Here is a 144,179-nt window from a genome sequence, read left to right on the forward strand (position 1 = left end):
TCTATATAGTCAGTTTGATAAATTTTATTGATTCAGTCCGCTTTTAAGATATTAAAGAGTGGTTAATTCATTTCATCATCATCAATTTTGTTCTGTTTCGTGTATTGATTTGTTTTTACTAGTTTTCTTTGTCTATTGTTTTGGCGAATGTAAGTCAGAAAGTAGTTGGATAAAATTGAAAAAAGTTTCATTTTAAGACAGCTTTATTGTATCTGGAAATAGAGTGGTTGTTTTCAACACTTCACTCCTCAGATAATTGATATAATTGTTGATTGTTGACAGAGTTTGAATGTAGGTTTTGGATTTTGACGTCTCGCAGTTTTCATGCCAGATTTTTTCATATTAAAAGCAGAAAAGTATTTTTTATGGTACACGGCTTGTCCCCATCCCATTAAATTGAATTTTCCCGTTTTTATGTTGAAATGAAGTCAAGTCAAGGAGCTTTTCTTAGGGATTTGGCGTAAGAAACTGGACTGGAAGGGTTGTATATTCAAATGATTTTGTTGCGTTTTGTCAACTGAGTTGCATTTTTGTCTTACTTCAAATGCCATCTATGCTAGCGTAGCGTCAAATTAATTTTATTTTAGAGAACTTTCCTTTTCTCCGGATAGATACTAACTATTTTAAAGCCCAATATAAAAGATGAAATACTGAGATAAAATTTGCTTATTTGGTGCACTTTTCTACCTCCAAATTAGTTCGGATGGTTGGAATAATTATTAATAATGGAGTTGAGAAGCTGTAAAAGCTGATTTAATCAATAGTGGGGTTTGAAGAGTGCAGATTGTTCTTCAAGTTTCGTTGGATTATTTTTCGAGTGCCTTAGGCCAAATCTGATATCAGCTCATTTCTTTAAAAAGCCAATTCAGACCTGGGGACGCTCTGTAAAGATATTTGTTTAATTGCTCTCAAACAAAGTTTGTAGCAATTATATTAGTCCTGTCGGTCTTTTTTATGCGGACCCAGGGATGAGAAAACCTCCCTAAGGATTTACCAATAAGTCTTTGAAAAAATTTTATTGGCCATGGAATAGTTTTAAACTTTTATCACAAATTTTAGCGATTTTTCGATAAAACTTCCAATTTTTTTCACAAGTTTTTTTGAAAATTTATGTCGGTATTAAGGTTTCTCCCACCTCAAGAGCCGAGGAACCTCCTCTAGGGTTTGACAATAGGTTACTGTATAATTTCTAAATGTAATGGAATGTTTCTCAAGATTTCAACACCACGAATTTTAGCATTTTTTTTTTTACAAAACTTTAGCAATTTTTTTTCAATTTTTTTTTACATTTATGGTCATTATTCCGACTTTTCAGCCTAACATAAAATCTCCGTTAGGGTTTGAAAATAAGTTACTGGAAAATGTTTTTTGACCATGGATTAGTTTTCATCTTTTATTATCACAAATTTTAGAAGTTTTTTAGGCAACTTGCAATTTTTTTTAAGTTTTTTTGAAATTTTGGTCATGTTTTAGTACTCTCCAGTCTCAAGAGTTACTTAACGTCCTCTAGGGTTTGATTATAGATTACTGCATAGCTTCTAGTTGTAATGGAATGTTTTTAAGATTTTAATATCAGCAAATTTTTTTAAAGTATTTGTAATTTTCCAAGTTCTTGAATCTTTTTGAATCACTTTTTCCGGCACCGGGGTCTGAGGGACCTCCTCCAATGTTTTATGACAAGCTGTCGCATAGTTTTTAGAGTTGGTGTAATGGTTATCAATAATTTAATGACTCCATCTTAAGCAATTTTTTGATAAATTTTCAAATTTTCGGAAAGTTATCATGTTCCAATTTTATAAATCTTTGAGTCATTGAAACTATTTAAAGCTTGAAATAGTTATACTGGATATTTTCTTGAGCCAATGAAATGGTTTTTGAAGATTTTAATATCTTGAATTTAGCATTGTTTTCAAAGTTTTTTAATATCTAGAATTTGCGATTGTTTTCAAAGTTTTTGAATATTTTTGTTTCCGAGTTTAACGATCAGTACTGACCAACGAAGCTTTTCAAGTCTTGCAGATGGGTTACTTGACATAACTCTAGAGACAAAAAATAGTTTTGAACTTTTTCACGGCGAAATCTGGAAGCTTTTCTAAATTTTTGCAATGTTTTGCAAATTTTTAAAATCAATCAGTCTTATTTGATTTATTTACTAACAAGGCTAGAAAACTAAAAGTTGAAGAGTCGAATCAAGCTAAAGCTAGCCTCACTAAACCGTGGCTAGCTACTAATGCAGCCAACCGCTCGCCGGTCGTTTGAGAGCAGTTCGCCGACGTTAGTTGGTTATTTTTTTAGTTAGCTCTTACTTTAATTAACTGTCATTTTCAGGTTATGTTTTGAAACACGAAAAGTTCATTTGAAAGTTTGAGGGTTGTTTACTTTTTTAAAGATTTCCCGTCCTCTTAACTTTTTTTGAGTTAAACCGGTCCTCTTCTGTGCGAACACTGAGTTGCGAGAATTGTTTGGGAAATTAAAGCCGGGAAACAATTTAAATCCAAAGTGGTCATTTTTTTGTATTCTGGCTCTTTTCTATTTTTATAAATAAATACCAATGGATGAAGTTTATAGGATTTTCTCATTTTTGTTTGCATTTTACTGTTTTTTTTTTGCATTAGCGGTATCAGGTTGTCTGATGCAGGGTCCCCTTGAGACAATTTTTCTTAAGTTGTTGGATTAGTAGGCTCTTCAACACGTCATCTGCAGAAGCGCTGTGAGAAAAGCATTTTAAATGCGCGCCTTCAGCACTAAATGTTTTGTCCAAACTTTCAAAACCGCATAATTTGCCCTGTCATTTTTTATTGCAGATAACTTAATTACTTTGATTACTTTATTGCTAACAAGGCGGCTCGTTAATGTGCGTTCGCACATGATGTTCCGACTCGAGCTCATCTACATTTTTGACTAAATTGTCAACCAAATGAAGAGATAACAAAAATAGAGTTTCAAACAATCGTTACACAACCTATCCACTAACTGAGTTACATAATGCCATGACTCATTACAGCGCCAACGTGATCTGACATCAAAGAGACTAAGAGACAGAAAAAACAAACAACAAAATTAGCACCAACAAAAATTTCACGGCAAAAATTCAATATCTAAATTTAAAAGCACCTAGTACCAACGTCAAAAAGCAATCAGATAAAACCTTAACTACACAAGTTTACTTTTTCCTAAATATACAGCAGATGGAGAGTTTTATTAATGAGACTAGGTAACAAGCCGACAAAAAGAAGTGAGGCGAAACCTATAATTAATCAACATTTTTTACACCAAGAAATGAAAAAAATTTAACTAAATAATCCTTGACAAATTACTAAAAAGTTATTACAAAACCAAAAGGACCTGTCTTTGGTTAAAATAAGCCATAGAAACTAAGACAATAGAAACTCAAAAAAATACAAACGTTTTGCGAAAACACAAACTATTGCTACCATTAAAATCATTAGTTATCATCTGAATATTGTTTTTTTTATTCCAGTTGTTATTTCTACTAACTCAGCTGAAGGATTTACACTGAGAGATTAAATAAGTTTACTTGGGCCACATTTGAAAACCCTTGGGATCTGTTATTATGCGATTGTTCTGAAAGACGAGAAAAAGAAACACAAAAATTGGCCACTCAATAAACGTTCAGAAAAACGCATATTGCCTAACAAACAAAATATTGGTGAAAAATAATATCAACAGATATGTTATTTCTTGAAATACAAGAAGTAGGATTGGACCTCTCATATATGAAAATAAGTTAAAATTTGACGAAAAGAACAACAAAAACTGAAAAGTTGGAAATATATTTCAAAATGTTTATCAAAACCTTACGATTATTCGCTATAAACTGACTGCTTCGGGTAACATCAATCATTCAATCCTCAATTACAAGCCTATGAGACCTGTCATCAATTTTCGGCTACCTAAAAAACAAAAACAGCAAATTCAAAGAGAAAAAGATGAGCGAGAAAAAAGTCGAAGGCATTAAAAAAATGAACTTTTCACTAAAAACTCTTCTATTTTCTATTATTTTTTAAGAGCAATGGCATTTCCCTTTTTTTGTCAATATAATTTCAAAAAATCAACAATTATGATCAAATACATTAGAACCACGAAATTTTCGAGGAAACACGTATTATCAACGCCATTAAATTCATTAGCTTTCAACGGAAGCCAGTAAATACGCTAAGTTATGCCTCGATGGGACAACATGCTTGTTTGTTTGCCAATCATATTTCAGCAATAAAACCTTACAACAAGTTATTGACAATGAAAACAACAACAGAGACAGGCAAAAACCAAAAATTCATTAGAAAAAGGCCAGAAGAAAATGTCGAAGCAATTCAAATCGTAAGCTCTTCTCTGAAAACTTTATGATCCGTTGAACTTCTTCCCTGTACCAATGGGGACTATCAGCAGTAGGATGATGTGATAAGATATCAAAGCGAGCTAAAAATAGAATAAAGTAAAATTTAAAAAAAAATTAAGAAATCTCGTGGCATTAAATTTTTAAAACTAATTAGTAGAAGATGAAGCCGCTAACCAGATTAATTTTGGCTGCAGTAGAACGAAAAGGGATGGTTTTCTGTTTAAGGTTGGTTAATGTTCAAAAAAAATTTTAGAAAAATTATAAATTCTTAACAGCCATAAATTTCAATAGCTTTCAACGGAAGTCAATAAATACTCTCAAAGGTGCCTCCATGGGGGTACATTTATGTTGGTCATGCATAGGTAATCAATAAGATATCACAATAAGTCTTATGACTATTAAAACAACAACAAAAATAGGCAAAAACCAAAAATTCAAAAGAAAAGTGCGTGAACGTGTCGAAGCCATTTAAACCACAAATTTTTCTGGAAAATTTTTATCTGTGATCCACTGAACATCTTCTTTAAGCCAATAGGAGGTATCAATATTTGGATAATGTGATAAGATTTCGAAAGTAACCGATAATACGAAAATATCAAAAAAATGTTTTTAAATTTTTTGAAAACTTGTGTCATTGAAGTGTATAACCAATAGTTAGAAGATAAAAGCGCCAATCAGATTAAAATTGGTTGCAGTAGGAAGGAGGAGGGTGATGTCAACCCTGTACAGACTTACAGTTCACAATAATATTTTTATGATTCTTTAATGTTCAAAAAAATTCGAAGTCTTAACAGCCATTAGCTGTCCCCTCAAAGCACTAGATATGTTCACTTAATGCTCATCATGGAACATATTGCACTGTTAGTCAATGAATCCATGGCATAGGACTAAAAAAAATTAGTAAAACCTCAAAAACAAATTAAAATTTTCATTTAAAAAGATTTAAAAACTCAGAATCGAAGCCAAAAAAACATGCGCAATTCCTTGAAAACGATGTTTTTTGTTCATTGAGCTTCATTTGAATGTAAAGAAGGTTTGTCATAAATAGAACCTCGATATAAAAAGTGACTTGTCTTTAGGTGACTTAAAAAAAGCAAAAAAAGAAAAATTTTTTTAAAAAAAGAGCTCTCAAAAAGAATTTGATTTTTTTTATAGTGAACTTCCCTAAGAGACCAGAACTAATATTTTTTATCGCCTTTAGTCTTTTAGGAACACAAATTTGGTCCATTTTGTGGCGTGAAATTTAATTTTGAGATACTATTTTTATGGAAATTATTTTAATTTTGAGAAAAATTACACTAAAAGTGAACAAAGCATCCCGTGTTCACACAAAACTTCAATCCTCGATAACTCCTCGAAAGAAACGAAAATCAAAAAAATCTTTTTAATTTTCAATTCTACGCTGGACCAGCTTTTTAATGATACCACTCACATTTCTCTACGACGAATATATCGATCGGCCAAAATTGACTGAACAAAAAAAACCAGTTTGAGTATATAGTTCCTCCCCCCACAAGTGGGGTCGGAACAATAATAAACACCAAAAATTTGTTGAAGATATTGAACGTGATAAATGCCAAGTTTTTAAGTAAACCTATTTTACTTTTTCTAACAATACATGGAATATTTTCAATTGATGAATTATTTTTCATGTCAACGCTGTCTATTTTTAATGTGTATATCATCTCAGTACTCTTATCTCAATATCACGTTTCAAGTATTGATAATTTGCTCACAAACGAAATTCGAAGTATTTATTGTAATTTTTTTTTCATTTTGATGCAAATTCTTGCTTTGCCGTTTTCTAGAATGTTCTTTCTCTCTCTAGAGTCATCTAATTTTTTGTCGAAAGAGCAGGGATAAACAGTGAATCCTGGGAGCATTAACTCTCTGAGTGCTTTTCTGAGCTCTAAGTGTAAATGTAAAGCTTAGGATCGCTTGAGGAGGTAGGTGTTATTGTTTGAAAGGCGATCTTTGTCGGTTTTATATTTAAAAATTTTTCTTTATTGCGTCCAAGCTTTTGTAGCTGCCTTCCAATCAAACGGGGAATTGCTCAACCAAATTATTTCTGCTGTCGATAGAATGTAGGTGAGTAAACTTGGCAGCAAAGAAAAGCAACTTACTCGAGAAGTCATAGGTCCCAGTGGACATATTTGAGTAAACATCAGCAGTTTTGTGAAAAGTATTGCTATACAGAGTAAATTGTTGCGTACATAACAGGTATAGTAGAAATGGCGGTTTGTGTTTCATACAGCAAAAGGAGTTTCACGTTGTTTATCAATTATTTGTCCTTGAACCATTTTTGGTTAGAATTTGTTAGACGTCGATTGTAAATTTAGGGTGGAACCTCAGATTGTTAAGTCGCTAATTCAGAGAATTCAGTATACACACGAATTCTAATGTCTACTATGTTGCCTAAAATTTTCAATTTCAGACGAAAAATGGCGTCTATGAAAACGAGGAAAGACAGAGTTCACTATGCAGTATGCCAATGTAAACTGTTTCGCAATTCAGCTGCCAGCACTTCCTCTTCTGTAGAAAATGAGCTTAATTTTGAAGACTTCTGGAAGTTTTATGTCAAATACATGGACCAGCTGTTTGGGGCCAAAGTGTCCAGCAGTCAGCGCACTGGTGAGTTCTTATTTGAAGTCTCTTTATTGAACACCTTGTTCAATATTTAACGAATTCTCCTTTTACCTGCCCTGAACAATAAACTTTCCTGAAAGTCTGAAATTTCCAAGAACTATTGTTTGTTCAAAAAATAAATGGTATGCGGCCACTTTTGGCCAGTATGAACTAATAGGCGTAAATAAATCAACAATCGCCTAAAATTCAAAGTAAAATACAAAAAAGAGAAATATGTACTAATATAACGACATCAATGACTGAACACTTAAATTTATCGATGGCGTCATATTAATATATCAAATGAATGGTTTTCATTTTTGTATGTACTTGGAGTTTTGGGCAAGTATTGATTTTTTGATTGCTCATGTTTTTCTCTAGATACAGAATTTCAATATTTGTTGTGATCTATTTTGATTCATTGGGCAACGAATGCCTCTAATTTGATGAAAAAGGAACAGAAAGGCAATACAGATGTAATTAATTGAGAACGAAATTTAAGGTATGAAACATGAAAAACAAACATAAAAGGGACAGTAGAAAAATTGAAGTTGAAATACAGTGCAATCCTTATAAGTGTGTTGTGAGCATACAAAGTAGATAGCAGCAAAGATACCCGGATTTGTGGGTATTAGGATGTATGGTAAACAAGTTCACGTGGGTCATTGAGACCAGAGTTATTATGATATTACTAGCGAATGCAAACTTACACTCCTTGGGTAACAATTTTAGCATCTCACTTTAATGAAAAATTTTTCAATTAGGCGAAAAATACTGTTTTCCCAAACATAGATGAAGCATAGTACAGCTCGAATGTCAAACTTGTTTTGAATACTACGGCTGAATTTTAGTTACCAGACTACCCCTAAAACAGTCCCATTTTGAGCAATTTTGTTCGATTTGTTAAGCAGAGTCTATTTTATACCATGTGCTCTTAATTACCATGTGGATTTCATATACTTCAGAATGATTTCGTTGATTTGGTGATTTGTGAGGGATAAAAGTATTTTGAATCCACAAATGTAAATATTTTTTATCATCCCATCAATTAAGCGTTCAGTTAGCCTATTGGAAAATGAAAACGATTTCCAGAACTAAACTCAAGTGATCTAAGATCAGAAACAATTAATCAACTAAAGATAAGGCAGTCTTCATACTAGTTTCAATTACTTATAGTTATATCGGGCGTTTTTGTGGAATAACATTTTTCTGACAAATTTTGAAGACCCTTTGATTCGTTGAATTTAGTCATAATTTTTTAATAATTGCTTTCGTTTTGATAACCTTCTCGACTTCTCTTACATATATTCTAGACATTACTTACATAATTCTGAAAGTATAGCCCACAGAGAAATTTAAGTGAGGTCCACTGTTGCTTAATGTGGACTTTACTTGCAAAGTATTTCATGTGATGTCCTTTATGTACATAAAATTCACCAGCAAAATGACTGAAAATCGGCCGATTTTTTAGGGTCTGTACTAGCTGGTAATGTTATAATTTGTGCTTGATTTGAACAGGGACAAAAAAGACTGTTTTGATCAAGGCTGTTACTACACGAAGTACTAATGAATTTCAACTTGTTTTGAAAATGAATTTTTAAAAATATTGTACTATCATTTTTTAATTGTATTTCCTAATTGTAGTTCGCAGAAAAGGTAGGTATCGGATGTGGTTACTGGAAATAATTGGAGTCAGGAAGTTCTGCCTCCAAGTACTTATTTCCGAAATTTGCGCTAAAGCATATGGTTTGACAAATATCAATGTTTTTAATTGCTCTCGAACGAAGTTTGAGGCAATTAATATAAAAGCATGTGTCTTTTTAATGCAAAGTTGTTGGTTGACCTTTTTCTTCTGTTTCTAGAGTGACTTTTTCACATTTGACTTTTTTGAGTGCTTGATTTTTTGAATGATATGTGTTGCATGTTTTCAGATATTAAGTCTCCTGCCAAAATAAAACCGATTGTGAGCGACGACTGGCATAGCCCGGGTATAGTAGTGTTTAATTTCACCGACTTGCATCCGAGAGGTCACGAGTTCGAACTCTTCCCTAGTCAGAAGTTTTTTTTCACAATAAATGTCTCCAGCCTCGCCAGTCGTTCGAGAACAATTCGTCCGTTCTTCATAATTCAAAAAAGAGGCAAATTTAAATCTAGTGTTCCTTAGTCCTTTTGTCGGTTTATGTTGTAATATGCTCGTTGCTTCCATAATATGGAAGCTGGAAACTTTTACTTTGATGCTGCCTCATCTTACATGGGCCAAAGATGATGCAGATGATCTATTCCTGATTTTTGGATTGGTGTTTGGTTATGAAATTATGCACTTCTTTATCAGACTTTTGGCTATCAAAAGTTATGGTTGCGGCTACCGTTGAATGAGTTCTTCAGTAACCCTCCTATGAAAATCAGCTTCCGATTGTTTCGATTTTGTTTAATAGCCGCGAAGTGATAGCGGCTATTATTTGGGACGTCGTGTACTTTTTTAATTCGTCGTCTCCATCAATGATTCTTACGACCTGACTTCTTGGAATTGACTTTTTCAATGACTTCAGTGACTGCTACTGCTTTGCTGTTAAAATTTGTGTACATGACGCTTTTAGGCTAATTGCTTGAATTACCTCAGTTAAAAAAAATGACTTCTGAACTCACTTATGGAACTTTAAATTTTTGTGAAAATCTACTAATTTAGTGGTCTACTAAAGGACTGGTAATCGATATGTCTATCTTTTTTCTTTAGTTGTTTCAATTCATGGAAGGCCGCAAGCGTCTATCGCGGCTATTTTCCGGCAATCTGCCGGCTATGTTTTTTGATACAGTTTACATTGGCTAATTGAGAGTAGATGTCTTATTTCAGTTTCGTTTCCAATATTTTCATCTGGTTTTTCATCAAATGCTCCTAAACTGTTTAATTGCTCTCAAACGAAGTTTGTGGCAGTTATATTAGTTTTGTCGGTCTTTTTAATGCGATTTATCGCCTGACCGATTTTTCGTCTGACGCTTTTGACTTTTTGTCCTCAAAAACGGGATAAACAGGTAGCGCCCAGCGGGCATTAATTGCTCTTAGAGCTTTTCAACTCTGTTCCAGCTCAAACTGTTTTGGAGGCTCATACTTATGGTGTGAAGGGCGGCTTTTAGATGTTGAAAACACCCCCATTGTTGACCCCCCCCCCCACTAATGCCCCCACCTCCCAGCGTGCTGTTGCCCCCCGCCACCCCACTGTTGCCCTCCCTCCCTCCCCATCAGCCCTACCGTCGCTACTGACGAACAACCTATCGCTTAAAACACGCAATTTTATACTACTTTTCACAATTTTTTTCAAGCTTTTGAAAATTTTTGTCATTTTTGTCAGTACCTTCAGACTTAGGTGTCAAGGAACCTCCTCTAGGGTTTTATAATAGGTTACTGCATAGTTTCTAGTGGTATTGGAATGGTTTGAACATTTTAACATCACGAATTGTAGCTTTTTTTGCAAAATGTTTCAATTTTTTCAATTTTTTTTTTACTTTTTCATTATTCTCGTCTTTCAAAGAGGCCAGCAAACGTCCTTATGGGTTTGATAATAAGTTATTGAAAAAATTTTTTGCCATGGAATAGCTTTCAATTTTTTAACATGACAAATTTGAGAAATTTTTTGATAAAACTTATATTTTTTTTCCAGTTTTTTGAAGGTCTGTTGGGTTTTAGGGTTCCTGCCTCAAGAGCTGAGGAACCCCCTATAGGGTTTGACAATAGGTTACTGTATAGTTTCTAAATGCAACGGAATGTTTTTCAAGACTTCAACATGAAAATTTTTAGCCTTTTTTACAAAACTTGCATTTTTTTCAATTATTTTGACATTTATAGTCATTGTTCAGCTTTTTTGAGCCTCAGGGGTAAGAAATCCTCCGGTAGGGTTTGATTATTAGTTACTGGCAATTTTTTGATATTTTTTGTCATTATTTAGGTTTTTTAGCCTAACAGAAAATCTCCGTTAGGGTTTGATAATAAGTTACTGGAAAATATTTTTTGGCCATGGATTAGTTTTCAACTTTTATCACAAATTTAAGCAGTTTTTTATGCAACTTGCAGTTTTTGCAATTTTTTGAATCTTTTTGAAATTTTTATCATTTTAGTCTGGCACAAGGGTACAAGGGACCTCATCTAAGGTTTGATGATCAGCTGTCGCGTAGTTTCTAGTGTTAATGGAATGGTTATCAATATTTTAATAATATCAAGCAATTTTAGCCAGCTTCAGCAATTTTTTATTTGTTTTTCAAATTTTCGGCAAATTTTTATCATTTTCCAAGTTTATGGATCTTCATGAGCTCATGAAATTATTTAAAGCTTGAAATAGGGATACTGGATAGTGTTTTGAGACAATGAAATGATTTTGAAGATTTTAATATCTTGAGTTTTAGCAAGATTTTGTTAAAATTTAAGATCATTAGTGGCCAACAAAGTTTTTCAAGTCTTACAGATGGGTTACTTGACATAAATCCAGAGACAAAAATTTTTTTGAACATTTTCATTGCAAAATCTGGAAGGTTTTCTTTTAAATTTTGCGATATTCTTCAAATTTTTATAATATCAGTTTTTTATTTGATTTATTTAGTAAAAAGGCTAGAAAACTAAAAGTTGCAGAGTCGAATGAAGCTGAAGCTAACCTCACTGAAGCGTCGCTAGCTACTGACGAAGCCAACCGCTCGCCGGTCGTTTGAGAGCAATTCGCCCGACGTTAGTCGGTTTTGTTCTGTTGATTTTCGTTCTGCCATTTTATGGTTAGCAAAGTTTTCCGAATCTTTTTGTTCTTTTCCTATTTTTTATTTTTACATTCTTTGATTTATCAAATTTTTTATCAATCGAGATTGTCGCTGTACTTGGTGGTCTTGTCGCATTCCTGTTGTTTCATCCCTTGTTTGTTTAGAATTGGAAAAGAAAATGGAGAAAAGAGTTGAGTCTTTGCGCGGCAACTATCTTACAGCAGCTCAAATTGAAGTTATCCAAAACTCGGCTCCAGATGAAGGTCGCCATTTGACGAATTCTCTGCTGATGTACTTTGACTTCACCCAAAAGCGAGAGATGCAGAGAATTGAGAAAATTGAGAACTCTAAAAAACAATTGCCCATTTTCAAATACAGAGATGAAGTGCTTGAGGTCATCAGAAAGAATCAGGTCAGATTTCTGAGGAAGAACTGAGGAACATTTTTTGCAAAAGGCTTTCAATTAATGATGTGATTTGACTAATTAACGTTTGGGGTATTTGGCTAATGGTGAGCCTCTATAATTATATTTTGGGATCCCACGTCGTTGAGAAAATTTTTTACTTTTTAGCCTGTACATAACGTAACGTTACCAGGGTCGTCGAATTGGCACATGGGAATATACTCACCAAAATGGTTTTTCATTACCTCTTAATTGCCTTAATTCCCATATCGCTTGGTTTCTCTATTTATATCACAGACTGGCAACATTCTCATTTACCTTATATAGTAATAATTGCTCAATGGTGGCAAAGAGAAAAGCGTAACCAAAGTCCGATTTGTAATGCTCTCTACCATGTACTAGGATTGCAAAATGAATTTCATTTACAACTCTGAGTATATTTACTCGCCTTTTAAGTGTGACGATTCGACCCATAACAAAAGAAAATGTTTTTGCGCCTTCGTGATCAATTTTCTGTTCTAATGTTAATGGCGTGATCTAAATTCACATTTCTCGGTGTAGATCTTTCTGATATATTTCGGATCGCTATCTTTTCGATAAAATTTTTGTGATGTTTAGTTTTACAGCCCACTCAATATCTAGCGCCTGGATTTCAATTTCTTTATGTTTAGGTATCAATTGTTGCGGGTGATACTGGGTGTGGCAAAAGTACCCAACTCCCGCAGTATTTAATGGACGCGGGATACACTAAAATAGCGTGTACTCAGCCGAGGCGTATTGCGTGTATTTCATTGGCCAAACGAGTCGCATACGAAACTTTCAACAATTATGGCGAAGACGTTGGTTACCAAATTCGATTCGAAACATGCAAAAACGCTCATACGAGGATTTTATTTTTGACAGAGGGTGTGTTACTGCGGCAGATTCAAGGAGCGCCCGACTTTGATTTGTACAATGTGATTGTTTTAGACGAAGTGCATGAACGGCATTTGACTACAGATTTTCTGCTGGGTATTTTGAAGAGTTTGCTTAAGCATAAGAAGGATTTGAAGTTAGTTCTAATGTCGGCGACTATTAACATCGAGATGTTTGCCAAATACTTTGACGATGCGCCTATTGTTCAAGTACCAGGTGCTGTTGACATTTCTCTGATTTGATGTTTTTGTAAAATTTCCATCATGTAACATTTTGGTAAAAGGTCAACACTAAATATTCGGCCTGGTATGAATATTGAAGGAAGTCTTTAATTTTTAAGCCTTTAATAACCAGCCCACATATTCTCTGCCGACAATAATAGTGGTCCTATTTTTTAATAGCGCCCTCATCTCCGCCGGCTATTACAGTAGTCCTATTTTTACGACTCGAAGAGGCGTTATGATTTTCTGTTTTTACGACTCAAAGAGGAGTTACGGTGATCTATTTTTATTGCGTCTCGAAGAGGAAACTGATGCAAGCAAGTGAGCTGCGTCAAAGAAGTTTTTTGCTGCTAATCAATTGTGAAGAGTGGAACAAAAAAGTGGTTTTTTGTTCATATCGCCAGTTTTGAGACTAAGAAATTGAGGTGTGAGCACTTTTTTTTAAACGTGAAATTTCTTAGTTCACGCGCGGTATTCTCAAGCAGTTTTTTGTTTTAACTATTGCTTTCTGCTTTAAAGATTTGAATAGGCTATAGTAATAAAATTGGTGTTGCGTTTTTGGTAAAAATAAAATAGTTTTAAGTAAATTTTGAGGTTTCTCAACAATTTTTTTTCTAATTTGTCGGCTACTCTGGCAATATTTGTCTTATTGTTCGGTTTTATTTCATTGATTGAAACCTGAAGAGACACCTTATGCCTGTAGGAATTTTCGGTTACCAGCTAATTACAATTTTGCGCTGTTTGCCGAAAATTAGTTTAGAGTATTTTTTGTACCGTAGGTTTTATATGTGCACTATTATATCAGGGAATATTCAAAATTTTTCGATTTTCGTTTTGTTTGGCTTTAGATTGATTCTAGTTGTCTTCTGCGTTATTATGGAGCAGAAGAAATCTGCGTTATTATGGCTGATTTTTGCCCGAGACAACTCCTCGAGTCCTGTCTGGAATTCTTCCGGCTATGTTCTTTTTACAAGTGAGCGCGCAAAAAACCGGTTGTTCACGAAATGAATTAAGTTGGAAAAATTATTTTTGATGGACAGTTGCTAATAGAAAATGGTTTTTTTGTTCAAACCTGCTTTTGAAACAGAGTGAAAAAATTATGTGCTAACATTGCGCTTACCAAGCTTTTTTTTTCGTTGAGGTGTGGTTTTTTTCGAGCTAGCTTTTTCTAGTAGTAAGTTTTATCTTATCAAAAAAATTTTATTGAGATTATTTTGATAGCTTTTTTGAAGCTGTTTTTGGTAATCGAAGGGGGTTTTGCGCTAATTTGGAGCTTTAATTTGTTATTTTTGCAAACCTTTGCCCATTGCATTGTTCCATTGCAATCATTGATAACTTAATTGAAGGCTCCCAGGCGTTTTCTTAGTTCTTCCTTCTCTTACTCCTCCTTTTCTTAGTTTTTTTCAGAGTAGATATATTTTTGTGCCTATTATGGCATGCCTAATTTTTTGTGCTTAGTTTTATAGTCTGGAATGCTTAAAGCTTTTTTCGTTTGCATTTGTACTATCGCCCTATGAGGTTGTTTCCGCAGAAGTCGTGGGGAAGTAGCATTTTACTTGAGTTTTTTAGACAGTTTTGTTTTGGTTTGTCCTTCTTGTTGCCTCCTTTCCCTTTCCTCTGAATTTTTAGTGAAGCATTTTTTTTGCTTGTTGGAATTGCAACTTGATTTTTTCAGATACGTTATCGGTTTTGTTTTTTTTTCTGATGCTCTTCTCCTGTTTGTTTTTACTTTTGTTGCTTTTTCAAAATGATTAGCATAATCGGGAAAGCGGTAAGAAGAATGTCAGTACGGGTTGTCGTTTTTTTAAACTTGGAGCCGTTTCCAGAACTCTTACGCCTATATAATTATTACTTCATCGAAGAAAAATTTTTACTGCTTTACCTTTGTTCACAGCTTGTTCAACATTTTGCGTAAAAACCTTTTGATTTCTCTAGGCTTGTTTAACTCTTATCTCATTCTACTCAAAGTGCTTTGAAACAGCTCAGCAACACAATCTAGAATCGACAGAGCCAACATCGAAAAACGAAATCAGAAATAAAAAGGGAATAATTCCTGCACGCCCAGTTTTAGATACCCGCTACTTGAAATTTGTTTTTATTAGTCTTAGTTACTATCTTTGATTCTCATTGGTATCGATACTGGCCAATTACGTATCAAGTATGTTCAAGTACGAAATGACAACAAAATAGTTCACTTTTAAATCGTTTTTTAAACAGAAACTTTTTTCTGTTCTTTGAATCCCAACCGGGGTTATGGGAATCAGTGGTGGCTATTTTCTGGCATTATAGCTTTCAGTTGCGAAGTTGAATTAAGTATACGCTTAGAATCTAACAAACTGCACACTGTATTAGAACAATTTTTCTTTCAATTTCTATCTCTTCTTTTTTTTGTCTGTTTCAATGCCGATGTGCGTTTAGCGTGTCAACGGCGGCTATTTTCCGGCAATCTGCCGGCCAGTTTTAGTTTTTCAGTTGTTTGTATTAATTTCGTTATTATTTTCATTCCAGGACGTCTTTACCCAATTGAACTGAAATACCAGCCAGTGCAAATTGAGGAAGCCATGTATGCCAAGAGCCATGATAGGGCTAAGATTGTAACCAGTGCATCGCTAGAAGAGAGGTACAATCCCGAATCTTCATCAGCAGATAGTGATAAGAGAAGCGGTCGAAAGCAAAAGAGTAAACATGCTGATATTGATGTTCAACCATTCATACAGGCATGTGATTCATATGTTTAATAGCCGCCCTCATCTTCTCTGCCGGCTATTATTGCGCTCGTATTTTTTTTTACAATTTGAATTGTATTGGGGCGCTGTCTTTTTTTTTAAGATCTGTTCACACATTTTCATGATTTTTGAAGTCAAATTGGAGTAGTGATTTTGGTCACGCCGAAACAGGAAATGAGCGAAAAAGCGAGTGGTTTTGCGGCGTGAAATTTTTTCGCTCTAAATTTAAAGTAGAGTGAGAAAATGGTGTTTGAACAAAAATTCGCTTTCTCGCTAGTGGTTTTTTGTTCACATGCGGCAATTTCACTTTTTTCGATTTTTTGGATCAGATTTTTTTCTAAATGGTTTTTCCAATCCATTCATAGTCCGTTTTAGGTCTAGTTTTTTTAGTCAATGAAAATTCTTTGAATTGTACGTCAGGACTTGTCCTGCTATGTTTTTTTACTTCGTCAAACTTTTTTTCGCTTTACCATTTTGCCGCTTTTTCGACATTTTGCGCGAAATCTTTTTGACTTCTCTAGGCTAGTTTCTCTCTTCTCTCATTCTGCTAAAAGTGAATTTGAACATCAGTTGCTAATCAAAGCAATTCAAAATGAACAGAGTCGGTATAAAAAATTGAAGTCAGAAATAGAAACAGGATAAACCCACAAAGCCCAATTTTAGATGCCCGCTATTTGAACTTCGTTCCTATAAGTCTTAGTTACCACCTCTAATGCTTATTGGTGTTGATAGTAGCCCCTGTAGTCGCTCTCTAAGAAACAGAAGTATGTTCAACTACGAAATGCCATCAAAATAAATCGGACTTAAAAAATATTTTTGTACAAAAATCTTTTTTTTTTCAATATATTCTATTCGTTCAATCCCAATCATGCTTATTGGAATCAACGGCGGCTATTTTCCGGCAATCTGCCGGGTATGTTTTTACTGGCAATTAGTAACAATGGGGTTTGTTCTTTGAATTTTTGGCATCTTTTTTGGATAATTCTCAACCAAGTGATTTTGGTGCTGAACAAAAGTGAGGAGCGGAGCGAAAAGAGATTGGTTTTTGTTCATACCGCTGTTTTTGAGAGAGCGAGAAATTGATGTGTGAAAAAATTTTCTATAAGCGAGCGAAATTTTTTTTTTGTTCAAGTGCGGCTTTTAAAAGCATTTTTTTAAACTTTTGATGGTCATGAGGTTTGATTATGATATTGTATTAGTTTTAGGCTTGTTTTGATAGGAATTGAAGGCTTCAAGTAGTTAATTTGAGTTTAATGCTAATTTGGAGGTTTTTGACCAGTTTTGCTGAGTTTTAGACGAAATTTAATGATTTTTTGCCTATATTTTTGTTTTACTGCTTTAAGTGGGATTTGAATAGAAGCTTTCTGTTTTTATTTTTTTAACCTTAGACAAGTTTCCGAGCCTATTGTGACTTGCTCTTTGTTTTGCGAGGTTTTCATTGCTCTAATCGCACAGGAATTTTATTCGGCTTTGTTTTCTTGTATTATTAAAAAAACTCAAGTTAAAAAAATCTTTGTTTTTCTAGTTTTCTTCTTCCGTTTGTTTTTTAATGCCGTTTCTATTCTTCCTTAAATGTTTCATGGCAGTTATGGAGGGTCAGAGTTCACAATTGTTGTTCTAGTTGTTTAGTCATAAGTATAGGCGATTTTCTCAGAGTCGTTTCCGGAATTCTTCCGGCTGTTTTTTAATTACAATTCAAAGAATTTGAATTGTATTGGGCGCTGTTTTTTTAAGATCTGTTCACCCATTTTCATGATTTTTGAATTCAAATTAGATTTGTGATTTTGGTCACGCCGAAACAGGAAGTGGAGCGAAAAAGCGAGTGGTTTTGCGGCGTGAATTTGTTTGCTCTAATTTTAAAGTAGAGTGAGAAAACGGTGTTTGAACAAAAATTCGTTTTCTCGCTAGTGGTTTTTTGTTCACATGCGGCAGTTTTTTGGATCGGAGTTTTTTCTAAATTGTTTTCCAATCCATTCATAGTTCGTTCTAGGCCTAGTTTTTTGTTTGAACCAAAGATCCTTTTCTTGTTAGTGGTTTTTTGTTCACATGCGGCATTTTGACATTGTTTTTCTGTTTTTTTTTAATTTTTTTTATTCTGATTTTTTTGAAATGATTTTCCCAATTCACTGATATTCCGTTATAGGTCTAGTTTTTTGAAATTTCTTTGAAATGTATTTCAGGACTTGTGAGTTAAATTGAGGCAGTGAGTTAATGGTTTAATACAAAAGGTAATGGCTTCAGCTGAATTTACGGTTTTTTGCGAAGTTTTGACGCTTCGAGTCGCTTCCGGAATTCTCCGGCTATGTTTTTATTTCGTCGTCGCGATTTTTGTTACGACCATATGACATCACAACCACTTCATATCTGCTTTTTGTTCATTCGTTCATGCAGTTTCAACTAAAGTGCATGCGTGACGTCTTTTTTCGCTCTTAGTGGAGCGAATTTTTTTTGTTCATTTGCGTGATTAAATTTTTTGTCACTCTTGATTTACCTCACTCACAAAAATGACTTCCTCACTTTGAAATTGACTTTTATTTACTTTAATTCAAAGAGATAAGGTCAAATGGGTGTGTGTCAATCTAAATGAAGGTTATTAGAGAGCAGCTAATGGAGGCAGCAAAAACTATAATCAAACTATAATCAAAATATAACATATCAGCCTGCAATGAAAAGACGATTTTTTAAATCTTTTTTACTGTTTTTTGAGACTGCAGATATCCGAAGCTATTGCGGCTATTTTCTGGCAGTCTGTCAGCTATGTTTTATACCTTTTTAGGTTTCTGAACAAAAGCTAACGTGATTGTTGAAGTTTACTTTGCTTAGTTTTTATTTCCGGACAAGGGAATTGTTTTTATCATTTTTTTAATCGATAAAAAAAATTTCTCGTCAGCTTGTAGTTCTTGCTCAACTATTTGATAGTTTTTTAATACTGCAGATCCGCGAAATTAATGCGTGAGTAAAATCGGTATCGGAATAAACCCCACGGAAATAAACCCCCACTTGACTGTCAAACAGATGTAAAATCAATCGAATTAAATAAATGAATTATATTCTAACACAATTTTTGTGCTTTTTTTCCGAAGGATAGACTGGCTTGCATTAATAATGGTAATCAGAGCTTTAGAAAGAGCAAAATTTTTGTGGTGAAAAATTACCTTCTCGTTTCAATGATTGATCTAAAAATAATGGTTAATGATCTTTGTTTGAATCAGGTGCTGCAGATGATTGACAAGAGGTACCCGAGCTCAGAGAGAGGCGATTGTCTGGTATTCCTAAGTGGAATCAATGAGATCATGGCAGTGCACGAAGCCATTCAGAATTACGCGGCAGAGAGCAAGAGGTGGATCTCTCTTCCACTTCACAGCTCACTCAGTATAGAACAACAGGATGCTGTGTTCAACGTACCACCCGAGGGAGTCAGGTAAATGTCCGAATGGTCGTCATCTTGAATATATTTTTGTCTCGTGGCAATTTCTATCATTTTTCAACACTAGACTGTTTCCTCATTATAAAGCCTTGCTTTGGTTAAGTTTAATTTGAAAGCAATGTACTCTATTATATATTGTCCTAAGAGTCAAACATCGCACCAAGTTCCGTTTTATCTTTTGCGGTTGTTATCTTACACTGAACATCCAATTCTTTAGGAATCGAGAAATTGGTTACAGCCACCTACTACACATTTCCTCAGCTGAAATAAATTTTTAAAAATGCGCCTCATGCTCGTGCTTCCAATGTTTCTTGGTATCCTTCATTTTTGGCGTTTCCAGGAAGTGTGTTCTGTCCACGAACATAGCGGAAACGTCCGTCACAATCGATGGCATACGATTTGTGATAGACTCTGGCAAAATGAAGGAAATCAGCTATGATACGACTATGAAAATCCAACGATTGCAAGAGTTTTGGGTTAGCAAAGCCAGTGCTGAACAACGAAAGGGTCGAGCGGGTCGAACAGGACCTGGCCTGTGTATTCGACTGTACTCAGAGGTGGACTTTGACTCGTTCCAGCCTTACTCAACCCCCGAATTGCAACGAGTATCTTTGGATGCTGTGATTCTGCAGATGGCTTCTATGGGTTTGCAGGATGCAAGGAGGTTTCCATTCCTAGAAGCCCCAGCTGAGAGCGCAATTTCGTCGGCGGTCACACTCCTAGAGGAGCACGGAGCACTAGATCGAAAGGTATTAGCATGCATATTATCGAGTGCTAGCATGATGTTAATTTCTGAGCCCTTAATTGCGCAATGATGTCCATTGTTTTAACAAACAATGTGCTGTTTTGAGACGGTGCAGAAAGTTTTTATAATAGGTATATACGAGTACTCATAGATTTTTTAAATTAAAATAATCGCTTCTTTATTTCAATATTTTGCAAGTTCAAAAATGAAAAAATTGGCGTTTTAATTCGTCAGTGCCAATCGTTAATCTATAAACTAAAAAAGCAGGTTAATGTGCACTATAGTTCGGTTATTAATTTGTGGTAATACTATAACAGTGTTCAGGTTTAAATGTCTTCCGGGTCACGACACTGATTTGATTGAGAGTTGTGTTTTTAAGAGCAAAGGACAAATAACTGCTCTTGGACACTTGTTGTCTCACCTGCCTGTTGACATCACCATTGGGAAGATGATGCTTATGGCCTCCCTGTTCCACACTGTGGACGCTGTTCTTAACGTGGCTGCTGGCCTCAGCACCCTCTCTGTGTTCACACACAAGTCATTCAGAAGTTCTGACGCTAAAGGTATCCATTTCACATTGTGCAGTTTCCCTTTTATGGCGAATCAATTGGGCTCGCAATTTATCCTACATTAGTCGACTATTTTTGCGCTCGTATTTTTTTTAAACGTTGCCAGACGAGAATTTCTTTCGCGTTACCAATTTTCGCCGCTATTTCGATATTTTGTGTGCAATATTTTTTGACTTCTCTACGCTTATTTCGTTCACGGCTCATTCTACTCGAGCGTTTGAACACTATTTGCATAGCAAACAAATAGCAAATAAACACTGTCAATATAGAAAAACTAAATTGGGAGAACATGGGATGAACCCATGTAGCCCAGTTTAGGATGCTCGGTATTTGAGCTTTGTTTTTAGTTAGTCTTAGTAACCAGGTCTGTTATTTGGTACTGATATTATGCCTGCATCCTCTCATCAAGAAATGCGAGTGTGCTTTACTACAAAATCCTATCTAAATAGCATGTACTTGTGATATTTTTTTTGTAAAACGATCAATTCTTTTCTGTTACTGTTTCAATCCCAGTTTTGGCATGGGAATCAGTGGTGGCCATTTTCCGGCAATCTGCCAGGCATGTATAACTAATATGGTTACCTTGACATGTTTTTGTCCCTTTTTTGCGTACAGTTTATATTTTTTAATCCAATTGCTTTTTTTGAGTGCTCACAAAGATTTTTTTCTTTTCAATAGCCGCAGAGCGATAGCGGCTATTATTGGAGATGTTGTCGTTTTTTACAATTCAAAGAATTTGAATTTTATTGGGGCGCTGTCTTTTTTAAGATCTGTTCACACATTTTTAATAGCCGCACAGCGATAGCTGGGGATATTATTGGCCTTCTCTTGGTTTTTTTTATTTCGTCGTCATGATTTTTGTTAAGACCATATGACGTCACAGCCACTTTTTGTTCATTCGTTCATGCAATTTCAGCTGAATTGCATGTGTGACGTCATTTTTCGCTCTTAGTGGAGCGAGTTTTTTGTTCATGCGCGTGATTAAATTTTTGGTCACACTTGACTTACCTCACTCTCAAAAATGACTTCCTCACTTTGAAATTGACTTTTATTTACTTTAATTCAAAGAGATAAGGTCAAATGGATGTGTGTCACTCTAAATGAAGGTTATTTGAGATCAGCTAATAGAGGCAGCAATAACTTTACAGATTTTTAATCAAAAAATAACAGATCAGCCTTCAATGAAAAGACGATTTTTTTTGGTCTGTCTCTTTTACTGTTTTTTTTTAGACTGCCGATCTACGAATCTATTGCGGCTATTTTCTGGCAATCTGCCAGCTATGTTCATGATTTTTGAAGTCAAATTGGAGTAGTGATTTTGGTCACGCCGAAACAGGAAGTTGAGCGAAAAAGCGAGTGGTTTTGCGGCGTGAAGTTTTTTTACTCTAATTTTAAAGTAGAGCGAGAAAACGGTGCTTGAACAAAACTTCGCTATTTTGCTAGTGATTTTTGTTCACATGCGGCAATTCTTTATTGCTTTTCCGATTTTTTGGTTCGGATTTTTTCTCAATAGTTTTCCCAATGCACCAATAGTTCATTCTAGGCCTAGTCTTTTTTGTTTGAAAAAAATTTCCCTTTCTCGCTCCTGGTTTTTGTTCACATGTGGAATTTTGACTTTGGTTTTCTGTTTTTTTTTTGTTTTTTGATCTGATTAATTTGAAAATGGTTTTCCCAATTGATTCAAAGTCCGTTTTAGGTCTGGTCATTTGTTTATTTATTAAAAATTCTTTGAATTGTACATCAGGACTTGTTCTGCTATTGTTTTTTTAATTCGTCGTCTACATCGATGATTCTTTCGATCTGACTTTTTGGAATTGACTTTTCCAATTTCTGTGATTTCTACTGCTTTACGTCGTTTGTGTGCGTCGTTTGTTCTGCTTTTAGATCAATTGGATGGCTTACCTCACTAAAAAATTGACTTCTGAACTCATCTTATGAACTTTTATCAGTGTGCATCAATAGTGCACTTTTATCACTAGTGTGCATCTAAGTAGTGCCAAACGTATATGCCCTAATTCTTGAATACTAGAGTCTTGAGTTTTTGATTTTGAATAATGGTTTTGAAAAAGCTCCATTAGGGTTTTTCATTATAGAATGTGTGTGTCATAAAAATGACAGTCCGAATCTATCCAAAAGTCTAGCGGTCTATTAACTGACTGGTGGTCAATCTGTCTTTTTTTAGTTGTTTCAATTCATGGAAGCTCACAAACGTCTATCGCGGCTATTTTCCGGATATCTTTCGGTTATGTTTTGGTTTTGGCTTCATCAATTGCACATAAATAGCGAAAATTTTCAAAAAATTGGACTAGCCTGACATTATCTGATTTATTTTCCAATTTTATCACATGAGGCAGTTTTCCTCTAGTTTAATTGCTTTTTCGCTTGTCTATTATAAAATCAGACAAGGAGGCTCGATAATGTGCGTTTGCACCTAATGTTTTGACCACGCTCATCCACATTTCGGCTTAATTGTCTATCAAAAGAGGATGGGATAGAAAGCTCTCAAAAATTCCAGTATTCTTCGAAAATAATTAGTGTATGAATAAAAACTTGCGTCCAACACAAATCATTGTGGACTAAAAAATGCCGCTTTAGAAGACCGAGGAGATTACGAGACAAGACGAACAACAAAATCAAATCGCAACAAACATCAATAACATCCAAAACTCGATGTCTGTCTGGAGAAAAACCTAATAAAATCTAAATAGCGGCAGATAAAACTCAAACTGAACAAAATAACTAATTCATTTTTGTTCAATAGAAAAGAATGGGAACCAATACTTGATGAGACTCAGTAACAAGCAGACAAAAAACAACAAAAGTGGCTAACATTACGCTCATGTTTTTTGAAAGCAATTGGTTTCAAAGTAATGAAAACACTTAGATGTGAACTGAACGTTTTAAATACGTATGTAATACGACCATTTATAACTAAAAAAGAGAAGACTTTGCCACCTGTCATTATTAAGATTTGTCTCATATTGCCACAAAAAAAACGACAAGTACAGCAAAAAACTCAAATCATTTTTGTGAGAAAATGGTGTCGAAACCGTTAAAACCTTAATCTATTCCCTAAGAATGAAGAACTTTTGGTTGCGTGTTTTTTGAACGCCAATAAAGTGATATGTTACCACTTATCAATGACACTAGGTTACAAGTAGACAGGAAAAGAGCAAAGTTTAAAACATTTTCGAAAACAATTAATATAAAGGTCATGAAAATGTCAAAAAGAACAAAGGTCGAAAAGAACAAAGGTTTTTTTGTTTCACCTAAAGGAAACCATTGAGAGCTTTTGTTAATCAGAGTTTGTCCTATGTTTACAAAAAGAACGTCAAATACAGACAAATACAAAAATCAAATTATTTTTTCGACAAGCAAGTTTTGAAGCCATTAAAAGCATATTGAATTCACTTAAATTATTTGGCATGTTAAGTTTGGCCTTCGTTTAATGCCAGCCACGTGATATGTGACTTGTACTTTATCAGGCTAGGTAACAAATAGACAGAAAAGAGCAGAAGATGCAGAGTTGAAAAATACTTTTTTTTTAAAACTGTTTTAAAGTCATTAAATCAATCAGCAATAAATTAAAATTTTTAACAGGTTCAATTTTTCACCATATGAAGCTTTTGGGGCCTCTATTATTCAGAATTTCTCATACGTCTACAAGAAGAAGGCTAATTAAATGAAGTGACAGAAGTGAAATAAATTGCATTAAATTCTTCTAGAAGACTGTGGCGCATTCGTTAAAACCATAATCTATTCCTTAAAAGCTCATAAATTCAATTGTTCCTGTTTTTGAACAACAATAATTTGATATTTGGCCTTATTTGATAATGCGATATTTTACGACAAAACTAGAAAAAACCGGGAAACGGGCAATTGTCCAAAAACGGGCAAAATTTTTTTTGTGAACCTACTAGTTTTGAAGCCAGAAAACATTTACTAAATTTTGATTAAGCTGAGGATTCATTTGGTCTTTGCTAAAATTAAGCTGCAAATTGACCAAAAATAATTGAAAAATAGCGGTAAAGCTCTATAATCCCTTTTTATTTTGAAAACAAATGAAGCGACAAATAGCTTTCGCCTAAAAATTTTAAAACAAGTGTCAATTGTTCATGAAACCAATTGAACCTGTTAATAGTGAGCCTTGCTTTGAATTGCTCTGTTCTGTAATGAAAATGAAAAGTCAACTTTTTCTTTTGAAAGAAAGACTGACACTGATTACGATCCGGATTATTTTTGGATTTTAGAATTCCACGATCAGACCAAAACTAGCCTTGCCAATTCTCTTCGCATATTAAGAAACTGCAATGATGCCCAGTTTAAATGATTTAGATAAATTGACCAAAAGATTATATCAAAGAAAATTTATACTATTTGTATAAATATCGAGATATATTAGCTAGAAACCCGCAAACTTTCCGACACAGAAAACTTTGAAAAAGAGCGGAGAGGTCAATTAGCCCTCTCTTGATATGAAGAAATTTATGTCAGCAATTTTTAGGTGTTCACTTTCGGCAAATTTAAGCAAAGTTGACTAAAGACGCTAATTTTTGCTGTTTTTGATGAGAAAAGGCTGATTTTTTTTCAAATAAGTAGCCATATTTTAGCCAAGAATTAGATGAAAAAACTCATCGACACTCTTGTATCTTCAGAAAACAAACCAACAACTCTTTTTTCAAAGATTTTAAACTAATTTTAGCGGAACTGACAAAAGAATTTAGGTAAACATTCCGGAAAATGTGAATGAAAACAACGGAAATCCGTCCATCATTCAGAAAACTTAGAAGCCCACGTTAACGCTCTGAAAACAGCGACATCAGAAAAGCTTTCTAATTTCCATATTCTACATATTTCTATATATTCAGCTAACGGCGTTTTTGTTGTGAAAAAATTTGGCGAAATTGGCGGGGATTGTTTTGCGCTTGGTGTTAATCGACGTAAGCCAGCTTCTCTCTCTGAATTTGTTCAAATGTGAAGGATAGCTCAGGATAAATTAGCTTTATAAGTCTTCAGCGGGGAGAATTTTTCTGTTACTTCATCGGTAAAAACGTTTTACTCTTCAGATTTGAATATATTCTTGATTCTTTCTGTGTATACTTCTGTTTTTTTAATAGCCGCACAGCGATAGCTGGGGCTATCATTGGCCTTCTATTGTTTTTTTTTATTTCGTCGTCATGATTTTTGTTACAACCATATGACGTCACAGCCACTTTTTGTTCATTCGTAAATGCAATTTCAACTGAATTGCATGCGTGACGTCATTTTTCGCTCTAAGTGGAGCGAGTTTTTTTCATGCGCGTGATTAAATTTTTGGTCACACTTGACTTACCTCACTCTCGAAAATGACTTCCTCACTTTGAAATTGACTTTTATTTACTTTAACTCAAAGAGATAAGGTCAAATGGGTGTGTGTCAATCTAAATGAAGGCTATTTGAGATCAGCTAATAGAAGCTGCTATAACTTATGCAGATTTTAAATCAAAATATAACAGATTAGCCTTCAATGAAAAGACGAATTTTTTTGGTGTCTTTTTCACTGTTTTTTCTAGACTGCCGCTCTACGAATCTATTGCGGCTATTTTCTGGCAATCTGCCAGCTATGTTTCATATTTTTAATTGTTCCTGAACAAAGTTTAAAGCCATCATTGTAAGCATGTGTGTCTTTTTTATGGAAAGTTTCCGCTTGACCATTTTTACGCTTTTGTTCTAGAACATTATTTGACATCTCCAGTGACTTTTTCAGGCTCCTCTTCCTCATTTTTGAGTACTCCTAATTGCTCTCACACCAAGTAAAATTTACTGCCAAAGTAAAAGCGATTGTAACATGGTAATGTACAAGGTACAGCTAATCGAATGCTTATGGCGAGGACTGAGGAGGTCGCGGGTTCGAATCGCACACTGTTAAAAAGTGTTTGCACCCATAAACAAAAATTTATCTAGGCTACAGTCCTTGAATTAATTTGCCCCGCCTTTCGTTCGAGAGCGATTCATATGACGTTAGCAGGTTTATGTTTTATCTGTTAGAGAAGTAGTCGCCAGATCAGAAATAGTGTGGAAATCTGGAATGAGATATCTTTAGATTTATGTCAATAAAAATTTGTAAAAGCATCTTGATCAGATCGGTGTCTGTACTATACGAGCAATGATTTTTCAATGAACAGAATTGACAGATATTGTTGAAGGCTTGTTTTAGAAAATTGAGAGAAAGTTGCAATTCTGTGGAAGTTTTTGGGGGTTTTTTTTTGTTTGTGTACTCCTTTTGCGATAGTTTTTATGTGCTGCAGTTTCATGAAAGCGAGAATAAACAACCTAGTATGCGATATTCTGAGCAGTATTAGAGCAAATTAAACGGCAGCATAATTAAAAAAAAAGTCGATGGGAAAGTACCTTCAAATTGTGTCACCGTATAGCAGGTTTCAAACTCAGATTAAATGATTGACCAAGGTGTATTTCAAAATTAATTTGAAGATTTAATTAGTGAAGTTTTTCCAAAATTGGTTTAAGTGTTTTGTTAAAGAAAAGATAGTTCTTTTCAAATTTTTTTGGTAATTTTGCTAGCCTTTTTCTTGTAAGATTTTTCACACCCTGTATTTTCGAAGTCAAATTGGACTGTTAACATTGATCACGCTTAAACGAGTGATCACGCTTTTCGAGTGACTTTTAAGTGTAATTTTGTTTTCACTCTAGTTATAAAGTTTAAGGTGAAAATGTTATATAAACAGAAGTTCTCGATCCTGACTCACGAATTTTTTTAATAGCCGCACAGCGATAGCTGAGGCTATTATTGGCCTTCTCTTGGTTTTTTACAATTCAAAGAATTTGAATTGTATTGGGGCGCTGTCTTTTTCTGTTCACTCATTTTCATGATTTTTGAAGTCAAATTGGAGTAGTGATTTTGGTCACGCCGAAACAGGAAGTGGAGCGGAAAAGCGAGTGCTTTTGCGGCGTGAAATTTTTTTGCTCTAAATTTAAAGTAGAGTGAGAAAATGGTGTTTGAACAAAAATTCGCTTTCTCGCTAGTGGTTTTTTGTTCACATGCGGCAATTTCTTTTTGATTTTTACTGTTTTTTTCAATTTTTTGGATCGGATTTTTTTCTAAATGGTTTTCCCAATCCATTCATAGTCCATTCAAGGTCTAGTTTTCTGTTTAGTCAATGGAAATTCTTTGAATTGTGCGTCAGGACTTGTCCTGCTATGTTTTTTATATTTCGTCGTCATGATTTTTGTTGCGACCATATGACGTCACAGCCACTTTTTGCTCATTCGTTCATGCAATTTCCACTGAATTGCATGTGTGACGTCAATTTTCGCTCTTAGTGGAGCGAGTTTTTTTGTTCATGCGCGTGATTAAATTTTTGGTCACACTTGACTTACCTCACTCTCAAAAATGACTTCCTCACTTTGAAATTGACTTTTATTTACTTTAATTCAAAGAGATAAGGTCAAATGGATGTGTGTCACTCTAAATGAAGGTTATTTGAGATCAGCTAATAGAGGCAGCAATAACTTTACAGATTTTTAATCAAAATATAACAGATCAGCCTTCAATGAAAAGACGAAATTTTTTGGTCTGTCTTTTTTACTGTTTTTTTGGACTGCCGATCTACGAATCAATTGCGGCTATTTTCTGGCAATCTGCCAGCTATATTTATCGTTTATTTTTGCTAAATGGTTTTCAAAGTAAATTCCTAATGATTCCGATGTCTAGGTCTTTGTTTGGTCATTGAAAAATTCTTTGACCTATCGTTCAGGACTTGTCCAGCTATGTTCCTTTTGCTTGGTCGGACACTAGAATTGGATGTCTGTAGAATCTATAGATTTTGTTCACCTCATGTTTGTGATTACAGACAAGAGAAAAGAGTTAAATTATGTTTGTCTCGACGAAAGATTTTAAGAAAACAAAAGTATTATTTTTATCAGCGTTTTTGGTTTTGTTCGATGCAATTTTTGTCATTGCTTAATATTTTTGATCTTTTTCTAAGGTTTTCAATTGTTGCAATTTCTTTTCCAGAATATAATTTTGTCGCTCGCTTTTTCTCAAACCTATTTAAAACGTGATGTTTTATAGATCTGGTACAGCCTCTTCTGTCCAACCACGGGGATCCCTTCACCCTCTTAACTGTCATTGGCGATTGGCTGGACAGGAAGCGGAGAGATGGTAACGAGGGCGCCAGGAGGTGGTGTCGTAAACGGGGCATCGAAGAGCAACGACTCTATGAGATTAATAAACTGAAAAATCAATTCACAGACATACTTTCTGACGCCAAGTTTGTGGACAAAAGGGAGGAGAATGATCAGGAGAAATCAACTGAGGAAAAATCAAAAGATTTTAAAGACAGGAAGCGATTAAAAGATATGAAACGGAGTTATGACAAAGTTAGAAAAAAGAGAAAAGTTTTGTCAATACAAGACGATGCATTTCAGATGCAAAGTTCAGACGAGGACGAGCACACGGCAATGGGAGCATCGATTCGAGATTTGGAGTTCCAAATTAAGAATGACCTGAACTCTCAAATAACGCCTCATTTGTCCTTGAAGGACATCAGCATGCTGAAAGTAATTATGTGCCATGGTCTGTATCCGAACTACGCATTACCAGATTCAAATAATGGGTTCAGAAAAGCCTCAGAGCAACTGTTTAACACCAAGCACAAAAAGTTTCTCAGTTTACACCCGTCTAGCTCACTCATAAATTTCCCAGAATATTTCGAGTTGAAGCCAGAAGACCACGAACCAAACTCGGCAATGGCCAAAAGCGCCGACCATCAGCTGGTGGTGTTCTCTCATATTTTGGCAACTAAGAAACCCTTCATTGTAAACAGTTTTAGAACACCAGCTTTGCAGACTTTGTTGTTGTTTGCGACTCAGATTGAGACTAATTCGGATTGCAGCGTTCTACTTTTTGACGAGTGGGTCGAAATTACTGTTGATGATGGAGATGATCTTCTAGTTGACCTCCTATCAAGTGCTGTGAAACTTAGAAACTGTTGGGACGAACTGCTTCGTGTGCGTCTGTCAGTTTTCAAGAAAACTAGTATTGAGAGCGAAATGGTAGCTAAACCAAAAGCGAAAGAGCTGGAACGTCAACTGATATCAAAATTGACCAAATTTTTACATACCACTATTGAATACAGAATTAAGGTGCGTTCTTCGGTTACTATGGATTTGTACGTTCAAGAAAATGTTCCATTGTTTAGTATTCCAAAACAGCTACAGGAAATTCTGGAAGAATCGCAAACTGTTATTAGCAAAGCAGAGTCTCGAGAAGAACCAACGGCAAGTTTCCTGAAAGGCGGCTTCCAAGTAACACCATATCTTTCTTATGGATGCTTAGCGCAAGGCGAATGTGCGAGCCTCAGCGGACATCTTCAAACTGTTTGGACGTGTGAAATGTGTGACGTCACCATGGCAGTGACTTCTGCACAAAGAAGGAACCACCGAAATGAGTGTCGAGCCAAATTGTCTGAAGGTCAAAAGGACGACCATGATCAAGACGATTCAGAATCGAAAGATTCTCAACAAATTAGTGCTGGGTTTTTCTGCAAAGAGTGTAACAGTACGTTGCACTGCTCACTCGTGGAGTTCATGAGACATCGAAAAAGTCACTCATCGTTGGTGAAGAACGAAGTTAAGGACGAGTTACCATAAAAACTGAGGCTAATCAAAATGGTTATTTTCAAAATGTTAATGTTCACCGCATCCCCAATTTGTGACCTACTTCAGATTGAAAGTATGAAACGTATGGGCGCGTGTGGAGGAGTATCTAACTCTAACATTGCAAAACAGCAGAAAGAAAATGGCAATCGTTCCAAAGAAGAGAAACCTAATCCTGCAAAGGTGTTCGAAATAAATTCCGATACTTCCGTCATCATGGATGTGAATGTTGCAAACATGAATGGACAGAAATGCAGTTTCACATGGCCTGGGGCAATTGTTATGGCCAGATATTTTTCTGCAAATCCCGAAATAGTCCGTGGGAAACGACTTGTTGAACTTGGATGTGGAACTGGGTTGCCGTCCATTGTTGCTCTGAAATTGGCCGCCGAACACGCTACATTAACCGATTTGAACATTTCGTACGCCCAGAAATCGCTGAAACTCAATAACATTTGTTCGACGAAGTATCGTTGCATGGTATGCCATTGGGGTTTAATTTCACCCTATTTGCGAGAAATTGACGCCCTGGATCTAATAATCGCAGCTGACTGCTTTTACGAGAGTTATCAATTTGAATCAGTCATTAAAACTGTCGCTTTTCTGATGGAATTTAATAGTGACGCTGTCTTCATATTCACAGTTCCGATTAGAGATGGGTTGAAGTCAATTTCCTGGATTTTAAAGGAGTACAATATACGTGGACACTTAATAGAGAGGAATTTTGATGACTCTGGTTGTGAATTTTTAATATGTCAAGCCAAAAAAATTGATTATTAATCTAAATGGTAATCGAATTTTCCATAACAGTTTCTTACTTTGAAGTTTTTATTGTGACAAATTATACCGTTTTATCTATCTGCTTGTGGGCTGGCTGTTCTGAACTCGGGCGGTTGTTTATTATTTTTCTTTATAGATTTATTATGATAAATATATTTGAAGACGCGAACAAGTTTCGCCGCCTATTGGCGATGAATAGCACCACAGTATCATGTTATTACTGCTTGAAACATTCGACAAAAACTGTCACTCGGATGTGTTCCTCAAACATCAGCGACAAAGAGCACAAGATTTTACGCAAAAGACGCACATTGCAAAAACGAGCTGAGGCTAAATTGGACCAAGTGTCGGTCAAATGGTCGGCTAGTATGAAGGACGCTTTGTCAGGAACCAAACCTGAGAGACCAGAAAAGACAACAGACGATTTGTTGAAGGAAGTTGAAAATACGTTCCAAAATATGAAGAGTAAGTTCTCCCCTGCAGCATCAGAATTGGGATGGGAAAAGCTTTGGGAAAGTTCTGAAAATTGGGATTACACTGCCGATCAGATGGAAGAGCGAGAAAAGTTTACAATGTTAATGCCTCCACCGAATGTGACTGGGCACTTGCACATGGGACACGCATTAGATTGTTCCCTGCAAGATGCAGTCTCCAGATACCAAAGAATGATTGGCAAAGTAGTCAGGTGGATCCCAGGTTGGCTTCGTTTTTAACCACTTAAAATTGGGCTAAGTATTTATTCGTTGAATGGGGTCAAGGTCAAAAGAGCAAAATTGAAAGAAACAGGATAAACAGGTGAAGCCCGGTATGTCGTAGTGCATTAAGATATCAATGTTCTTTAGAGCGATTGCTAGTTGGCAGTAGTACTAAGGTTCATAGCTTTCGATTTAGAAGCTCAATCAATTATAATTATAACTGCGAAGCTGTAAGCTGAGCTTAGCTATATTGCGGTGCTCTTGGTTTTTTTGTTTCGTCGTCTGACGCTCTTTTTTCGTTTTACATTTGTTCACACAGCAAAGTTGAAAAAGTCAAATTTTCTGATTGACTTCTTCCTCTCACTAACGGCATTTGCGCGCGTGACGTCATTTCTCACTCTCTTTAGCGAAAGTTTTTAGGTTATTTGCGTGAATGGATTTTGATCATACGTGACTTACCTCACTCAATAAAATGACTTTTGCACTTTAAAACTTAAGTTTAATTTGAATTTGTTTAAGGAAGGAACTCATATGTGCAGTAAAGGTCCCTAATAAGAGGCTTCTGTGGAATGAATTTTAACTAGCTTTATTAATTCATCGCTGAATGTTTTTAACCTAGTTTTTTGAGCGGCGTCGATTTTTTTCAATTTAGATCTGTATCTGTTTCTATCTATTATATGGCACGCAGGTCTATTCTTTCGCAGCTATTCCGGCAATCTGCCGGCTATGTTTTCGTTTTACATTTGTTCACAACTCAAAGCTGAAAAGTCAAATTTTCTGAATGACTTCTTCCTTTCACTAACTGCTATTGCGCGCGTGGCGTCATTTCTCACTCTCTCTGGCAAAATTTTTTTGCGTGATTAGATTTTGGTCATCAGTGACTTACATCACTCAATAAAATGACTACTGCACTTTAAAACTTAAGTTAAATTTGAATTTGTTTAAGGTCAAAGGAACTCATATGTGCAGTAATGGTCCCTAATAAGAGGCTTCTCTGGAATGAGTTTTAACAAGCTTTTTTAATTTATCGCTGAATGTTTTTTAGCCTAGTTTTTTGAGCGGCGTCGATTTTTTGTTTCAATTTAGATCTGTATCTGTTTCTATCTCTATTATATGGCACGCAGGTCTCTTCTTTCGCAGCTATTCCGGCAATCTGCCGGCTAGGTTTTACAATTCAAAGAATTTGAATTGTATTGGGGCGCTGTCTTTTTTTTAAGATCTGTTCACACATTTTCATGATTTTTGAAGTCAAATTGGAGTAGTGATTTTGGTCACGCCGAAACAGGAATTGGAGCGAAAAGGCGACTGGTTTTGCTGCGTGAAGTTTTTAAGTTTTTTCGCTCTAAATTTAAAGTAGAGTGAGAAAACGGCGTTTGAACAAAAATTAGCTTTCTCGATAGTGGTTTTTTGTTCACATGCTGCAATTTCGCTTTGATTTTTTTCTGTTTTTCGATTTTTTGGATGTGATTTTTTTCTTAATGGTTTTCCTAATCCATTCATAGTCCTTTCTAGGTCTAGTTTTCTGTTTAGTCAATGAAAATTCTTTTAATTGTACGTCAGGACTTGCTTGTCCTGCTATGTTTTTTTTGTTTCGTCGTCTGACGCTCTTTTTTCGTTTTACATTTGTTCACGCAGCAAAGCTAAAAAAGTCAAATTTTCTGATTGACTTCTTCCTCTCACTAACGGCATTTGCGCGCGTGACGTCATTTCTCAATCGCTTTAGCAAAAGTTTTTAGGTTAATTGCGTGATTAGATTTTGATCATACGTGACTTACCTCACTCAATAAAATGATTTTTGCACTTTAAAACTTAAGTTTAATATGAATTTGTTTAAGGTCAAAGGAACTTATATGTGCAGTAAAGGTCCCTAATAAGAGGCTTCTGCGGAATGAATTTTAACAAACTTTAGTTATCGCTGAATGTTTTTTACCTAGTTTTTTGAGCTGCGTCGATTTTTTTTTTCAATTTAGATCTGTATCTGTTTCTATCTCTATTATATGGCACGCAGGTCTAATCTTTCGCAGCTATTCCGGCAATCTGCCGGCTATGTTTTAAGAATCTAACTGCACACCAAATTAGAATTTTTTTGACACTTCGAATCGAATTATGTCTGTTTTTTTCTGTTTACATCCCGATATGCGTCCAGCGAGTCAACGGCGGCTGTTTTCTGGCAATATACAAGCTATATTCATTTAAATGAGCCAACAATTACTTAACGACTGACTGTCTATAATACTCATGTTAACCGAAGTGTGCGCAACTACGAACAGAATATACTAGTTCTGTATTCCAACCAGGATCATTTACTCGCCAGCAGAATTTATTAACCAGTCCGCCAACTGCCCTCAAGCTTCCAAACTTTGGTGTCTCCCCAGTGAAATGAAACTTGATAGTCTTGGTAAGAAAAATACTTAATCTTGGAAAATCTTGCCAAGATCTTGCCATATTACATGGCAAGATAATATCAAGATATGTACGAACCTGCAAGATCTTTGCTTGGGTGTCCAGAAACAAGATCTTGATCAGATTTCCAAGAAAGATTAACCGTGACATGGCAAGACATACCAAGTATTAGAAATGCAATAGCACCCAAAATATAAATTAGCACGAAATCATAAGATTAAGCAAGAATTATCAAGATTTATGAAGAATTATCGGAATTATCAAGAATGTCGGAAAATGCAGCTCCTGATAGTTTATTAACCAACAAATGAGGCGCTTGTTCCAGTATATTAAAATTTTTGATTGGATCCTAGCTCGGTATGTACATAGTACACACCCTATACAGGACCGCCACCGAGAAGGCCTCCGCTAAGGTCCCATGTAGAAAAGCTAAAAACAAAAAAATTGAAAAACATATAGCAACATCAAATAAAATGAAACAGGACTCAGTAAACTGATTAATAACTAAGCAAATGCAGCAATTAAACATCTAAACTGCAAAAAAAGAACGGCCACAAAAATCTGTTTTTTGTTTTTTTTTCTGTTTTATTTCCAAAATTAAAAAAATCTGGGGTTTTAGGCGCAATCCAAGCAATTGGTATTAATGAATCATGGACTAAAAACAGAAAAAAAAATTGGAAAGGAAGAAAAATTTTTATTTTAAAATGAGAAGCTTTTTTAGACAGAAAAATTTGTGAGCACAAAAGATAACTCTTGTTTTACAGAATCCAATTAGGAAAAACTGTAATTGTTTTTAGTATCTGACACATCTATTATTGATAATTAACAGCTCCTGAAGAACATAGGTCCATGGCAAGACATACCAAGTATTAGAAATGCAATAGCACCCAAAATATAAATTAGCACGAAATCATAAGATTAAGCAAGAATTATCAAGATTTATGAAGAATTATCGGAATTATCAAGAATGTCGGAAAATGCAGCTCCTGATAGTTTATTAACCAACAAATGAGGCGCTTGTTCCAGTATATTAAAATTTTTGATTGGATCCTAGCTCGGTATGTACATATTACACACCTTATACAGGACCGTCACCGAGAAGGCCTCCGCTAAGGTCCCATGTAGAAAAGCTAAAAACAAAAAAATTGAAAAACATATAGCAACATCAAATAAAATGAAACAGGACTCAGTAAACTGATTAATAACTAAGCAAATGCAGCAATTAAACATCTAAACTACAAAAAAAGAATGGCCACAAAAATCTGTTTTTTGTTTTTTTTTCTGTTTTATTTCCAAAATTAAAAAATCTGGGGTTTTAGGTGCAATCCAAGCAATTGGTATTAATGAATCATGGACTAAAAACAGAAAAAAAACGGAAAGGAAGAAAAATTTTTATTTTAAAATGAGAAGCTTTTTTGGACCGAAAAATTTGTGAGCACAAAAGATAATTCTTGTTTTACAGAATCCATTTAGGAAAAACTGTAATTGTTTTTAGTATCTGACACATCTATTATTGATAATTAACAGCTCCTGAAGAACATAGGTCCAAAAAAAATCAAGTTAGAGAAAAGTCAACAAAAAATGGTCATTTTTTAATACCTAACGCTTCTAACATAAAAATCTACATAATAAATACAACCCCCTTTTAAAACAGAAATTGTTCACGGCATTGGTTTTATCAAACCACTAGGAGACCACAAAAGTTAAAAAGCTAACATAATTCGTTCTGGGCAGACGAACGTATTTGAAAAAGATCCCAATACCATTTTTAAATAACAATTCTTTCTTTTCAGGGGCATCAACACACTCCATACCAATGCTTTCAAACAAAAATGCACCAAAAAAGCAAAAATTAAATGGAGAACGAAATTTTCAACTTTAAAATAGAAGCATTTAAGAGTCCAACCACAAAAAAAACAAAAATCACAAAACCAAAAATTTTTAAAACAATTTTCAACATATATCAAATCTGACAGTTTAGGGTCATCAAGACACATTATGCAATTGACACTATCGAATCATAGCCCACTATCGAAAAATGATAATTGACTCAGAAACTACAGTATTTAAGCATCTAACCTCAATTACTAAAAACAATAAAATCACGAAAATCAAAAATTTGTGAACAATTTATTAAATACACTTACTCTTACAGTTTAGGCTCATCAACACACATTTTGCAATTGATACTAACGAACCATAGCTCACTATGGCAAATTGAAGAATGACTCAGAAACTACAGTGTTTAAGAATTTAACCTCAATTACGAAAAAATCACGAAAATCAAAAATTTTTAAAAAGTAGTTTTTAAAATACACTTTTACATACAGTTAAGGCTAGTCAACAAACATTATGTAATTGATACTAACGAATCAAAGCCCACTATGTGACGTTGATAAATGACTAAGCAACTAAAGTATTTAGGAATCTAACCTCAAAAACTAAAAACAATAAAGTCCACACAAATCAAAAATTTGTAAACCTCAATTTTTAATACACTTATTTTGACAGTTTAGGCTCATCAACACAGATTATGCAATTAACACTATCGAATCATAGCCCACTATGAAAAATTGATAACTGACTAAGCAACTACAGTTTTTAAGTATCTTTCCTCAAACACTAAACAAAAAAATCACAAATCAAAAATTTTTTTAACAATATTCTGACGTCTTATCCTCGTCAAGACACAATATGCAATTGATACTGTCGAATCATAGCCACTGTGGTAAATCGATAAATGATTAAGCATCTACAATATTTAAGTATATATCCTCAAATACTAAAAAAATCGGAGATTTGTATAACATTTTTTCAAATACATTGGTTCTAACAAGTTAGGCTTATCGACACAAATTAATAATTGATACTAACAAATCATAGCCTAGCCACTATGGGAAATTGATAAATGACTACGCAAATACAGCATCTAAGCATTTATTAACATCAAATACTAAAAACAAAGAGAGATGACAAAATCATAAATTTGCAAAACACCATTTTTAAAATACACTTATTCTAGCAGTTTAGGCCCACGGAGACACAATATACAATTGATACTAAGGGGCCATGACCTACTATGGCAAATTGATAAATCACTCGGAAACAACAGTATTTAAGAATCTATCCTCAAAAACTAAAAACAAAAAAATCACACAAATCAAAAATTTGTAAACCTCAACGTCTTAATACCCTTATTTTAAGGTTTAGGCTCATCAACACACACTATTCAATGCATACTAACGAATCATAGCCAGCTGAGGGAAATTGGTAAATGCTTAAGGAACTACAGTATTAAGCATCTAATTTCTAAGAAAAACAAAAAAAAACAACAACAATACTAAAAAAATCGGAGATTTGTATAACATTTTTTCAAATACATTGGTTCTAACAAGTTAGGCTTATCGACACAAATTAATAATTGATACTAACAAATCATAGCCTAGCCACTATGGGAAATTGATAAATGACTACGCAAATACAGCATCTAAGCATTTATTAACATCAAATACTAAAAACAAAGAGAGATGACAAAATCATAAATTTGCAAAACACCATTTTTAAAATACACTTATTCTAGCAGTTTAGGCCCACGGAGACACAATATACAATTGATACTAAGGGGCCATGACCTACTATGGCAAATTGATAAATCACTCGGAAACAACAGTATTTAAGAATCTATCCTCAAAAACTAAAAACAAAAAAATCACACAAATCAAAAATTTGTAAACCTCAACGTCTTAATGCCCTTATTTTAAGGTTTAGGCTCATCAACACACACTATTCAATGCATACTAACGAATCATAGCCAGCTGAGGGAAATTGGTAAATGCTTAAGGAACTACAGTATTAAGCATCTAATTTCTAAGAAAAACAAAAAAAACAATTCAAAAGTTTGTAAACCAATTTTCTTGAATACACTTATTCTGTCATATTATTCTCGTCAATACACATTAGGCAATTGATACTAACGAATCATAGCACACTGTGAGAAATTGATTAATAATTAAGCAACTACAGTATTAAGCATCTAACCTCATACTAAAAACAAAAATCACAAATCAAAGACTTGTAAAACACACTTTTCTTTTTCACACTTATTCTGACAGTTTAGGCTCATCGACACACATTATTTAATTGATGCAAGCGAATCACAGCCCACTATCAAAATTGATAAATTATAAAGCAACTACATTAATAAACATCTAACCTCATACTAAACAAAACAATCACACAAATCGAAAATTTGTAAAACACAATTTTCTTGAAGACACTTATTCTAACAGTTTAGGCCCACCAAGACACAATATACAATTGATACTAACGAGCCATAACCCACTATGGCAAATTGATAAATGACTACGAAACTACAGTATTTATGAATCCAATCTCAAAAACTAAAAACAATAAAATCACACAAATCAAAAATTTGTAAACCTCAACATTTTAATACCCTTATTTTAACGTTTAGGCTCATCAACACTTATTATTCAATTGATGCTAACGAATCACAACCCACTCAGTGAAATTCATAAACGATTAAGCAACTGCAGTATTAAGCAACTAACTTTATACTAAAAACAAGAAAAATCACACAAATCAAAAATTTGTAAAACTTAAATTCTAAATACCTTTACTCTGACAGCTTAGGCTCATTAACATACCTTATGCAATTAATACTGACAAATCATAGCCCAAAAGAGCTAACGAAAAAAAATACTAAAGTAGAAATAAACCGCCATATCGTAAAAAAACGTTTCGAGCAGGTTTTTTACTTCATATACCTTTCAATATCTGAGCATCTGCAGGCCTGTAAAACATTTTAAATGGAAACTTGCACAAACAATTAGACTAAATTTTAGAGGAATGAGCGCAGCTATAACTGGTGATATGATTACCAATAAAAGGATCAGTCCCGCTTTTTAAACCTAAACAATCGTCTTGTAAATCCTTTCAATTCGAGGAATACCAAAAACTGATGTAGCATTGTCACATTTTGATCTATTAAATCGGGAGAAAATTAAAAAATGAGTTTTTCTAAGAGAATGATTTCTTTTCTAGATGTAAACAAAATATTTTCGTGCATTTTTTTCATTTCTATGTTATTGAGGTACATAATACGAAGCAGATACTTTGAACAAATTTTTAACAATTTTGTTGCAACTAACCCGAACTATTAAAGACTTTTTAAATCATTGATTTTTTAATAGACTCAAGTATAAAATAACAGTGATTCGCTTTGGATCAAAAACAAAACAATTGACGAGACAATGAGTTTTCTTTGCTGTGTGTTTTGTGAACTTGGTTCCCATAAACAAACAATAATAGAGACAAATACACGGATGTATATGTCCGGTTAATCGACAATTTCAATAATGCTCGATTAATTTACAGAGACTGAAGCAGATATTTCTTTCATTCTATTTGTATGAAACACACGGAGTTATCAACTGATCTTTACTGAGATAAACAAGGTCAAGTTTTTGAGTTAACTGCGCAATGTAGCCCAGAGGACCCTTGGAATTCAGTTTTTCTAAAGTTTTTTCTTATACTTTCAATGGTAACTTTCTGTGTGAAATCGAACAGCTTTCTTCCAAATTTGGAGACAGAAACAGCAGCATCTGACTCTGCAATGTCAAAATGAATTTCAAGAAGAATTCCATATTTATGACAATATGGAGCATACAAGCTTCATCATGACAATGATAGCTCAAATTGTTGAAAGAGAAGTCTTTTGCTTTCTTTAGAAGTGTTTTCTCTGATCCAGTAAAAGGTTGGTCTGGCCAAAGGAATTGGGCGGTTTTGTAGTTCTTAAAGACTAAAGAGGAAAACTTCAAGTCATTCGTCACTATTTTAGCAACTCGAGGACAATCAAAATCTCGCAGAAATCTCTTCGAGACAACTTCTATGAGTTGCAACGGCGATATCGATCGTGATGACTTCCTCAAGAAGTTGTGATGGGCTGACTTGACTCAAGAAGTGGAAGGACGAGAAGAGAGCAAGCGATCAAAACTTGATGACCTATGGAAAAGTTAGTCTGAGATAAAATGATCGCAGAAATAAAAAGAACAATAGATAGCATAACGAGAAATGTAGACTCCTCAATTGGCTCTCTACATTCCAGAGTGTGTCGATAGCTCGGAAACATCAATGGAAAAGATAATAATTCGACAAATATTTATGTTAAACTTTTATAGGTAAGGATGAAAAGGCCAAGAAGAACTTAAAACTCACGTCGTCAACCACGTGCAAAAATTAGTGCACATTGAAGGTTTCTGCGCTTTCACCATAGAAACAGGGGGCAGATCGCCTAAATGTGTCCAGAAGATCCGCTGCCAATTGACACTTTTCCCCATTGTTGGTTTCCCTAAGCAGAACTCGTATGGCGGTGGACAGACAAAAAAGTGAGCCAGAACGTTTGGATGCATATAATCGAGAAACGTGAGAAAACCATAAAACTGGAATGGCTTGAATTCCGACGCTTTCCATAAGTTCAGCTTGTCTAAGCCCTTTAATTGTCGCGAGAAGTCTTGATAGGTTAGGCGAAACATCACCAAGCGTTCACTGATGACCACCCCTAAACCTACGAAGGATGATACCTTTACAGATATTGTGGAGCAGCGTGCGAACAACGCCGAATAACACCTGGTGCAAATAATCAAAGGGACGCAGTCAGAAATTGTCACGAACTCCTCACGGCATCACATTCCTAAATATCAACAATGGGTTAAAAGGTTGCCTATAAAACAAAAAATTTTTTAAGGAATCAATAAACCTTTGATTCCCATTATTGGCATTCCAAGAAGCTCGACAACTCTTATACTATTTCGGCAACTAAAAGCTGTTCTCTTCGAGGCTTGTGAAGAATACCGGTAAACCCAAACTTTAATGGTCTTGGCAGTTTTGCCCAAAACGAGACAACGCGGACAACCAAATTTCCCATTGAATTGTGTCTGATTAAGGACCCCAGCTTTAGCAATCATGTCAAGCACCAGGAACGCAATTCGAACCTTTACCTATTACAAACGAATCGAACTCAATACAGTGACATCAAGAAACAGTTGAATATCTTTTTTTGAAAAGAAGAGCTTCATATTGAAACAAAGAGTAATCATGAAAATTTCATATTATAATTAAGAATTTCTAACTGTATTTTTTCTTCGTATTGTGACCACAAAGCCTTTTTGAAGACTATCAATGGACTGACTGAGTTGTTTGAATAGACTGTGGTAACAAGGATTTTTGTTCCTCAGTACAGACCACCAAGTAGCAGAGTTTTGAATTTCACACGCTTCGAAGCCGGCACGTTTGCAAAAATTAGCCAAATCGGGTACAGCTCAAATTTGCTGGTGTTGAAATGTGACACACCATCAACATTAAGTATCAAATGAATGACCCTATCGTTAGTTTTCGGTAATATTATGTCATCACAAGTCGTCCAATTTTGACTGCTTAAAAGTGCATCAAAGTGTGTGTTGAAACATGTTCCAGCCGTCTTTCAAATTTGAAGTAGAAAGCAACACCATCAGGAAACTCAGTTTTTTGAAAATTTTTGTTTGAGGATTGATTCGGGATACTTTGTTTATGATGGAAGGAAGGAGCATTGTTTGAATACGGAAGGGATTTCTTAATCACTTTGATGTTGTCTCGAAGGGCGCGATCAGATAAACAATGTGCTGAAGGATTCGATTTGAAAACGAAGCTGCCGATATTCTTCTATTTTTACAGAGTTCATGGGAATATTCAGGAAATATTTGATGTACAGGGCCCACTATCTGACGAAAAATTTGTTTCAAAGTAGCAAGTTCCTCAAAATTACTGCAAAACTAATTATGATTTGGAGTGGATGTAACAGGAAATTGATCATGTTGTTCTTAGAGAAAGATTGCGTGTTCTCTGAGACTTTTGAGCAGCTCTCCAAAGGACATATTTCAAGCTGCTTTGAGTTTTTTTCTCAACTGGAGATTTCTCAGAAGCGTCTTTGCTGCTAGACGAACGTAAACTATCCGACGAACTAAAAACAGCAGTTCTTTTACGACGTTTGGAAAGTTTTGAGGCACGACACTTTGTAAACTTCGTTGTAATTTTCCTTCGCTTAAAATATAAGGTTGCACTTTTCCTCGCTGGTTGAGAACTGGGTTCAGGAACTGATAAAACGTTTGTTTTAGTTTCGGGTAAGTGACGGCATGGAACAATGCTTGCGCCGTGATGTTGTTCGGGAATCAAAGAGTTTAACAGAGGGACCTTGAAACTCCGTGAAAGGACATTGGCATTCAATTCTATCATCACCGAAATTTTCACCACCGTAAAAGACTTAACTCTTCTTCTGGGCTAATACTTTTTTTCTCAATTACGCTGTTCTCCATAAAGTTGCGTTTCAGATTCTGAACGTACTCAGAATTTGGAATGCACGATTAATTTACAAAACAAAGACTACCGAGCAGTAACTTTGGAACCTTCTTTTCCCATACCATTGAAAAATGATTAACGTTTTCCTCAATATCGGCTTTTTCTAAAGCAGCAAGATAATCAACAATTCCGGGGATTTTCAGTCCAAAAGGCCAGTGATGTTTCGCAAACACACCAAAAGTTGCAAAGTTTGATTCTTTGTCTCTAAACCTCGAAAAATTGTTGTCCAAGGGCTCAAACTCAACCAGTTCGAAAGCTTCAAGATAATCATCAAGCACTACATCAGCTAGGGCAAAAGAGCAATTATTTTTTGCACATAAACGATCTGAACCTTCCTCGTTTTCAATTCAAACATATCAAGTGAGGTTGAAATTGACTTGGAGTCAGCAAAAGACAATTCTCGCCATGTGAACTTTAGTTTCTTATTCGTACCTTATTTCTAATATGAAAACGATTGAGCATCAACCAAAGACATCAAAAATTCTGAAGATCATAAAAAGATTGGACGTTTTTTGCTGTATAAATTCTGCAATCGCTGCATTTTTACGTTGCAATTTTTCATTCAAGTTGGAGCCACAATCGGCATCCTGATTTCAAAACGACTGAGCAGTTTTAATGGTTCCGGTTTTAATGGTTCTGAAGCCTCATAACAAAAAACATTGACGTAAAATGCAATCAGATTACCGGACAACAAAAGGATTTAATTTCTGTGTTAAAAGGTATTTGATTTACGTTCAAAAACTTCATGAAAGCAAGCTCCACAATCGGCTTAATGCTTTCATGTCCCCTGAATTTCTTCTAGAATTGATTATTATACAATAGCGGTACATTTCGCCGACATTTAGATAGGATAAAATTAAAAAGCTTTACGTTATAAAATTTTATCGAAGTTGGAGCCACAATCGGCATCCAGCTTGCATAACGACTGGGCAGCGTCAATTGTTGATTTTTTAAGGAAGCCTCAAAACACCAATTTGACGCAAAACGCTTATAGATGACCGGACTACATAATGCTGTACTATTAATTTCTGAAATAAAGATACATCGTTTTCGGAGAATTTTTTTCCTAACATCTTAACATTTCAGGCCCATAACAAGGCTTACCTTCAGTAGTTTTATGAAAGCATGCTCCTCAATCGGCATCAAGCTTTCGTACCTCCTAACCTTTTATCAGAGTTGATTATTGAACAATCGCGGAATATTTTTTCCTACATTCAGCTAGCATGATTTCAACATTCTCGATGTGACAAATTTTTATCGAAGTCAGCGCCACAATGGGCAACCTGCTTTCTTAATTCCAAGGAAGCTTCGCGTTGGAAGCTTCTCTAGCTTTTTAGCTTTTGAAACCTAGCATTGTTCGAAAAAATATTGAATATTCATAAATTGGTGTCTTGATCTTATTATATTACCGTAAGTGAAGATTTCAAATTAAAAGACAATTTAAATCAGGAACAAAGAAATGGGAACACTTTGCAGATCTGGTTGACATTCAATTTGAATCATATTTTGAACAAGTATGTTAAGCTCCGCAATGAATACAAGCGGCACCTAAGCTTTCCAGACAAACATATTTCAAATCAATTTCCATTGTGACTTGACGGCATTCAGCGCACTTCGATTCTGATCTCAGGAGACGCACTCCAGATTTTATAAACATTCCGGCAACAGGATACCTCGTTAAAAGGAATTTGAGCCAATCATTTCCAGCACTTTGATTTTTTTTCTAGGAAAATGGGAACATTTGCTTTCAAATTTTTGCTCTGAGTGTAGTCAATTCTCAAGCATTCTTTTTTGTTTCTATTGTGATGAACAAGATTGCACGCCAACTCTTTCTCCTGTGTAGAACTGAACACTGATTTCTACCTCGGAGGTTTTCTAAAGGAGGTTTTCAAACTTATGATATCTGATCTTTGGCAAACCCGTCGAAGCGTTGAAAAGGGGACAAACCTCTCTGAAGCTGATCTAATCGAAATACCTTCACTTTGAATATACTTCGCTGCAGAATTGAGCGAAATCAGAAACGATCTTAAAAGAGCCAATCTAGTTCATTGATATCACCACTGGAAACAAATTTGACTTCTTTTTAAAAGTGTAATAGTACTCTATGGTTCAAAACTTGCAGACTCCGCAATTCAATTGGCACTCTGCTTAAGGAAGGCCTCGTCCATCAAAGATTATTAAAAAATGAGCGATACTTCAATTCAGCAGACATTGATCGTACAAAAGGAACAACTTCAACCAAATATACTGAAGTCGACTGTTTTCCAGTCTAACTATTAATTGAAAACCCTAATTAAAGCAACGTAAAAGCAGGAGAAAGTTCAACATAAAGTTTAGCCCAATTGTACTAACAAGCTTATAAAGCTAACAGCACATACAGAAACTTAAAAGCCGCAGCCAGCATCACACATGTTAGATATCTTATGTAACAAATTATAGGATAATGGAGAACAGCAGTATTCTACATTAAACGGTGGATACAAAAAGTTCAAAAAATATTAGCATCTTCATATTAGGTTCAACATAAAAATTAGCCCAATTATAGGAACAAGATTATAAAGCTAACAGCACATACAGAAACTTAAAAGCCGCAACCAACATCACACATTTTAGATATCTTATGTAACAAATTATAGGATAATGGAGAACCGCAGTATTCTACATTAAACAGTGGCTACAAAAATATCAAAAATATTAGCATCTTCATATTAAATTGCTCAGAAAAGATAAAGGGAATATAACAACGACAGATGCAGACATATAATCAATTTTAAAGAAAATGGAGGCGGCAGTCACCTTAATACTTTCTGATAAAGAAATTTTTATCAAATTTTTATCAAAATTACTGCAAAAAATGACTGAGTACTTTCAATGGTTGCTACTTGAATGAAGCCTCAAAACAAAAATCATTGACATAAATTGCACTCAGATACACCTCCCGGACAATGCACTCCCCGGACAACAATAGGGTTAAATTTCTGTGTTAAATTATCTTTCGTCTTCAGAAAAATTTTTCACCTAACAACTTAATATGCAGGCCTATAACACGGTTTATTTGAAAATTCATGAAATTAAGCTCCACCATTGTCATCATGCTTTCATACTCTCTAAAATTCTCCTAAAGTTGATTATTATGCAATCGCTGTACATTTCGCCGACATTCAGAAAGGATAAAATCATCAATCTTTATGCTGCAATGTTTTATCGAAGTTGGAGCCACAATCGGTTTACAGCTTTTGTAACGAATCGGCAGCTTCAATTGTTGCTCTTTTAATGAAGCCTCAAAACAACAATGTGAAAGAACAACTTCAATCAAATATACAGAGCTGGACTGTTTTCCAGTCTATCTATTAACTGAAAATTAGTCATTAAAGCAAGTTAAAAACAGGAGAAAGTACATAAAATATAGCCAAATTCTAGGAACAAGCTTACAAAGCTTAAAGACCATACAGAAACTTAAAAACCGCAGCAAGCATCATACTTTTTAGATATATGTAACAAATTTGACAGTAATGGAGAACAGCAGTATTCTGCATTAAACGGTAGCTAGAAAAAGTTGGAAAATATTAGCATCCTCATATTAAATTGCTCAGAAAAGATAAAGGGAATATAACAACGACAGATGCAGACATATAATCTATTTTAAAGAAAATTGAGGCAGCAGTCACCTTAATACTTTCTGGTAAAGAAATTTTTTATCAAAATTATAGCAAAAAATGACTGAGTACTTTCAATGGTTGCTACTTGAATGAAGCCTCAAAACAAAAATCATTGACGTAAAATGCACTCAGATACACCTCCCGGAAATTGCATTCATCGGACAGCAATAGGGTTTAATTTCTGTCTTAAATAATATTTCGTCTTCAGAGAAATTTTTCACCTAACAATTTAATATGCAGGCCTATAACACGGTTTTTTTGAAAATTCATGAAATTTAGCTCCACGATTGTCATCATGCTTTCATACTCTCTAAACTTCTCCTAAAGTTGATTATTATGCAATCGCGGTACATTTCGCCGACATTCAGAAAGAATAAAATCATCAATCTTTATGCTGCAATGTTTTATCGAAGTTGGAGCCACAATCGGTTTACAGCTTTTGTAACGAATCGGCAGCTTCAATTGTTGCTCTTTTAATGAAGCCTCAAAACAACAATGTGAAAGAACAACTTCAATCAAATATACAGAGCTGGACTGTTTTCCAGTCTATCTATTAACTGAAAATTAGTCATTAAAGCAAGTTAAAAACAGGAGAAAGTACATAAAATATAGCCAAATTCTAGGAACAAGCTTACAAAGCTTAAAGACCATACAGAAACTTAAAAACCGCAGCAAGCATCATACTTTTTAGATATATGTAACAAATTTGACAGTAATGGAGAACAGCAGTATTCTGCATTAAACGGTAGCTAGAAAAAGTTGGAAAATATTAGCATCCTCATATTAAATTGCTCAGAAAAGATAAAGGGAATATAACAACGACAGATGCAGACATATAATCTATTTTAAAGAAAATTGAGGCAGCAGTCACCTTAATACTTTCTGGTAAAGAAATTTTTATCAAATTTTTATCAAAATTACTGCAAAAAATGACTGAGTACTTTCAATGGTTGCTACTTGAATGAAGCCTCAAAACAAAAATCATTGACATAAATTGCACTCAGATACACCTCCCGGACAATGCACTCCCCGGACAACAATAGGGTTAAATTTCTGTGTTAAATTATCTTTCGTCTTCAGAAAAATTTTTCACCTAACAACTTAATATGCAGGCCTATAACACGGTTTATTTGAAAATTCATGAAATTAAGCTCCACCATTGTCATCATGCTTTCATACTCTCTAAAATTCTCCTAAAGTTGATTATTATGCAATCGCTGTACATTTCGCCGACATTCAGAAAGGATAAAATCATCAATCTTTATGCTGCAATGTTTTATCGAAGTTGGAGCCACAATCGGTTTACAGCTTTTGTAACGAATCGGCAGCTTCAATTGTTGCTCTTTTAATGAAGCCTCAAAACAACAATGTGAAAGAACAACTTCAATCAAATATACAGAGCTGGACTGTTTTCCAGTCTATCTATTAACTGAAAATTAGTCATTAAAGCAAGTTAAAAACAGGAGAAAGTACATAAAATATAGCCAAATTCTAGGAACAAGCTTACAAAGCTTAAAGACCATACAGAAACTTAAAAACCGCAGCAAGCATCATACTTTTTAGATATATGTAACAAATTTGACAGTAATGGAGAACAGCAGTATTCTGCATTAAACGGTAGCTAGAAAAAGTTGGAAAATATTAGCATCCTCATATTAAATTGCTCAGAAAAGATAAAGGGAATATAACAACGACAGATGCAGACATATAATCTATTTTAAAGAAAATTGAGGCAGCAGTCACCTTAATACTTTCTGGTAAAGAAATTTTTTATCAAAATTATAGCAAAAAATGACTGAGTACTTTCAATGGTTGCTACTTGAATGAAGCCTCAAAACAAAAATCATTGACGTAAAATGCACTCAGATACACCTCCCGGAAATTGCATTCATCGGACAGCAATAGGGTTTAATTTCTGTCTTAAATAATATTTCGTCTTCAGAGAAATTTTTCACCTAACAATTTAATATGCAGGCCTATAACACGGTTTTTTTGAAAATTCATGAAATTTAGCTCCACGATTGTCATCATGCTTTCATACTCTCTAAACTTCTCCTAAAGTTGATTATTATGCAATCGCGGTACATTTCGCCGACATTCAGAAAGAATAAAATCATCAATCTTTATGCTGCAATGTTTTATCGAAGTTGGAGCCACAATCGGTTTACAGCTTTTGTAACGAATCGGCAGCTTCAATTGTTGCTCTTTTAATGAAGCCTCAAAACAAAAATGTGAAAGAACAACTTCAATCAAATATACAGAGCTGGACTGTTTTCCAGTCTATCTATTAACTGAAAATTAGTCATTAAAGCAAGTTAAAAACAGGAGAAAGTACATAAAATATAGCCAAATTCTAGGAACAAGCTTATAAAGCTTAAAGACCATACAGAAACTTAAAAACCGCAGAAAGCATCATATCTTTTAGATATATGTAACAAATTTGACAGTAATGGAGAACAGCAGTATTCTGCATTAAACGGTGGCTAGAAAAAGTTGGAAAATATTAGCATCCTCATATTAAATTGCTCAGAAAAGATAAAGGGAATATAACAACGACAGATGCAGACATATAATCTATTTTAAAGAAAATTGAGGCAGCAGTCACCTTAATACTTTCTGGTAAAGAAATTTTTATCAAAATTATAGCAAAAAATGACTGAGTTCTTTCAATGGTTGCTACTTGAATGAAGCCTCAAAACAAAAACCATTGACGTAAAATGCACTCAGATACACCTCCCCGACAATGCGCTCACCGGACAACAATTGGGTTTAATTTCTGTCTTAAATAATATTCCGTCTTCAGAGAAATTTTTCACCTAACAACTTAATATGCAGGCCTATAACACGGTTTTTTTGAAAATTCATGAAAATTAGCTCCACAATTGTCATCATGCTTTCATACTCTCTAAACTTCTCCTAAAGTTGATTATTATGCAATCGCGGTACATTTCGCCGACATTCAGAAAGAATAAAATCATCAATCTTTATGCTGCAATGTTTTATCGAAGTTGGAGCCACAATCGGTTTCCAGCTTTTGTAACGACTCGGCAGCTTCAATTGTTGCTCTTTTAATGAAGCCTCAAAACAACAATGTGAAAGAACAACCTCAATCAAATATACAGAGCTCGACTGTTTTCCAGTCTATCTATTAACTGAAAATTAGTCATTAAAGCAAGTTAAAAACAGGAGAAAGTACATAAAATATAGCCAAATTCTAGGAACAAGCTTATAAAGCTTAAAGACCATACAGAAACTTAAAAACCGCAGAAAGCATCATATCTTTTAGATTTTGTAACAAATTTGACAGTAATGGAGAACAGCAGTATTCTGCATTAAACGGTGGCTAGAAAAAGTTGGAAAATATTAGCATCCTCATATTAAATTGCTCAGAAAAGATAAAGGGAATATAACAACGACAGATGCAGACATATAATCTATTTTAAAGAAAATTGAGGCAGCAGTCACCTTAATACTTTCTGGTAAAGAAATTTATCAAAATTATAGCAAAAAATGACTGAGTACTTTCAATGGTTGCTACTTGAATGAAGCCTCAAAACAGAAATCATTGACGTAAAATGCACTCAGATACACCTTCCGGAAATTGCATTCACCGGACAACAATAGGGTTTAATTTCTGTCTTAAATAATATTTCGTCTTCAGAGAAATTTTTCACCTAACAACTTAATATGCAGGCCTATAACACGGTTTTTTTTTGAAAATTCATGAAAATTAGCTCCACAATTGTGATCATGCTTTCATACTCTGTAAACTTCTCCTAAAGTTGATTATTATGCAATCGCGGTACATTTCGCCGACATTCAGAAAGGATAAAATCATCAATCTTTATGCTGCAATGTTTTATCGAAGTTGAAGCCACAATCGGTTTCCAGCTTTTGTAACGACTCGGCAGCTTCAATTGTTGCCCTTTTAATGAAGCCTCAAAACAACAATGTGAAAGAACAACTTCAATCAAATATACAGAGCTCGACTGTTTTCCAGTCTATATATTAACTGAAAATTAGTCATTAAAGCAAGTTAAAAACAGGAGAAAAGACATAAAATCTAGCCAAATTCTAGGAACAAGCCAAATTCTAGACTGGAATAATAGATAGACTGGAATAGCCAAATTTTATTCCAGTCTATCTTTTAACTGAAAATTGGTCATTAAAGCAAGTTAAAAACAGGAGAAAGTACATAAAATATAGCCAAATTCTAGGAACAAGCTTATAAAACTTAATGACCATACAGAAACTTAAAAACCGCAGCAAGCATCATACCTTTTAGATATATGTAACAAATTTGACAGTAATGGAGAACAGCAGTATTCTGCATTAAACGGTAGCTGGAAAAAGTTGGAAAATATTAGCATCCTCATATTAAATTGCTCAGAAAAGATAAAGGGAATATAACAACGACAGATGCAGACATATAATCTATTTTAAAGAAAATTGAGGCAGCAGTCACCTTAATACTTTCTGGTAAAGAAATTTTTTATCAAAATTGTAGCAAAAAATGACTGAGTACTTTCAATGGTTGCTACTTGAATGAAGCCTCAAAACAGAAATCATTGACGTAAAATGCACTCAGATACACCTTCCGGAAATTGCATTCACCGGACAACAATAGGGTTTAATTTCTGTCTTAAATAATATTTCGTCTTCAGAGAAATTTTTCACCTAACAACTTAATATGCAGGCCTATAACACGGTTTTTTTTTGAAAATTCATGAAAATTAGCTCCACAATTGTGATCATGCTTTCATACTCTGTAAACTTCTCCTAAAGTTGATTATTATGCAATCGCGGTACATTTCGCCGACATTCAGAAAGGATAAAATCATCAATCTTTATGCTGCAATGTTTTATCGAAGTTGAAGCCACAATCGGTTTCCAGCTTTTGTAACGACTCGGCAGCTTCAATTGTTGCCCTTTTAATGAAGCCTCAAAACAACAATGTGAAAGAACAACTTCAATCAAATATACAGAGCTCGACTGTTTTCCAGTCTATATATTAACTGAAAATTAGTCATTAAAGCAAGTTAAAAACAGGAGAAAAGACATAAAATCTAGCCAAATTCTAGGAACAAGCCAAATTCTAGACTGGAATAATAGATAGACTGGAATAGCCAAATTTTATTCCAGTCTATCTTTTAACTGAAAATTGGTCATTAAAGCAAGTTAAAAACAGGAGAAAGTACATAAAATATAGCCAAATTCTAGGAACAAGCTTCTAAAACTTAATGACCATACAGAAACTTAAAAACCGCAGCAAGCATCATACCTTTTAGATATATGTAACAAATTTGACAGTAATGGAGAACAGCAGTATTCTGCATTAAACGGTAGCTGGAAAAAGTTGGAAAATATTAGCATCCTCATATTAAATTGCTCAGAAAAGATAAAGGGAATATAACAACGACAGATGCAGACATATAATCTATTTTAAAGAAAATTGAGGCAGCAGTCACCTTAATACTTTCTGGTAAAGAAATTTTTTATCAAAATTATAGCAAAAAATGACTGAGTACTTTCAATGGTTGCTACTTGAATGAAGCCTCAAAACAAAAATCTTTGACGTAAATTGCACTCAGATACACCTCCGGGAAATTGCATTCACCGGACAACAATAGGGTTTAATTTCTGTCTTAAATAATATTTCGTCTTCAGAGAAATTTTTCACCTAACAACTTAATATGCAGGCCTATAACACGGTTTTTTTGAAAATTCATGAAAATTAGCTCCACAATTGTCATCATGCTTTCATACTCTCTAAACTTCTCCTAAAGTTGATTATTATGCAATTGCGGTACATTTCGCCGACATTCAGAAAGAATAAAATCATCAATCTTTATGCTGCAATGTTTTATCGAAGTTGGAGCCACAATCGGTTTCCAGCTTTTGTAACGACTCTGCAGCTTCAATTGTTGCTCTCTTAATGAAGCCTAAAAACAACAATGTGAAAGAACAACTTCAATCAAATATACAGAGCTCGACTGTTTTGCAGTCTATCTATTAACTGAAAATTAGTCATTAAAGCAAGTTAAAAACAGGAGAAAGTACATAAAATATAGCCAAATTCTAGGAACAAGCCAAATTCTAGACTGGAATAATAGATAGACTGGAATAGCCAAATTCTATTCCAGTCTATCTTTTAACTGAAAAAGGGTCATTAAAGCCAGTTAAAAACAGGAGAAAGTGCATAAAATATAGCCAAATTCTAGGAACAAGCTTATAAAGCTTAAAGACCATACAGAAACTTAAAAACCGCAGCAAGCATCATACCTTTTAGATATATGTAACAAATTTGACAGTAATGGAGAACAGCAGTATTCTGCATTAAACGGTGGCTAGAAAAAGTTGGAAAATATTAGCATCCTCATATTAAAATGCTCAGAAAAGATAAAGGGAATATAACAACGACAGATGCAGACATATGATCTATTTTAAAGAAAATTGAGGCAGCAGTCACCTTAATACTTTCTGGTAAAGAAATTTTTATCAAAATTATAGCAAAAAATGACTGAGTACTTTCAATGGTTGCTACTTGAATGAAGCCTCAAAACAAAAATCATTGACGTAAAATGCACTCAGATACACCTCCCGGACAATGCACTCACCGGACAACAATAGGGTTTAATTTCTGTCTTAAATAATATTTCGTCTTCAGAGAAATTTTTCACCTAACAACTTAATATGCAGGCCTATAACACGGTTTTTTTGAAAATTCATGAAAATTAGCTCCACAATTGTCATCATGCTTTCATACTCTCTAAACTTTTCCTAAAGTTGATTATTATGCAATCGCGGTACATTTCACCGACATTCAGAAAGAATAAAATCATCAATCTTTATGCTGCAATGTTTTATCGAAGTTGGAGCCACAATCGGTTTCCAGCTTTTGTAACGACTCGGCAGCTTCAATTGTTGCTCTTTTAATGAAGCCTAAAAACAACAATGTGAAAGAACAACTTCTATCAAATATACAGAGCTCGACTGTTTTGCAGTCTATCTATTAACTGAAAATTAGTCATTAAAGCAAGTTAAAAACAGGAGAAAGTACATAAAATATAGCCAAATTCTAGGAACAAGCCAAATTCTAGACTGGAATAATAGATAGACTGGAATAGCCAAATTCTATTCCAGTCTATCTTTTAACTGAAAAGTGGTCATTAAAGCAAGTTAAAAACAGGAGAAAGTGCATAAAATATAGCCAAGTTCTAGGAACAAGCTTATAAAGCTTAAGGCGCATACAGAAACTTAAAAACCGCACTAAGCATCATACCTTTTAGATATATGTAACAAATTTGACAATAATGGAGAACAGCAGTATTCTACATTAAACGTTGGCTATGAAACGCTGAAAAATTTTAGCATCTTCATATTAAATTGCGCAGAAAAGATAAATAGAATATAACAACGGCAGATGCCGACATATAATCAAGTTTATAGAAAATTGAGGAGGCAGTCACCTTAACACTTTCTGGTAAAGAAATTTTTATCAAAGTTACAGCAAAAGATCGACAGTACTTTTAATGGTTGCTACTTGAATGAAGCCTCAAAACAAAAGACATTGACGTAACATGCACTCAGATTACCGGACAAAAATAGTGTTTAATTTCTGTGTTAAACAATATTTCGTCTTCAGAGAAATTTTTCACCTAACAACTTAATATGCAGGCCTATAACACGGTTTATTTGAAAATTCATGAAATCAAGCTCCAAAATTGACATCATGCTTTCATACTCTCTAAACTTCTCCTAGAGTTGATTATTATGCAATCGCGGTACATTTTGCCGACATGCAGAAAGGATTAAATCATTAATCTTTACGCTGCAATGTTTTATCGAAGTTGGAGCCACTATCGGCTTCCAGCTTTTATAACGACTGTGCAGCTTCAATTGTCGCTCATTTAATGAAGCCTCAAAACAACAATATGAAAGAACAACTTTTATCAAATATACAGAAATCGACTTTTTTCAAGTCTATCTATTGACTGAAAATTAGTCATTAAAGCAACATAAAAACAGGAGAAAGTACAACATAAAATATAGCCAAATTGTAGGAACAAGCTTATAAAGCTTAAAGCGCCTACAGAAACTGAAAAGCCGCAGCAAGCATCATACTTCTTTAGATATATGTAACAAGTTTGACAATTATGGAGAGCAGTGGTATTCTGCATTAAACGGTGGCTAAAAAAGCTCCAAAAAATATTAGCATCTTCTTATCAAGTTTCTCAGAAACGATGAAGGGAGTATCAACAACGGCACACATTCAATCAAGTTTAAAGAAAACTGAGGCGGCAGTCACAATACACTTTCTGGTAAAGAAATTTCTTTACAAATTAAAGCAAAATAATAGCAAACAAAAACAAAAATTCTCTGAAGGATTGAAAGCCACAGCACAAAGACACTCAAATTCCAAACGTTTACGAATTTTCATCTCAACCTTTTTTGTTGACGTCATGTTCGACTAAGGGTGAAAGCTTCATCTTTGGTTTACCTTTCAGGTCACTGCCCAGCTGGTTAACAGCCTCTCAAACCGCTTTCCAATTGTCATTTGGCAACCTTTTAAGAACACATGACTTTATGAAATCGATTTATGTTCGATCAATCTGCCGTTTCGGCGAGTCTCGTTCAGGAAAGAAGTTGTAGGGTTGAGACTTCCAGCGTCCATTTTCGAGCTGAGATTTTCGTTCTTCCTCGTCATATTTTCCTCACAATCTGCCTTTGTAATAAGAACTCCAGTTGAAGACACTCGGTTAATTTTCCAGCAAATGGTGTTGTCTCGCGGGTACGACCCCCCAACAACTATGCCCTAATCCAATGGTTTCCCAAGTATTTTCGCTTGGAAAATAAAAAGCGAGAAAACATTTGGTGTGTCGTAAATTTTCCCAGTTACTCTCCTTGATTACTGTGTTTGCGACATTTCTAGACTTCTAAAGAGTAGCTGAAAACTGTCACTAAGGTAAATGATAGCAAGCGCCACAATCGGCATCCTGCTTTCAAGGCCCTTCACTTATTTTTTAGTAAATAACTTTTTAGAGGTTGGCTTGCGACCTAAGGTGCATCAGGATAGCAGAACATTCAAATGAGTTACCCGTAAAAAGTTTGAAAGCAAGCTCCACAATCGGCATCATGCTTTCATAACCCTCAACTTGTTTTTTCGTAAAGAAATTATCAGAGGATGGCTTTTGACCTAAGGTGCATCAAGATAGAACAATCAAATGAATTACCCGTAAAAACTTTGAAAGCAAGCTCCATAATCGGCATTATGCTTTCATAACCCCAACCGTTCTTTTAGTTTTAGAAAACCGAGTCTTTGCGCAGTAATTTAGTTACCCATTTTAAGTTTATTTAGAATTATGACAATACTTCAAAAAAAGAGCTTAAAAACAATTTACTGTAATGAATTTTAAAGCAAGCTGCGCAATCGGCATCCTGCTTTCAAACACATGACCTCATTTTCCCTTAAAGATGCTACCATAATTGAATGAGTTTTGACCTTAGGTACATCAAGATAGCCGAGCATACAACAAAAGTTACTTGTTTAGACTTCGAAAACAAACGCTGCAATCGGTATCTTTCTTCCGTAAGCACAATCCTTATTTTAGTGCTAAAAATAAGTTTCAGAAAGTTGCCTACTACTCCAGGTTGAGTTTAACTAGCAAGACCGTAAATTTTTATAATACTACGAACCAAAAGGAAGGAAAACAGTTCCGAATGAAGTGTTCTTGGAGAACAAAAAGCATCAAGTAAAGTAAACATCCGAAGAGATAACAATTTTAAAAGGAGCCCACTACTTATGAATACTGCGAAAAATAATGTTATGTAATATCGTTTGAAACAATTTTTAAGATTGAGCGAGAAAAACATTTTTCTAGTACTTTACTGATAAAAATCACTGCACGACAATGCGCTAAGTGGGATAGTGAACTGCATTTTTTGCTTCACGACGAACAAGCAAAGCTAAGGCAAAGAGGAAAACATTATGAGCCACACAAATACAACCAAATGAGCATGAAATGATTTTCCATTCAAGCGTTACCACTGCTTTCTTTCTCAAGCACTTTTGAAGGTTTTGTCCCGGAGTTTTCTCTTAGATCGCGGAACCTGTTGTTGATAGCTTCCCGGGCATCATTCCAATCGACATATGGATAATGTCCCAGGACTATAGCTTCGATCAAATCCCACTTTTCTTTATCGAACGGTGGTTTCCCGTTGTTCACACCTGGCTCAACCACACGGTGGATCAATTCAGATTCACTAAAGATCTCAACGGCAAGAGCACAGGAAAATTTATTGGCCGAAGTTTCTCCCAGCGCAGTTAAATTATGATGAAATTTAGCGCAAAGAAAATGATAAAATTGAAAATATGATAGAATTCTCACAGAATGATAGAATTGAAAAAAGTAAAATTAATTTTTTTTAAAATTGTTCGTTCCTTTTTTAGTAACTTTGGCGCTTTTTCGTGTGCCCTTTGTCTTATCAATTCACGCTCGGAGCTTCCTTATAAACAATTTTTTTAGCTTGATGTAATAGAAAACGAACAATATTTCGTCCTGAAATGACAATGAATGCATATTTATTTTGTGAAAGCAACTAGCATTTTTGTTACGGGCTGTTGAAGGCGTTGATTTTTTCGGGATTAATAGTTTGTTTCAGTTTATTTTGATCTTTGATTTCATTCAAAGCCTTCAAAGAAAAAAACCGGGTAAATATGAATGTTTGCAACAGATATCCAAGCAAAATCTGCATTTGCGGAGGAAAGAATCTGTTTTATCACATTGAGAAAGGAACTCAATGTTTTGTTTTTTTTCGAATTTCTCATTCAATTTTAGACCAAAACAAATGATTAATGGCGTAATCTGTTGCTAAGACGTTTTGCTCGGGAATGGCTAGTCACAGTCCTGAAAATAATCTTTAGAACTATTATTCAATGATGAGTGCTATCTAAATTTTATGGCTGAGTGTTGTTTTGCGCAATTGAACATGTTTTTCGGCGTGCCTTTCGTGTTTTCTAGACACTGTTTAAAATGTTGAAGCTAATTGTATCAAATAATGGGGTTAATTGAACAATTTTTCTTCAACAGGAATCACAGAGAACGATTTCATCATATTTTTGTGGATGTTGTTTTACGTCAAAAAACAGAAAAAATCATAGGCTTCAAGGTGAGGTGGCAAGTTTTTTTCCACCTCACCATGAAGGTTTTCCGTGACCTAAAACGTCGAAGTCCTCCTGAATTGCACCCACTATACGCCGGGAACGCTGTTTCACGATGTTTTACGTCATTTCCGGTGATTTTGGGCTTCGCTGAAAGCCCAAAAAATGGGGTATAAAATAGTATTTTTCAATATTCGCGAAAGTACTGAACCAAACTAAACGGGAGAAAACGCCTTTTGTTGGCACTGAAGTCTTCTTGCTTGTCCTAATAGGTGGATTCTGCACCAGGCTTGGCTGAATTTTTTTTTGTCAAATTTGAGAAAAGTCGATATTTTGGGTCGTTGCGTCGCCCAAAATTTGATACCCCAAAATACCCGATTTACTGTACATATATAGGTTCGTTAGATTCGTCATTTAGTGGGGAGTCTCCCCATATATATATTTTAAATAGTATTTTATGCAGTTGAGATTGTCAAACTCGGCTCTGAAGTTGGGTCAACTCGCTTATTTGGTCATTTGGTAGGGTACCTATTTTTTGCTATAACTTCTTCTAGAGCGCGCTGATTGTGCTCATTTTTTAATATGATGCGTATCGCGAGAAGCGCTACAAACTTATCAAAAGGTTTTTGTTCCGCCGTTTTAGAGAAATTGGCCAGTAAAGTTGCCCTTGTTTTTACCTCTAGAAACGGTTGACAGCATGCAGTCACTTCTTAAAGGTTTGAATTTTATCACTTCTGGTATGAAAATTCGTACCAGAACGAATTTCCCCTTCTAACGTAGATTCCGAATTGGTATACTTTATATAGCGTTTTCTGAGGTTTAAGTGTTCAATTTTAGCTCTGGTTGTGCTGTATCTCTCCTCCACGGGTACTTGATACGGTACGTTTTTTTGCGATAACTCCTTGATGAGTGCATCGATTGGGCTCATTTTTGAATATGATGCGTATCTCAAGCAGTGCTACGAACTCTACGAAGGGCATTTTCTTGTTTTGCTGTTTTGGAGAAAATGAACAGGACACTTGACCCCAGTTTTACCTCCGGAGAAGAGAACACCACCATGATTACGATGTTAAACGTTGATTTGGGTTGAATTTCACGATGGAATTTTGTGTCTTAGGTTTCTGCGTTAGTCGGGAGTGTCCCCATATATATTTTTTGATGGTTTTCAGAAATCTTCATGGTGTATTTTAGCGAAAAGTCAGTCGGACTAGGTCAATTTTGTCATTTGGTACGGTACTTTCTTGTTGGAATATCTCGTAGAGTGAACTGATTTTCGATCTGTTTGTTGCTTTGAACTCAACGTGAGCCGTACTTGAATCCTTGTAAATGGCGTTTTGTTTCTCTCAGCCGTTTTCGAGAAACTGGTCAGGACACATACCCTAATTTTGACATATTGGTGTCCAGTACGTTTGGTGTTTCTGCGTTTTTGACAAACAAAACAGACGAATTTAGCCTCGAGAATTAGTCCGTTAAAGTCGCTCGATAATGGGTATTTTCCCATATATGTTTTGTAGGTGGTTATCGGTGGTTCAGATGATCAATTTTGGCTCTGTAGGTCACCTCTCCCCGCTTTTGGCGAGATTGATACAGTACCTTATATATGCAATAGCTCCTCGAAGAATGGACCTATTTAGATGAAATTTTGACAGAGACTGTATCTCAAGCAGTACTGACTTTAGTCGAAGTTTGGTATTCTTTCATTCGGCCAGTTTTGAATATATCCCCATTTTGGCCCACTGACGCAGGAGACCCCGTGTTAGACCTGTTTGTACGTATCTCGTATTCGTTTTTTTTTGCGTTTCCACACTCTCTGAGTTCATTGGCAATGTTCCAGGACTCATGCCAATATTTGGCGTTGGTGCGTTGAGTTGGTGAGGTTTTGGGGAGTTGGTTCTGGTTGGGTGGGGGCTTTTGCGGTGGAGGGGGGTTGGTTGGGGCATTGACGGGGGGAGGACCGGCGGTGGTGCGCTTTGTGTTGTCTCTGATGTTCTCTTCTTTTATGTATATTAACGAAGTGTTTTTTTTCTCAGAGTTTGCTTTGTTTCTGTTTCTTCGGCTGCTGACTTCTCATCTTTCGATGGTGAGTTCTTTTTTCCGCTTCTTTTGCAAGTTAGCTTGGCTAGCTGCTCCTTTTTTTGGTCTGGTTTGCTCTGCACCGCTGTCTTCAAAAGTATAACCTCTTTTTTTGCGATTTTATTTTCAAGTTAACTTTTTTTACCCTCTGAATTTCTGGTAACAATTGTTTATCATTCATTCATTGGCCGAAGTTTCTCCCAGCGCAGTTAAATTCGGATGGAATTTAGCGCAAAGAAAATGACAAAATTAAAAAAAAATGATAGAATTCACACAGAATGATAGAATTAAAAAAAGAAAATTAATTTTTTTAAAATTGTTCGTTCCTTTTTTAGTAACTTTGGCGCTTTTTCGTGTGCCCTTTGTCTTATCAATTCACGCTCAGAGCTTCCTTATAAACAATTTTTTTAGCTTGAGGTAATAGAAAACGAACAATATTTCGTCCTGAAATGATAATGAATGCATATTTATTTTGTGAAAGCAACTAGCATTTTTGTAACGGGCTATTGAATGCGTTGATTGTTTCGGGATTAATAGTTTCTTTCAGTTTATTTTGATCTTTGTTTTCATTCAAAGCCTTCAAAGAAAAAAAACCGGGTAAATATGAATGTTTGCAACAGATATCCAAGCAAAATCTGCATTTGCGGAGGAAAGAATTTGTTTTATCACATTGAGAAAGGAACTCAATGTTTTGTTTTTTTTTCGAATTTCTCATTCAATTTTAGACCAAAACGAATGATTAATGGCGTAATCTGTTGTTAAGATGTTCTGCTCGGGAATGGCTGGTCACAGTCCTGAAAATAATCTTTAGAACTGTTATTCAATGATGAGTGCTATCTAAATTTTATGGCTGAGTGGTGTTTTGCGCAATTGAACATGTTTTTCGGCGTGCCTTTCGTGTTTTCTAGACACTATTTAAATTGTTGAAGCTAATTGTATCAAATAATGGGGTTAATTGAACAATTTCTCTTCAACAAGAATCACAGAGAACGGTTTCATCAAATTTTTGTGGCTGTTGTTTTACGTCAAAAAACAGAAAAAATCATAGGCTTCAAGGTGAGGTGGGAAGTTTTTTCCCACCTCACCATGAAGGTTTTCCGTGACCTAAACGTCGAAGTCCACCTGAATTGCACCCACTATTCGCCGGGAACGCTGTTTCACGATGTTTTACGTCATTTCCGGTGATTTTGGGCTTCGCTGATAGCCCAAAAAATGGGGTATAAAATAGTATTTTTCAATATTTGCTAAAGTACTGAACCAAATTAAACGGGAGAGGTCGCCTTTTGTTGGCACTGAAGTCTTCTTGCTTGTCCTAATAGGTGGATTCTGCACCAGGCTTGGTTGAAATGTTTTTTTGTCAAATTTGAGAAAAGTCGATATTTTGGGTCTTCTTGCGTCGCCCAAAATTTGATACCCCAAAATACCCGATTTACTGTACATATATAGGTTCGTTAGATTCGTCATTTAGTGGGGAGTCTCCCCATATATATATTTTAAATAGTATTTTATGCAGTTGAGATTGTCAAACTCGGCTCTGAAGTTGGGTCAACTCGCTTATTTGGTCATTTGGTAGGGTACCTATTTTTTGCTATAACTTCTTCTAGAGCGCGCTGATTGTGCTCATTTTCTAATATGATGCGTATCGCGAGCAGCGCTACAAACTTATCAAAAGGTTTTTGTTCCGCCGTTTTAGAAAAATTGGCCAGTAAAGTTGCCCTTGTTTTTACCTCTAGAAATGGTTGACAGCATGCGGTCACTTCCTGAAGCTTTGAATTTTATCACTTCTGGTATGAAAATTCGTACCAGAACGAATTTCCCCTTCTAACGTAGATTCCGAATTGGTATACTTTATATAGCGTTTTCTGAGGTTTAGGTGTTCAAATTTAGCTCTGGTTGTGGTTTATCTCTCCTCCACGGGTACTTGATACGGTACGTTTTTTTGCAATAACTCCTTGATGAGTGCACCGATTGGGCTCATTTTTGAAAATGATGCGTATCTCAAGCAGTGATAGGAACTATAGCAAGGTCTTTTTTTGTTTTGGAGAAAATGGACAGGCCACTTGACCCCAGTTTCACCACCAGAGAAGAGAAACACCACCATAATTACGATGTTAAACGTTGATTTGGGTTGAATTTCACGATGGAATTTTGTGTCATAGTTTTCTGCGTTATTCGGGAGTGTCCCCATATTCATTTATTGATGGCTTTCAGAAATCTTCATGGTGTATTTTAGCGACAGATATCCAAGCAAAATCTGCATTTGCGGAGGAAAGAATTTGTTTTATCACATTGAGAAAGGAACTCAATGTTTTGTTTTTTTTTCGAATTTCTCATTCAATTTTAGACCAAAACGAATGATTAATGGCGTAATCTGTTGTTAAGATGTTCTGCTCGGGAATGGCTGGTCACAGTCCTGAAAATAATCTTTAGAACTGTTATTCAATGATGAGTGCTATCTAAATTTTATGGCTGAGTGGTGTTTTGCGCAATTGAACATGTTTTTCGGCGTGCCTTTCGTGTTTTCTAGACACTATTTAAATTGTTGAAGCTAATTGTATCAAATAATGGGGTTAATTGAACAATTTCTCTTCAACAAGAATCACAGAGAACGGTTTCATCAAATTTTTGTGGCTGTTGTTTTACGTCAAAAAACAGAAAAAATCATAGGCTTCAAGGTGAGGTGGGAAGTTTTTTCCCACCTCACCATGAAGGTTTTCCGTGACCTAAACGTCGAAGTCCACCTGAATTGCACCCACTATTCGCCGGGAACGCTGTTTCACGATGTTTTACGTCATTTCCGGTGATTTTGGGCTTCGCTGATAGCCCAAAAAATGGGGTATAAAATAGTATTTTTCAATATTTGCTAAAGTACTGAACCAAATTAAACGGGAGAGGTCGCCTTTTGTTGGCACTGAAGTCTTCTTGCTTGTCCTAATAGGTGGATTCTGCACCAGGCTTGGTTGAAATGTTTTTTTGTCAAATTTGAGAAAAGTCGATATTTTGGGTCTTCTTGCGTCGCCCAAAATTTGATACCCCAAAATACCCGATTTACTGTACATATATAGGTTCGTTAGATTCGTCATTTAGTGGGGAGTCTCCCCATATAAATATTTTAAATAGTATTTTATGCAGTTGAGATTGTCAAACTCGGCTCTGAAGTTGGGTCAACTCGCTTATTTGGTCATTTGGTAGGGTACCTATTTTTTGCTATAACTTCTTCTAGAGCGCGCTGATTGTGCTCATTTTTTAATATGATGCGTATCGCGAGCAGCGCTACAAACTTATCAAAAGGTTTTTGTTCCGCCGTTTTAGAAAAATTGGCCAGTAAAGTTGCCCTTGTTTTTACCTCTAGAAATGGTTGACAGCATGCGGTCACTTCCTGAAGCTTTGAATTTTATCACTTCTGGTATGAAAATTCGTACCAGAACGAATTTCCCCTTCTAACGTAGATTCCGAATTGGTATACTTTATATAGCGTTTTCTGAGGTTTAGGTGTTCAAATTTAGCTCTGGTTGTGGTTTATCTCTCCTCCACGGGTACTTGATACGGTACGTTTTTTTGCAATAACTCCTTGATGAGTGCACCGATTGGGCTCATTTTTGAAAATGATGCGTATCTCAAGCAGTGATAGGAACTATAGCAAGGTCTTTTTTTGTTTTGGAGAAAATGGACAGGCCACTTGACCCCAGTTTCACCACCAGAGAAGAGAAACACCACCATAATTACGATGTTAAACGTTGATTTGGGTTGAATTTCAGGATGGAATTTTGTGTCATAGTTTTCTGCGTTATTCGGGAGTGTCCCCATATTCATTTATTGATGGCTTTCAGAAATCTTCATGGTGTGTTTTAGCGAAACGTCAGTCGGACTAGGTCAGTTTTTTCATTTGGTATGGTACCTTCATGTTGGAATATCTCCTCGTAGAGTGAACCGATTTTCGATCTGTTTGTTGATTTGAACTCAACTTGAGCCGTACTTGAATCCCTGTAAATGGCGTTTTGTTTCTCTCAGCCGTTTTCGAGACACTGGCCAGGACACATACCCTCGTTTTGACATATTGGTGTCCAGTGCGTTTGGTGTTTCTGCGTTTTAGACAAACAAAACAGACGATGTAAGCCTCGAGAATTAGTTCGTTAATGTCGCTCGATAATGGGTATTTTCCCATATATGTTTTGTAGGTGGTTATCGGTGGTTCAGATGGTCAATTTTTGCTCTGTAGGCCACCTCTCCTCGCTTTTGGCGAGATTGATACGGTACCTTATATATGCAATATCTCCTCGAAGAATGGACCGATTCAAATGAAATTTTGACACCGATTGTATCTCGAGCATTACTGACTTTAGTCCAAGTTTTGTATTCTTTCATTCGGCCAGTTTTGAATATATCCCCATTTTGGCCCACTGACGGAAGAGACCCCGTGTTAGACCTGTTTGTACGTATCTCGTATTCATTTTTTTGCGTTTCCACTTTCACTGAGTTCCATGGCGATGTTCCAGGACTCATGCAAAATTTGCGTTGCGTTGAGTTGGTGAGGATTTGGAGAGTGGTGGAGACGGGGGCTTTTGCGGTGGAGACGGAGGGTCGGTGGGGGCATTGACAATGGGAGGGCCGGCATGGGGTTTCTTCCGTGAGCTTTCTTTGTTGTCTCTGATGTTCTCTTCTTTTATGTATATTAACAGTGTTTTTTCAGATTTTGCTTTGTTTCTTCTTCGGCTGCTGACTTCTCATCTTTTTATGGTGAGTTCTTCTTTCCGCCATTTTGCAAGCTAGCTTGGCTAGCTGCTCATTTTTTGTTCTGGTTTGCTCTGCACCGCAGAGCTTCGGTTTTCGGACAGGTTTTGATCAGTTCACCGACGTCGTGGGAATTTTTTGCACTGCAAGAAGGTTCGTTTAGCAAAAAAAGATGCCACTCTCCCAACTACGATCTCACAGAAGAAACAATCCGCCCTCTACACCTAACTCTGTCGTTGCAAGATGCATATTTAACGCTTGAGATACCATTTAAGGGTTAGGTATCAACTTATTGTCTAGATGGTCGAAAAAAGTAGAATTGAGGGCAAAAACTTTTAAACAATTTTCTTTTAAAAGTTTTAGTTTTTCAGCAATTTTCACATTCCGATGAACCTTCTTGAAACTTCTTTTACATGCAGTTGATACATTGCTACTCTCTAGCGACGAATTACAATTAGGGGATAATTCAAAAAATATCATATCTAAAACATCAAGAAAAATGGAACTTTTTAGAGATTTTATTAGGCAAAAGAAGAATTTTTCTTGTACTGGTCCCAACTGTACCGAAACCCTGTTTGTTTTTCCTATAGGACACAATGATAAACAATTGTTACCAGAACTTCAGAGGGTATAAAAGTCAACTTGAAAATAAAATCGCAAAAAAGAGGTTGTACTTTTGAAGACAGCGGTGCAGAGCAAACCGGACCGAAAAAAGGAGCAGCTAGCCAAGCTAGCTTGCAAAAAAGCGGAAAAAAGAACTCACAGTTGAATGATGAGAAGTCAGCAGCCGAAGAAAAAGAAACAACGCAAGCTCTGAAAAAACACTTTGTTAATATACATAAAAGAAGAGAACATCAGAGACAACACAAAGCGCACAGAAACCCCCCACGCCGGTCCTCCGCCCGTCAATGACCCAACCAACCCCGCTCCACAGCAAAAGCCCCCACCCAACCAGAACCAACTCCCTAAAACCTCACCAACTCAACTCACCAACGCCAAATATTGGCATGAGTCCTGGAACATTGCCAATGAACTCAGAGAGTGTGGAAACGCAAAACAAATGAATACGAGATAGGTAAAAACAGGTCTAACACGGGGTCTCCTGCGTCAGTGGACCAAAATGTGGATATATTCAAAACTGGCCGAATGAAAGAATACCAAACTTCGACTAAAGTCAGTACTGCTTGAGATACAGTCTCTGTCAAAGTTTCATCCAAATCGGTCCATTCTCCGAGAAGATATTGCTTAATTAAGGTACTTTATCAATCTCGCCAAAAGCGAGGAGCAGTGACCTACCGACTAACGAAGAAACCTAAGACACTAAATTTCATCATGAAATTCAACCCAAATCAACGTTTAACATGGTAATCATGGTGTTGTTTCTCTTCTCTGGAGCTGAAACGGGTCAAGTGTCCTGGTCGTTTTCCGCCAAAACCGCAAAACAAAAAATGCCCTTGGTATTGTTCCTAGTACTGCTTGAGATACGCATCATATTCAAAAATGAGCCCAATCGATGCACTCATCAAGTAGTTATTGCAAAAAACGTACCGTATCAAGTACCCGTGGAGGAGAGATAAACCACTTCCAGAGCTAATATTGAACACCTAAACCTCAGAAAACGCTTTATAAAGTATACATATTCGGAATCTACGTTAGTGGGGGGGAGTTCAAAACACGAATTTTCATACCAGGAGTGATAAAATTCAAACCTTCAAGAAGTGACCGCATACTGTCAACCGTTTCTAGAGTTAAAATCACGGGCAACTTTACTGGCCAATTTCTCTAAGACGGCGGAAGAAAAAACATTTAGTAGAGTTTGTAGCGCTGCTCGCATCATATTAAAAAATGAGCGCAATCGGTGAACTCTAGAAGAAGTTATAGCAATAAATAGGTACCCTACCAAATGACCAAATAAGCGAGGTGACCAGACTTGAGTCAAATTTGACAATTTCAACTGCATAAAATACTATTTAAATTAAATATGGGGAGACTCTGCACTAAATGACGAATCTAACGAACCCATATATGTACAGTAAATCGGGTATTTTGGGGTATCAAATTTTGGGCGACCCCACAAGACCCAAAATATCAACTTTTCTCAAATTTGACAAATAACTTTTCAACCAAGCCTGGTATAGAATCCACCTATTAGGACAAGCAAGAAGACTTCAGTGCCAACAAAAGGCCACCTCTCCCGTTTAATTTGGTTCAGTACTTTAGCAGATATTAACAAAGTATTGTTTTATACGCCATTTTTTGTGAACGTGAAAAAGCGTTCCCGACTTATCTTTGGGTGTAATTCTGGTCGACTGAGACGTTCTAGGTCACCGAAAACCTTTATGATGAGGTGGGAAAAAATTTGCCAGCTCACCATGAAGGGTATGTTTTGTGTGTTTTGACATAAAACTGCATCCACAGAAGTTTGATGAAATGGCAAAAAATTGTTCAAATAACCCCATTATTTGATACAATTCTCTTCAACAAGTTAAATAATGTCTAGAAAAGACAAAAGTAACGCCGAAAATCTTGTTTAATTGCGCAAAACATCACTCAGCCATAAAATTTGAGAAAAGATTTGTTTTTCCGCATTCATCATTGAATAACAGTTCTAAAGAATGTTTTCGGGACTGTAACTAGCCATTCCAGAGAAGAACGTCCCAACACCAACCGATTATGCCATTAGTCACTCGTTTTGGTCTAAATTTGAGTGAGAAATTAAAAAAATACAAAACATTGAGTTCCTTAATGTGATAAAACAAATTCTTTCCTCCGCAAATGCAGATTTTGCTTTTTTTATCTGTTGCAAATATTCTTATTTACCTGGTTTTATTTTCTCTGAAGGCTGGGAATGAAATAAGAGATCAAAATAAACTGAAGGAAACTTAATCCTGCAGCAATCAACGTCTTCAACGGCCCGTAGCAGAATTGCGAATTGCTTTCACAAAATATATATGCATTCATTGTCATTTCAAGACGAAATATTGTTCGAGTTTTCTATTACCTCAAGATAAGAAAATTGTTTATAAGGCAGCTCTGATCGTAAATTGATCAAAACAAATGGCACGCGAAAGAAGCGCCAAAGAAACTAAACAAGGAACGAACAACTTAAAAAAAATTTTGTTTCTACTTTTTCTTTAAAATGACAAGTCTGCAAAACTAATTAACGAAATTCATTCAAATTTTGTCATTTTAATTGGGTGCTTCGGGACTGTTTTTTATCTTTATGTATCAGAAAACATTAATTAGTTATTTGTTTAAACCGAAAAGCGTCTTTGATCCACTTTGCTCTCACTTAATTACAGACTACCACATATCACAATTTTTTCAATGCTTGTGCAGCAATCAATAATAAAAATACGTTGAAGTGAATGAAAACCTTTCGGGTGTGTTTCAGTGGTTTTTTATAGATATTGGACCAACAGAAACGGATTCGAGATTCCGAGGAAAAAAGTTTGTTTAAATAAGAAAATTCTTGAAGAGAACAGTTTAAAAACGTAATGTTGAGGAAAAGAACAATCACTACATTTGATCGATATATACTCCTCTCATTTTATTCAATTTTTAGTTTTAGCAAGCCTGAATGTCAAATAACTGCAATTAGCGAGAGCAGAGGACGAACGCCTTCAAAATATTTATCTAAGAAATAATACAAGTAATCGCCTGAAAGTAAAGTAACAATTCTGTAGTTCTACTTGATTACCTAATTTTGTGTTTTGTCATTGAAATGGATGTGCCTTGTGATTGTGTTTTGCTAATTGTAAATCCGAAAACATGTATTAGTTGATTTTATACCGAAAAGCGTCTTTGATCCATTTTACCCTCACTTCTTTAAAGACTTTCACCTTTCATAATTTTTTGATGTTTTGTGCCGCAATCGACTAAAAGTGGGCTCAGGTGATTTAAAAAACACCGCCTGGGGGTTCGAATGGTAGTTGTTATTAATATATGACCAACAGAAGCGGATTCGAGAATCCGATTACAAAAAGGTTTGCTTAAATTAGAAAAATCTTGAAAGCTATTTAAAAACATAATGTTGAGGAAAAGAGCAATCATTACATTCTGAGCGCTATTTACTCCTCTCGTTGGAATCAAATATTAAGCTTAGCAAGGCAATAGGTCAAATAACTGCAATTAGCAAGAGTAGAGGACAAACTACTTCAAACTCTTCTTCTAAGAAGTAATAAAAGTAATAGCCTGATATTAAAGTAACAATTCTGCAGTTCTACTTGATAATTTAATTTTGTTTTGTCATTGAAATGGATGTGTATTGTAATTGTGTTTTGCTAATTGTAAATCCGAAAACATGTATTAGTTAATTTTATACCGAAAAGCGTCTTTGATCCATTTTACCCTCACTTCTTTAAAGACTTTCACCTTTCTTAATTTTTTGATGTTTTGTGCCGCAATCGATAAAAAGTGGGTTCAGGTGATTTAAAAAACATCGCCTGGGGGTTTGAATGGTATTATTTATTAATATATGACCAACAAAGCGGATTCGAGAATCCGATCACAAAAAGGTTTGCTTAAATTAGAAAAATCTTGAAAGCTATTTAAAAACATAATGTTGAGGAAAAGAGCAATCATTACATTCTGATCGCTATTTACTCCTATCGTTCAAATCAAATATTAAGCTTAGCAAGGCAATAGGTCAAATAACTGCAATTAGCAAGAGCAGAGGACAAACTACTTCAAACTCTTCATCTAAGAAGTAATAAAAAGTAATCGCCTGATATTAAAGTAACAATTGATAATTTAATTTGTTTTGTCATTGAAGTGGATGTGCCTTAAGATTGTGTTTTGCTAATTTTAAATCCGAAAACATGTATTAGTTGATTTTATACCGAAAAGCGTCTTTGATCCATTTTACCCTCACTTCTTTAAAGACTTTCACCTTTCATAATTTTTTGATGTTTTGTGCCGCAATCAATGAAAAATTGGTTGAAGTGATTTAAAAAACATGGTATGGGCGTTTGAATGGTATTTGTTATTGATATATGACCAACTGGAGAGGATTCGAGAATCTGAGGACAAAAAAGTTTGCTTAAATAAGAAAAATCTTGAAGAGCGATTTAAAAATATAATGTTGAAGAAAAGATCAATCACTACGTTCTGATCGCTCATTCAAATCAAATATCAAGTTCAGCAAGGCCATGGTTCAAATAACTGCAATTAGCGAGAGCAGAGGACAAACGCCTTCAAAATATTTATCTAAGAAATAATAAAAGTAATCGCCTGAAATTAAAGTAACAATTCTGTAGTTCTACTTGATTACCTAATTTTGTGTTTTGTCATTGAAATGGATGTGCCTTGTGATTGTGTTTTGCTAATTATAAATCCGAAAACATTTTTTAGTTGATTTTATGCCGAAAAGCGTCTTTGATACATTTTACCCTCACTTCTTTAAAGACTTTCACCTTTCATAATTTTTTGATGTTTTGTGCCGCAATCGACTAAAAGTGGGCTCAGGTGATTTAAAAAACACCGCCTGGGGGTTCGAATGGTAGTTGTTATTAATATATGACCAACAGAAGCGGATTCGAGAATCCGATCACAAAAAGGTTTGATTAAATTAGAAAAATCTTGAAAGCTATTTAAAAACATAATGTTAGGGAAAAGAGCAATCATTACATTCTGAGCGCTATTTACTCCTCTCGTTCAAATCAAATAATAAGCTTAGCAAGGCAATAGGTCAAATAACTGCAATTAGCAAGAGCAGAGGACAAACTACTTCAAACTCTTCTTCTAAGAAGTAATAAAAAGTAATCACCTGATATTAAAGTAAAAATTGATAATTTAATTTTGTTTAATCATTGAAATGGATGTGCCTTGTAATTGTGTTTTGCTTATTGTAAATCCGAAAACATGTATTAGTTGATTTTATACCGAAAAGCGTCTTTGATCCATTTTACCCTCAGTTGTGTAAAGTTTTTCACATTTCGTAATTTTTTGATGTTTTGTGCCGCAATCAATGAAAAATTGGTTCAAGTGATTTAAAAAACATCGTTTGGGCGTTTGATTGTTAATTGTTATTGTTATATGACCAATAGAAGAGGATTTGAGAATCTGAGGACAAAAACGTTTGCTTATATAAGAAAAATCTTGAAGATTGATTTAAAAAAATACTGTTGAGGAAAAGAGCAATCACTACATTCTGATCGCTATTTACTCCTCTCATTCAAGTCAAATATTAAGTTTAGCAAGGCCGTAGGTCAAGTAACTGCATTTAGTCAGAGCAGAGTACAAACGACTTCAAAATATTTCTCTAGGAATCAATAAATGTAATCGCCTGATTTGAAAGTAACATTTCTGCCATTCTACTGAAGGATTTAATTTCGCGTTTCGTCATTGAAATGGATGGGCATTGTGATTGTGTATTGCTAATGGTAAATCCGAAAACTTGATTTAGTTGATTTTATAACTAAAAGCGTCTTTGATCCATTTTACCCTCACTTCTTTAAAGACTTTCACCTTTCATAATTTTTTGATGTTTTGTGCCGCAATCAGTAGAAAATGGGTTGTGATTTAAAAAACATGGTATGGGCGTTTGAATGGTATTTGTTATTGATATATGACCAACCGGAGAGGATTCGAGAATTTGAGGACAAAAAAGTTTGCCTAAATAAGAAAAATCTTGAAGAGCGATTTAAAAATGTAATGTTGAAGAAAAGATCAATCACTACATTCTGATCGCTCATTCAAATCAAGTTCAGCAAGGCCATAGGTCAAATAACTGCAATTAGCGAGAGCAGAGGACAAACGACTTTGAAATATTTATCTAAGAAATAATAAATGTAATCGCCTGATATTAAAGTAACAATTCTTCAGTTCTACTTGATAATTTAGTTTTGTGTTTTGTCATTGAAATGGATGTGCCTTGTGATTGTGTTTTGCTAATTTTTAATCTGAAAACATGCATTAGTTGTTTTTATACCGAAAAGCGTCTTTGATCCATTTTACCCTCACTTGTTTAAAGACTTTCACCGTTCATAAGTTTCTGATGTTTTGTGCCGCAATTATTAAAAAATGGGTTTGATGTGATTTTAAAAACATCGTTTGGGCGTTTGAATAGTAGTTGTAATTGATATATGGCCAACAGAAGACAATTCGAGAATCCGAGGACAAACTGTTGAGGAAAAGAGCAAACACTACTTTCTGATCGCTATTTACTCCTCTCATTCAAATCAAATATTAAGTTTAGCAAGGCCGTAGTTCATGTAACTGCAATAAGCCAGAGCAGAATACAAACGACTTCAAAATATTTTTCTAAGAATCAATAAAGGTAATCGCCTGATTTGAAAGTAACACTTCTGCTGTTCCACCGAAGGATTTAATTTCGCGTTTTGTCATTGAAATGGATGTGCCTTGTGATTGTTTTCAATCATTGTATTTCAGAAGACATTTATTAGTAAGTTTTATACCGAAAAGCGCCTTTGATCCACTTTACCCTCACCTGTTTAAAGACTTTATTATATCACAATTTTTGAAAATTTGTGCCGCAACCAATAAAAATTGGTTGAAGTGATTTTAAAACCATTGTTTTGGATTTTAAATGTGCTTTCCTTGATAACCGACCAGCAGAAACGGATTCGAGAATCCGAGGACAAAAGGATTTGCTTAAAGGTGAAAAGTCTTGAAGAGAGCAATTTAAAAATATAATGATTAGGAAAAGGGTGATCACTACATTCTGATCGCTATTTTCCCCTCTCATTCAAATTAAATATCAAGTTTAGCAAGGCGATAGGTCAATTAACTGCAATTAGCGAGAGCAGAGGACAAACGACTTCAAAATATTTTTTTAAGAAATAATAAAAGTAATCGCCTGATACTAAAGTAACAATTCTTCAGTTTACTTGATAACTTAGTTTTCTGTTTTGTCATTGAAATGGATGTGCCTTGTGATTAAGTTTTGCTAATTTTTAATCTGAAAACATGCATTAGTTGATTTTATACCGAAAAGCGTCTTTGATCCATTTTACCCTCACTTGTTTAAAGACTTTCACCTTTCATAAGTGTGATGTTTTGTGCCGCAGTTATTAAAAAATGGACTGAAGTGATTTTAAGAACATTGTTAGGGCGTTTGAATAGTAGTTGTATTTGATATATGGCCAACAGAAGCCGAAACGAGAATCCGAGGACAAAAAGGTTTGCTTAAATAAGAAAAATCTTGAAGACTGTTTTAAAAACATACTGTTGAGGAAAAGAGCAAACACTACTCTCTGATCGCTATTTACTCCTCTCATTCAATTCAAATATTAAGCTTAGCAAGGCCGTAGGTCAAGTAACTAAATTTAGTCAGGGCAGAATACAAACGACTTCAAAATATTTCTCTAGGAATCAATAAATGTAATCGGCTGGTTTGAAAGTAACACTTCTGCAGTTCTACTGAAGGATTTAATTTCGCGTTTCGTCATTTGAATGGAAATGCTTTGTGATTGTTTTCAATCATTGTATTTCAGAAGACATTTATTAGTAAGTTTTATACCGAAAAGCGCCTTTGATCCACTTTACCCTAACCTGTTTAAAGACTTTATTATATCACAATTTTTTGAAATTTTGTGCCGCAATCAATAAAAATTGGTTGAAGTGATTTTAAAACCATTGTTTTGGATTTTAAATGTACTTTCCTTGGTAATTGACCAGCAGAAACGGATTCGAGAATCCGAGGACAAGTAGATTTGCTTAAATGCAAAAGTCTTGAAGAGAGCAATTTAAAAATATAATGAGTAGGAAAAGGGCAATCACTACTTTCTGATCGGTAAATACTCCTCTCGTTCACATCAAATATTGAGTTTAGCAAGGTAGTAGGTCAAATAACTGCAATTAGCGAGAGCAGATGACGAATGTGTTCAAAATAGTTTTCTAAGAAATAATTAATAGAATCGACTGATTTGAAAGTAACAATTCTGCTGTTCTACTGAAGGATTTAATTTCGCGTTTCGTCATTGAAATGGATGGGCATTGTGATTGTGTATTGCTAATGGTAAATCCGAAAACTTGATTTAGTTGATTTTATACCTAAAAGCGTCTTTGATCCATTTTACCCTCACTTCTTTAAAGACTTTCACCTTTCATAATTTTTTGATGTTTTGTGCCGCAATCAATAGAAAATGGGTTGTGATTTAAAAAACATGGTATGGGCGTTGTGACTATTTTTGCTCATTTTTATATTAGAAAACATTTACTAGTTAGTTTTATACCATAGGGCGTCTTTGATCCACTTCACCATCACTTGTTTACAGACTTTAACATATCACAAATTTTTTAATGCTTTTGCTGCAATCAATAATAAAAATGGGTTGAAGTGAATTAAAAACCGTTGTTTTGGGATTTGAAATGTATTTTTATTGATGTTTGACCAGCTGAAACGGATTTGTGAATTCGATGACAAAAAGGTTTGTTTGAATGCAAGAAGTCTTGAAGAGTACAATTTAAAAATATAATGATGAGGGAAAGGGCAATCACTACATTCGATCGCACAATACTCCTCTCATTCACTTCACATAATAAGTTTAGCAAAGCAGTAGGTCACATAGCTGCAATTAGCGAGCAGAGGACCAACGACTTCGAAACATTTTTCTAAGAAGTATTAAATATAACTGACTGATTTGAAAGTAACAATTCTGCAGTTCTACTGAATGATTTAAGTTCGTGTTTTGTCAAGGAAATGGATCTGCACTCTGACTGTTTTTTGCTCATTGTATATAAGAAAACCTTCATTAGTTAATTTTATACCGAAAAGCATCCTTGATTCACACTATCTCACTTGTTAACAGATTTTAAAATATCGCAATTTTTGAAGGTTTGTGCCGCAATCTATAACAAAAATGCTTTAAAGTGAATTAAACTTTTGCTTACTGGGTTCATCAAGGCCAAATATTAGGTTTAACGATGTAGTAGGTCGATTATTTGAAATTGGAGAGAGAGAGCAGAGGACAAGAGTCCAAAGTTTTTTTTTCTTTGAAATAACAAAATTTCTCGACTGGTTGGAAAGTAACAGTTCTGCAGTTCTACTGAATGAATTATTTCAGCGCTATGTAATGAGATTGAACTTGCCTTGGGAACTATCTTTGTTCATTCTACTTTAGAAAACATTTTCGAGTTCGTTTGATGTCTTAAAGCGTCTTTGATCCACTTTACCCCTATTTGTTTACAGACTTTTACATGTGTTTGTTCCCAAATCAATACTTAAAAAGGGCTTAAATAAATTAAAAACCGTTTTTTACGGGCTTGAAACGTATTTTTGTTGATATATGACTAACAGAAACGAATTCAAGAATCCGAGGACGAGAACGTTTAAATGCGAAAAGTCTTGAAAAGAACTACTTAAAAATATAATGTCCAGAAAAGAGCAATCACAACACTTTGATTATTTATTACGCCTCTCAATTTCAGTGAAATTTTGTTGCCATGTTTTACCATGATCTTGGCAAGTTTCATCATAAAAAATTCTTGATACAGTTTGATAAGATTAATGCAAGATCTTATCAAGATGTACCAAGAATTTCTGTCCTATCAAGATCTTAAGATAATCCATGTTTGTGTCAAGACTGTCAAGATCTTGCATGTCTTGGCCAGGTGTCTCAAGTTTCACTGTGTCTTTTAAACCTTCTCTTGATATTTCTGGCTCCTATTGCCTTCATCTTTTTAGCCAAATTTACGCTTAACAAGTGGAGCTCTTTTTGAAGCTTTGTCAGACTTATCTTATCCACAATTTACATTTGGTTGTTGTTGTTCTTCCGCTCTCTGAACGTTCTATAAATTACTTATGAAATCGAATTTCTGTTGACGTTTTATATAATGAGGACAAGAACTATGCTCGCCTGGCTTTTTTCCTTGATCTGTCATTTTTGACCCACCGCCTAAATATTCATCAGAGAGGAAGAAAATGAGTGGTATCATTCAAAAGCCCTTGTAGAATACAAATAATACCTTTCTTTTAAAGTTTCTTTTTTAATAACCGCGAAGCGATGTGGTTTTTTTTATTGGGGACATCGTTTTTTTTACGTTCCAAGAATTGGATTGTATTGGTGCTCTGTCTTTTTTATTACAATTCAAAGAATTTGAATTGTATTGGGGCGCTGTCTTTTTTTTAAGATCTGTTCACACATTTTCATGAATTTTGAAGTCAAATTGGAGTAGTAATTTTGGTCACGCCGAACCAAGAAGTGGAGCGAAAAAGCGAGTGGTTTTGCGGCATGAAATTTAATTACTCTAATTTTAAAGTAGAGTGAGAAAACGATGTTTGAACAAAAATTCGCTTGCTCGCTTGTGATTTTTTGTTCACATGCGGCAATTTCGTTTTGATTTTTACCATTTTTTCGATTTTTTGGATCGGATTTTTTTCTAAATTGTTTTTGCAATCCATTCAAATTTCAATTTAGGCCTTGTTTTTTGGTTTGAACCAAATTTCCGTTTCTCGCTAGTGGTTTTTTTGTTCACATGCGGCAATTTGGCATTGGTTTTCTGTTTTTTTTAATCTTATTATTTTAGAAATGGTTTTCACAATTCACTCATAGTCCGTTCTAGGTCTAGTTTTTTGTTTAGTCAATAAAAAATCTTTGAATTGTACGTCAGGATTTGTCCTGCTATGTTTTTTTTATTCGTCGTCTGACGCTCTTTTTCGTTTTACATTTCACTCAGCATAGCTGACGAATCCATTTTATCTGTATATATAGTAGTCATTCAAGTTCATAGAGTGGTGAAGCTACTGGTAAGGCCGTAATTCAAGGTTAAAAGGTCATTTTTAGGAGTTTGTAAGCCCAAAATGTTGCAATTTTTCGCGTTTTTTGTCAGTTTTTGTAATTTTTGTTGGATGAGTTTAAAACTGTGGCTTTTTAAAATTGATAAAGGACTTTTGTAAGACGTTATTACTTTTTATGACCATTTTAAGAGCTATATTTTGTTACTCCGAACGTAAACACGCAAATTTGTACTGAATTTTACAATTTCAAGTTTTTAAAAATTGATCTTTTTTTAGGTTTTTGGCCCTTGGTGTCAAGAAACCTCCTCCTGGGTTTAATAATAGGTTATTGCATTATTTTTAGTTGTAATGGAATGGTTTTCAACATTTTAAAATCCCGAATTTGAGCACTTTTTTGATAAAACTTCCAACTTTTATTGTCTTTATTCAAGTTTTTCTAGCCCCAGGGGCCAAGAACCCTCATCTATAGTTTTGATAATAGGTTACTGAAAAATTCTTGCCATGGATTGTTTTAACTTTTTTTAATACCACAAATTTTAGCATCTTTTTAAATAAAACTTGCAATTTTCAAGTTTTTGAATATTAGTCAATTTTTAGGTTTCTCTAACCTCAACGGCCAAGGCATCTCCTTTAGGTTTTGATAAAAGGTTACTGCTTAGTTTCTAGTGGCAATTGGGAATGTGTTTCAAGATTTTAATATTGCGAATTTTAGCTATTAAAAAATGCAATTTTTTAAAATTCTGAAATAGTATTTTTTACTCACTGGCCAGGGAACCATAGGGTTTGCAAGTATGTTACTGCATAGTTTCTATTGGCAATGAATTAGTTTTCATTTTTTTCAATATCACTACTTTTAGCAGGTTTAATTTCATAAACATTGCAATTTTTTCAAGTAATTTTGAAAATTTTCTGTTCCAGCACCAGGGGCCCAGGAACCTACTCTATGGTTTGATAATAAGCTATTGCATAGTTTTTAGAGCTAATGCAGTGGTTATCATTTTTTTAATGAAACGACTTTCAGCAATTTTTTGATGAAATCTTTTTCAAATTTTCTGAAAAACATTATCGTGTTCCAAGTTTATGGATCTTTGGGCCATTGAAACTATTTAAGGCTTAAAATAGGGATAGTCGATAGTCTGGAGAATGAAAGAGTTCCTCAGATATTAGTCTCACGAATTTTAAAAAGATTTTGTTAATATTTTTGTTCTCAATTTTTTTTGTCGTTGCCTGAGTTTAACGATCTTTACTGGCTCACGAAACATTTTATTATCTCGCAAATGGATTACGAGACAGAACTCCAGAGCTTTTGAATGATTTTGAACAATCATTTCAGCAAAATTTAGAAACTTGAAGTTTCGCACTTTTGCAGTTTTTCAGTTTTTTGAATCATTTGTGATATTTCTCTACCTTTATCTACCTTTAGTGGCTAATTAAACTCATTCAAAGTTTTTGCGTGAGGTAATGAGTGTACTGAAGTATGTCACATGTGGCCTTCAGGTTAAAAGCTTCAAGCTTCAAGAGTTTCAGCAATGACTACTTTGTTCAGTTTGTTTGATTCTTTTAGTTTCAACTTTTGAAATTTTGTCTTGGCTGGGATTGTTCAATTGATCTGCTGGTCAGATACATTAGGTCTGTTTTTCCTTCAATTCTTTGGATTTTATTTGAGGACTTGTTCTGCTATGTTTTTCGATTAGTCGTCGCCATCGATGATTGTTACGGCCTGACTTCTTGGAAATTACTTTTTCAATGATTTCAGTGACTTCTACAGCTCTTCAGTTAAAATTTGTGTGCGTAAGGTCATTTCTGCTTTTAAGTCTATGGCGTGAATTATCTCACTTAAAAAATGAACTCTGAACTCACTTGTGGAACTTCAAATTTTATGAACATTTACTCGTTAAAGATCAATAGTGCGAATCTAAGTAGTGCCTAACTCATTTGCCCTAAATCTTGAGTATTAGTCTTGAGTTTTTGATTCCTAATATCAATTTGAAAAAGTTCTTCCAGGGCTTTTTCCTTATAAACCGTATGTGTCATTAAATTTACAGTCGGAATCTAACCCTAAAAGTCTAGTGGTCTATTAAAGGACTGGTGGTCGATCTGTCTATCTTATTTCGTTAGTTGTTTCAATTCATGGAAGGCCACAAGCGTCTATCGCGGCTATCTGCCGGCTATGTTTGTAAAAAAAGATTTCCTTAAAAAAATTGTTTAAAATTGAGCAATATGCTCAGTGTCATTTCATAATTATTTTCTGAAAATGTTATTTAAAAAATTTTGCTGGCGGAAAGTTCATTTTTTAAAGAATTTTTGGAGGTTCCATAAAGAGGTGTTTAAAATTAAATTAAGCTAACGGGGGAAATGTGTTTGAACTTTTGTCGAAGAGAGCATTTATCATTAAAACTAGCGTGAAAATAATTGTCAAAATTCTGTGCACTTAGGTACTTTTTTACTCCAATTTCGTGATAAAAATTTCAAATAAATGATTTCGAAGAATATTTGAAGTACTTTGTTGACTAGAAATATTTTCAAAGCAAAATGAAAGATTTAAAAACATTTACATTCTCTTAGAGAACATTTGTTTGCAATTTTTATCCAATATTTTTGGACGAGAAATGTACTGTAGTGTTGACAACTGAATTTTTGCAATTATTAACACTCGAAGTAAATTATGATTTTTTAAAAAGCTTAAATTATTTTTTTATGGAAGTCCAAACAAATTTTTCTTCACTCTGCCAAAAATTCACTGCATGCGATTACCTTTCCGTTGTCAAATGTTCTTTGATTATCTAAAGCCTAAGTCTCTAATCGTCGGCATCCTGTAATAGCAGTTATAGAGAATTTTAACAACTTTTATTTCAACCTTTTTAAGATTTTTTTGAAATTTTAATTTCCCAAATTGTCAATTAGTCAATATTTTGTTTCAAAAATTTGCTTGAGTGATCTATTCGCCGGAGAGTTTATTAAAGTTTGCGTTTGAGAGGGGTTGGCACCTAATGTTTACATTATTTTAAGCATTGTGCATTAGTTTAGAGTTATGTACCTTTTCAACCGACAGGTAAAAAATCATATGGTAGGTACACTCAAATATGAATGTACATCTCGATCATTTTTTCGTTTGCAAAAACTGTCGATTTCATCATTTTAATGTTTTCTCTTCTTTAAAAATTCCAATGTAGGTCAAAGGGATCAGTCGTGATCATTGCCTGGCAAGCAACCAGCGACGCTTTTTTTTTAGAAAAAACTGTTTTTCATAGCTCAGCTTGCCCTTGGTTTGTAGCCTCGGCTATGGAAGACTCTTGTAGAATTCAAAATGCTGTTAATTTTATTTTCAAAGACATGTTTCCGTGGACTTCCGAAATTCATATGTTCTTGCTGATACAGTTTCAAGACTTGTTCAAATTTTGTTTGCATTCCCTTTTCCCAGGTTATTTTCTGTCCTTTTAGCTTTTCCATGTCCCTTTCATTAATTTTGCAAAAGCAGTGATGTTTATTAAGAGAGATTGAATTTTATATATTGCTAGGCTGTGATCACGCTGGAATTGCCTCCCAAATAGTAGCAGAGAGAACACTGTACAGTCACGGGCAAAGTAAAAACTCAATGGGCAGAGACAACTTTCTCAACTATATGCACAACTTTGCGGCTGATTCTTCTAAAAATATCCGTGGCCAAATCAAGCGATTGGGAGCTAATGTGGCTAAAACACACTACACGTACACGATGAGTCCAGAATACTGCACTGCAGTCACCGAGGCTTTTTATCAGTTGTTCAATCAAGGCTACATCAAACGCCTACCGGATCTTGTAAGATGGAGTCCAACTTTAAAATCTGTCATCAGTGACTCTGAAATAAAAATGATTGAGGTTGGTCCTGGAAAAAATAAATTCCGAGAAAGGGGCAAAGAAATCGTAAGTGATTTATTTGGCTTAATGTTTCACATCAAATATGGAACTTCAAATGGTGGAACGATTACAGTTGCTACTAGTAGACCCGAAACAATGTTCGCTGATGTTGCTCTATGTGTTAACCCAAATGACTCTCGATACTCGCATTTCATTGGTCAGTTTGCAGTTAATCCCGTCAATGAACAGAATCTCATGATTTACGCTGACGATAAAATTCAGCCAGATTTTGGAACTGGAGTTATGAAGTTGACGCCAGCTCATAATAATATGGATTATGAAATTTGTGAAAGGCTTGGGATCGAAATTGAGGGCGATCGAAGAATCGGAATGTACGATGAAGAATGCAAGTTGAATAAATCTTGTCGAAGTTTTGAAGGCCTGAACAGATTTGCAGCTCGTGATCGAGTTGTCGAAATGCTCAAGTCTCGAGGCCTAATCACAAAAGTTGAAGAAAGAGTTTCGTTACTGCCGTTTTGCGAAAGAAGTGGAGATTTGCTAGAATTTGTGTTTCTCAACCAGTGGTTTCTGAATACCAAAACTCTGGCTGAGAAGTGGCATGATGCGATGAAATCGGTAGTGGCCGTGGATGAGAGTGGTAATTTGAGTAAAGTTATTGATTCAAAGAGGCACTACAACTGGTGTTTGTCGCGACAGATATGGTGGGGACATCAGATTCCAGCTTACAGAGTTGTTATCAATGGCATGGAGCAAGGTGCGTTGATTTTTTGAAAAATGTTTACTCGCCTTGGCTATTATTGAATTATATTAAATGAATTATCTCGATTAGAGCGATAAACTACATCAAAGGGATCTGCGAACTGTTTGGAGAATTTCAAATGTTATGGTTTATGGAAAGATTTGATATTGATTACGACAGATTTGTCATCGGAATTCTTGTTCACCAACGGGGAGTGTTCACCATCTTTTAATTTCCTTTTCTCACTAACATACAGTAATTCACATTAGTGTACTGCGCGGCCGTCTCTTTGGGTCTGTTGAACACGCAAGCTCCCAATGTACCTGGGATATATGCGATAAAACGTAAATTTTGAGGAAAATGCACATTTTTTGAGAGCATGCTTGGTCATGCAGGTTGCATTTTTTAGTTCCCAACAATAATTAGTTACTCTCGAACGAAGTTTGAAGAGTAACTATGTATCGTAAACGTGTGTGTCTTTTTTATGCAAAATTTTTGCTCGGTCGTTTTTTCGTTTCTGTTCTAGAGCTTTTTTTGACTTCTTGAGTGGCTTTTTCACGCATGAATTCTTCCCTTTTGCTCTTGTTCTGAAATAAAATCTGTTGCTAATATAAAGGCACTTGTGAGCAAAAGAGAATCGAATACATTGTAGCTTACTGGTTATAATGGCCAACTGACGTCCTGGAAGTCCAGTGCTAAAATCCATGTGGGATTATTTTTGCACCTAAAAAACCCTATAAAACATTACTAAGCTATCCCCCTTTATATTAAATATTCACGCCTGTGGTACGAAAGCACCTCATCGGACGTTAGCTTGTATGTTTTAGTTAACTTGATGTTCAGTCAATGTTGATTTTGTTTTGAAAATGACATTTGAAAGTTTGCATATGGCTTGCTATACATAGGTTTAGCACCGGACTTGATAGCAACTCGCTTGACGTATCTGCTGCCAGACGAATTCTATTTGCTCAAAAATACTGTTGATTATAGACCGTTTCGCTGAGTACCTGCTGTTTTAAAGCACGTTCAGTCGAATGAGATGAGAGTGAAACTAGCTTAGAGACGTCATTTTACGCAAAACGTTGAACAGGCTGAGAATTAAGGTGAAGCGAAACAGATTTTTATTCGACGAAGTGAAAAAACATAGCCGAAAGATTTCCGGAAACGACTTGAAGAATCGCCTCTGCCGAGAAAAATACCTTTCAATGAACGTGTAGCTAATAAAACTACAACCATCCATTAAACTTCAAAAGAAATAAAAGTCAAATAGGCAAAAAATTATGGGTAATACTCAACTGCGCTAAGAAGTCAGAAAAATTCGATAAATTTCTTATGTAATACAAGGACTTATCTTCTAAGCAATCGAAAACGTCCAATAGTCAAAAAAGAATAGGAAACTTATGAAAGTCACAATTTTTTCTTTTTTTTTTGATGAAAAATGAAAAACTACGAGAAATTGGTAGAAAAGGGTTACAAAATTTCTTTTTTCCTGTCATTTTTCTCCACAAAAACATTGTTTTTGTCACGTAAAACTAATCAATTGTTACCTACCTAACAATTTCTTTGAGCAAAAGGCTTCATTTCTCAAAGAATGGAATAAATTAAAATGACACGCAAAAAATTGCTAAAATAGCCTTAAAACCCACGGAGAAGCCTTCAAATTAGCATAATTCTCGCAATAATTCGCAACTCTATCCCTACAAGACTAAATTATTTTGTAACCAATTAAATTTTCTTAACAAAAAATAAAACTTATCGAAAAAGACCTTCAAAAGCCGCACTTGGACAAGAAAAATCAGATCGCTTACAGAAAATTGTGTTTACTGCTTAGTTTCTCGCTGTCTCGAAGAGGTATGAACAAAAAAACTCTTTTCGCTCCTCTCTCCAACACTCAAACCACTCTAAATTTTTGCGCGCGTTTCATTTCCTGCGTAAAAATTTACTCCAAAAAGACTTAAAAAGGACGCTTCTCTGATACTCTCGAGGCTGTTTGATTTCTTACGATGAAGAGGTGACCTTTAACTGAAAGTTTTTAACCAATCACAATGAAGTGGTGAGATTTTGGATATTATTATTTTTTAGGACAAGATAATTGGAGCAAAGTAAATCTAAAGCAAGCAATGATAACGGAGGACCATGGCAATGCCTTGGAGGCTCGTGGGACTTGATATAAATCTAACACAACCAAACTACATGTCAACGAGCCCTGGTTGCTTTGAAAATAGATTCTGCTAGCATTTAATTGATAATTAATGGGGTATGGCAGTTTCGGCACTTTTATAAGTAGTTCCAGTTTTGGCACGCTTAAACGTCGGCATAGTTGTACGTAATTTGATGAAGCCCATGTTTTTCCTCCACCGTAAGTCTATAGATGCAATAATTATTTAAAAATTTTTAAAATATGTTTCAAATGAACGGCAAAATATTAGCTGTTTTATGACTCCGTAGTCCATATCTTGCAAATGAGTGTAACAGGCTTTGTGAGTGAGCGTGATGAGAGGAGAGCAATTGAAGAAGCTGTGGCCACGTACAACTGTCACTCCGATGACGTCACAGTGGAGAGGGAGCAGGACGTATTAGACACGTGGTTCTCCTCAGCCATATACCCTCTCGCTGCACTCGGGTGGCCACGCAAGCCTATCGAAACAATTATTCAGTCAGGTAGTTGAATCAAATTCAATAAATTGCGGAAAGATTATCGTTCGGAGATCCTTCTGTTATAGTTTTTCCCCTGATTTCGGATTTTCAGGTCTCTTCTAATTCAAGCTTATCTAAATTAATTCTGGCATTTCTTTCCTGTGGGTGAAATTTTTTTGTTTGGGTGAATATTATAGGTTTAAATTTTATTCAGTCCTTCTGGAGAGTTGGTGCATGAAACAGTGCTTTTATTGCAGACATCATTCACCGTTTAGTTTTTTGTGTCTTTCAAGGGAAAGTTTGAATGAAAACGGATTTGAATGAAAACGGATGTCAAGTTATTCGTTCATTGGACAAAATTTCTTATTGTTTAAAGGATTGATACTGATAAAACAGTTTGCTTTGCATTTTTTTTTCAATTCGCCGTGTTTATGGCTCTAGAACGAAGTTCAAAGCAATTTTTGTGAAAGTACGTGTCTTTTTTATGCAAAATTTTTATCTGATTGTTTTGTTTTTTCGAGTGAATTTGAGCTCCTAACTTTTTGAGTGATCTATAATTTTCTCACATTCATAATTTTACGCAGCTGAACTCAGTTGCCTGCAGTTTACCACTAAAAGTCAAATGAAGGGTGCGCCGAAATTGTTTTAATTTTGAAACTTTTAATCTTAATATTGGCATATAATGCCCTCTTCTGAAGTCATTTTAGTCCCCTACTTACCCCGTGACTGAAGCAGGCTGCAATAGATCAGAGCTCTCACTAATCGTTTGAGAACAATTATTCAGACGTTAGTTGGTTATGTTTAATTGCTCTCAAACAAAGTTTGTGGCAATTATATTAGTCCTGTGGTCTTTTTAATGCAATTTATCGCTTGACCGATTTTTTTTCTGACCCATTTGACTTTTTGTCCTGAAAGCGGGATAAAGAGGTGGCGTTTGGAGGGCATTACGTAGCCGAGCAACTCTCTAAGAGCCTTACGCCTCTCTAGTTTCTATGTATGCGATTCACCGAAACTTTTTTAGTCTTAAAAGGTTTACCCACCGCATTCACCCCACACCCCCCACCCCCGAAAGAAAACGAGATAAGCTATCATGGTGAACAGATTTTGCTTAGCGATAAGTCTGCTGATTATGCGCTGTGCTCAAGGATTTTTTGACTTTGAAAAGTGTTTCTGGCAGAATGGAGCATATAGATAACCGTTTTTAGCCTTTTTCGTCCTATTCGCCCATTTTTTGTAATTTGATTTTCGTGGAAATGATTTTTAGTCGATGCTGTTTGAAGATGCAAGCCGCTGCAATCGGTGCCACAATGTTTTTGAGAGCCTAACAACCTGTTTCAAATGTAAAATGGGCACAGATTTCTCGAGTTTTTGTTGATTTTTGGCTTTTTTCATGAATTTCTTCTTTTTTAATCTTTAAGATGAGTCGTTTTGAACATCCAGCACATATGGCAACTTCCGTTTGATGGTTCATGCATTGAAAGTCTCTTTCTAACTTGGGACGTTTTTGTTTTTATAAAATTATGCAAATGTCAGTCCTATTTTTGGCAACTTTTGTTCAATTTTTGTTTTTTTTTTGTTTTCTAGAGTATCTTTTTCGAACGTTCATTGATATCGGTTTGTTTCCTTTTCTCCTAACTCAAAAGACTCAAAATCCCAAGACTCAAAACTTAAAATCTGTTCAGTTTTGAGTCTTGGGATTACGGTATAAAAACTTCATTTTAATAATAGTTTATCAATTTATTTTATTGTTTCAAATCTTGAATTATTCTCTTTTTTACCTGTACAGGCGGATGGCAATCTATTTTTTCTCAGCATGGAATGTTAAATATTTAAAAGTATTTCTTTTCCTACTTTTTTGTGGTTTTTAAGTGTCAAAAATCGAGAGTTTTTTTTACTTGGTTATAATGTGTCCATTTTCACATTCTAGCATTCTCCTAAAGACTTTTTTATAGTTTTATTTACTCTGATTTTATATATTGTTTAAAATATTTAATGTTTTCATTTAATTTTTTTTCATTGTCCATATTGCAGATCTGAGATTTTGCTGGAATACCGCTTCAAAGTTTTGACTGACTACTATTTTCCGCAAAATCTGTGGTCCTCGGCGTTTTTTCTATTAAACGATTTTTTGCTTTTGTATTATTCCGTTTCTTTCGTCTTCTTGATTTTTTTTACAATATTTATAACTATTTTTGTGTTAGTTATTTCCAGCAATAGAATTTTATTTAATTTCTGTCTTTTTTCTCTGACTCAAAAACAAACGAAATTCTGAAGTTTTAGTATCCTTTCTCTGGAACAATTCAGTTTAGTTTCTATTAATGTTATCTGCCTTTTGATTTAATAACGTGTCTTTTGGCACCCAGAGTTGATTGTGGAGTTCTCATTTTCCAAAACTAACATCATGATTTTTTTCATGAGAATATTTAGCCCTGCCAGGTTTTTTAGGGTATTATATTTGACCCTCCTAAGAATTTTGGCTGTTTTTCAACGTTGCCAAATGTAACTTGAAAATTTGTTGTATCAAAATTTCAGTCACGTTTTTTTTTGGGAAAACTTATTTCTTAGGTTTTGAATCTATTCGGCTTTTGGTACCGTTGCTGAATAGTTGTGTGATTGGTTTTCTTTTACCCTGCTCCATTGATGTCCATGTTGGAATATTTCTCGTTATGACGAAGGTGTGAGTTTTACAAAAAATTTTGATCAAATCTGTTGAGGTAAAAAATTAATACTTTAAGTCAAAAGTTATTGGTTTTTGCTGCAAATACGGTTCCTTGTGGAGTACTGACGCGTCAAGTCGGTTCCGGAATTCTTCTAGCAATTTTTGATTGTTTATTCGTCTGACGCTCTCTTTTCACTTTACCTTTGTTCTCACAAAAAAGCTGGAAATCCTTTGATTGACTTCTCCCTCTCAATAACGGATTTTGCGAGCGTGACGTTTTTTCTCACTCTCTCCAGTCAGTGATTTTAGGTCATTTGCGTGTTCAGATTTTGATCATATGTGACTTACTTCACTCAATAAAATGACCTTTGCTCTTTACAACTTAAGTTAGTTTGAATTATTTTAAGATGAAAGGAACTCCTCTTATGTATAATAAAGGTCCCTAATAAAAAGATTTCTTGCGATGTTTTCTTAGATTTTTTTCTGTCTATACTATACGGCACGCCAGTCTTTTTCGTAGATATTCCGGCCATTTCCCAGTTATGTTTATTACAATTGAATAATTTGAATTGTTTTGAGATGCTGTACTTTTAAAGATCAATTCACACATCTTGAATATTTTTAAAGTCGAGAAGTGATTTTCGGCACGCTGGAACAGTCATTAGAGCTGGTGGCTTTTGTGGAGTGAAATTGTTTCCCTCTAATTTTAAAGTTGAGTGGGAAAATAGTGTTTGAACAAAATTTTGCTTTCTCGCTGATGATTGTTTGCTTACATTAAGCAATTTGATTTCGAGTATAATTGATTTTTTTTGGATTTTTCTAAGTGGTTTTTGGCGCCCATGCATAGTTATTTCTTGATCTTTTTTGCTGAGCCATTGATAGCTCTTTGAATTGTGCTTCGAATTGTCCTACTGTCTTTGTTTCGTCTTTTGACGTTTTTTTTTGCTATACATTTGTTCACACAGCAAATACGAAAACGTTTACTGAATTACTTCTTCCTCTCATTGACAGCTTTTGCGTGCGTGACGTTGTTCCCACTTTCTTGCTAACCAAAGATTTTAGTTCATTAGCGTGATTATGTTTTGATCATATGTGAGTTACTGGACTCAACAAAGTTACTTTTGCTCCTTAATACTTAAGTTGAAATTAAGTAAGTTTAAGGTCAATGATATTCATATGTGTGATAAAGGTCCCTCATAGATTGGTTTTCGAGGAATAAAGTTGAAGAAATCAAATCATTTTATTGCTGAAGTTTTGTTCATAGATATTTAGGCATTTCCGATATTTTAAGCATCGAACAATTTCTATCTGTTTCTATTCATACTCTACAACACGCCGGTCTCTTTTGCGGTGATTCTGGCAATCTGTCGGCAAGGTGTTTTCTGTTTTGGTTGTGCTCAAAATGGGACTGTTTCATTAGAAGTTTTGAGGATTATTTGCAAAGAATTAAAGGTTATCTTGCTTTCGTAGGAAGCTTCGTTCATGGTTTCTTAACACTTATGAAATTTTTATTCTCTTGGAAACGTTTGGGAAAATAAACGTTTGAAAGTTGACTTTTGCTGAAATACTTTAAGATATGCTAGCCCTGCCAGGTTTTTTTAGGGTATTATCATTGACCCTCCAAAGAATTTTGGCTGTTTTTCAACGTTGCCAAATGTAACTTGAAAATTTGTTGTATCAAAATTTCAGTCACGTTTTTTTTGGGATAACTTATTTCTTAGGTTTTGAATCTATTCGGCTTTTGGTACCGTTGCTGAATAGTTGTGTGATTGGTTTTCTTTTACCCTGCTCCATTGATGTCCATGTTGGAATATTTCTCGTTATGACGAAGGTGTGAGTTTTACAAAAAATTTTGATCAAATCTGTTGAGGTAAAAAGTTAATACTTTAAGTCAAAAGTTATTGGTTTTTGCTGCAAATACGGTTCCTTGTGGAGTACTGACGCGTCAAGTCGGTTCCGGAATTCTTCTAGCAATGTTTGATTGTTTATTCGTCTGACGCTCTCTTTTCACTTTACCTTTGTTCTCACAAAAAAGCTGGAAATCCTTTGATTGACTTCTCCCTCTCAATATCGGATTTTGCGAGCGTGACGACTTTTCTCACTCTCTCCAGTCAGTGATTTTAGGTCATTTGTGTGTTCAGATTTTGATCATATGTGACTTACTTCACTCAATAAAATGACCTTTGCTCTTTACAACTTAAGTTAGTTTGAATTATTTTAAGATGAAAGGAACTCCTCTTATGTATAATAAAGGTCCCTAATAAAAAGATTTCTTGCGATGAATTTTAGCAAACCTTATTGTTTTATCGCTTAATTACAAAGCTTTTTGAGGTGCGCTTATAAGTTTTCAAGAGTTTTCTTAGATGTTTTCTTAGATGTTTTTCTGTCTATACTATACGGCACGCCAGTCTTTTTCGTAGATATTCCGGCCATTTCCCGGCTATGTTTATTACAATTGAATAATTTGAATTGTTTTGAGATGCTGTACTTTTATAGATCAATTCACACATCTTGAATATTTTTAAAGTCGAGAAGTGATTTTCTGCACGCTGGAACAGTCATTAGAGCTGGTGGCTTTTGTGGAGTGAAATTGTTTCCCTATAATTTTAAAGTTGAGTGGGAAAATAGTGTTTGAACAAAATTTTGCTTTCTCGCTGATGATTGTTTGCTTACATTAAGCAATTTGATTTCGATTATAATTGATTTTTTCGGATTTTTCTAAATGGTTTTTGGCGCCCATGCATAGTTATTTCTTGATCTTTTTTGCTGAGCCATTGATAGCTCTTTGAATTGTGCTTCGAATTGTCTTACTGTCTTTGTTTCGTCTTTTGACGTTTTTTTTGCTATACATTTGTTCACACAGCAAATACGAAAAAGTTTACTGAATTATTTCTTCCTCTCATTGACAGCTTTTGCGTGCGTGACGTTTTTCCCACTTTCTTGCTAACCAAAGATTTTAGTTCATTAGCGTGATTATGTTTTGATCATATGTGAGTTACCGGACTCAACAAAGTTACTTTTGCTCCTTAATACTTAAGTTGAAATTAAGTAAGTTTAAGGTCAATGATATTCATATGTGTGATAAAGGTCCCTCATAGATTGGTTTTCGAGGAATAAAGTTGAAGAAATCAAATCATTTTATTGCTGAAGTTTTGTTCATAGATTTTTAGGCATCTCCGATATTTTAAGCATCGAACAATTTCTATCTGTTTCTATTCTTACTCTACAACACGCCGGTCTCTTTTGCGGTGATTCTGGCAATCTGTCGGCAATGTGTTTTCTGTTTTGGTTGTACTCAAAATGGGACTGTTTCATTAGAAGTTTTGAGGATTATTTGCAAAGAATTAAAGGTTATCTTGCTTTCGTAGGAAGCTTCGTTCATGGTTTCTCAACACTTATGAAATTTTTATTCTCTTGGAGACGTTTGGGAAAATAAACGTTTGAAAGTTGACTTTTGCTGAAATACTTTAAGATATGCTAGCTAATACTTAAAAACCTTTTTGGCTTGATGATATCTTGGCTGCAGAGACACAAAAGTTTTATCAGCCGCGAAGTGATAGCAAAGCTATTTTTGTTCTCATTGCAATTCTTGAGATCAAACCCCCACTCACCTATACTGCACGCAAATATACACGCTCGTGCAGCAGGATTTGTTTTCCATTATTTTCTAGGGTTTACAATTAGTCGTCTCCATCGTTCATTCTCTTCGCCATCGGCGTTTTTTGCCTTGAGTTACTTTTTGCGCTCAACAGTTGTATTTGTGTACGCAACATCATATGTTACTCTTTTTTGCTTTAGCTTTAATATCCATTGTATGAGAAGCTCTTGATTGAATAATAATACTTGTTTTCTGCTCTCTTTTCATGCCATAGAAATCTATTTAGTTCGATAGTTGATTGCTGCTCACGTGTTTTTTGAAGCACAACTGATTCTGATATCTGAGAAGCGTTACTTTGTAATCCGTGAGCGAGATTTTTGCATGAGGGTAATCACAAATTTACGTGCAAATTCGAATTAGGGGCCCCTTTGATGAAAAAAAGGCGTTGAAATTGAGGCACGAGTTTATAAATGGACCTTGTATATAATTAGATCCTATACAGATATTAATAACGGCAGTTTTGCTACAAAAATTTTTATCTAGCAAGAAAAGTATAGAGCTTATTATGACGTTTTTCCCACTTTCTCCCTAACCAAAGATTTCAGGTCATTAGCGTGATTGGGTTTTGATCATATGTGAGTTACCGGACTCAACAAAGTTACTTTTGCTCCTTAATACTTAAGTTGAAATTAAGTAAGTTTAAGGTCAATGATATTCATATGTGTAATAAAGGTCCTTTATAGATTGGTTTTCGAGGATTAAAGCTGAAGAAGTCAAATTTTTTTTTGCTGAAATTTTGTTCATTGATTTTTAAGCATCTTCAATAATTTTAGCATCGAACAATTTCTATCTGTTTCTATTCATACTCTACAACACGCCGGTCTCTTTTGCGTTGGTTCTGGCAATCTCTCGGCAATGTGTTTTGTTTTGTTTGTACTCAAATTGGGATTTTTTAATTTGAAGTTTTGAGGATTGTTTAGGTTATCGTGCTTTCGTAGGAAGCTTCGTTCATGATTTCTCAACGCTTATGAAAATTTTATTCTCTTCAGACAATTTTGGCCGATCGTAGTGAGATGAGATTGGTGTTATTAGAGAGCTCATCCAGCGTAGAACACGGAATTAAAAAGATTTTTTATATTTGCTTTTTACAGGGAGTTATCGAGGTTTAAACTTTTGAGAAAAGCAGAGTGAATTCTGTTGTTTTTATTCACATTTTCCGTAATTTTTGACCAAATTTTGGTCAATTTCGCTAAAATATGTTAAATTGTTAACAAAATTACTATTGATCTTATTTTTTCAAAGACAAAAAAACATTTTTGGCCATTTTGATTTAATTTTGTTTGTTAAAAATTTGGCTAAATATTTCAAAATTCTGCCGTTTTCATCAAAAATTGCCCGAATAAGCTTCCTTAGTCCACTTTGATTAACTTTGCCGGAAGCACACAACCAAAAACCATTAACATAATCTTTGTAAACTACAAAGGGAGCCATTCCTGTTTTCTTTTTTTAGAGTAGTCTGGAATTCAAATTTTACCGTTCTTTGCTAACTTTACTCTATGATTATCAAAAATCATATCATTTATTTTTGATCTTTTTGCTAACAAATTATCCAGATATATAAAATTCGAAACAATGGAGTGTTCTTAATGGACAAATAAGCAATAGCGAGGCTAGTTTCGATTCAATCCTGGACTGTTACAATCCAGAAATAATTTGGATTTTACTCAGTCGGTCTTTTATAAAAAAACGATTTTTTAAATGTTAATCAAAGAAGGAACAATTCAAATCAAAGCTGACTGCTGATAGGTCCATTTGGCTTACTAAGCGGTACCAGATCAATATTTCTATTTTCTTTTCTCGAAAGATTATTGTGGTTTTGACTTTTATAAATGTTTGATACTTAAATAAACAATGGCTTATTGAACTTTCCCACTTTTTTCTCTTAATTTGGTCAGCTAGAAGCTTGGTGTTAGCAAAGAAAGAATGCCTCTTCTTCCTCCTTTTTCTCCTGAATTGAAATTTAATCTTTTTGTGGTTCTACGTGTTAAGTTATGGTTTTCTGGCTTTAATACTAGATTTCACTTTTTTTTTAATTTTTAGGCATTAGACCATTTTTTTTACGTTTTCTTCTATTGTCACATTATCGGATTAATGACAGTTCACAAATTACGTTTTTGGATTTCAAGGTACGCAAAATTGGCCACATAAAAGTCTTTAAAGGCATGGGTTATGGTTTTAACGGCTTCGACACCTTCTTTCTCGAACAATTTAATTGAATTTTTCACATTTGTCTTTAATTGTCGTTTTATTTTGTCTTTTAGTCGTGTAAAATTTCTTGGATAATGACGGGTCTCATTTGTTTTATGGAAGAATAAATGAGCCCATCCTCCGAGTTGAGTAGATAGCTGATGGCTTTCATTACTTTGAAAACACTTGTTTTCAAAAATAATTTAAAAAAACTTTTTAACGTCGAATTTTTCTTTTTTCTTTTTGTCCGTTTTTACCTAGTCTCGTTAAATACAGTTCAGATATGGCATTATTGTCGATGAGGGAAGGTGCAAGTGTAAAAACTAATGTCTTTAAAGAATTCGTTATAAATTTACTGGCTTCGACTCAGGTTCTTCGCAAAAAAAAGCAAACAATTTGTTTATTTTTGAATGTATTTGACGCTCTTTTTGTAGACGTAAGACATATTCTAATTAATTACAGTTCTCAAGCGCTTCTTTTGGAAAATTAAACGGACCTGTTTAAATATTTCATTTTGTAGCTAATGGTTTTCATGACTAAATAGTTGTTTTCGAAAAATAAAAAGGTATTACTTAATTTTGCTATTTTTCTCTTTTTCTGTTTAGTTGCTACGTATTCTCATTAATGAGAGGTCGCTTATCACATTATTGGTTTCGGAGGAAGGGTTAACTGAACATTTTTGAGAGGCAAAATATGTTTTCACGGCTTCGACGGTGTTTTCTCGCAAGTTTTGATTGAATTTTTGTTTGTTGTCTCTATTTGTTGTTCTCGCATAAAAAAATTGGCAATTACAGGTCTTAATGACCTCCTTTTGAGGCGTCTGTTATCATAAAACATTTAGATAATTTTAGTTGATATCTAATGGTTTTCATTACTTTGAATTTAAATGTTTTTTAAATAATCGAGTTTTTTAAACTTTTTTGTTCTTTTTGTTTTTTGCTGTTTTTGTTCTTTTTTGTCTACATGTTACAGAGGCTGATAACGGATTGTTCCATATCTTTTCTAATGATGGACAAATTATTTTGTTTAGTTTCAGTTTTATCTGACATTTTTGACTTTGTTAATAACTCAAATTTTTTTAAATGGACAAAGTTTTGGATGTAATTAAATTTTGTTGTTATTATTGTTTGATTTTGTTGTTCGTCTTGGTTTGCTTTCTTAGTAATGGCTGATCTCATCAATCTAATGCGGCATTTTTTCACTCCACTGAGCTATTTGCGTTGGAGGCAATCTTGTTGTTCATACACATTTTTGTTTAAAAAATTTGTGCGGGTTTTCTATCTGTTCCTCATCATTTGGTAGACATTTATGTCAAAAATCAGCGAGGTCGGAACTTAATATGCGACCTCACATTACCGATCCTCCTTGTTTTTTAAGTACTAAAAACGGTTTTTGACTCAGATAGTAAATATCTCTCCAATTTTTTGTGCACAAGACGTTCTTTGTTATGAGGGTTGCGAATATATGTGCAAACGAGAATAAACCAGATTCTCCAATGATAAATGTCGTAAAATTTGGGTACGAATTTTTTAATTAATCTTCGCAAGGCATCAGCTTGTATACGGATTTAACTTAAGGCAGTTTTTTTTGTTACATTTTTGTCTACCAAGCGCAAGAGAATCCGGCTTTTGTTGCTGTTGTATTGTTTTTGCAGCTTCAGCCTCTATCATCTGTAATTTCTTTCAATAATTTTGGTATTTACTTCAATTTTTTATATGCAAACTTTTTTTGGCAATTATTGTGTTGAAGACTGACAATTTGTTGCTCTCTAAGTCTTGAGAACGTTGATATAATATTTCTTTCATGAAGTAAAAAAAATTCTGAAAATGAACACCAGATTTCCTTTCCAGTACATGCATTCGATATATAAAAGAAGGTAGCATTATCATCAATTAGAACAAAACGAACAAGAATTTATGCAACATGTCGTTGTTAAATCAGTAAGGAAATTACTCCGAAATTCAAATAAGAGCCAAACCTAACACTCAAATGTTGTAATTAAACATTTAAGACGTGTATAGGCAGGAAGTGAATGATGGAACAAAAGTATTTTTTCCACAGGAAAACATGATCTGAATTTAAATTATATATGATTTTAATTTTTAAACATGATTTTTAAGAAAATTGGTCGTAGTCCCTCAAAAATATTCGTCGAGCTCTTAAGCTTTAGTTTGTTATTATAGCTGCGAAGCTGAAAGCTGAGCGTAGCTATATTGCGGTGCTCTTGCTTTTTTACATTTCAAAGAATTTGAATTGTATTGGGGCGCTGTCTTTTTTTTTAAGATCTGTTCACACATTTTTATGATTTTTGAAGTCAAATTGGAGTAGTGATTTTGGTCACGCCGAAAAAGGAAATGGAGCGAAAAAGCGAGTGGTTTTGCGGTGTGAATTTCTTTCGCTCTAATTTGAAAGTAGAGTGAGAAAACGGTGTTTGAACAAAAATTCGGTTTCTCGGTAGTGGTTTTTTGTTCACATGCGGCATTTTGACATTGATTTTGTTTTTTTCTTATTTTCTTTGATCTGATTTTTTTAAAAATGGTTTTCTCAATTCACTGATGTCCATTCTAGGTCTAGTTTTTCTGTTTATTCAATGAAAATTCTTTGAATTGTACGTCAGGACTTGTCCTGCTATGTTTTTTGTTTCGTCGTCTGACGCTCTTTTTTCGTTTTACATTTGTTCACACAGCAAAGCTGAAAAAGTCAAATTTTCTGAATGACTTCTTCCTCTCACTAACGGCATTTGCGCGTGATTAGATTTTGATCATACGTGACTTACCTCACTCAATAAAATGACATTTGCACTTTAAAACTTAAGTTTAATTTGAATTTGTTTAAGGTCAAAGGAACTCCTATGTGCAGTAAACTTCCCTAATAAGAGGCGTCTGTGGAATGAATTTTAACAAGCTTTATTAATTTATCGCTGAATGTTTTTTAGCCTAGTTTTTTGAGCTGCGTCGATTTTTTTTCCAATTTAGATCTGTATCTGTTTCCATCTCTATTATATGGCACGCAGGTCTTTTCTTTCGCAGCTATTCCGGCAATTTGCCGGCTATGTTTTTATTTGCGTCTTTTATTGAGTTTAGCTCTGTCATCAGATCATTGCAAAATAATCGCTCTTAAAGAAAAGAGGCCTGAGTAAAAGCTAAAATAAAATTTGGAGAAATATTTTTGGGGAAATAAATAAATTTCATGTCTGCAATCATTATTTGGAATTTTATATTTCAAATTTCATAAAGCGAGGGGCTTTTTGCTGAATTCCCACAAAAATTGCGTGTTATTTCAAAATGGCGAAGGCTCAAACTGGGAGCATCGAATGTTCTTGCTTTAAGGGGAAAATAATCGATTTTTTAAATGTGATATAAGCAAGTCTTTTTTGACCAGTTCATTTGTTTTTCAAGCGTGAGTGTTGGATTTGGAAATTTCGCAAAAAAAGAGTTGCAGGGTAGTGGAGGTGATTAGTTGCTGATGAATTTAAAAGTAGAGCACTCGTGCATAATATCTCTGAATGCTTCAATTATTTTAATATCGCCAGCTGTTTCTTAAAATATCGTTTATAATTTTATCCTATGATATTTTAATTTGCACACCTAAGTGCTTAACAGTTTCTGATCTTGAATTTCTCTTTGATTATTTTTTCGAAGTTATTACCCTATGCCGTTTTTTAAAAGAGATGTAAATATGTTTCATTTGCGGTAAAATAATTCTTTGCATTTGAAATCATGGAACAATCAAAGTTTAGTTTAAATTTAATGTAAATTCAATTCTAGTTAATTAGGCGGAGGAATGAGATTTAGTGTTTCCTATTTAGTGAGTCTTATATTAAATCACTTATATTAAGCAATGAAATCTTTTCAGATAGATATCCAACTGACTTGTTGGTGACTGGGAACGATATTGTGAAGCCATGGGTGATGCGAATGCTTCTTCTCTGCACTGAGCTGACCAATGGTGTAGTGCCATTCAGAAGCGTCTATCTGCACGGTCTTGTTTTGGATCCTTTTGGTCGAAAGATGAGCAAATCTCTTGGCAATGTGATTGACCCTCTCCAAGTGATCAACGGGGTCACTGCCTCCAAATTTAGACAAGACATGCAGGTTACTCTTATTGCTGCTTGAAATCAAAAACTATGTGCTTTGTCAGTTTTTTTTATAGCTGCGAAGCTGTAAGCTGAGCGTAACTATATTGCGGTGCTCTTCGTTTTTACGACTCGAAAAGGAGTATTATTTTTCTTTGAGGTTTTTTAAATTCGTTGAGACGGCATTTTGACCTAAAATGGAAAGTGAGTAAAATGGACACGTGAACTTAGTTTTTTTGCGCAAGAGAAGTCTTCTGATCATATGAAGCGTTCACTGATTGACTTTTCGACTTTGAAAAGTCTTTTTGACTGAATGGCGCATATAGATAACCATTTGTAACCGTTTTCTGTCCAGTTTGCCCAGTTCTTTTGTTTATAATTTGATTTTGGTGGAAATATTATTAGTCGATGCTGTATTAATATGTAAACCTCTTGAATTGATACCACGGTGGTTTTGTTGAGAGCCTAACATTCCGTTTCAACTGTAAATTGAGCACATATTTCCTAATTTTTCAATGCCCGCCCTCATTTTGTCAGCCGGCTATTATTGCGCTCCCTTCAGCCAATGAGAATAGCCTCTCTAAACTTATGCGTGATACTAACCAAAGTCGATGCCTCGTCAATCGTTCGAAAACAAATTGTGCGACGTTACGGTAGATACACATGTGTGACAAAAACGCGTTTATTCGTTGAAAATGGTTCGTTCAGCAAATGGGACTAGCCGTTACAGCAAATGATGCCATTATGAGGCTATAATTTATACTTTTTTAAATCAAAATACCAATTTTCGACAAGAAAAATATTTGCCGTAGTTTTACTGATATCCTCATGTTTACAGAGTAAGATCAAGAGCGGACAAATGAGTGGTTTTGAGACAGATTACTTCAACAAGTTCACGGAGAGCGTCTTCGGTGTTAATGGTAGTAGACCAGGTGGAGGCGGAGGAGGGGGCTCAATTCCCGCTTGTGGTGCTGATTGTCTGCGGATGATGCTTCTGAGACAGAATAAACGGAACGCGTCCTCCATCAAACTTCAAATCTCCTCAATCAAAACATCACTCGAATTTTGTAACAAACTCAAAAATGTCACGTCTTTCATCTTTTTGGTGAGGATGCAAGTTTGGTTTGATCCTTTTTCTTATTTCAGTTCGGTTCCTGGAAAAAAAACCTCACGAAAAAACGCCCCTGCAATTTTAGAGAGGAGAAAATACCCCCATGAAATAAAACCCCGCTTGACTGTTAAACGGCTACCCATTTATTGCATTTCGGCATTAACTCGAGGGCCGTGGCCATGGCTTAGCTGACTTGAGATGAAACTTTCACAACCATGTTATCACAATATTTAATGTTAAGATTAATATAGGGTTTATTTGCATGGGGCTTATTTCTCATAAGAAACAGAGCAGGGGTTATTTTCCATGGATGGTTTATTTCCTAGACCCGTTCAATTCGTTATCGTGGAAAGAGGTTTTAACAAAGTTGGATTGTTTTTTCATCAAATTTAAGTTCTTCAGCATTGAAATTGCATTTTGCCTGGCGTTCTTAATAATTGCTCTCGTAGAGAAGCTATTATTGTAAACGTGTGTTAATGCAAAATTTTCGCTCGACCATTTTGATTTTTCGAGTGACTTTTAAGCCCTTGACGTTTTGCGTGATCTAAAATTCTCTCTCAATCACAATTTCAAGCAGCTGAACTCAATTGGCGGCAATACCCAAAAATCATTTAATACTCAAAGTCAAATGAATATTTATTATAGCTGCGAAGCTGTAAGCTGAGCGGAGCTATATTGCGGTGCTCTTGGTTTTTTACAATTCAGAGAATTTGAATTGTATTGGGGCGCTGACTTTTTTTTTAAGATCTGTTCACACATTTTCATGATTTTTGAAGTCAAATTGGAGTAGTGATTTTGGTCACGCCGAAAAAGGAAATGGAGCGAAAAAGCGAGTGGTTTTGCGGTGTGAATTTCTTTCGCTCTAATTTGAAAGTAGAGTGAGAAAACGGTGTTTGAACAAAAATTCGGTTTCTCGGTAGTGGTTTTTTTGTTCACATGCGGCAATTTCACTCTGATTTTTGCTGTTTTTTTCGATTTTTTGGATCGGATTTTTTTCTAACTGGTTTTCCCAATCCATTCACAGCTCATTCTAGGCCTAGTTTTTTGTTTGAATTAAATTTTCATTTCTCGCTAGGGGTTTTTTTGTTCACATGCGGCATTTTGATATTGATTTTCTGTTTTTTTCTTAGTTTTGTTCTGATTTTTTTTAAAATGGTTTTCTGAATTCACTCAAAATCCATTCTAGGTCTAGTTTTTCTGTTTAGTCAATAAAAATTCTTTGAATTGTACGTCAGGACTTGTCCTGCTATGTTTTTTTGTTTCGTCGTCTGACGCTCTTTTTTTGTTTTACATTTGTTCACACCTCAAAGCTGAAAAGTCAAATTTTCTGAATGACTTGTTCCTGTCACTAACTGCTATTGCGCGCGTGGCGTCATTTATCACTCTCTCTAGCAAAAGTTTTTTGCGTGATTAGATTTTGGTCATCAGTGACTTACCTCACTCAATAAAATGACTTTTGCACTTTAAAATTTAAGTTAAATTTGAATTAGGTTAAGGTCATAGCTTTTTGACGTGCGTCGATAACTTCTTCAACTTATATCTGTATCTGTTTCTATCTCTATTTTACGACACGCAATTCTATTCTTTCGCAGCTATTCCGGCAATAAGCCGGCTATGTTTGTAAACGTGTGTTAACGCAAAGTTGTCGGTCGACCGTTTTGATTTTTTGAGCGACTTTTAAGCCCTTGACTTTTTGCGTTTTGCGTGATTTAAAATTCTGTCTCAATCACAATTTCAAGCAGCTGAACTCAATTGGCGGCAATACCCAAAGTTCATTTAATAACTCAAACTCAAATGAAAAGTGCGCCGAAACTGGCGTCATTTTTCACTAAATCTTAATAGTGGTATATGTTAACATCTAATTTGGCTATTTGAAAAACCCACTTTTGAACTTCTTAGTCTCATTTAGCCCCCCCCCCCCCCCCCCGACTGAAGCAGGCTGCAATTGATTAGAGTTCCCAAGACTTGGAGATTAGAGCTCCCAACAATTAGGTCAAGTTTTAACTGATAATTGTTTTTCCAATTGTTTCAGATATCGAAAGACAAAGGTCCAATTTTGCCCTCCTATGACAACTTAGAGGATTTCTTTCCACAGTCTATTTCTGCAATGGATGAGTTCATATTGTGTAGACTGATTGAGCTGCAGTCGACCTCTTTACAATTATACGAATCCATGCAATTCTCACAATTGATTGAAAACTTGGAATCCTTTTTGCGCAAAGATCTCTCGAATACATATCTCATTTTTCTCCAAGCTGCAACCAAAGATTCAGAAATTAAACATTCGTCTTATTGCACAGCTGTTTATGTTTTGAGTCAGTTTATCAAACTCTGCCACCCAATTATCCCGTTTTTAACAGAGAAGTTGTTCCAACAGTTGAAATACGTTACACAAACAGCAGATAAAAGCGGTTTTGAACTGGAAACCATATTGGACGAATCCATTTTGACTCACAAGTCTCTTGAAGGTTGTAAAAGATCCGAATTGAGTGAAAATTTGGGCTTTGGAAATCAGTTTATGTCAGAAATAATTGCGGATGTTGGAGATTTAGTCGATGAGGTGACCACTGCGGTTAATGTGAAACTGTCAAGTGAGAAAACTGACGAAGCGAAACGGAAGCTACACGTGTTCGTGCCCAACTATCCTTTGTTGACGAAATCGATTCAAGTTTTCTTCAAACGCAAATTGCAACTAAATCTGTAAGTACAGACCTTTGATTATTGTAGAAGTATGTGCCTTTTTTTAGTGCAAAATTTTTGCTTAACAATTTCGTTTCGGAATATTCTTTCGCTCGCGTGATTTTTTGCCCAATTTTTTCACACTTGACATAGATTTTTATGTGATCTAAATTGCTCTCAGTCAAATTTCAATCGGGTAACCTAATTAGAGGCAGTTTACTACTGAAAGTGCAATAAAAATTGGTTTCATTTTCTTCTAAATCCTTGTACTGGTCTAACAAACCCTCTAGCGACATCTAACCCAGCTACTACCCCCTGTCGACTGAAGCAAGCTAAATTTGAACCCCCCCGGCTGTCGTGCGATTGCAATTTGTCCGAGTTTAGTCGGTTTATGTTAGTCCAGGCTCTCCGTCAAATTTATGTTGTATTAATTGAACCCCGCTCGATTTTTGCTCCATTTGTTCGCATTTTACATCTCTGAACAAAATCCATTGTGAACAAAATCCATTGTGAACAAAATCCATTGTGAACAAAATCCATTGTGAACAAAATCCATTGTGAACAAAATATTAAGATATAAGATTGCTACTGAGATACATCATCGAATACTACCATGAACTTTTGAAAATTCGTGTATACTAAATCATGTGGGGATTTTGGTTTCATTTGAGAATAATTTGATCTTTTTGAATTCGTTAATATGAAGTCATTATTTTGTCTAGTTAGATCCTTTTCTCTCATTTCAGTCGGTCAGTGGACGTGACAATGAGCGATAGTGACTCTTTCAATATAGATAAAAAGCTGCGCCGACAACAGTCATCCACAAACACAACGGAACTCAACGAACAAAACCTTTTGAATGTTGAAACCAAAAAACTCAGCCTGATTTGTAAATTGCTATAAAGAGGTTATTAATATTGTACAAAGGACATCTATAGTGAGTAGTATGTTGTTGCATCAACGCCCAGTATGAAGACCGAGACCCAAGACAGGTAGTTGCCAGACGGACCTGGGTCGCGGACAGTGGGTCGGGTGAGACCGAGCTCATAGTCTGGACAAATTTTCGGTCGCGGTGCTCCGTCTGTCCCATACCTGAATTCGGTCCGGTCCATACCTGAGTTGGGTCTGTTCATGCTGGCCCATAGCCTGTCGTCGGTCTGGCCCATAACCTTCTTCGGTCTGTTTTGTCGTCGGTCTGAACCATACCCGGTCTTCAGTCTGGACCACACAAACCGGACTGAAGACCAGGTTTGGGCCAGACCGACGTTTGTGTATGGACCAGACCAAGGATTTGAACCGCACCCGCGGCTGTTGTGCGATTGCAATCTGTCCGACTTTAGTTGCTTTATGTTGGTCCGGCTCATGCCCAATCTTCGGTCTGTTTGGTGTGGCCATACCCAATTGTCGGTCTGGCCCATACCAGGTCTTCAGTCTGGATCACACAAACCAGACTGGAGACCGGGTATGGGCCAGACCAAACAGACCGACGATTGGGTATGGGCCAGACAGAACAATCCACCATCTTAACTTACTCAGATTTCTCATTATTAAATTACCTGTTCTTAGTTTCTTCTTTAAGATAACTAATTCTTTGATAGGGAATCTGATACTGCAAGGGTGAGAACTTCATTCCCGCTTATGATCTATGAAGCACTAAACATTCCAAAATTCCATGACTACTCAATTTCTTGGTATTTCTCTTATTTCTCTGCCACTAATGGGTGCAAAATACCGCAAATATATTTTTTCAAAACAAACTTTTTTGGAAGTTTTTTTCGAATAATTTCTTTTGAGATGACAAAAGTAGAAGTATGAGGGAATATGAAGTTGAAATGTGAGCTTCAAACCCGCTGATGGGTTTCGAAAGCAATCAAAAGTCAACCAAAATAATCACACAAAAGAACTATAATCAGATTCTGTTTATGGTCTAATACTGCTGAGAATACTTTCATTGAAACAACTAGTTTTCTAGTTTTGAAGAACGTGAAAATTCGAATGCCGAGCGCTTCATTCCCGCTTATGGGTTATGAAGCACCGAACATTTCACAATTGGTGACTACTCATTTTTCTGGTACTTCTCTGCCGCTAATGATCAAAAGAGCAGCACTGCATTTTTTGCTAAAGAAGTTGTGAGTTTGTGTTATCTATTTTACAGTTAACAAGACAATCGGTACACACAAACATATGTGTATACATGCATTCAAACAATTACGCTTTCAAACATACTTTTGTATTTGCATAAAAAACATATGTACCCAAGTACCTACACACATACATATATTACATACATAAACACATACATACATAAACACATACATACACACTCACATACACACATTCATGAACACATGCATAAAGATGCACACAAATTTAAATACACACATACTTACATACCCACATACAACACATACATACATACATACAAATAAATACTTTCAACTTACATTTTTATATATATATATATATATATAATATATATATATATATATATATATATATATATATATATATATATAAACATAAATACATACATACATACAGGCATGCAAGCATACTTACATACATGCATTCATACTTACATACCTACAGAGATAGATACATGCATTAATGTTCTGCGTTAAGTTATCAAAACTAAAACCTACAGTGGAAGTACTTTCAATTGGTGAAAATTGTTCTAACCTACACGAACAAATTTGTTTCTCAAAGGTGTCAGGACTAACGCTATATGCCACAATTAAGGTAATCATGATCATATAGCTAAGGTACTAATAACTAATAATATGCTATGTGCTCAGCGTATAAAATGCGATTCCGAAAATGCTGTTTGAGGAGCTAACAGAGAAAGATTGAAAACCGATTCCCGACGATAATTGAAACATTGATCATAGAGCTCAAGTAATTATGTGGCGAAAAGGATGACAAAATCATTGTGGGAACTGTTTAAGCAAACGAGTTATGTGACGTGTAACAACGGAGCTTTTTAATTGAATCATATATGTGGCAAGAAGAATCAGGCAAAAATGTAGACAAAAATGAAGGCAACCCTGATCAGTTTGCTAGGATACTAAAGTTTGCGATGATCAATGAATTATTGGCAATTTTTAAAATTCTATTTAAACGGCTAATAGTGAAGGCGTTCAAATAGATGCAAGAATAATGGCGATTTGAACATGGAAATTTTTATATGATATCAACTATGTATATTGCAATGAAACCAGTACACAGAATACATAAAAATTGACAAGTTGATTTTTATCAGACAAACTCTAACATACGTCACTGGAGCCCTCTCTTTGCAGGGTATATGCGAAAAGTTCGCATATCCTTTTGTGTCTAAGCAGGTCTGGTTGTGTTGGAGGTTGGTTATGATTTTGGATAATGTCTTTGGCTACAGCTTTGTAGCTGTGTCTAGTCAGGTGGACATTATCGGGCAGCCAACTGAATTTCACCGATTCCAGGCCCACGGAGTGGGTGACAAACATTTCGCGCAGCCTAATATCAATTTTGCCGATCCATTCTTTGGTCTCTGGGAGGTTGTCCCCCGAAATTATCTCAATGATAACAAGCTTTGTCTTCAAATAGTTGCAGAAATTCCGCAAATTGTCTTTTGATGTGATAACGTCAGTTTCATCTGAAATAGCTTGTTAGGGTATTGGGGCGCCTGCATTCTTCGTTTACCCCAAGCAACATGAGAATGGAATGCGTAAATCTGCATCTCCAACGCTCTACAAATATGGCTCCAGAACTTTCAGCCCTCCCTCGGAATACTTAGGCGAATATCAGATCTAGTCATCTCCCGCTCCTCCACTTGCTTTTTACTTGACTATGCCCAATGAGCGTTATCTTTGTTTTCAACTGAAGTCATAAAATTTAATTAATTTGCAATCTGCATTAAAAATTGAAAGTCGCAAAAACTATGCAGATCCGGATTTCGTGCAAAAGCTCCATAATCGTGCTAGGACTACTCTCATAATAGGATTGTAATAAAATTATCAAGGAATCAGATTTTCCATTACTGGGAGCTTCATACCCGCTTATGGGTTATGAAGTGCTGAACAATTCACAATTCAGTGACTACAGAACTTTCTTGTATATCTCTGACGATAATGCTGGCAGAGTTAACCAACTTTTTGTTAAACAAAACTTAAATTTTGGTTTTTACTCTTAAGAAGACAAGTGTAGTCGTATTAGGAATTTGAAGTTGGGAATCTGCTTTGCGCAAAAACTCGCAAAGCAGTTTTTCAATTGAACATGAACTTTGATTGCTGAAAGCGTCTTTCCGGCTTATGGGTAATGAAGCACTGAACTTTTGACAAATCAGTGACTAATCAATTTTCTGGCATTTCTGGCGCTGGGGAAAAGAACTCTCGAATTTTGTCAAATAAAACCTAATTTTACTGGTAATATTTTTAATGTTCAGACATAATTACAAGTAAAACATTATCTGAAATTTGAATGTTGGGCGCTTCGAGCAAGCTTACAGGCTTAGAAGTAACAATTAACAATTCAGTGACTACTCAATTTTCTGCTGTTTCTGTGCCGCTAATGAGTTAGAAAGCACCGCAACTATTTTTCCAAAAAATTGGCTTTTTGGAATACCAGCTGATGGGTATCGGAAGCTACCAAAACTCTACCACAATGACCTCTCAAAAGAATTTTAATCAGATTCTGCTTATGGTCCAATATTTCTAAGATTACTTTCATTGAAACATCTGCATGCATTTTCTCCCTTCCGCACAACAGGATAATGATAAGTTTTAGAGAACATGAAATTTGGAAAGCCGAGAGGTTGATTCCCGCTCCGGGCTTATGAAGCACGCAACATTTCACAATTCCTTGACTACTTTTTTCTTGGTAATTCTCTATCGCTATTGGTTAAAATAGCACCAACTCGATTTGTCAACTAAACTTTTAATTTTTGTTATCCATTTTGCTTGTAAAAGGACAATTGGCAGACGCGCAAACATGTACACGCGTTCAAACAATTACACCATCAAGCGCATTCCTAGTTGCATACAAACATATATACACACTTACATACACACATACATAGATTACATGCTTGCACACATTACTAGACACCAGCAGACACTCACGTTTAAATGCACACAAATAAAAGCATATACACACACATACACACAGACATACATAATCACGCATACATACATACATTCATATATACTTATATATATATATATATATATATATATATATATATTATATATATATATATATATATATATGAGTGTGTGTATATCTATGAATGTATGTATGTGTGATTATGGATATATATATATATATATATATATATATACATATATATATATATATATATATATATATATATATATATAAATATACTTATTATATGTTCATTCTTCATATATATATATATATATATATATATAAATATAAATATAATATATGTATATATATATATATAAATGAAGTACATACATGCATTCATTCATACATACATAAATACATTCCTACAAAGGTACTTAAGTGCATAAATGTTCTCCGTTAATTTCTTGAAACCTAAACCTACAGTGGAAGTACTTCCAATTGGTGACATTTTTTCACCATGAACAAATTTGTTTCTCCAAGGTATCAGGACTAACGCTATATTCAACAGTGAAGGTAACCATGATCATTCAGCGAAGCGACTGAGAGTATACGATGTGCTCTACGTATAAAATGGCAATTTCGAAAATGGTGTTTCAAGAGTTAACAGAGAAAAATTAAAAGCCGATGCCCGACAATAACAGTTATCATGGGTCTTGAGTAATAGTAATGACAAAAGTGATAACCACTAAATCTTTGCAGGAAATTTAAACAAAACAAGTAATGCGAAGTGTAACAATGGAACTTTTTAGTTGAGACAAATATATGAGGGAGGCGAGAAAAGTGAGGCAAAAATGTAGACAAAAATGAAGGCAACCCTGATCAGCTCGCTCAAGTTCTAAGAGTTTGCAATGAGTCAATGCAGTATTGGCAATTTGGAAAATACTATGTAAAGGGCTAACAGTAAAGGCACTCAAATGGATGCGAAAGAATAAGGGCGATTTGATCATGGAGTTTATTACTTGATATGATCAAGTAATTTTTTTGCAATAAAACAAACCAGTACAGAAAAAACAGAATTTAACAAGTTGATTTTTATCAGACAAACTCGAATATACGTCCCTGGAGCCCTTTCTGCCGGGTATATGCAACGAGTTACTAGATCGTTTTGTGTCTTAGCAGCTCAAGTTGTGCTGGAGGTTGGTTATGAAGTTGGATAACCAACAGTCTTTGGCTACAGCTTTGTAGCGGTGTCTAGTCAGGTGGACATTATCGGGCAGCCAACTGATATTCACCGTTTCGAGGTCCACGAAGCGGCTGACAAACAATTCACGCAGCCTAAAATCAGTTTTGCGGATCCATTCTTTGGGCTCTGGGAGGTTGTCCGCAGAAATTATCTCAATGATATCAAGCTTTGTCTTCACATAGTTACAGAAATTCCGCAAATTGTTTTTTGATGTGATAACGTGAGTTTCATCTTAAATAGCTTGTTAGGGTATTGGGGCGCCTGCATTCTTCGTTTACCTCAAGCAACATGAGAATGGAATGCGTAAATCTGCATCTCCAACGCTCTACAAATATGGCTCAAGAATTTTCATCGCTCCCTCGGAATACTTGGGCGAATATCAGATCTAATCATCTCCCGCTCCTCCACTTGCTTTTTACATGACTATGCCCAATGAGCGTTATCTTTGTTTTCAACTGATGTCATAAAATTTTATTAATTTGCAATCTGCATTAAAAATTGAATGTCACAAAACTACTGTATGAAGATCCGAATTTCGTTCAATTGACTTCAATTAAAGTTTTTTCATAAAAATTGTTCATTAAAATCATTGAAAATTTTTCTTTTTTCATTAAAAGTTGTCATTTTTCATTGAAAATTTTCATCTTTCCAATAATTGACTACAATGAAAAAAATTATTTCATTAAAAGCGATGAAAACGAGTTGAAACACTTCTTTCATTAGGACGCTACGCCACAAGCGCTTAATTTTTTTTAACCTGCAGAAAAAGAAAAAAATTAATTAATGATAAAGTCGTTTGAGTATGTTATAATCCGTACATCACGTACGTAGATTAGGCTAGAAGCCTGTTTTCGGATGTTGCAGTCAAAGAATGATTGATTGTGAGTTTGTTTTCATCTGAATAACTCGTTAGATTATTGAAAATCCATTATTCAGAAAAAAACGATAAATTGTCCAAATTAGCGTTTGAAAGTGTTATTTTTTATAGGCACGATATACCAAAAATCCTTGTTGTTTCAGACTCTTTATATAGAGTTACTCAAAATTTGAGTATGATTAGATTTGAGGAATTATGTGGTCCTGTAAAAATTAACTATATTTTCAAAGATTATGTTAAATGTTCGTTCATTATTTTGTATTAGAGTCCGCTTGTTTTGGTTTGCTTTGAACAGCTCCTTGTTAAATTAGACTTTTGTATTTTCTATTTTTGAATACGCTTTAACAGTCGGTCCAATCAAGTGGTGGGTCTGTTCCGTTTGGCCCAGTTTGACCAAAGACTGTTTGGTCTGGCCCATACCTAAATTTGGGTCTGTTCTGTCAACCTCCATGTCTGTTTGCTACCCAAGTCCGTCTGGATGAAATCCGCGGCCCCTTTCTTGGGCCGAGGATTTCATCCTGGACTTTTTATGGCTAATATACATCTCTTTGGATGAGCTTATTGTCACCAAGTTCTCACTAAATTTAAAGTTTTAAATTGCCATTTTCTTTTCACGACAGCCAACTGATGTTTGGAAATTTTGGGCGCTTTTCTGGAATTTGATACGTTGATTTGTATGCCAATGGATCTTAGAAATTTTAATTTGTGCTTTTTGCTTCTCAAGGTGCACATTTCAATACAAGGAGGTGCAGTAATGTGTTTGCAAATTATGTTCCGAACCTACGCATACTAATTTTTGGCTTAATTGTGGGTACGAAATAAACCAGAGGTAGGAAGATTTAGAATTTTTAAAGACTAGTTCTTGCTTTGTAATTTAAAATTTGATGTTTTTCAAAAAAGAGACAGGCATCTCTACCAGTGATACTAATACCACTAAAATTATTTTTTAATTTCACTAAAATGGACAAAAGAACGGATCAAAGCGTTTGGTTTGGAATTTTCCATTAAAAATGTTTTACAAAAGAGACACCTAAGTCATCTAAAGTCATTCACTTTTGACTTGTTGGCGCGTTATCAGACTTGTTGGTGCGTTGCAACAAAAATCCAGAACTGCAATCCAAAGAACTGGATAGTGGAATGACCTGACAATTAACTTGTTTACAACAACTTCAATTTAAGACCGTCAACAAAACCCATGACGCACTATTGAACAAAAATTTACATTTAAAAAAATTAAGAATTATCAAATTTAAAAATTAATGAAAATATTGACACTACCCTTCCCTCGAATGAGTACACTCTTTAATGTTAAAACACTCATCAGCGAAATCCAAACGGTAATGTGACAGCTTCGCAGTTGAAACCAGCTTCGCAGATGTCAAAGCTTCGCTTTAAAAACCAGAAAAGCCGACCTGACAATGGAAAAGCTTCCGAGATGAGAGCATTCTAAAATTACGTAACCCGACTCTGTGTGTTAATTGAATGAGCTGATTTTGCGGGTCTTGACAAATGTTTTGGCCGATACATCCAATGATCACAATTTATAGTTTTTAATAACCGCCCTCATCTTCTCAGCCGGCTATTATAGCGCTCCTAATTTTTTTTTACAATCCAAGAACTGGATTGTATTGGTGCGCTGTGTTTTTTTCTAAGATGTGTTCACACATTTTTCAATGACTTTGATCTTTCAAAACGGGATAAACAGGTAAAGCCCAGCGGGCATTAAGTTTCATTAGAGGCCCAAAGTGGGCTTTAGTGGTCCTTCAAGTGCTTGTAGTGGTGCAGCTGCTGGGATGGCCTTAATTTAAGGTTAAAAGGTCATTTTTAGGAGTTTTTGGGCTCAAAACGGTGCAATTCTTCATGTTTTTTGTGATTTTTTTAGTTTTTTTGCTTCATTAGTCTTAGGTTGAAGTTTTTAAAAATTGATGAAGGCCTTTTGTGAGACAAAATTACTTGTTATGACCATTTTATGAGCTATATGTATTGGTACTACAAACACAAACACACAAATTGATTCTAATTTTTGCAATTTTTTTAAGGTTTTTTTAAAAAATTTTAGTCATTTTTTCAGTTTTTTAGACCAAGGTGTAAAGAAACCTCCTCTATTGTTTGATAAAGGACGTGATAAGAGATTACTGCATAGTTTCTAGTGGTAAAAGTTTGGTTTTCAACTTTCTGCTATCGTGAATTTTAGCATTTTTTGACAACACTTGGCAATTTTTTTTCATATTTTTTGACTTTTTTCTGTCATTTTTCAAGTTGTTTGAGTCCAAGGGGACAGAAAACCTCATCAGGGAATGGATAATATGTTACTAAAAAAATATTAGTTGCCATGGGATGGGTTTCAAATTTTGAATATCACAAATTTCAGCAATTTTTTTTTTGACAAAGTTTGCATCTTTTCAGGTTTTTGAAAATTCTCATCATTTTTTCAGTTTTTCGAGCTTCAGTGACTAGGCAATCTTTGAGGTTTATTAATAGGGCACTGCATAGTTTCGTGTAACAATGGAATGGTTTTTAACTTTTTAATGTCTCGAATTTTAGCATTTTTTTGATAAAATCTGCAGTTTTTTTAAGGTTTCCTAAAGTTTTTGTCAGTTTTTGATATTCGTCCATTCTCAAGTGCACGAAAGCCTAACCAACGCTCTGATTAAAAGCTACTGCTTGGTTTTTCTTTTCAATGGTTTTGTTTTCAACAATTTAACCTTTCGACTATTAGAAGTTTTTCGATAGAATTTGCAATTTTTTTTCAAGTTTTTTCAAAACATTTGTATTTTATTTAGTTTATCTTGCCTCAGTAGCCAGGTAACCTCATCCAGGGTTTAATCGTACGTTATTAAATAGTTGCTAGGGACAATTGAACGGTTTTCAACATTTTAAAAGAACGAATTTCTGTTTTTTGAAGTTTGAAATTTTTTCTAAAAATTTTTGCCTATCAATCTATGAGCCAATGAGTTTTTTAAAGCTTGGAATTGGGTTACTGGATAACCTCTAGAGATACAAAAATGATTGAGATAATTATATCACATTTTTCGGCAACATTTCCTTATAATTTCCAATTGTCTCTTTCTTAAATTTTCCGGTCATTTTCGAGTTAAACGATCTTCAAGGGCCAATGAATTTTTTTCAGGTCTTGCAGATAAAATACTGGACCGATTTCCAAAACAAAAAATGGTTTTGAACATGTTTTGAAATAGGTGTTTTTATAGGGAAAAAATTTTGCCTTAATTTCAAAAGCTTCAAGAGTTTTAGCAATGAGTATAATTTTGTTAAGTTTTGATTCTTTTAGTTTCTCAATTTTCATAGATGATTTTTGTGTTATGGCTGGAACTGTTCAATTGATCTGGTGGTCAGGTAGAGTACGTCAGAGTTTTTCATTCAGTTCTTTGAATTGTTTTTCAGGACTTGTCCTGTTATGTTTCTTTTTTATTTTTGTAAGATGTTTTCACACTTTTCACGACTTTGAGCTTTCAGAACGGGATAAACAGGTAAAGCTCAGCGGGCATCAACTTTCATTAGAGGCCCTTAGACAACTTTAGTAGTCTTTCAATTGCTTAGACTGGCGAAGTTTCTGGGAAGGCCGTAAATCAAGTTTAAAAGGTCATTTTTAGGAATTTTCGAGCCCAAAATGTTCCAATTTTTTGCGTTTCTTCGACATTTTTCAAATTTTTTGTAGGACCAGTCTTAAAATGAGGTTTGTAAACACTGATAAAGGTCTTTTACAAGGCATAATGAATTTCTTTGAACGTTTTAAGAGCTATATGTTTTTGTACTCCTAATATAAACACGCAACTTTATACTAATTTTTACAATTTTAAAAAATTTTAATAAGTTTTTAAAAAATGTGTTTGTCATTTTTTGAGCATTCTCAGACCTAGGTTTCAAAAAACCTGCTTCAAGGTTTGATAATAGGTTACTGCATAGTTTTTAGTGTTAATGGAATGGTTTTGGAACATTTTAACATCACGAGTTTTTGCAATATTTTGATAAAATTTGCAAGTTTTTTGAAAGTTTTTGTCACTTTTTAGGTTTCTCAATCATCAAAGGCCACAGAATTTCCGCTACGTTTTAATACTAAGTTACTGCATTGTTTTTAGTGGCATTGAATAATTAACTGCACATTTTTCTAGAGGTAATGGATTGGTTATCATTTTTATAATAACATGAGTTTTTGTAATATTTTGATAAAAATTAATTGTTTTTTTTTTCAATATTTCTGAAAATTGTTATGTTTCAAATTTTTTGACCTTTATGAGCCAATGAAACTATTTAATGTTTGAAATAAAAATAATTTATAGTTTCTGGTGAAAATGAAACAGCTATGAAGATGTTATTATCATGAATTTTAGCATTAATTTGTTAAAATTTTTAATTGTTTTTTTTTCAATATTTCTGAAAATTGTTATGTTTCAAACTTATTGACCTTTATGAGCTAGTGAAACTATTTAATGTTTGAAATAAAAATAATTTATAGTTTCCGGTGAAAATGAAACAGTTCTGAAGATGTTAATATCATGAATTTTAGCATTATTTTGTTAAAATTTTTAATTGTCTTTTAATTCTAAAATTTTTTGCCATTTCTGAGTTTAACCATCTTTACTGGCCAACAAAACTTTTTAGGTATTGCAGGTGGGTTATATGGCAGAACACCACAGACCAAAAAATGGTTTTGAACATCTTATTGCCCCAAAATTTGGAAATTTTCTTTAAATTTTGCACCTGTGAGTTTTTTTGAAGCGTTCGTCAAAATTCTCGAGTTTGTCTACTATTAGTGGAGTCTTTTTCATGTCTTGTGCGTGAGTAAATGAGTATATTGAATTCTTTCATATTTGGCCTTCATGATAAAAGCTTCAAGAGTTTTATCCATGATTATTTTCTTATTTGATTTGTTTGATTATTTTAGTTTCTCAACTTTGAGATTGTCTTTTTGCTGGAATTGCTCAATTGATCTGCTGGTCAGGTTCTCATTAGTTCTCAGTATTTCATTCAATTCTTTGGATTTTATTTCAGGACTTGTCCTGCTATGTTTCTTACTTCGTCGAACTTTTTTTTCGCTTTACAATTTTGCCGCTTTTTCAGCATTTTGCGTGAAATCTTTTTGACTTCTCTAGGCTGGTTTCTCTCTTTTCTCATTCTGCTAAAGGTGAATTTGAACATCAGTTGCTCAGCAAAGCAATTCAAAATGAACAGAATCAGAACAAAAAATTGAAGTCAGAAGTAGAAACGCGATAAACCCGTAAAGCCCAGTTTTAGATGCCCGCTATTTGAACGTCGTTCCTATAAGTCTTAGTTACTATCTTTTATGCTTATTGGTATTGACAGTAGCCCATGTAGCCTCTCTCTAAGAAACAGAAGTATTTTCAACTACGAAATGCCATCAAAATAAATCGGACTTAAAAAATGTTTTTTTACAAAAGTCTTTTTTTTTCAGTATCTTCTATTCTTTCAATCCCAATCATGCTTATTGGAATCAACGGCGGCAATTTTCCGGCAATCTGCCGGGTATGTTTCTTTGTGTGGATGGCTCCCAATGGGGAGATTTTTGAAAAAGAGAATGTATGACAGGGAAAAGGTGACCTCATCAGTTCATCAATCGCGGCAAATAGTATTCTTCTTCGGTCATCACGTCACTTCCAAACCAAAAATTGAAGTCAACCTTGCCAATCTAATGCTACACTTTTAGCTTCAGTTGAGTATCCCACTCAATCCAAAGTCTAACCGAAGAAGAAACGAGACAACAGTCAGGTGTGGTCTACGCAGAACCTGGCTTCATCCTCAACCCAGAGTCTACAGTGAACGACTTTGATTATCTGTTCTCCAGAGACATATCTGACAAACAATTTTTCTCCCGCACGACTTAACCAGCAACTCCATTAGCCAAAACCCAAAAACCAACTCCCTCGCCTTACCAGTTCGAAACTTGGTGAAGATCCGCTGACGTGTGAAGAAACCCTTTCGCTATTGTGTACTGCAAAAGTAACGACCCGGACGTTTTGTCCCTATGGTGGACTGTTTATCAGAACTGGTAGAAAAAGAAAGTTATACAAAGGACCAAACTCTGACGAAGCCGGCAATTTACTAGAAATACATCCATTTGTTCTGCTGTACCATGTCAGAAGCTTTTTACTAGAATGCGAACGTCGAGCAACTTCTCTGACTCACTCCAACTCATTCCTGCGATCAACAATCTGCTTTACAGAGACCTGGCTTACTTTAAACATCCCTGACAACGCGACCTGTTCTTGCTTTAATACAAAATTCAGCATGGCTTTAGACCAAACGAGAGAAATCTTCAGCTTCAACTACAACTTCAACTTCAAGAAATCTGATTTAGTACCTTACTGAGGTGTTCGAGACTGCTCAAAACCGAGATTGTCAGCTTCTAGCATTTTTTATCTTGAATTATCTCGACAAAGTCGTTTGACAATGTGGACCACAAATCTTGCTAGAAAAGGTCTTCAATCTAGGTAGGAGACTCTGGTACTTGTGTAACGCTAACTACATGACTCCAAACATATCTAAATGTAAAAACCTCTCTCATCTTACAAACTGGAGCAAACCCCAGAAATGAAGGACCTTGGCAGCATGACTTCAAAGAAACAGTTGGACCAATCAAGCCAGAAATGGGAGCTCAAAAGCACTTAACATATTCACCATCGAGAGCTATGTCCGCAGCTCCTCAAACCTCGGCCGAATAGAACGCTTACAAGTGTTATGCTGTCTCCATAATAAACTTTGCATCCTCTCATTGGAAACCCTCCAAATGCGATATAGACATCCAAGTAGGCGTGATAGATTCCTGGAAGGTGGACAACCGATCTGTTCTGGAAATTTTACCCTTTCAAGGATCATTTAACTGACACCTGCACTTGGTTAATTCTGTGGATGTTCAGTATGCAAATAAATTTAAAAACGCAATTTTGATTTGACTTCAAGGTTTACGGGGATTTTTCTCCTTGGCCTTAAAGAATAAAACATGCCCTATTATTATTAATAGAGTGTGAGATTAGATTTTGATTTGTGTCGGATGATTCGCCTACTACTATGATAGTTATGATTGACCAAAACAGGTAATCATATAATCGTTTGTCAAAAATCACATGACCAGTAAGAACTGTGGATAAATGATTAATTTTGATGCATTTAAAGCAGCTTTGAAACATTGGCGATATCAAAGGATTCCATAAAAACAGGTAATGAACTGTGAAGTTGGATGTAACCTGGGCATTGATATCAACACTCTCTGAGAGGACTTGGTTGATGACCTTGTCCTCAGCTCCCTCGTCATCGGAGAGAGCGATTGCCATGGCGTCATCCAACATCTCCTGAATCTGCATCTTGTCATTCTGTTTCTTCTGGAACTGCTGCATAGTCTGGACGGTCTTCCAGGGAGGTCCTGCTAATTGTACTCCCCTACGAATCTGCTCTGTGAGCGTTTATAATATTAAGAATTTTACCATTCAATGGTCTCAAATCAAATAAAATACGCAAAAATGGTAGGTAGACCAGGTCTGTTGACCAGATAGAATATGCTATTAAAACTGAATTAACTTCCCGTATTTCGATGCCATATTGTGACCGTATTTACCGCTCATGGAAGCAGAAGTTCAAAACGAACAGTAAGGAAACTTAACTTTCTGTTCTTGGTCGTCTGCTACCTTCTGATTGGCTCCCATGCTCTTCTGTTGCATTTGGACTCCTCCGATTCTGCCCTGAGCCATCAATGTTCTCTCGATCGCGTTCCTCATTTGCACTAGTTGTTTAGCCAACGCCGCTGCTACCTGCATCAATTTCCGGATAAACAACTCTTCTGTAAAGCTCTTTACAGCTCGTTTATCATTCGTGCGCATCTGCTCTTTCGCTAAAACAAACAAACCACAACCAATAAACAACACGTGTTAATAAGCATGAAGGAAGTACAATACGCTCTTCTCTACTGATATTGGTTTGTACAACCTAATAAAAAATGAGATCCTAATCAGCATAAATCATCCGAACAATCATTTGATCATTTTTTTCTTAAATTCATTATCAAACAGGTACATAATGCAACACGAGTGTCACTGAAAATAGGGACAACGTTCCAAAGAAATTTATATTTACTCCCTTAATGAGAGGATATAACTGAACAATCATTTAAATACAGAAAAAAATGGAGGGAGAGCTAGCCTTTGGAAAAACCAGTGCCTTCTTAATGAACTATAGATAGTTATCATTGCAATAAATGAACTATACAATTTAATCATCAAATCGAACCATCATAAAACGATTAGTTACGAGAATTTGGACGTTAAATTTTGAAATAAACAAGATTGTGATCGGTTATGCTTGTACAATAAACTGCCATAAATTACCAAAGTCAGTGCTGAAAATGGGGTAAAAAGTTAATTCAATAATAGTAACGATAATTGCGCAAGAATTGTACTGATCAGTCCATATTATCCATAGCACAATATTAGTCAGCCTACAAACAGTATGGGCAAAAGAGAAGGTCTTTTCTGATGTCTACCCCCCCCCCCCCCGTTCGACTGTATCAGCATAACATGTAGCAATTGGAATCAGAATTTTCATGTTATTTAGACTAACCATTGTTTGAAATCGCAAACCGAGAAGACCAAATGCGCACGAGTAAAAGAGTACTCAACAATACATATTTCCATTACATTAGACAGTGGTGTGTGATACAGCATTGGTGCTATAAAGAGCTGACTAAGACATTCGTTGGAAACGGAAAAAAAGCACGACAGAATGCCAAATCACCTCAGCTCACCCAAATCAGGTTTGTTTTTAACTAAATAATCGGCAACTGTGCTAGAGGACACGGTGAAATTTTACTCTTTTAGTCAATAAATCAACATTATAATGGACGCATCCTTGTCGAATTGGTGAAAGACGTGAATTTGCTCAAAATTTTGGATTTTTTCGCCATGGAAAAAAAAGTTTTCCTATTACGTAGTGTTAACAATGTAATGCTAGTTTTTGCAGTGACAATAAATTGTGCAGCCTTCTAAAAAGTGGGACTAATACAATTTATGTACTATTATAAAGGACATAACCCGATATGAACTTGGCACACTCTCGAATTGCTGTTTCTTGTTTGAAACTATTAATGATGAAGTTACTTACCAATTGTTGTTACTTATTCAATTGAAGTCTTATTTTATTAAAAAGATTTAAAAATAGCCATTATGTAGCATCTACTGGGCCTCACGTAGATTTATCACAAATCCTGAAAAGAAACCTGATGAATATGATTGAATTAAACTTCAGATCAAGGTGTGGACTCATCCCAACTTATACAGTCAAAGACTGAAGCATTGAGTATTGCTGATGACAGTCCACTACCCAAACACGCCAATCACTTCCACAACCGCAAAAACTCTGGAATCTATTTTCCCCTACTTTCCATTACAGCAAGCCAGTATGCTCGGTAAAAGTTACACCTAACAAGAGTTACACCTTGCGCGAGTCTGTGCTTGGCACAGAAAGTTACAAAATAATCTATTAAAAAACAGATATATATATATATATATATATATATATATATATATATATATATAATATATATATATATATATATATATATATATATATATATATAAGCGATAAATGCAACCGCGTCAATCAGGAAAAGGTGAAATAAAGAAAGTCAATTGCATTGGGAAATTTTGGACTCTTTCGAACAATTTTTTCTCTAGTAGCGGAGTTTAGAGAAATTTTCTTCCATTAGTAATTTAAGATGCGTTTTAAGCTCTTTTGTTTAAGACTATTCAGAGTTAAGTGGATCTTTGCTTTACAATGGTTCTCATTCTGTCCAAATTGCTCTTCAGCATACCTCATACCTTTCAAATACTTGAAGTGTTTGGAAAACAACTGATCAAAGTGGTTAAAAATTTTGTTTCAAAAAAATCAATTTTCGATAAATTTTTCCAGCTGTTTGTCTTATAATTTTTGTATAGTAATTATCGATGAAACTAATCACAAACTAATATTATTGGCTTTTTTCCACTTTGTGTCTGCTTGTACAAAAAATTACTAATGTTGAATTCTCAGATTTGTATAATACTGATTCTGACAATTATTAAACAATAAATTCAACACACAGCCATCTTTTCCAATATTTTAAAAAATTCTTTTTCTGTTCATGATAAATTTTTCAATGCATTTAATTATTTTTGATACCTATTTGTGGAATTTTTTGCTTCCCTCGAATTGGTAGTTAATTCCAATTTAAAACCTTTATATCTCACAAAATTTAAACGATACTTTTAATTTAGATTTCTCTAAAATTGTTTCTGATCAATAGTTTGAGCAGTGAATTTCGAAACTTGAAATTTGAACTTTTATTTTCTTCATCATTGATTATAATCAACGAATACTAATAAAGTTATAATCAAAGTCAAATTGCCACATTGTAACTAAGAAACAATAGCGAAATAACGAGAAAGCAAACTTTGTTTTAAAAAACCTTCATGTCATTCTAGTTGAAAATTAGAGTCAATGAGTTTTCCGCTCCACGTTCTTTTTCGGTGTGACCTAAATCATCATTTCAAATAGACTTAAAAAAAGAAATGGTGTTAATAGAACTTAAGAAACATAGCAGGAAATTAGAAAACGGACTAACTTAGCTCATCTGGCTGCTACCCATAGTACTTCGTTATACTAAGGACTTTTAAACACAATAACAGGAAAAATAACACGAAAAAATTAACTGACAAAACTGAAAAAGCATTTGATAAAAGTTTCTTTACTCCACTTCAAAACAACTATTGGCAAAAGCCTTGCAATACATCTAGTTTTCATTTATTAAACGAGTACTAATTGACAAAAAAACGAACTAGAATAGTTCATATAGAGAAAAGCGAGTGAAAAAATGGAGAACGTCCAAAAAATAATATTCTCTAAAAAAAATTTTGGACAAAATTAACCAGAAAGTGGTAAAATGTGCTACATCCGAACCATTATTTTGAAAAAAATAGTTCTTCTGATGGCAAGCAATTCTGCGCCTAACAGCTGTCAGAATTTAGAAGTATTTTAAACAACAAAAAAAGTGCTAAAAATCCCAAAAAATATTAGAAATTTGTTAATCTAGTGAAAAAATACCTTGTCTAGCTTTCAATTTTCCCTTCGTAGTGGCAACACTTATGCAATCACTCTTGATTAAAATTTGATGAAGAGAAACTACAAAAATAAGGAAAAAATCAAAAGAAAGGAAAAAAACTTAGACATAAACTGGCAAACATTTGCTCAAATTCCTCAAAATTACTCATCAAAATTGCCAGAACGGCTGATTTCAAGCATAAAACTCCTCGAACTCTATCAAAAGCTGAGAAAAATACAAAAACAGCTGAAACGCTAAAAACAAGGCAAATTGGTAAAAATTTGTGTTTCAATTAATTAAAAATGAAAAGGGGAAAAGAGAAATTCAAAAACCACTCCTCAGAAAACCTGAACGCAGTATCCACAGTGATGAAGCCCAGTGACACTCCAACTGGGAGCAGTGGGGGTGGGGAGGGGAGTGGTGGTGTTGGGAATGAACAAATCCAGTGGCAGCAGCCGCAGCAGAAGAAGGAGGGTGAAAAAAAGGGAGTGAAGAAACGAGTGGACAAACTGAGAGAAGCTATTGTGAAGAAACATAAGCCACCTAAACTGTTCGAACTCTACCAGCAACTCAGAGGTCAAATCATCCTACATATCCAATACTCGGATCTATTCTGTTTGGCCCTCCCCCTCCAGTGTTTTTTGTGACCCCAGTTACAAATTAAATTATGTATTGTTATATAAGCACATTACTATGTAAAAATAATGCACGTGCGCCTGGGGGTCATAAAACATATGTTACCTCTAAGCTGGGGGCCTAAACAAAATAGATCCCGATACTCCCCCAATTAATGGAGTAGTTAAAAATGATTAAATTGGTTGTTCCCTTCTTGGACGATTTCACGCTCGTTCGCAGGTTAAAAATGGCATTGGTTAAAAATGACTTCACTAAATCATAACTGCGGTCATTGAGAACAAAATGCGCAAACGGATACTGTAAATTGTGTCATCTACATAGGAGAGAACATGGCTGGTAAATCGAGCTCTGGAATGACAGGAAATAGTGGACCAGAAATGGAATCGGATGAAGAAGACGACCAATCACGAGTTAGTTCATACTTTGGATATTAAGGTACACTAGAATCTTTATTTCACAGACTACATGATCTTAGGTGACAAGAATTCATACAATTGCGAGTTCTTGAGTCTAAGGAGTTTTGAGATAATTGTCAAATTCATGTTTTAGTTACAAATGAAACCTATTTCATAGAGGAACAGAATTATTTATAGCTAGCAGAGTGCCTTAAAATAGGTTTGATTACGTTTAACCTACAACAAAAACTGATAATTCACATTTTGAGTTGAAAACTTAATTGAAACTGGAATATTTTAATTGCCAATCTTGATTTAATAATCGAACCTTGTCATTGTGTTTATAGAGAAATCAAAGTCAAAACGAAATTTCCAACGAAATCAGTTTCAGCGCGAGCAATCTTCCTTTATATCCTTCTTCCCTTCAAATTAAGGGATAGGGATAGCCATTTAATTGAGGGACAGCCATTAAATTAGATTATGGCATATATCAATCAGTAGAAAAAATTCGAAGAACTCAAGGTCAATCAGTAAATTCGTATTCTGACTTTGCATCGATCTGCTATCAGGGATAAATAAATCCCTTAAAAACTTTTGGGAATGTTTATTTTTTACAGATTTCCCCATTGATTCTGGAATCTTTATCGTGTAAGATCTTATCTGGTCTTACACGATAAAAATTCTGCCCTTTGTAAAGTTTAATCGTGTAAGATCTGATAAGATACTTATCAGATCTTACAAGATAATAAATCAATTTTGCTGAATTGTTATCTTAAAAGAACTGATAAGTATCTTATCAGATCTTACAAGATAAAAGTTGTAAATTGTTTTGCAAAGTCTTAATCAGGCGACGCATAATTGTTCCGACCCTCTTGAGGGGGGAGGAACTATATACTCAAATGTTTTTTTTTTGTTCCGTGAATTTTCGCCGCTCGATATATTCATCGTAGAGAGTTGAGGCTGGTATCATTAGAAAGCTCGTCTAGCGTAAAATATGGAATTAAAAAGGTTTTTTTAATTTTCGTTTTCTACAGGGAGTTATCGAGGTTTAAATTTCTGAGAATTTTCGTCAATTTTGCTAAAATTTGTTATAATTTTTAAGAATAGTGTCGTTGATTTTATTTTTGAAGACGAACAAGCATCGTTGATTGTTTTGATTTAATTTTTTTGGTCAAAAAATCTAGATAAACATTTCAAAATTTAGCCTTTTTCATCAAAAACAGCACGAAATAAGGTACTTTAGTCCACTTTGATTAAATTTGCCGACAGTACACCCCCAAACAACACTCATACAATCTTTGTAGATTCAGAGGGGGGCTACTTCTACTTCAGAGTCCGCTGAGAGTGCACTGTAGTTAAAACTTTGCAGTTTTTTGCTAACTTTACTCGTTGATTATCAAAAATGCAGAATTTATTTTGAGTTTTCAACTAACAAATTATCTATATCTACAACATTCGAAAAATCAATTGTCCCTAACGGACAATAAGTATTAGCAGGGCTAGTTTTGGGCCTTTCTTGGACTGTTACAATCCAAAAAAATTGGGTTGTAATCAGTCGGTCTTTTTTTTTTGAAAAAAAAAGACTTTTTTTTAATAATAAAGAACAGAACATATAAAATCAAAGCTCAGGAGTGATAGGTCCAAGCAATTCGCTTGCTAAGCAGCTCCAAGCTAATGTATTTAGTTTTTTAATTGAAAGTTTATGGGCGTTTCTTTTTTTAAAAATAATTGACTTTTCAATAAATAATGGCTTAATTAATTTTTCCTCTATTTTTTTCTTAATTTGTTCAACTTCCAGCTCATTGTCAGCAAAGAAAGACTGCTTCTTCTTTCTACTGATTAAACATTTATTCTCGGTTGCAGTTTTTAGCCTGAAGTTATTGTTTTCTGGCTTTGATAGTACAAGATTTCAGATTTTTGTTTGTTTTGATATTTGCCAGTTTTTCACGTTTTCTAATTTTGTCACATTATCACTTTATTGACAGTTCTCATGTCACCTTATTAGCATTCAGAATAAGGCACATTTGAACATATTAAAATCCTGAAAGATATACATCATCGTTTTAACGGCCTCGACGCCTCTTTCTTGAAGAAATCAATTGATTTTTTAAATTTTGTCTCTAACTGTCATTTATACTTTGTCGTTTCGATCGTATGAATTTTCCTGTATAGTGATAGCTTTCATTGGCTTTTCATGGATGAATAGAAGAACCCATATTCTGATATTAGTAGATAGCTGATGGCTTTCATGACTTTGAAAACAATCGTTTTCCAAAATTAAAAAAAAATTTTAACTTCGCAATTTTGTTCTTTTTATGTTTCTTTTTGTTACCTAATCTCGTTAGTTAACTACAGGTCAAAATATGACATTATGGATGTCAAGGGAATAAAAGGGATTGGTGTCCCAAAATCATTTTTTCTAAGAATTTGTTATGACCTTACTGGCTTCGACACCGGTTTTTCACAAAAATAAAGTAAATTAATTTGATTTTTGTCATATCTGACGTTCTTTTAGTAGATGCAAGAAAATTCTGGATAACTAAAAGTCTCAAGGGCTTCTTTTTCATGAACAAACGACCCTATTTAAATAGCTCTCTTTGTAATTAATGCCTTTCATGACATTGAATGTAATTTTGTTTCGAAAAAAAAAATTAAAAGTTTTACATACTTTTTATCACTTCGCTTTTTTGTCTACTTGTTACCTAGTCTTACTAATGAATGGCCACGTAGCACATTATAGATGTTTGAAGAAGGCGCAATCAAATATATTTTGAGTGCCAAAATTTGGCTTGACGGTTTTGATAGCGTTTTCTGGCAAGTTTCAATTGAAATTTTGTTTGTTCTTTGTTGTTCTTTTTAGCCGCTTTAAAAAATGAATAAGGACAGGTCTTAATGGCCTTCTATAGAAGCAGTGGTAATTGTAAATTTATGGTAATATTAATTGATTCCTAATGGTATTTATTACTTTGAAGTTAACTGTTTCAAAAAAATAAGTTAATTTTTTTACTTTACTGTTTTTGTTCTTTTTTGTATAATTGTTACCAAACCTTTTTATGGACTGGTTGCATATGTTTTCTGGTGATTTATAAATTATTTTTGTTTAGTTTTAGGTTTCTCTGACGGTATGTTGACTTTGTTATTAAATTTAGCTTTTAAGAGGGACATAAATTTTTTGATGTAATTAATGTTTGTTTTTGTTGTTGTTTGATTTTGCTGTTCGTCTTGACTCGCTTTCTTAATATTGACATGTTACAGCAATCCAATGCATCAATTTTTACTCCACTGAGTTATTTGCTTTGGAGGCTATCTTATCGTTCATACAGAATTTTTTGAAAAAGACTTGGGCTTTTTTGGGATTCGCAAAAAATAATTTTTGGGTTTTTCTATCTGTTCCTCATTTGGTAGACAATTATGCCAAAACTGTGGATGGGCGGGGTCGGAACCTTATGTGCTATCGCACATTATCGAGCGGCCTGGTCTTATAAGTACTTATAAGACAATTTTTTAAGAAATTTGTAAGATCTTACACGATAAAAAATCTCAAATGTCTAGGGTTTAACAGAAATTTTATCAGTCCATAAAATGCAGTTCCCACACGGACAAAAGACTGTTTGATAAAGAAACCTCTACAAAAGACAATTTCATGGCGCAAGCACTTTTTTCTGACGAACAAAGATGGCTTTTAAAGATGATGACTGCAGCATCGATCCAGTATTATATTATCAAATAATTTACTTCTAGGAACACATTTTTGACGTAGCCGCTTTCTGATATAAGCAATATGAGTTTTCGAAATGTTTGTTGGGTGTCCCAGTGAACCGCCAGGTACCTTAATCATTTCGAGTTAGCGAAAAAATTGATTTGAAACGATACAATTTTATTTCAAGTTGAATTTTTTGTTCGTGAAGTTCAGATTTACTTTATTCGAATCTATTCCGTTACTGTTTTTGTTTTCTAAATCAAGGCTTACCTTTTCAAAACTCAGCCCAGTTGCTCTCAAATTCGTAACATCATCCAAAAGAACGTGAACGTTTCTTTCAGGCATGTTTGCGTGATTGGTTATAGTATATATTGATCGGGATCGAATGGGCGGAAAATTTGATTAGTCTTATTTGAATCTTTCTTCGTGCGGAGGATAATTTTTGGTTCGGAAGACTCACCCGGGATTATTCTCTTTACAAAAAGCTTTACAATTCTAGCTAAATGCTTTGAAATGCTTCCTTCGCTAGTTTATATAACAACGTTTTTCACTCTAATCTCCCTCGGATGATTTGGGGGTGCAGCCTCTAAACTGTATTCAGGACTTATTTTATTCCTTTGTATTAAAAACAAGAAAACTTTTACCGATCAAAAATAGGCCAGAAAACTTTGGTTATGTACCCATTTCAAAACGTTGATCAAAAGAATTTGAAGTTGATGAGGGTTTCCACTTTCCCCATGTTCGACCTTACAATCAATAAAAAGCTTTCAAACTTCATATGAAGTCATAAAATACTAATGCACTCATTCAATTTGCGATTGTACATCTGTTTCAAAAAAACCACTTTCATTTTTGAAACTATCTTTTTAATTACTAAGGCTTTTCGGTTTTGATCATTCTTTTTGAGACTTCCAGTGTTTCTACGGCCCGTTATGCTTAGTTTTCAGATTTTCAGTTTTTTTGTACATTTTAAGTTTATTTGTGAATCACTTTGTTGTTTCGAACGCTTTTTAAATGGATTTCACAGGGGCATAGTAAGCAGTGATATCGAGAAAAAATTTAATAAAACAGTTTAAATCAGCGCCATTATCGAATCCTTGAAACAAAGTGGGCTTTCAATGTTTTTGATATGCTCAGTGAGGTCTTTTACTTCATTTAAGAGGGATATTACTTTCAGAAACATGCAGTCTGAACAAAGCTTTTTTGTCAAATGATTTTCGAACACTCGAGCATTTTAAGAAAATGGAATAATGAAAAAGAAAAGTTTAATTTAGATGCTAAAGGACAAGATCTAGACAAGATTTAGATCTATGTAGACAAGTCCTCAAAAACATCCACAGAATTCAGTGAAAAGGAGACCTGACTAAAAAGCTCTTAACCGAACCCCTTTTTAAAATTAACAATGCTAAAACATTACATATAAAAACACAGAAAAGAATATCTAAGGGAATATCGAAAGCAACAGTTAAATAAAAACCCTTCACTCTAACCATCCTTGTAATTTTACCACAAAAACCAATAAGAGACAAAGTGGCAAAATTGAAAAGTGACAGAAAATTGAAAATCGGGCTGGTCATGAGGATTATACTGCAACACTGAAAACCGAACTGTGTGGGTTGCAATTTCGAGATGTGTCCAATTTGATCTGTTCATGATTTGAGCTAATGAGAAGTCTACGATTTAATAAGGCTCCATAAAGAGATGTCGAAATAAGTATTTAATTAATTTTTCTTTAATTTTGAAAAAAAAATCAGCAATATTTAGCAATAAGGGCAATCGAAATGATACAAATGTTGACTGGATGTAAAAAGGTTTTAACTATAAACACATCATTAAGCACATGAGACAAGTCAATCAGGCGATTGACTTGAACTGACAAAGAACTGAAAATATTTTTGTCTTTGACAACTTCTATCAATTGATTGTTTTGTTGTTTTGACAAATTTATATCCAAATATATTTTCATAGTGTACTCCAAATTTTCTCTTTTCAATGTAGGTTATAAGAAAAAGTATAGCCTGTGACTTTTAGGAGGAGGAAATTGAGTTCCAGAGACAGCAGCGTCGCAAGAGGGTGAAGTTGATGCTAATCCAGAGCACACTGGCTCGCAACCTCACAGAGGACAAGCAACGCCAGCTCACATCCGACAAAACACAACTTGAAAAGAAGAACGAATTCCATGTATCCACTCCTGACATAGGTTAAACAGATTATGATTTAAATTATAATTTGCCGTCAACGGAGTGATCAACTATAAAGCTTCTATCTTTGAGCATTAATTAACTGAATTAAAAACAAGAATTTCGATTCCCAGTTTACTGACCCGAAAACAACCCATATACCGAGTAGGAAATTGAATGGAAGTTTTTTTATTATTTTGTTTTCAGCCTTAATTAATGAATCATCGAAAAATCAGATTGACAATCTGTAACTAAGAGTATCTCTGTTTTATTGACTTATCTGCAGATGCTGTGCAAATATTCTCTATACGGAGTTGTTGGTGCGATACTCTTCCTCATTTGGGTTTTCCCGAGATGATTAAATTCTGATCGACATAATTGGGTCTTCGACTTTTTAAGCAGCATCCGCACGATCGCGTTCTCAAAATCTTTGTCTTGGACGCACTCAATCCCGTCTTCAAATAGTTCTTGGGTGACAAACCTACTTAATCAAGTCCACATCGGGTCTCATTTAAATTAAACACTACTCAATGGTATCAATAAAATTATCATGCTTGCAGGTGATCGGCGTTCATTTTTGCATAAAAATCTAATTTGGTCATTATTCAGAACACGAGTGCACCATTTCCACGTTGATTTAAAAGAAGTTTTGGCTTCCTTTGGCCATCATTTTGTCAACACTTGGAAACTAAGAGAGTAGAATATAAAATATGTGTATATCGTGACCAGTGTACTAATACTTCCGTTTTTAATCTGCACAGCCTTCCATGAGGGTTTCCGATGCAGCAGGATATGATCTCAGTGTGTGACACGCATATCAAACGAGGCAGACTCCTTTTGTGCCGGGCCAATCAAGACTAGCCAGATCGCCTAACAAATTTCTGATTTCATCGTGTGCTTGTGTAATAATACGCACTAGTAATTCATGGATACAATCTTTGGAAAGGACGGCAAAATTCCTTTCTGCCTGCAAATTTTGCTTTCAGCCAATACGGATTGCTGGTCTCGAAGTTTTATGCCCTTCTCTTTTCTCCGTTGCTTTTGTCCTTACAACTGGTTGTGTATCTAAGGTTGTTCCCTCATCTTTCAGGTTAACAAATTTTGGTCTGTTTTTGTAAACGTGAGCTTTGTATCAACGTTCAACTCATTGCCAGCTGAGTTGAACGTTGCAAGCATTGCCAGAACTTGAATAAAATCCTTGGATTTGTAAACTGCTCCTTGGATTTTAGAACAGGATAAGGCTTACAAATTCTTTTGATTTGTTTAGTTTTGTCGATTTATAATATTAACAAAAGTTAAGCTTTGGTTTTAACAAAAATAGCTGGTCCATTGCCAAAAAGCTGTGAAATAGACCCACGTGCCGTAGGATAAAGATAGCCACAGATATTGAACTGAACTGATGTAGTTGTCGGTAAAACGCAACTTGAAAATTAGAACAAAAAAATTCTTAACAAAAAAGTGCGCTTCACTTAATGATTCAGTGGGAACAATTTAGTGTCATCAAAATGTATTAGCAGATCTTAAAAAAACATAGCCGAGAAAATTCCGGAAACGACACGAAGAATAGTCTTGGCCGAAAAACGCAACCATAGCATTAGCTGGTACCTGCTAGAACAACTCCAGGAAGCATAAAAACAAACTGGAATTAAACAGCAAGAAAAAAAATCAGTCACTATAACAAATTGAACTGAGATAAAATTTAGAGAATCTGAATATTTAGGGTGGAGGTTTTACCCTATTCACAATTCCACAATGGTTCCTAGAATCTATCCTTAGAGAAAACTACTGGACTGGATAGTAACTTCACAAACTTACTACTCTTAATTAGACTAAAGGGTTATACCAGGCCCTCCTTTCATTCCCTAAAGAAAGTATTTTCAGGCGCTATCGATCTGTAGTCAATTACCAAAAATAATGATGATATTAGAATAGGTTTGTAAAGCCTCTCTATGTTATATGATATTTTAGCTTCTAAGAAATGTTTTACCAAATCAAATAAATTGGTGACTCTAAGATTATACCAGGTCCTCAATTCGCTTTCTTATTAATCGATCAACCAATAAACTTAAAACAAAATAGTAGATGACGTTAAGAGCTCGTCGGTGTTCACTCCACAACCCAACCAGACGAGTATTAACCAACTTGATAGAACTTTAAGACATTGCTCATCAGGTACTTCAGGTTACTGCAGACGGTTTTTATGTCTACTTGGTTTACCATTCCATACTACACGGGTTAACTTAATTTGCCAAGTCTTCGACGAGCAGGCAAGCCTACCCTCAGAGTGGCTTCACTAAATGGTCTCCTGGAAGGAGCTTGGCTGATTAATACTCTCAGAAATCAATCGTCTTGATGTTGTCCTGGACTCGGTGCTGTCCTCCAGTTCGTTAACCTAACTTAACCTAATTGTTGATTGGTTGATCACTACTTTAATAGTCACCAAACTAATTTAAATCCAATTAATTGAAGCTAAAACTAAGTATTTTATTAAGTTATTAAAAATGCGATGTGAAGTTACTAAATTTGTACAATTGTGCGCTTTCGATTTAGGAGAAACTGAAACTAATTAGCAAATTCCTAGTATTAATGAATACTAGGTTCCCGTTCTTGTAGAACAACTAGTTTTATGACTTCTATTAATCCCAACTAGTGGAACGTATAGTCTATTCTTACTAGATACAGGTTTTAGTTTCTACTAAGTTATAAGAAAAAGTCTAGAAAATGAAGATAGTGGAAAATTTACTAAGTTTATTTAACGAAAATTATAGTTACCCGAATTTAATAATTTCAAACAGTTATTACAATTTTCAGTACCACGACAGAGATCTGTTAACTCACTCGTCGAATCAAGTTTACTCCGCAATTTCGATTATCACGACAATATAATTATTTTCAGACTGATTTTGGTTACAAAAATTGGCTAAAATTAAGCCGCATATATACTGCTTATCTATGTTTGGTTATGATAGTTTAGTCCTTTTTTTACCAAAAATTCCGAATCTTTATGTGAAAAAATACCTTTTTGGGAAAAGTTTTCAGAAGGTCATTCAAGATTTTGATAACCCAGGCCCCTAATATGGGTTTCTCATTCTTCATTACGTGTATGAGAATTTGGTGGTAGATTTATCATCGAATCTTTATCAGGATCATTATTTACTTAGTCAACCGTTCTCATTAGTTTAAATTTCTTCGCCATTAATATCTTGGTACGGTTTCAACTTTAAAATTTGCTTTGGTGTCGGGAATAATTCAAGGTCAGTATTAATTTGGTTCTTTTCCGAAAAACGCTTAAGCTCAACTTTCCATTCCTACAAAATTAGATGAAATAAGTGAAATTAGAACGATTCATTTTTTTCTCTACATAATACATGCACAAGTGGACACAAAAAGAATTTTTTGGTCACACAAATAAAATTGCTCCCACAATATTTGGCTAGCCATAAGACCAAGAATTTCTCTAATTATAAAAGGAATGGGCGAAACCGAAAGAAGTTAAGTTGCTCAACATTTTGTCATATTTTTTCAGAGTAAACTGCTTAGCACCAACGAAACTGAAAAGGCTTAAACTATAGGAGCGGTTCCGGAACAGGATAAGAATCATGACATTTTCAACGGCACATATCCAAATTTAATCAAAAAGATTTAAAATTGAAAAAAAACCTTTGCAACTGTCTTAGGCGATAACTATGTGAGCAGGAAGAAGTCACTGGACCGGATAGTGAATGAGTTCCTGGAAAGCAGCTCTTTCAATTTGGAACACACAGCTGGACTGGTGAGTGTGGATGACTTTGGGCCTACGAAGGAGGAAAGTGGTCTAGGAAGCGGAGCTGGGAGGAAGAAAAAAGTAGCCCTGGACAAACGAGCAAAGGTGTGAGTTACGTAGAGTGAAACTGTTACTAGTGGTGACTGTTTCATATCCAATTTGATGGGTCAAAATGTCTGAACTTATATTTATTCTCCTTTCCTTAATTAGTTCCATTTTTCTCAAGTGGTGTTCATCGCGCACTGTTTAACTATCTAGTTTTGTTATATCACAATAGTGGCCTGCAAAAGTTGCTGCGCATTTGCATGAGCAGAAAAGGAAAAGTCTATAAATTGCAAGATATCTTTGAAAGGAATGAAGCACTTTTTGCCAATTATACAATGAAAACGTGTAACCAACATTCAACATTAAGTGTATGGTCTATTGTATCTTGGTCTTGAAGCTATCAATTGTACTATTGAAGTTACTTTCCTTTTTCCATTGTATCTTTCATCTGACATTGGAATTACGTGTTTATTTTTAAATTGAATTTGATGCTCTCTGCTATCTATACTGGGTACCCTGCAGATATCGTATTATTTAAAAAGATATAGACACAACTACAGATTTGACCTGAAACAGCATAAAGTAGGCTCACGGATCACAAAAATTGTTGTGTTAATTATTTTCTGTTATCTTGTATGAGCTTTTTATTCAATTTCTTGTTCAGTTCTCAAAGTGAATTATGTTGCTAGGATGGGAACCGTGGGTCGATAGTAGTGACAGAAGAGGACACAAGGGGATCACGAGCAGCAGGAGGGGATGGGAGTGAGATATGGCCCCAGACAGGGACAGAGTACGATGATGAGAGATCCCTGCTCAATGAGATGGCATACATGTCAGACTACTACCTCGCAGGCAGAAAGAGACAGTCCATATTCAAAGATGTGCCAGCGTCAGTCAGGTAATACAAACAAAACACCAGCATTCTCTAACATAAACTCATTCTACTCTATTTATACAGCAACAAGGAGGCTCGGTAATGTGCGTTCGTACATAAAGTTCCGACCCCACTCATCCACATTATTGGAATAATTGTCTATCAAATGAACAGATAGAACCCCCAAAAATTCAAGTAATTTTCAAAAAATTGGTGAAGAAAATTATCGCCTCCAACGCATGATTTTACTGGAGTAAAGAAAGCCGCATTACAATTGATGAGATCTGCCATTATTAAGAAAGCGAGGCAAGACGAACAACAAAATGGAACAACAACAACAAACATTAATTACATCCAATTCTTTGTCCATTAAAAAAATCTTTATAACAAAGTCAAGATAGCGTCACAGAAAACTGAAACTGAGGAAAATAACTTCTACATTAGAAGAAAAGATATGGGACCAGTCAATAATAAGGATGGGTTACAATTAGACAGTAAAGAACAGTAAAGAACAGTAAAGTTAACAATTTCGCTTAAATTTTTTAAAAACAATTAATTTTAAAGTAATGAAAACCATTACACATGAACTGAAAACATCCAAATGTTCTGTTTTTACCGATATTCATATAGAAGGGCATTAAGACCTGCCTTATTTCAATTTTTTATGCGGTTGCAAAAAGAAAAACAAATAGAGACAACAAACAAAAATTCAAATAAAACTTGTGAGAAAACGCTGTCGAAGCCGTAATGCCATATTTTGCCCCTCAAAACATGTTCAGTTGCGCTTTTTGAATGCCAGTAATGTCTTATGTAAGCTATCTTTAATGAGACTGGGTAAAAAATAGAAAAAAAAGGAGAACAAGGGGTAAATTAAGAAATGATTTTGTTTTTTTTTTCGAAAACAGTTATTTTCAAAGTCATGAGAGCCATAAACTACACAATGAATATAAGTACGTTCGTTTTTAGTCTAAAACAAGCTATTGAGAATTGTAATTATCCAGAAGATGACACGTTTACGAAAAGAGCGTCAAATATAGGAAAGAATCAAAGATTAACTTACTGTTTTTTTTTGCGAAAATCCCGTTTCGGAACCAGTAAAAAATAACGAATTCTTCAAAGTCTTTAGTCTTCCACCTGCTCTCAACGCCAATATTGTGATATGCGACCTGTAATTAACAAGAGTGGGTAATAAATACAAACGAAAAAGAACAAATTCGACAAGTTAAAAAGTTTTTTTTTAAACAATGGTTTCATGAAAGCCATCAGCTATCTACCAAATCACTTAACATAGACTCACATAATTCCCCCAAGGAACGGAACGCCAACGAGACCTGTCAATTTCCAGGAAATTTCACACGACTAAAAGACAATGTGAAAACGACCGTTAAAGACAAAAGTAAGAAAAACTCAATGAAATTCTACGTGAAAGTAGTGTCGAAGCCCTTAAAACCATTATCTGTATCTTTAAAGAATTTGATACCTTCAATTGTGTTTTTTTGAATGCCAGTAATGTGTTTTGTATACTGTCAAAAATGTGATAAGGTGAAGAAACGAGAAAAATGCGTGAAAAATGAGCAAATGTCTAAAAATAAAAAAAATGCTAAATCTGGTTATATCAGAGCTAGAAAACCATATCACGTGTAAAAGGGCAATAAAACTTAAACTTCAATTCCGTAGAAATAAGAAGCAATATTTCCATGCTGACACTAAGCTACAATTCGATCAAACTAAAAGAAAAAATAGTGGCAAAGAATAAGAATCCATTGTTTAATTAAAATCAAATGTTTTAAAAGCCGAAACGACCACAAGCTTCCAACTAAAAAACTGGATACAATATTTTGGAACTGCTTGGGATATCAGTTGGGCCTATCAGCAGCGAGCTTTGATCTGAATTGTTCTGTTCTTTACAAAAATGATCGAATTTTTTAATAAGACCGACTGATTACAATCCGAATTATTTTTTGGATTGTAACAGTCCAAGATTTGACCAAATTTAAGACTTTCTATGGCTTTTTTCTGTAAAAACACTTATTCGTTTCGAATGTTATAGATATAGCTACTTTATTAGTAAAAAAATCAAAAATAAAGGCTGCGTTTTAGTTTACAATCCAGAAAAATTAGCAAAAAACAGTAATTCCAGAGCACTCTCAATGGAAGTGGAAGCAAAATTGGCCCCCTTGCAGTTAACAATGATCATGTTAGTGGTTTGTGGGTTTGTAATTCCGGCAAATTTAAGCAAAGTGGACCAAAGAAGCTTTTTTTGCGCAATTTTTGATGAAAAGGCCTAATTCTAATATTTTTAGCCAAATTTTTGGCCAAAAAAATTAAAATCAAAATGGTCAACAGTACTTTTTTGTCTTTCAAAACCGAATCAGCAACACTATGGTTAACAAATTTAACATATTTTTGTCGAAATTGTCTAAATTTTGGGCAAAACGTCTGGAAAATGTGGAGTAAAAATAACGCAAATCAGTCTCAATAATCACGAATTTTTGAACCTTGATAACTTGCTCTAGAAAACGAAATTCAAAAAAATCTTTTCAATTCCATATTCTACAATGGACGGGCTTTTTAATGATACCACTCACAACTCTCTGTGACGAATATATCGATTGGTCAAATTTGTCTAAACTAAAAAAAAACCAGCTCAGTATGTAGTTCCTCCCCCAGCAAGAGGGGTCGGATCAATGAAGACAATTTCCCCTATTGAAAAATCTTTGGTTTTTAAACATAAGAAATTGTCGGTATCGTCATTTTTTCTAGCTAAAAACGACAAAAGTTCCTTCGATTTTCAGTCGGCATCATTGTTTTTGCACGGGTCTTTTTTATTAGTTTTGATGCAAGTTTTTTGGCGTCGTTTTTGTTCGGTCTTCTCAACCAGGTTCTTCTAAAATTAAGGGCACTATCGTATTTTGAACAGGAAAAAGTAAATTTTTAGAACCAACTGATTAATGATTACAAATCGAAAAACTATTTACAAGATTAAAAGTTCCGCGCTCCGCTTAAGATAAAATATTGACTGTACCCCAACTATTCTTTCAAGCGTGTGTGAATTTTGATCCTTAGTCTCTGGGTTACGCAAATTAGCATGTTAAAATTGTCATAAAATGCTAGTTAAGATCGGATGCCATGAGAAGTCAAAGAGGTTATGAATTAAAGGTAATCACTAGGAATATAAAAGTGCGGTACTCTAGGGTAATAAATAGAAGCTCAATTGTGTGGTTATCGCCACTGTTGTCAACCATCAATTCTAATTAAAATAATTGGTTATAAGATGTCTCTACGTTCGCAATAGCCAGAAGCCAGAACTATTTGCTATAGAGTAACAACTGTCCTTTCAATTCAGATTCTACAAGATAGCCAGATGCATTGCCATCCTCTGTGTGTTCTTCCAATTTCGCTCCAGTGCACAAACCCCGGCGGCCTTCAGAGGAGTGAGCTTCCTAGCCAGTGCTGACCCAAAAAGACAAAACAAACAGGTCAATACCAATTCATCCTCATATACTTTTATCGCTTCCCTTTATTGCTGAAATGAAGTCTATGAACAATATGTGATGTATTCCGACCGTCAAAACAGGCATGGATGACAGAAACTTCAAAAGAAAGAAAAATTTTCATTTTAAAGCTTCAAAAAATCAATCAGTTCATTTCTTTGTTTTTTAGTATATTTGGGACGGAAATAAATTAAAATTTTCTTGAAGTCTAACAATGATTCAAGAAAAAATCGATATTTTATTTAAACAGGGCAACAAAAACAAGGAGAAAGACACGACTGGATTTGGAGCTCAAGCAGTAATAGGACCGGCGGACTCGCCCATGTCATTCAATGCCAGCATGTTTAAGGCAGGCGAGGAACTAGGGTTGAAGACAAAAGCCAGGATAGTACTCAGCAAAATGCCCTTCGATAGAACAAAGAGCGAAAAGGTAACAAATTGACAGTCTATTTCCACATCAACAAACATAATTAATTTCGATCAAATGTTAAGTTTTCTTTGGAAATTTACCCTGCGCGCATTTCTGTTCAAAATGATATGATAGCAATAAGTAAATTAGAAAAATAGTGAGCATGTCTTTGAATTAGAATTTTTATTAGAATTGTTTCTAACTCAAATTCATACTCACTTTTCTCCTATTTTACTTAGTGTTATTGTATCATGTTGAACAGAAATGCGCGTCCGGTAGATTTCCAAAAAATAACATTTGCTGGAAATTAATTTGACTTAAGTGTTATTCATAGAGCAAATAGGGAACCTATATCTTTATACTGACATACTCCGCCGCCCACTGCACAAAAAAAGTTCTAGTGCAAAAATCCTGTCAACTCTGGCTCGAACAAGTATCTTATTTAGATGTATTAAAATTAGTAACACTTATTGAAAAGATAACCAGGAGAGATTATATGCTGACAAGGATGGGATACGTTTTATGCAACTTATTTACGGATTACTTGACAACAGAAAACTATCTGATCTCCTTATTACCGAAAAAACAGAGATTTTTGAAAATTGACGAACAGAATTATACAAAATTTCAATGACTTAATACTCTACTTTTATTTGTCTCAAATGAATTATACATGGAGAAACTCCACGGGGAGAAACAAATCATAAAATAGCAGATTACGAGAGCAACTAGCGTCGTTCCAAATCAACTAACGATATAAACCGAACTTGAATTTCAAAGTAAAGTCAGGACCCGTTCCACCCTACGTCAATTTGAAACCATTCCAAAGCAGAACAGACGAAATTGGGAGCAGGGGGGTTACTGAGAACAAGCAGAGCAGTTTCCCCGTGTACCAGAAGCAATTTACCAACATGCACAATATCTACATTTTTATTTGACAGGTAGCTTGCAGAAAACGCACCAAATGACTTGAATTCCTCTTTATGAATGTTGCAAAACACCTACTCAGGAAATAACCAAAGGAGAAACTTTGATAATGCTCTACAATCCACAAAGATCCAGCGCACCAAAGAACATACTGAAGACTTTGAACCTGAAACAATTTGCAGAGCTCGCAGTCGTAGACGACATCGATGCAGGCTTAAACAGCATTTATGAACGAGATCATAGCATAGAAAAACAGCTCATTCAAGTCATGCCCCACAATTACAAAAAATTCTGTTGAAACGAAATGAAGAACGCAATGTAAACGACCTCTGTGTAATAATCAAAAGGAGTCCGCATAAGTCAGTTGGGAGATGAACATTAACATACTATTGGATTAAACTCACCAAGCTTCTCTCGTACTACTGCCGTTTTTCAAAAACTTTATAGTAATTCAGAAGGAATCTACTCAACTCAAACTCTACAGGACGAATTGAATAGCCTAACTTTCAAGGACCCAAATTGTGACACTGAAATATTCCAGACAACGTTTTTAGATGGCCCATTTTGCTCAAAAAAAAAACAAAACCCTGACACAGAACACCACTTCTTTGCTGGCTGTCTATCGCAAAAGTAAAAAAGACAGTAATCTGACAGAATTGTTTAATCTTTATTCTGTACAAAATACTGAAAAATTGACCATTATCACAAAAAAACTTACGAGTAGTTTGCTCAAAATCCTTGAACAATTTTGAAACAAACCTTCTCAAAATAGAAAACTGATGCGTAACATCAATGGCAAAGCTTGCTTGAGAACACAAATCAAGGCGGCAGGCATCCTTAGCTACAAAAAAACATTTTAAACAAAACGCACTTAATCCGGAAGTGTGCTGCAATCGACAACGCAAGACCAAAACAGCAGCTCCTCTCTAGTTCATCGCAGAAGTAGCGTTAGTTACTTTTTAAAATGAAAAACATTGTTTAAAACGGTCTGTCCACGAGCAAAAATTATTTTTTGCTGCGAAACAGTCAGTATTCAAATGTTTTGACAATAACCAGTCGAACCAGCTCTCCAGACCAAAACAACCTAATTTTTCCGATTCATTTACTGGAGAAGAGTGTTTTATCGAGCGAATTTTTATTAGCAAAGTTAGTTAAAGCAAAATGATGTCTCTTGGGACGAAAATAAAATTGCGTTTATTGATGAAAACGTGCGTAAGTAATGAATCCCCAAAAATTACTTTAAGGCACCTAGTCACGAACGAAAACTCAATTTCTCTGTCGTGGTTCAAAACATCACAACAACGAGTCATTTAAATTGCTTACTGTCAGCTTGATCTTAAATTTCTGCTGACAAAGAAGAGTTTTCAATTCAGGTTTTGGGTCCTTTTATTTTTATCTCTCAATTAAGAGCTGAAACGCATCAAGTATGCTGGCAATGTGAGCACCCAACAGACAACAACTTAAAAACTCTCTTGTGCAAAAGAATGCATAAAGGCACTCAATTATGAAAAATGAGAAAACTGACCGGTTTTTTCATTAGAGCAGTGTGAATTTCAACTTCGAAATCACAAAGATACACTTCCTGAGAGTTCAGCTAATTTGATCAACAATAGAAAGTTAGAATCAACAGTAAGAAAAGCAAATGGCGAAATGCTCACGAAAACAAACAAAATTGGAGACCGAAAAAATCTGACAGAAAAATGGGATTAATCAAACGGAGTATGAATAAAAACCAAATTGAAATCAGCTCGAACTTTTGCAGTATTTTTTCTTTTTCATCAAGACGAGGCCAAACAGAGCGATTTCAAATGGATCAATGCAAACCCTCAAGAACTCCAGCTGATTTGAATTTGAAACTTCAGACAGCACAGAACGGAGACGAAGAAGTGGACCAGAGGATCTACAGAAGCTTGTTTTGATTACTTCTGTATCTGGCCAAACAGACGAGGCCAGACATCATGTTCACAGTCATTATTCTGTCCAGACACATGAATGCACCTACCAATCAACACTGGATGTGCGCAAAACGACTTCTGCGATATCTTCAAGGTTCAAAAGGTTTAAAACTTACTTACACAGAAGAGGCTAGTTATGATTTAGTGGGGGAAAATGATGCAGACTGGTCTGGAGACGTGAACGACAGAAAATCAACAATGGGCTATTACTTCAAGCTCAACGGACGTGGCGCAGCACTCAGCTGGGGTGTCAAGAAGCAGGCCACAGTTGCTCTTTCTTCATCAGGAGCAGAATGTAAGGGCATGGCAGCAGCAGTTCAGGAAGCACTCTACCTGAAACAACTTCTGGAGGATTTTGGCATCCAACAGAAACGTCCAATAGCAGTTGGAGAAGACAACCAAAGTTGTATCAGACTCTGCCAAAACCCAGTCATGCACAAAAGGAGCGAGCACATCGAAACAAAGTTTCACTTCATCCGGGACAAGACGGAGGATAGGAATATTTCAATTCATTACGTCCCTACTGACAAAATGGCAGCGGACATCTTCACAAAGTCCTTACCCGTTTCGAAAGTGGAAACATTCAGAGCAGTTTTGATGGGAACAGACTCTACGCAATCAGCTCAAGTCTGAGTGGGGGTGTTAGAAAATCGATCAAACTATAGTCTTAAACTTAGTGAGAATTAGAAAGAAAGTTTGACTTACCAGATTAGAAAGACAAGCAATATGACTTCGATCAAAGAAATTATATAAAAGAGTTGTCAAGAAATGGTGCTTAGAATCAATATTCGATTCGAATTGGTGAATCTAGATAACTATTACTAGAGTTAGATTAATTGATGTAAAATCTTCCCAGCATTTATTAAATGATGATGATATCTCCGGAAGTTTGAATGAATTCTTAGAAAAGTGCAAATGCATTCCATTTATGGTTCCCTTTGCGACAGATTTGCAGAAGCAAACCATATTGGGTAACCTTTGCGACCCCCACTCTAAATCACGGTGCTAAGATTAGTTTTGTATCTTGACTTTTTCACACTGATAATGGGTATATATACAGCTGATTTTTGAGTCCTTTTTCATCCCCAAATTCAAATCACCATCTTGACCTAATAATCAGATCCCTCCTGTAAATCTCTATATTCACTGTAAAATATCATTTTGTTGTTCTCTCATTTCCGAGAAATTAATTCTTTTACTTAGTTAAAAACGCTTTTTATTCCGCTTGCGAAAGTCCATAACCCAACAGGTTATGGGCCCAGCAATTTTCTAAGTCATAAAATTAATTTCCAAAACAAAACTAATTTGTTGTTGACAGTCATAAACCTTTTCTCCTTAGTACCTTTTCTTTTCACAACTGTTTTGCCTGCTCAAACTCCAATGGATCAACAGACAGTGAAGCTGCTGACCTACACAGGTAAGGCACAGGACTTTCCAATCTGGAGCACAAGATTTGTGGCGATGATGCAGATGAATGGACTCTACAAATCACTACTGGGGACAGAGGAGCAACCCAATGAGCCTGCGCCACTGGCCAATGGGGCAACCAATGATTAGAAGAAGAACCACAAGGTGCTGAAAGATGCATATGAGAATGAAGTTTCAGACATCAAGGAGAAACGGAACAATGTGTGGTGCTATCTGGCACTGACTCTAGATGCAACAACCCTCATGCTGATGAGACATTACTTTGTGGGAGATGATGGCACTGGAGATGGAGCAAAGGCTTGGAAGCTTTTGCAAGAGAGATTTCAGAGTGTGGAGACGCCGACAGTGGTAACTTTAGTGGCACAGCTTGCTCGACTGCAGCTCGAGGATTCTGAGGATTTGGACAGCTTTTTCATCAGAGGACAGGAGTTGCTCACAAGGCTACAAGAAGCAGGGGAAACAGTCTCAGAGACCCTCTTCAACGCCTTGGTCCTCAATGGTCTGCCAATGAGGTATGAAAGTTTTGTTATACAGGAAAGCTTCAACCCGGCAACGAACTTCACAGAGTTGAGGAAAAGGCTGCAGAACTTTCATGAGAGCACGGTGCAGAGACACAAGGGAGAAAGTGGTTCAGTGGCACTGGCAGTGAAGCGTGACTTCAAGAAGGGACCCAAGAAACGAAACTGCTTTGTGTGTGGGATCCCTGGACACTTTGCCAGGGACTGCAGGAAGAAGGAGACAGCACAATGCAGCAAGTGTGGTCACCTAGACAGGGCATGCAAGAGACAAAGAGATGGAGGCAAACATGAGTCAGTGGCAATGGATCCAACATTGGCTACACCAGACGAGGAATGCTGGGCAGCTCTTGCCCAGTAGAAGACAGCAGGCATGCTAGTGGACAGTGTTTGTACAGATCACATAGTGACGAACATCGATGCGTTCCTGGACTTTGTGCCCATTTAATCAGTGGTCAGAAATCCCAACGGAGAGGCTTCAAGAGTGGTGAGCAGAGGCTCTGTGAGGATCAGCATACCCTCAAACAAAGGGGAATTCCAATGCGAACTCAAAAAAGTTCTGTGTGTGCCGGACTATTCTTCAAACCTCCTATCAGTCTCAAGATGCACGGAGTGGGGACATAGCTTCAATTTCGAGAGAGAAAACAGCTGCATGAAACTCCAGAAGGGAACTCGGGTAAAAACTAACGTAAGAAAATAATTTGTTTTTACTTACCCTGCAGCGATCTAGAATTCAAGATGAGTTCCAACAGCGTGAAACTTGACAGTGCAAGGAAGTGGCACAGTCGATTGGGTCATTTGAATCAAGCGGATGTGGTCAGGAATGCACCAGAGACAGTGGGGGAACTCGATGATTTATGCAATGTGTGTGCATTGGCCAAGATCACAAAGACTCCAGTACGAAGAGTGGCAGAGACCCAAGCAGAAGAGAAGCTGGAGAGGGTGTTCACAGACGTGATGGGACCTTTCAGAGTAGAGTCACTGTCAGGGTTCCGGTTCTGCACAGTGTTTGCAGACCAGTAAACGAAGTTTGTGTTTGTGGAATTGCTTAAGGCAAAGAGTGAAGCATTGGCCAGCCTGAAGAAATTTGTTCTCAGTGTGGGGACGCCCAAGAAGCTGAGGCAAGACAATGCGAAGGAGTTTCTCTCAGAGCAGTTCAAGACGTACTGCTTAGATGCAGGCATTCTACAGGAGAAGACCATACCAGAGACGCCACAACAGAATGGGTTAGCTTAGAGGTGCAACAGGACACTGCTGGAGATGGCAAAATGTTTGCTCATTGACTCAGGACTTCCCAAGATGATGTGGGGAGCAGCAATTCTTCACGCAGCAAAGATCAGAAACTTGGTTGTGAGACGAGGAGAAGAAAAGTGCCCAGCAGAGCTGATGGGAGGTATAAAACCTAAGCTTCCAATTAGTAAATTATCTATTTTTGGTTGCACAGTCTTCATGAGGAAGAGGTACAGAGCAGTCATCAAACTTGAACCCAAGGCACTGGAAGGAAAGTTTGTGGGTTACACTGAAGGAGAAAACGGATACCTGGTGTACATACCCAACACACGCAAGGTGATGGCAGTTCGAGATGTGATTATCAAGGAGTCTAAAGTGGGCTCAGTCCCTGACAACAAAGAAACGGCTGACCTACTAGATGATGGGTCGGAACTGGGAATCTGGCACCCAGATGATGGTCATCAAGACGATGACAACAGAGAACGACAGGACACATCTACTGCAATAAAGGAGGAGTGGCATGACGCAGGGAGCGTGAACACTCAAGAAACAACACTGAGACAAGAGGCCTCAGATGTTGGAGAAACAGCACTAGATGAAGGATCTACTGCAACAAGAGGGAGTCACAGAGACTCAGAGTCACTGGAAGACAGTGACACAGAAGACTTCTCACAGTTAGAGACAGTTGGTTTCAATGAAGATGCACTGGAACACGCGGAGAGAGCAGAGCCCTGACGAGGGACACGAGCAAGGAATGTTCCGCAATTTTTTGGAGAAGTCAGGACCCATCTTGCTGTGACTGAGGGCGACTATGTGGAACCCAAAACAGTCTACGAAGCCAAGCAAGGTGACGATTGGGACCAGTGGCACCGGGCAATGAAGGACGAGGTCAAGGCACTCCAACACTCCGAGACTTGGTACCTAGTGAGACCACCCACAGACAGGGACGTCATACCGGGCAAAGGGGTCTACAAAATGAAATTAGGACAGAGTGGTCAAGTGGACAAACACAAAGCGCGCTATGTGGCAAAAGGTTTCAATTAAGTGGAAGGAGTGGACTACTTTGAGGATTTTGCGCCTACCTGCAAGCCAAAGACATTCAGGATTCTACTTCAGCTATCAGCGAAGCAGGGCCATGTGATGCACCAATTTGATGTCAAGACTGCTTTCCTGCACTCACCAATCGAGGAAGAAGTGTATCTGGAACAGCCACAGGCGTTTGTAAAACGCGGATCAGATGGGGAGAAGTTAGTATGTCGACTAAATAAATCAATTTATGGTCTGAAACAGGCTGCTTACAACTGGCACAAAGGGCTGGCAAACTTCCTACTGAGACAGGGGTTCACCAGAAGCAGGAACGATCACTGCTTGTTCGCAAGATCAGAGGCAGAGGATCACACCTTCATCTTGGTCTGGGTTGACGACATCATAGCAGCAATAACAAGTATGACAGTGGTCTCTGATGTCAAGAAGGCTCTAGAAGCAACCTTTCACATGGAAGACAGAGGGAGACTACACTGATTTCTGGGTCTAGGAATCAGACAAGAAGAGGGCAAGGTCACAGTCGACCAAGAACGCTACATAGAAACGATGCTTGAGCGGTTTCAAATGGATCAATGCAAACCCTCAAGAACTCCAGCTGATTTGAATTTGAAACTTCAGACAGCAGAGAACGGAGACGAAGAAGTGGACTAGAGGATCTACAGAAGCTTGTTTGGATCACTTCCGTATCTGGCCAAACAGACGAGATCAGACATCATGTTCACAGTCATTATTCTGTCCAGACACATGACTGCACCTACCAATCAACACTGGATGTGCGCAAAACGACTTCTGCGATATCTTCAAGGTTCAAAAGGTTTAAAACTTACTTACACAAAATGGCTAGTTATGATTTAGTGGGGGAAAATGATGCAGACTGGTCTGGAGACGTGAACGACAGAAAATCAACAATGGGCTATTACTTCAATCTCAACGGACGTGGCGCAGCACTCAGCTGGGGTGTCGAGAAGCAGGCCACAGTTGCTCTTTCTTCATCAGGAGCAGAATATCAGGGCATGGCAGCAGCAGTTCAGGAAGCACTCTACCTGAAACAACTTCTGGAGGATTTTGGCATCCAACAGAAACGTCCAATAGCAGTTGGAGAAGACAACCAAAGTTGTATCAGACTCTGCCAAAACCCAGTCATGCACAAAAGGAGCGAGCACATCGAAACAAAGTTTCACTTCATCCGGGACAAGACGGAGGATAGGAATATTTCAATTCATTACGTCCCTACTGACAAAATGGCAGCGGACATCTTCACAAAGTCGTTACCCGTTTCGAAAGTGGCAACATTCAGAGCAGTTTTGATGGGAACAGACTCTACGCAATCAACTCAAGTCTGAGTGGGGGTGTTAGAATATCGATCAAACTATAGTCTTAAACTTAGTGAGAATTAGAAAGAAAGTTTGACTTACCAGATTAGAAAGACAAGCAATATGACTTCGATCAAAGAAATTATATAAATGAATCGTCAAGAAATGGTGCTTAGAATCAATATTCGGTTCAAATTGGTGAATCTAGATAACTATTATTAGAGTTAGATTAATTGATGTAAAATCTTCTCAGCATGTATTAAATGATGATGATATCTCCGGAAGTGTGAATGAATTCTTAGAAAAGTGCAAATGCATTCCATTTATGGTTCCCTTTGCGACTGATTTGCAGAAGCAAACCATATTGGGTAACTTTTGCGACCCCCACTATAAATCACGGTGCTAAGATTAGTTTTGTCTCTTGACTTTTTCACACTGATAATGGGTATATATATATACAGCTGATTTTTGAGATCTTTTTCATCCCCAAATTCAAATCACCATCTTGATCTAATAATGAGATCTCTCATGTAAACTCTAAATTCTACTGTAAAATATCATTTTGTTATTCTCTCATTTTTGAGAAATTAATTATTTTACTTAGTTAAAAACTTTTTTTATTCCGCATGCGAAAGTCCATAACCCAACAGCGTCGTAAACAAATTAAGTGCAGGAGATACAGTGACGTAAATAAGTGACGAATGAGAAACAGTGGAGCTACAGAGAAAATCCAAAGAACAAAAGTACTCTCCAATTGATATCGCACTCGAAATACTGCAACTCAAATCCAAAAAAGTCTTTCAAATCCAAAAAAAATGCTTTAATTTATCGCTGTACGGAGCTTGTATATTGTGACCATCATTAGTAGAATAGTAGAAACAAAAACCTATCAGTTGTAAAGAAATATGAAAACTGTGAAGCGCAGGGCAACCTAAAAAGTTATATATTCGTGCGCTCTTAATAATACACAGCTAAATCACCCTAATTGGATACTTTCAATTTTACAAAACCCATCTGGCAACTTTCGAAGCAAACTTTTATATAAGTTTATTATTTGTTGAGCACTTCGCCCTTCAAAACTTTTTAGGTGATCCAAAGATTTGCTTACTACGTTATTGTCGTGTCAAAAAATGATTTCGTTTTCTCCTGGTTTACTTAAAGACAAAAATCACGAACTGCCGATTCTCTAAGGGAAATTATAGATTGAACTTTCTATATCTGAGGTAAAAATCCATTAATTGAAAAGAATATTCAGTCAATTCTTTTGAAGGCAGCACAATTTTTAATCAACGCGAACAGGGAAACGCCGTCAAAATCGAATTCTGGAGTTGGCTGACTTTTCCAAATTTCCCTTCAGCAGAGTTCGATACAGCAAATTTGTCTGAGTTGTAAAGAAATATGAAAACTGTGAAGCGCAGGGCAACCTAAAAGGTTATATATTCGTGCGCTCTTAATAATACACAGCTAAATCACCCTAATTGGATACTTTCAATTTCACAAAACCCATCTCGCAACTTTCGAAGCAAACTTTTATATAAATTTATTATTTGTTGAGCACTTCGCCCTTCAAAACTTTTTAGGTGATCCAAAGATTTGCTTACTACCTTATTGTCGTGTCAAAAAAATGATTTTGTTTTCTCCTGGTTTACTTAAAGACAAAAAACACGAACTGCTGATTCTCTAAGGGAATTTATAGATTGAACTTTCTATATCTGAGGAAAAAATCCATTAATTGAAAAGAATATTCAGTCAATTCTTTTGAAGGCAGCACAATTTTTAATCAACGCGAACAGGGAAACGCCGTCAAAATTGAATTCTGGATTTGGCTGACTTTTTCAAATTTCCCTTCAGCAGAGTTCGATACAGCAAATATGTCTCAGTTGGCAGCAGCAGCAGCAGCAGTTTTAACATTTTTTTAATAATTTGTCTGACATAAAACAGTTTCTCCCAGTTAGAGTTAGATTAATAATTTTACAATTTTTTTCACATATCGCAAATTGTTTATGCAGTTCTGACTTAAACCAGTTTACTTTAATTTGCTGAGCACATCTTCCGTTATCTTACTAAAACTTTACTGCGTGGAATTCAATTATTAACAGTAAGCCCTCAATGGCAACACGGACAAGAGTTTGGAACCAAGTTTTGAATTACGTCGGACCATAAGATACCACACAAAATGGCAAACGAATTGTAGGGTCAGCACTCGCGTGAGAGCTGCATTTTCATTCAAAGATTCCAATATCAATGTATATGTAATCTATCAAAATGGAACCGTAATTTGAGCGGAACCACTCATGGAGCTTTCAACAAACATTTTTTGAACCTGGTAATATTATCTTTTTAATTAATTTTTCACTTCAAACGACAAACCTGAGCTCT

At 35.2% G+C, this 144,179-nt stretch overlaps 4 protein-coding genes across 5 annotated transcripts in view; all 4 read left to right on the forward strand.

The window, feature by feature from the left end:
* Positions 1-6,798: 6,798 nt before the first annotated feature.
* LOC142336402 (putative ATP-dependent RNA helicase DHX34) lies at positions 6,799-30,379 on the forward strand. 2 transcript variants are annotated; one of them, XM_075385206.1, is made up of 8 exons: positions 6,799-6,991; positions 11,887-12,134; positions 12,797-13,256; positions 15,770-15,978; positions 19,200-19,408; positions 19,755-20,163; positions 20,539-20,722; positions 28,800-30,379. In XM_075385206.1, the coding sequence occupies exons 1-8, from the start codon at positions 6,802-6,804 to the stop codon at positions 30,377-30,379; spliced, it is 3,489 nt and encodes a 1,162-aa protein (XP_075241321.1). In that variant the 5' UTR covers positions 6,799-6,801. The 2 variants fall into 2 exon arrangements, with proteins under 2 accessions (XP_075241321.1, XP_075241329.1); XM_075385214.1 differs by having other exon boundaries at positions 12,797-13,136.
* Positions 30,380-30,397: 18 nt separating this feature from the next.
* Positions 30,398-31,194, forward strand: LOC142336416 (histone-arginine methyltransferase METTL23-like). The gene has a single exon (XM_075385245.1). The coding sequence runs from the start codon at positions 30,398-30,400 to the stop codon at positions 31,163-31,165; it is 768 nt and encodes a 255-aa protein (XP_075241360.1). The 3' UTR covers positions 31,166-31,194.
* Positions 31,167-100,914, forward strand: LOC142336414 (uncharacterized). Its single transcript, XM_075385231.1, has 7 exons — positions 31,167-31,861; positions 79,519-80,613; positions 83,074-83,259; positions 95,595-95,833; positions 96,653-96,919; positions 98,958-99,625; positions 100,351-100,914. The coding sequence occupies exons 1-7, from the start codon at positions 31,171-31,173 to the stop codon at positions 100,505-100,507; spliced, it is 3,303 nt and encodes a 1,100-aa protein (XP_075241346.1). The 5' UTR covers positions 31,167-31,170; the 3' UTR covers positions 100,508-100,914.
* Positions 100,915-118,235: 17,321 nt separating this feature from the next.
* Positions 118,236-144,179, forward strand: part of LOC142336424 (uncharacterized) — a 51,892-nt gene continuing 25,948 nt past the window's right edge. The window contains exons 1-7 of the mRNA XM_075385257.1: positions 118,236-118,468; positions 118,850-118,938; positions 124,655-124,823; positions 128,481-128,671; positions 129,301-129,509; positions 132,832-132,964; positions 133,230-133,409. Coding sequence (XP_075241372.1) covers positions 118,261-118,468; positions 118,850-118,938; positions 124,655-124,823; positions 128,481-128,671; positions 129,301-129,509; positions 132,832-132,964; positions 133,230-133,409 — 1,179 coding nt within the window. The 5' untranslated portion in view covers positions 118,236-118,260. The remainder of the gene's footprint in view (positions 118,469-118,849; positions 118,939-124,654; positions 124,824-128,480; positions 128,672-129,300; positions 129,510-132,831; positions 132,965-133,229; positions 133,410-144,179) is intronic.

Source organism: Convolutriloba macropyga, chromosome 1 (genome assembly GCF_964194025.1).
Source record: "Convolutriloba macropyga chromosome 1, txConMacr16.3, whole genome shotgun sequence".
NCBI classification, from domain to species: Eukaryota; Metazoa; Xenacoelomorpha; order Acoela; family Convolutidae; genus Convolutriloba; species Convolutriloba macropyga.

Excerpts from the sequence above, each read along its gene's own strand:
- LOC142336402 (XM_075385206.1), top strand. The coding sequence starts at position 6,802 with ATGGCGTCTATGAAAACGAGGAAAGACAGAGTTCACTATGCAGTATGC. Across the intron at positions 19,409-19,754 it reads GTACCACCCGAGGGAGTCAG|GAAGTGTGTTCTGTCCACGA; the intron begins GTAAATGTCCGA and ends TGGCGTTTCCAG. Across the intron at positions 20,164-20,538 it reads ACGGAGCACTAGATCGAAAG|AGCAAAGGACAAATAACTGC; the intron begins GTATTAGCATGC and ends TGTGTTTTTAAG.
- LOC142336416 (XM_075385245.1), top strand. The coding sequence starts at position 30,398 with ATGGTTATTTTCAAAATGTTAATGTTCACCGCATCCCCAATTTGTGAC.
- LOC142336414 (XM_075385231.1), top strand. The coding sequence starts at position 31,171 with ATGGTAATCGAATTTTCCATAACAGTTTCTTACTTTGAAGTTTTTATT. Across the intron at positions 80,614-83,073 it reads TATCAATGGCATGGAGCAAG|GCTTTGTGAGTGAGCGTGAT; the intron begins GTGCGTTGATTT and ends TGAGTGTAACAG. Across the intron at positions 83,260-95,594 it reads CGAAACAATTATTCAGTCAG|ATAGATATCCAACTGACTTG; the intron begins GTAGTTGAATCA and ends AAATCTTTTCAG.